This window comes from Semicossyphus pulcher, unplaced genomic scaffold (genome assembly GCF_022749685.1).
Source record: "Semicossyphus pulcher isolate SPU_LCO1_2020_fin unplaced genomic scaffold, fSemPul1.0.p SCAF_24, whole genome shotgun sequence".
In the NCBI taxonomy this organism is placed as follows: domain Eukaryota; kingdom Metazoa; phylum Chordata; class Actinopteri; order Labriformes; family Labridae; genus Semicossyphus; species Semicossyphus pulcher.
The window spans coordinates 13,245,462-13,357,828 of record NW_027211698.1 but is presented as its reverse complement, the minus strand read 5'-3'; the positions used below and the strand labels follow the sequence as shown (position 1 = coordinate 13,357,828).

Below are 112,367 nucleotides of genomic sequence, written 5' to 3'. Positions count from 1 at the left end.
TTTCCCAGCGTCTAATCAATTAAGAACATGAGCTGGAAATTGACCTTTGACCTTGAAGTCAATTGAAACGGCTTCTGAGAATTGATAAAGCGATCATACCCGAATATTAAATATGACTTTTGGCATGGAAAATAGCCAGCTCATCAAATATGAATCATGGTTATACATTTTTAATGTTGTACAACAGTTTACTGTGACAATAAGTCTGGGAAATAAGGATTCAGATTTAACATAAACACATGCAGAACATATGGATATAGGGTGTAGTCACGACGAAAAGATGTATGAGGTGTTTTATTAGACTTAAGACAAATCTTCTGGCTAAAATGATTAATAGCACCAATTTAAAGTAACATTTTAAAGTGTAAAGTTGAATCCACTAGAAGCAAACTAGTCTAAAGCAGCATAGTTTAAACATTATTAAATCATTACAAGGTTAATTTAAAGACATTTATTTCCCGCCTATTTGTTTGCTGTGTTTCTAAAGATGTAACGTAAAAACTGCGGCACAAAGACGCAGCATTAGGGACTCTTTGCACAAAAAATCAGACCATATAAGCTGCTGGTGCAATGTTTGTACTATAAGGCGCCCTCTTGTGGCCGCAGCAAGTATTACCAGAGAAAAGGTAGAAGTGGGTAACTTAGTATAAGGAACAATAATGTCGTTTTGGGAAGAACTATAATGACAGAAACTATGAGAAAAATGTATTTGTCGTGTATTTAGATTTTATAGCTTGACCCATTTCCTATCTGTTAACATGGAGGAGGCGGGCTTTATGCCTATACTGCAGCCAGTCAGCAGGGGGCGACAGAGAGGGGCTTTGTTATATCGTTCATCTTTTTGTACAGTCTTTAACTTTAATAACTTTGCAGATTCGGATTATTGATACAAAAATTATCAATACATAAATTACGATATGTAGATAAAATAAAACTTTATTGATCCTTACATTCACAGCCTATACCACGTCAAATATAACAGAAGTCAAATTAGCTTCATGTCAGTGGTGAAAACAATCAATAAAAACTTTTCTCCTTTTTTCTTTCTTTCCTTTGTACATCTCTTTTTGAATAAGGTCAATTTTAACAAGCATGCATTTCAATGTCTCCTCCTCCTGCTTCTCTCAGGGTCAAACTTTGAGCTCCACACTCATTCATCGGAGTGAGTGCTGTCATCTTTCATCCAAACACCAAACCCCTCTGCTGCGAGACGCTTTCATGCTTCAAGATGTAAAAGCTCCAACCAAACGCCTGCAACGTCCTCTGCCTGCAGCCAAATCTGCATCCTGATGAAGAAGGAGAACGTCGTGGTATGTGGGAGGATCTGGCAAACATCCTGCTTTATGAAGCGTCTGTCAGCAGCATGTGAGGCAGCTGCAGAGAGGAAGAGGAGAGAGGAAGGACAGAGGAGGGGAAACAGGTTGTATGCATCCCTTTAGTAGCGTCGAGGCTCTGCATTTCTGCTTGGGAGTCTATTGGGGCTTTTATTTCATCGAATAAAGGAGCATTGTGTGAAATTCTGAGGAGCAAAGATGAACCAAACTGCCTCCGTCTCTCATCAGATTGACTGCCAGCCCGCCAAGGATACAAAGGTAGGATGGATTTCTTCATATTGTGGTTTATTTCACACATTTTTCCTTCACTTTTCTGTACTTTTTTTGTCCCAAATTCTGCTTATCTTTGCTATTCTAACCAATCTTTTAATCGGTGCATTATTATGAGCAGGGTGTGCAGCAATATTAACCAGACAAATCTTCAAAATTGCTGAAATTTGTCTTTAATTTTGTCTTTAGATGAAAGTTATGTCAACTTTTATTGTGAAAGGCTGTAGCATACAATCTCTTTCTGTCAGCAAAACTCTTTTAATGTCACTTTTAGCCCTTAAACCACTTATTTCTAACATTATCTTTTGAAGAATTGATTATTGGTTCACCTTAAATGCACATTTAGAGACCTAGAAACACATTACACCAAGTTTAATTCATCCTGTTTCTTTCACTAAACCCCTCAAAGTATTTTATTTTTCATTTTCTGATCTTTTTCTGTAAAAAGTTTAAGAGAATTTAGAGACTTTAAGTACATAATTACTTTTTTTCCCTGTTTGTGCTCATTTTGTGCTGCTGATATTATCAATCAATGCGGATAAAACAATGATTGAATGTGTTCATAACTGATTTTAAGCTTAAAGAATCTACATTTGACTCTCTTGTTGTAGTTTGAATGGTTTCCTGCTTATAAAAAGCACAAGAAATGTCCACTGATATCCACTCCGGATGTCGGATTAGCCTCATATTAGCGTATAATGACTGATTCTTTTAAAAGAAGTTGCACTGGATTTAGTTGTTTTTTAGTTTTTCAGCATTAAATTATAAAACTGATTAATCCTGTTGGCTGTTTTATGGGTAAATGAAGGTACAAAGGTATATGCCCACCACCTGCAAATAAGGAAAGACCATGTAAGGACCAAAGCTAAAAACATGCTCGTCAATCTGGCAGTATTTTCCAATCTGTGGCGCTTCGATGCAACCTAACTTGAAGATGTAAAACTTTAAAAAACTGTGCACAAATGTAAAGTATCATCTTTAAAAAATGCTCATTAATTTCCTAAACCAGCTGGGCTCTGTAGTTTTAACCACGTTACTCAAACAGGAGGAAATAGTGCTTTTGTTGGGGACTATTTGCAGCGGCGGATTAATTTGTTGCCGCAGGATTTAGTGAATATTAACGTGGTAAAATGGATATTTTTGGTCAAATACAGCATTATTTTGTTCAAAGATAATGTTTTTATATGATTCACTTTTAATACTTTTATTTGTTATCCTAAATTAGAACACTTAAAAACTGGATCCTTGATATTTCTGTCACATTTTAAGATCAAAGTGAAGACGTGTAGTTTGTGACCTCGCCGTGTTTTCCGCCTGATATCTGCAGTAAGATACAAGACATGATGAGACACGATGACAGCGGCAGGAAGGAATAAAAGCTCCAACATTAAAGAGCTTCATTATCGCTCGCAGTTTATGCAAAGAGGTTCTTAGCTGCGAGTCGACGCTTCAGTCACGAGAGAGTATAATCCCGCACAATCCCACAGCAGCAGGGCGGGAATAATCTGGCAGCTTCGGTTACTTTTGCAAAGAAAACGCTGCTTTATGCTTTCAAAGGATGTGTAGCTCCACAGGTACACGAGATTTGATGTCTGTCGTACTTTTTGGAGGAAAATGACTTCCTTATCTGATCCAAAACTCCCCAAAAAGACTGTTTAAATTCTTTAAAACGAGCAGGGATGCTTTGTTGCTTTTCATGTGCATTATTTAGCCTGGCTGGTTTTAATTGTCCCATAAATCACAGCCCAGTAATCCACCCTCATGTGCCGCCAGCTTCATTAATAAGCCCCCGGCCTCTCGAGATACATTCGCTGTATGTGAGGATCTACAACACAAAGCTGCTCATGCTAATGGAGACACAGATTTTCTGTGTTTTTAGTGGTTATGTTGGTGTGAATTTCTCTAAACTAATATTAGCTTACAATGTGGATACAGACAGATTAGTTTGGCATTAGCAAGTTTGCAGTGTTTTATACAAGTTTAATCGCTAAGAGACCACGTTTGTGCAAAAATGAAACAAATTAGAGTTATCTATGTTTGGTCTGACTGAAGCAACAAGCAACATTAAGCATCATTGTGATGCTAAAGCTTGCATGCAACAGCAGCAAACATGGACATAAAAGAGGCCACATGTGATGATTTTAACATTTAGCAACCTAAAGCTACCATTCATACTAGGGATGCACGATATTAGATTTTTTGCCGATATCCGATATCCGATATGCCGATATTTTACAACTCATTTAGCCGATTACCGATACCGATACCGATATTATTTTCCCGCACACCTAATTGCAGAGATCATCAACTCTCTTCTGTAATGGAATTAGCGTACAGTATAAGGGTGATACTCTCATCACATTTGTGACAACGGTCGGGGTGACGGGTCTTGAGATGGTTAATCAAGTTTGTAGTGTTGAAAGACTTTGCCTTGGCTCCTCCTCGCATCACCGAAGCTGAGCAGTCATTGCAAACAGCAGTTTTGCTATCTATTTCGGACACTTTGAAAAACTTCCACACCACGGACATTTTGGCTTCTAACTCTCTCATGCTGCAGGTAGACACACGTGACGTCATCACGCTGCGCCGCGCAGGTCTTCTTCGCACCGGGGACATTGCGCCAAGTTCGGGCATTTAATCAAGTATGCAGCACCCCATTATTTTATCGGTTAATTATATCGGCGGATATCAGCGTGTTGGCCGATCTCCGATATTTTATTTTTAAGCCGATATTGGCCGATACCGATAACGTGCCGATAATATTGTGCATCCCTAATTCATACCAGACAAAATAAGGCTGCAGAAACAGACTGGAGACTCCAGCCTTCATACGTGACATTCTTAATCAGTGAATGGATTTTGCTACATTTTACCGGACCTTAGCCATTCTGTTTCCCAATAAACAATGCCAAACTCCATTACAAAAAAACATACTTTTTTTGGGATGCAAAGAAAGCTCTGAAAAACCACGTCAGTGAACAGTTCCTGAGGTTTAATGTTACAGGTATTTTGTACATTTTCATGGATCAATTTTCGTATCTGACCATTTTCCTATGCCCCACTTAATAAGGATTCACCCTCTTTGGTTTAAGACGTCTGAATCAGCAGCAAAATGACATTTAGTCTGACGATGAGGATAGGATTTCCCAATGCGTAAATCACATTCAGACCATCTTTGAATGTTAAATATCCCCTTTAGACATGTTTTACGATTCTTAATCCCTCAAAGAGAAATCCTCCACATATCCCAGAAACTATCATCACCGTCTATAAAATAAAGAACAAGTGAGAGAAACACATTAAAAGATTGAAATAGATGCAACAGTTTCAACAGGCTGTGTTGGGTTTTCTGCCCACACACGACCTGCTGGTGTGAACACTGACCCGAGCTAATTCAGTGCCTGTGATCCGCGCTGCAGACTGAAGTCCAACAGAGCGGCCGCTGTGACCCTTAATTCAAACACCCGAGCAGGAAAAAAAAGGCTCGTATACAGCTCTACAGCTTGTCAATCATCTCTGTGTCAACACAAATCAAAGGTGTTCTGGAGGCGGGAGATCTAAACATAGACGCTGCCAGAGCAGAAATCACAAATATAAACTGATTCAGAATTAGCTGGATGCATTAGATATGCATGGCTGACAGCCTTTCAGATTTATATATCAATATTAGCAGCTTATTAATGCTTTTTGACCTGAAGTCGGTCACACTTCCTTTTACATTCCAGTTAAACCCACATTCACTCATTTTTTAGCCACTTGGGGACAGCTAAATCAAGTTTAGTACTTAACATTGACATATTACCACCTTTTAAAGTTGAACTAGTTAGCATACAGTTGCTAATTTAGACATCCAACAGTCATGGAGCAGCATGATCATTCATTTTGATTCGTTTTGTGTGCTCCTGATGAATGCAATTCCAATATTTACTATCTTTTATCTCTGTTTTTGGTCTCCACCACCTAAAATAAGTCACTTCAATGTCCAAGCTGATTCCACAAGGTCGGATTTGATGCCATGTCTTTTCCCCACCCTTGTTTTATCAGTGGATAATGAAAATAAATAGTCAAAAATATATATTATTTAATTTTTGGAGTTATTTAAGTTAATGTTAGGTTATTACATGAAACACAAGACTGTGAGCAACAAGTCTTCTCTTCCTGTTTTAGAGGAATTTCAGGAATTTTATCAACATTATGTCTTCCTCCCTCTATCTGTTTTCTCCTTTTCAGTTGTTGCCATGATCGTGCTTGTTGTTGCTAAGTAACTTGCTATTCAACATCATATGTATCATCTGGAATTTCCCCCCTGGGGATCAATAAAGGATTATCTTATCTGTGTACTGTATGTAGGCCTGTATATATGTCCGTAAAAATCCCATTTGCACAGGGTCAGGAGAGTGGGAGTGTGTTTATGCAGAAGAGTTGGCGGGGAGTCAGTTGTACAATCAACAAGTACTCTTGTGACAAAATGAGAAGACATCTTCACAGCTCATATTTATCGACACAAATGTTGTGTTTTTTTTGTCAGTTTACAAAGAATATTATTAAAAATATTTAAAACACTCTGCGGTCAAGTCTGGCCTTACACTTATAGATTGAGTTTAATTTTTTTGATTGAGTTTTATAGGTTTTAGAAGGCACAATATGTTAGACCAACAGTTTCCCCCTTGTTTCTAGATCTTATGCTAAGCTAAGCTAACTAGCTTGACATTCTAGCTTCATGTTTAAAAAAAGACATATCGTATATGGTATCAATCTTCTCGTCTAACTCTCCCCTACAAAGTGAGCAAGAATATTTCTCAAAATTTTCTGCTCTGTTAAACTCAAAGCGCAAAAATATTGAAACCAAAACTTCCACTATACTCACATGATCTTGGCTTTCAGTTGACATGTTTAATCAATTTAGAAGCAACATTAATAACTCATAACTTTCACTGGGCTGAAGTCCCAGCCCTGAAACCTGTGAAACTGAACAGATTGCCATCATAACAGAGTTTAACAGCCCGTGCAGCTCCCCAGCACAGTCAAAAATCGCTGAATATTAACATTAGCTCGGTGTTGTCAGTAGCCATCTGTTACAGCGGAGATGGACATGGAGTAAAGAGGCTCATTACCATGTGAGCTGTGGAGGGAAGATGACTAACATTGACTTTACTGCACTCAGGATGCTCATCGACCTATGATTAGCATGTTAGCATTGATAGGCGTAAATAACATTATGATATACTCTATATTTAATCCCTTGAATGGATATGAGATAGGCTTTTAAGTTAAGTAGTGCCAAGCTGGTTACACTTGCACAGCCTACACTGTTATTGTGTGAAAGCCAGACTGTCTGTGAGATGAGAAATGATGCTGCCAAGTTCCTACAACACTTACAGAGAAGTGGTGGAATATTAAGACTCTTTAGTAAGAAAAAAAATCAGTAAAACACTGTGAAATTACTCCAGCACAAATAAAAATCCTTAATTCAGTAAAAGTAAATGTACTTATCTTGCAATAAAATAGTGTTTTACTTTTATATATGATGTTTGGATTAACATTGCTGCTGCATTACTATGTATATTGCATTTTACTGCTGTAGATGTTTAAGTTTGAGCTAATTTTAATTACTTTATAAACTATTAATAGAATATATACTATATTATTTATTAAGTCATTTACAGTTTTTACAGCAGAATAATTCATTCAATATGTTTCACAGTTGTGTATTTAGATGCAGCAAATCCTCCTTCCTGCACAGTATCAGGTGGATGGACTGATGCTGCATTCATGTGCTGTTGGAATAGTCCGGAAAATGAGTTTCCGACTGGGAGAATTTCCTGTAAAAGCTGCCTTAAGAACTCTGAAAAGTACGAGAAAATTTTAGTGCTCGACCTGCAGAGTTAAAAGAATTGTTGAAACATTGCTGACCAAATTAAATGTTAAAAACGTAATATTTATTTATTCATAACATATCAATTTTGGAATCTTTAATATGGTATCAGGTTGTAAACATCAGTTGCTGTCCACATACACTGACCAGGATTAGTTCAGAGAAATAAATAACACACAAGTCTGAAGAATGACCTCCCAACTCAGGAATTGGGAATATCCAAGCAGTCCTTGAATGCAGCATTAGCCTCCACTTGCAAGGAAACACCTGAACTGATATGAGGCCTGGTTCAGGCCTTGCTTTGTTTTGGTCCTTGTGTTAGCTGCTACATGCTAGCCTGCATGTTATAAGATGTATTTTCTCCAGCTGAAACAGCACAAGATGCCTTATTTCAGTAAGTGATTTTTGTTGTAGTTATTGCTATTTCTTTGTTCGATCGATCATGAAAGGTTTGATTTGAGTGAGATTTATTGGCGTAGCTTTGTTACTGAGTGTTTTCACTTGGTTCCTACCCATCAAACCATCTGTGTCAGTGTACTTCAGGTACACTTCAACTTTAAGTGCACTGGAAAGGACAAAAAACAGTTGAAAGGTTTTCATACACTCAACTTGTGTACAGATGCAGAAGCTTTTTCAATAGCCCAGCTACCTCAAATTCCAACTTTCAGCACTATGCTATTTTAATATGTTTTTATCCATACAATTTTATTATATTTCTATTATATAATTATAGAGAAAAACACAAAGTCTCATTACTTTATCATATTATTTTGATAAATTTAAGTCTGGTGTAGGTTGTTTACATACACTAACTGTATAGTTTCTATTTAATCTTTATTTACTTTTATATAATTCGTTTCTATTTACATGCACTTTTTTCTGTCTAAACAACAAAACATTTAAATTTAATTATGAAGGGCAACAATTACTGCAACGGTAATAACTAACATGGTACTCATTTCAGTTAACTTATTTATTAAAAAAACAATTAAAACACAATAAATCTGCAGCTTGTTTGTCACTAAAGGGACATAATAACAGGAAATATGCACAAAGTGACTGTATTTATTTTAAATCAGAGCATAAAGTATAATTAAAATGAATGCAAGTCTGTTTTCCGCCACTAGAGGGCAGTCTCTTACAAGGCTGCTCTGCTGCTGCTGTTTCTTCAGTGATGTAATTCAAATTTAGAAACACTTGTGACCTCTAGAGGAAGAAAATGTAAGTTTAAGTACATACAGTTACCCTCCAAATCCCCAGAGACATTCAAACATAAAATAAACCATAAAACAAATAAAGATAAGGCCTTGTATTTTAGACCATCTGCACGCTATGCACCCTCGGTCAAGACAGTAACCTGCCTAAAGGAAATCTCTTAATGCCTCATGTGTTTTTGTATTGTTCTGATATTCTCTTGTCCTTGTGGCTCAAACCGGAGTTGACTTGTGTGGTTTATTTTGGGGGTCAGTGAGTCACACTGCGGCTCATGAGGAATCATCTCGGGTCAGACGTCTGTGAAGTATAATTGCCCAAACCAAGGTCACTGCTGTGAAGGCAGCAGCCCCGAGGCTAAAGGAGAAGCTGATGGATTTCTCTTTTATTCAGCTACAGCTGCTTCACCCAGGCACATAACAAAATACCAGGACTGGAGACTGGGTGATGTGAACTCTAATAATTCAAGAATAGAATCTAGTAATCTAGTTTACATCCATTATTTGCATATGTCCTCTGGATAATTTCAAGTATTATGTCTTAAAAGTGAGATACAAGCTCAGAAAACAGCCATCAATCTCCATTAATAGCTCTGTCCCCAGGTTATAATACACCTACATTTCCACTGCCTGAATCCTAATCGATACAATAATCAGATTTACAGACAAAAATGAATGTATTTCTTTGTTTCTGGGTTTGTTGGCCTGTAAAAAGAAATCTTCATTAAATGCTACTGTTGGACAGTCACAGCTGGTCCAGTACGGAGCTGAATAAAAAGCACTGAGCGAGACACAGATAAGGAAAGGCTGAGCGGCTCTGTGACGCCTCCGACTAATAAAAAGCTTTTCTCTTAATCAGTAATGAACTCTGTGATCCATGGCGTCTCTCCAGGTGGTAATATGGAAGGTTAGAGAGAGTCGGAGGAGGGAAAGAGTGAGAGAGCAAATCATTTTTGAAGTTATAAATCCTGCAAACCAAGTTGCCTTTTAGAAATTGTTTGACATTTTTGAAAATAAGCTTGTCAAGAGTGAGAGGATTTAAAACACTCCTGTGTAGGCCTATGTACAGCTAACTTGAAGCTAAAGCCAGCAGCCAGTTAGCTTAGGCTAGCTTACGTTAGCTAAAGCTTGCTAAAACTGCAAGTCATCTTTAGATTTTTGGAGATTTACAAGTTGATTAGTGATTTGAAGGTGTTGTAGTTGTGTTTTGTTACCTTAGGACAGAGCTAGGCTAGCTTGTTTCACCTGTTTTAAGTTAAAACTGCCGGCTACGTTGAGTATTCTGTCAGAGAAAAATGGCTGCTTTGTGACTATAGCAGGGCTAGCGCTAATTCCAAAGCATGTTTCTTTCACATGGACCCCTTAGCTTAACCCTTAGCATTAGCAATTTTGAAATAATCTGTTGTTTTTGTCGGATAAATGGTTTTTCAGTCTACTGGGAAACATCTCAGGCTTTTGGGATTTTGGAATAATGAGCTATGTCAACGACCTTTGACAGCTAGCTTAAATCTGTCCAACGCTAACAAGATCTAATTACTAAACATGATTAACTATTTATATCCTTGGTTTGTTTGTTTAATCCTCATAAAAACATAAGTTTAAAGTGAATAAGTTGTGTTTTTATGGGGGTAAGAGGTGCTGCAAACAGGGCAAAGGTAGCTAGCTGTTTCCCCAAGCTATTCCAGTAAGCTAGCAAATAAGTTAGGCTAACCGGACCCCAGCTGTAGCTTCACTTTAACAAAGAAAATGAGGGCATTTAAGTTCAACTCTTAAAACTTCAGACCTTCAGATTGCACTGAGATGTTAAAAAACTGCGGCTAACGTTGATGGAAATACCGACACAGTGTATAAATAAATCATAGCGTCTTCCTCTGTGACGGCGCAGCGATGTCAGCATCTTCGTCTCCTCCAGCCCTGCAGCACCTCTCACTTTAATTTTGATAATCTGTTTAAGCAGGTTGAGTTGACTTTGAACTCCAAGTCACAGTTTGAATCCTCCCTCTGGTCTGAAACCCCCTTTGGGATTTTACTTCCTGTCTGTCAACCTCCCTGCTGCTGGCTGATGACATGATTTATGGACGTCGGAAATGTGCAACTTTTAATCGACTTACAGGCAAATTAAAGAACTTTGAACAGGGAAAATTCCCCCCCTAATGATCCTCTGTTTCTGGATCTGGTTTGTTGTCCATGTATTGATTCTGCTCATGAATAAACATGGACGACATGACATCAGGTTGAGTTATTTCCAGCTTCTACAGTTGAGTTTTTATTAAAGCACGAGTCAGGTTGGTGTCAGCTCCTCAGAATCTTCCCGAGGGACCAATTTTCTCCAACTTTATAGACTCATAAGACCAGAAAGCAGGGCCTTATTCGTACGCAGGTTTTATTTTCTATTTAGCACCCTCTACCCACGCATAAACAGCACCCAAACACCCTCCCATAAAACTGTAAAATTCACTTAAAGAAGTAAACAGTCACGAGGCAGATAATGGAAAATGTTAGTGTCTCTAATGCACTGACATTATGTTTGAGTAGCAAAGCTAAGCATTCGTTTGTTGCCAACTTGCAAATATATTTTCTATCCAAACTTCGGGGAAATAACCACTTCTATGTCTTTGCTTGCTTTGCACAACACAGACACCCTGTCTTGTATTATAATAAAGGATGATACTTTAAAACATATAGCTAAATATGGCTGATAATTAACCTACTTCTGTACTATCAAGTTGCACAAATTGAGCATGGAAACAAAGTTTCAAGCTGCCATCGTTGTATTAAGCAATGAGGTGCAACTTCTGATTGAGGGTCTGAGCCTGAAGGCAAAACTTTCGATTGACCAGTTGAACTACATCCAACCCTCACCTATGGTCACAAGCTTTGGGTAGTGATCGAAAGAATTAGATCGCGGATACAAGCGGCTGAAATGAGTTTCCTCTGCAGGGTGTCTGGGCTCAGCCTTAGTGATAGGGTAAGGAGCTCCGACATCCGAGGGGAGCTCCGATTAGAGCTGCTACTTCTTGGCATCGAAAGGAGCCAGTTGAGGCGATTCGGGCATCTGATTAGGATGCCTCCTGGGCGCCTCCCTTCGGAGATTTTCCAGGCACATCCAACTGGGAGGAGACCCCGGGGTAGACCCAGAGCTCGCTGGGGGGATTATATATCCCCTCTGGCCTGGGAACGCCTCGGAATCCCCCAGGAGGAGCTGGAAAACGTTGCTGGGGAGAGGGACGTCTGGGTCACCTTGCCTAGCCTGCTGCCACCGCGACCCGGCCTCGGATCAGCGGAAGATAATGGATTGATGGATGAATTTAATGTTTTTCCAATGGATAAATAAGATAGCATCCATCCCTTATCTATACCGGGTCGTGGGGTGGCTGGAGCCTATCCCAGCTGTCGTTGGGCGAGAGGCGGGCTACACCCTGAACTGATCGGCAGTCAATCACAGGACTGACACACAGAGACGGACAACCTTTCACGCTCACATTCACAAATCAAATCGTATGTTTTAGGATACCGTAGCAGCATTTTTAGTGTCTGTGAACGCTTTGTTCCCTGTGTAGCTTTTGTTCTGTGTTTATTTTACAAAGGGACCGAGTAGAAAAACACCAGAATAGCCGTTTAAAACACCTAATCACTTGTTTTTGGAGCTTAAATTGAATTCAAAGTAAATCGATGACACCTTAGTGATTGTGCTTTTAACCCCGAAGCTCAGTGAATTGAGCTCTGTGGGGCCCCGTATCACCACCAGGCGACCTCCCCCTGCAGCAGGACGAGATGATCAGACTAACGATGCCAAGTGGAACTGGGTTGACTGATTTAACTTATGAATGACACCATTTTTCATGTAGTAAAATCAGAACAGAAAGTGTGTGTGTGTGCCAGACGTGTGTTTACTCTGAGGAGCACAGGCAGACAGACGGACACGCTGGTGGCACGAGCAGGAAAGAGGCTTTCTTTCCCTTGTTTTTTCTCCTTTTTTGATAGTTTTTGGACATTTTTGCCAACTTTTTAAAATCATTTGGACATTAAGGATGGAGCGTCTTTTTTCAGCCTGAGTTTTATGCTTCAAATGTCAGAGTTTTGACTGCAGAGACGTCAAAATGATGGACCCAGAGCTCAGATTTCAAGAGGTGAGGTGTCACTACGCTCTTATTTTTAGAAACCACGGCGCTGTGCTTCCTCTGGAAGGTGTTGACTGAGTGTTATGACATGTGGGCCTGCAGAAGTGGCAGAATATTTAAAATGAAAAGCATCATAGTTTCCTTTAAAGCTGGAGAATCAATTGAGAGGAGTGATGTGTGTGTGTTTTATCGTAAAGTCCCAAGAGTGTGTGCGGCCTCCTGGGAGAGTCGAGGCTCGGAGAAACAGAAACGCGTCCTCTGGGACTCAAAGTGTGTCAGGACGCAGAGTAAATGATGAATGGGCTGGAGGCTGTGCTACTGTGAGATTTGAGGGCAGGATGCTGAGGTTGTGTGGTGCATTGTTTAGCCAATGGAAAGACAGGAAGGACTCGTCTCAGGCAGCTTTTGTTTTCTGCTAAAGGATGGTTCATTGAGGGAAAAAGTGAGCTAAAAATGGAGCAATGAAAAGCAAAATACGATATGTTTCAGGGGGACTGGTAGCATCCTTTTCCAACTCCTCATGCGGGATCTTGTGGCGTTCCCAAGCGTGGTTTTAGTCTACTCCGGCTTCTCCAACCTGTTGGAAATGCCAGAAAACTTCAAAGGAAAGAACCAATAAGCATCCGGATGAAAGTCCGAACCACCTCAGCTGGTGTCCCTCAATGCAAAGCAGCTGTCTTCAGATGTCAGAGCGAATTTGACTCTCTCTAAGGGTGAGCCCGGCCAACCTGCAGAGAAAACTCTTTTTGGTCACCTGCATTGGAAATCTCTTTCATAAGGTCACTGTTCAGAGTTTGGAGACACAATATTGCTTTAAATGTTACCATAAAGATGTAAATTGTCAGACAGTCTCTTCATGGAGGCGTTCATATTTGCACCCGCTTGTACACCAGAAGAAAAGATTGCAAACCATATTCCACACGAGAGCTTAAAGGGCCAGTTCGCCAATTTTTTACCTCAGTCCTATCATGCTATTATGGGGAGCTAATGCAATTATGGTAGGGAAAAAATACAATTCCGCTCAGTGCCGTTGGAGGACGCTATCCGCTTCTCCAATGGGCCCTGGAAAACCTCCGCCAGACTGAAATGCGCCATCTGGCGGAAGCCAGGGAGCTCACTAAATTACACTTCCTCAATCTAGGACGCCGCCTCCGATTTCATGTCTCGTTCAAAATCGTCAGGTTTGAAATGTCGACTGCAGACCTGAAGATTTGTTAGACGATCCACCGGTAAATTCTCCTCATATTTCGAAATCTGTACCGATCTGAGCCGTTGCCTGCAGCGAAACTGTAGTATTTTACTCCAGTGTCTCTGGTCCTTTCAGAGGGAGGGGTGCAATGCACGCTGGGAGTTGTAGGAATGTAGGATGGGCGAAACCACGAGCTGTTTGTAGAACTTTCTCCACAGCTGTGGCGCCAATTTCAAATATTATTGCTTCTACTGATTACAGAGAACACCAGCTTTTACTGAGAGCGGCTTTTTCCAGTTGCTCCTTTAAGAGAGAGGTCTAAAGCCCTGACACATTTTTCATAGCTCGCCCAGTTCAGCGGCAAATGGGCATAAATAATGACATTTGTGTTTTTGAAATGTTTCAACAAAGCTATCACTGATTCAGGGATCGGAGAGCTTCCTCTTATCAATTATCTTCCTCATTCTCTTGACTTGTCTGGCGCAACCCCTACATTGGTGCCACCTCTGCACTGACCAGTTTCATGCCCATTCTTACCATAATTCCTAGAACAGGACACAGGATGGGAGCGAACCATTTCAAGTCTGACGTAATTGTTGGAAAAACAGTAAATCGCCCCAGAATTTACCCCAGGTTGGTCATCTGTTTCATTTTGATACTCTCTCCAGGCCCGAGACGTCACACAGTGAAACCCCGTCGGATAAATTGCAGCCCTGCAGCTTGTTTTATTTTTCTGACAGTGCACCGTCTTTCCCATGATGCTCAGCTGACTAAAGCCCACCGAAGCCTCAGGCTGGTTAATGGGTCAGTCTGGAAACCAGGACCTACTTTTTTTTCTGGGTCAAGGTAGAGGATCTTCCACAGCCACAGTGACTCTTCTAATTTTTATTTTAGTTACTTGTTTGATCTGGATTTGGAGCCCTTATATGAAAACCTATACAGAGATGAATAATATATTTTGCAGGGACATGCAGGCATAACACTCCCACATACAGCTCATTGTCCTTGTGCCGAGGCTGTTTGCAATGAAATAATTCTATAAAAGGATATTTTGGCCTTGTAGGCATTTAAAGCATCCTCGCAGTTCTGTGTTGAAGGCCTTTATAGAGTTTATTTCTTTTATTTTAAGCATTTACAGGTTGGTCTTTGACTTCCTTTCTTAATGACAGCTCAGTTTAGTACCCTGTTGATTAAAAATAATCTGAAATATTCTGAAATGCACCAAAGAAAACGTTTAATGTTGCTTGTAGTTTCAACAGTTTTGATGTATCTTTTATCGTGCATGGATATAATCCATCATAAACAAAATTTGGGATAATTTTGGCTCATTTTAACGATATCACTACAAGCATAACCACCTAAATAACTCCAACATACTCCCAAATCACAAAAACAGTTGATTCATATGTTCTGCCTATTCCGCCGACAATGCATTAAAGCAGCATTAAATCACATTATAGTCAAGCCGACTGAACAAAGACAGAAGTGGCCTGCTTTACTTTCTCCCGTTAGTTCGGTTTGTTTTTTTGTATCCCGGAGAAGAGAAGCGACTTCAACCTGCTCTTATCAACACTTCTGGGTCAATTAACCAACTTAGGAACCTCTCTTATCTAAAATACACTTTTCCTCTAAACCTCAGTGGTTCCAGACTTGAGCCCTGCAGGCTTCCATCCTGTCTGCAGGTTAATTACATTCACCTGCCGTCCCGGGTGTGAAGCAGTCCCTGATTAGACGGCGGGAGGGGAACCCAGGAGGAGTTTGCAGAAGTGAGGAGGAAGAATCTCAACAGCTTTTTGAGTTTAGGTTTAGCTTTGCAAATGTTTAAGAATGAAATCCACAATAACCTTCTAAATGTGTAATTCAGGGGTCTATACAGTTAGCATCTAAACCCAAATACTGTAATTTAAGTTGCTGTAAACTTTCCGGATACTTGGTTGAATTTGGCTTTCTTATGCTCGGATATTTATAAAGAAAAATATGAACATGGCAGCTAATCGTGTGTTTGTTTACACCCAGCGCTAGCTAACCTACGGGCCATTGTTGTCTATTTTCAGCGGTAGATGTTGAGCGTTGGCAGAGGGGTTTTTGTTCCGTAATGCAAGAGCACTAGTTTACGATACAGAGCTAGCTTTTAGCATGGTGTTCATAGCTTTGAGCACAATTTGAGGCATCTTAGCTATCGTTGCACATGCATGCTAATGGCTAACTAAGCATTTTGTAGCATTCAGTGACATACTGAAATCAATATTTTGGGACGTCGGGGCTTCTGCTACCACTGATTGTCACATGCGCCATTGTTGAGGGCGGAGCCAGGCAGATGTCAATCAAAATGTGATAGGCCACGCCCACACAGACTTGAGAAACGGTTAGCAAAATGTGTTTTGTATCTTGGTTTTCCAATATTAATGAAGGTTTATTTTCACTTAGACTTAAGTGGATGCTTAAGAAGACTCAGCTTAAAATGAAAGATATATTTTTACTATTTCCAACCAAATTTCAAAATAAAATAACAGCCTTTTTTTCATTTTCATCTCAGTGTTGATCCCAAAAGTTTAAAGGTTTAATTGAGTCTCAGTCCGAGTAAGAAACATCCTTGGCGGTTGGTTTTGGAGGACAAAAGGCTCGGAACTGCTTAATATTTTACAAGACAAAACAAAAACTAGCACAACAGAAAAAAACACGACGATTGTTTTTACTTTTCTGTGCAACAAATCAAATCAAAGTGGCATAAAACACAATTTTAACTCTTAAAGCTGCAGGCAGGAAGGCTCAAATATATGCATGCAAGTGTAAGCAATGTATGTAGTAATGTACTGTATGTGGACACACTAGCATTATGCTGCCTTTGTGGTCTGCAGGCTGTGGAGAAGGTTTCAGCCTCGGGGACATTAGTGAACTTCTCAAACAGCAGCAGAGGTCAGAGCGAGAGATCATTTCCACGTGCTCTCTGATTCCACCTGTTTAATATTTAATGGAGGAGGGAAGAGAGTCCAACCCGGGCTTTGAGGATCTCTTCCTCTATCTTCTTCTCTTCCTCTTTGCCCCGCTCTCTGTCCATTTACTCGTTATCGCTTCCTCTCTCCGCGACCCAAGAATTTTTCATTCCGCTGCTATTTTATTCCCTCGTTCTCTGCTCGCTGAACTCCATTCAAGCGCTAATGCTGCTTGTTTAGTTTCAATCAAGCCTTCACTCACGCACGCTTGTCTTACTGCACGTCTGACTTTCTTTTTAAAGATGTCTTTGCCTCTCAAAGGCTGCTTGAGATAACTGTTTGGAAAGAGGAAGTCATCAAGTCAATACAGCCAGTCATGTTCAAGTTCAAGATCGCTCAGTTTGATGCTTAATAAATAAATGAATGAAAAACAGAGAGGGAATGCTTGTAAGACCTTCACTGTGACCTCAATGGTTGCCATCTTGGCTTTGTAGCAGAAGGGGTGGACACATCATCGGCACAGATGAGCCCTTAGCATGAAACATGAAGCAGACACAAGCAAGTAAAAGGGTTAAATGTCAGCTTTAATGCTCCACCCTTTGACATTTCAGCATTTAGAAGAAGGAGAAGAGAAGAAGAAAAAGAAGAAGAAACAATAGCTGTGTCCCAATCCAGGAGAGGATGAGTCATACATAGCTTGTGTAGACAATAAGGCTGAACAGAAATGAGAAGGTTTGGTCTATGGAGGATTTCCTGTTTGCGTCACCAGCTGTTTCCGACCTTATCCTTTCCGTCACCAAACGCTGCTCCTGTCGCCTAGCAACAGGTAGCTAGCAGGCTAAGTAGCTAGCATAACTAACGTCACATAACTTAACCTCTTTTTTTAAAGATATCTCTAGCTATTCGATTGACTTGAAACAAAAAACTTTTACATTTAAAAGTTTATTCTTTCGGCAGCGGAAGAGTCCGCCATGTCGTGTGACTTGCCGCACAATGCATCTCGGGATATGTTGGGCCGCGAAGGATGCACCCGATGGATCCTTCGCAGCCCGAGAAACGGAGGACGCATTTGTTGAATTGGGACAGCCTTCGACGCGCCGCTGTGATGCAATTGGCCTTCAAATACGGCCTTCAAAGGCTGCAGCCTCTAGACTGGGACACAGCTATGCAGTTAGCAGTGATACCTGTTTATTCATACATACATTTCATAATGATACATGGACAGTGGGTGGTCCTTAATGTGGCCCAGGACACATGTGTGTTCGCACTTCCAGACGAATGTTGATAAATGCGCCCCAGACCACCTCCGAATGTGGCCTGAGTAATCGGATCTGAATGCGTCCTGGGTGTGTTCACACCTGCACTTAAGGCTCACAAAAACCACATGTTGATACTAAGTGTGAACAGGGTCATAGCTACAGGAGGCCGATTCCTTTTTTTAAGTACAAGGTAATGCAAACCATGTTTATGGCCGGGGTGTTGAAGGTTGGTAGCTGTGTTCACAATATAATTTCTATTTATATTGTCATCCTATGTAAACTATATACTGTATGTCACTTATTGTGATTGACAAATGGTTGCCAGTTAGAAACAGTTGATTAATCAGTGCAACACTGTTTCAAATATGTCAATCAAGTTTGTTATTCTTTAATTAATTAAACTTCCAAACTTAAGGCCACTTTGTAAAAATGATTAATGGCAATTTTGAGTTCCAACTGATGAATGGTAGGTGGCACAAATGATGAATTATGGCTCTGTTTTCATCATGTTGCAGCTGTTTAATTAAATCAGTTAAAAAAGTAATACTCCATTATTCAATTTAAGTGTATTTTCATCACAAAACACTTTTGTTACTTCCACCTCTTATATATTTGTTCCTCACAGGTATAGACACTCATATAAAGCCGAATATGTGCATGCTGGTTTTTCATCTTCATTTATGATTCCTTATTTTTAGTTGTGATAGTTTTTCACATTGTGTGTTGTTTGAGGGTTATTCATGTCTTCGGGGCTTTCTCTGTGACACCTATCAGTTTGCATTCAGTCACTTGGCAGCAGCAAAGGCCGGCTGCTTCCTGATCTGCTCGATTGTCTCGCTTCATTCCCCTCTGAAGGGATTTCTCAGCCCGCTTCATTCTCCGATGACACGCTGAGCCATAATCCTATCATTTATATCCAAGGGGTGTATTCTAATAGCAGATATCACAGAGGAGCTCTTATAATCCCTGAAGTGATACTGTAGGAGTAGTGGAGTGACATCATCAGAGGTAAAAATACCACCAAGCGCAAGACGCAGGCACACTGTAGGGCCCTGTGGGGATATTACACTGCTGTACGAACCACACCAGCAGTTTTCATAGAATGCATTGCTGCTGCAGAAGTGTCAGTTATTATTTCCTTTGTATTAAAAGTACCAGAAAAGTTTAAAAAAAAGTTATTTTAAGAATCTGATGGGATGATTAAAGAGGCTATTTTTTACATACTTAATCAAGGAATGGACGGTATCATTAGTCAGGATTAATTAAACCACAGACATGATTTTTAGCTTAATTAATGACTGATTTCAAGTTTTAAATTGCTTTAATTAACTGGGGAGACATAATAAGACTATTTAATATTAAGCCCAGGAAATTTAACGGAATATTTGACACCAAACTAAGTTTTTACCAAGGTATCTGATCTATATGTGGATAGAGTAGTTATATTTTAAAGAAAAAAAAGACATAAACCATTTTAACACGTTACTAAGTTAATGTACTTAACAGCACTTAAGTACTCTGAGATAATTAATTCAAGTTTTTCATTTCATACTGCTTTTTTCCATCACATTTCAAGGGAAATGTTATATTTATAGGTACAAAAACATAATCAACATATAAATAAAGATGTAATATTGTTATTTGATTGTTTGTATCCGGATTTTGCAGTGATTAATATTGTTTTTATTATATATATTATTCACTCAACGTTGAACTAACAGTACCTACAGTAGAGTATGGCCACAGATTCAGCACCATGGACAGCGCTACATTCATTCAGTTCCGTGACACCGGATGCTTGCATCAATTGAAAAAATAAAAGCCTAAGATGAAGATTGTACTTTGTCCTGTAACTGCTGAACAACAATTATTTGTATTAAATAAATTATGACATAAAATGTAAAGACATTTCTGTTGGTTAACCTCTATTTTATTTGACTGTATGATGATTTTGGGCTGCAACAAAATGAAAAAAATATATAAATATATATATTATAATGAATACATTTTGGCAACCTGTGTAGTACGTTATCTTGCAAAACTATATATCATCCCCAAGCTAACAAAGCAACCAGAACAGAAAAAGCAAATAATAAGAATTGTATGCAAGATATAGAACCATAAAGTACAAGGACCATTAAATAAACCTACATTATACAATGGCAACAGAATAAGAGAGGTAAAACAAGAAGAAACATGTTAAATATGTCTCTAAGGATAAACTGACGCCATATTATCATACATAAAACATACAGTTGTCGTTTTAAAAGAAAGATTAACACTCACGATTCAGCTTTTGACTGTTCAGCAGCCTTTATTTTGAAAGTAGCACCAGGAAGTCGCTCTGGCTTGATTCCGGTTAGCTTACCGCTCGTGCAGCTAAATTGCCGCGCGGACACGTTTGGATGTTAGTACCGGGAGAGCGGTTGGATTCAGGCTGAGCAGAAGCACCGTTTCTCCGGGACAATGACCGCGTCCAAAGACCCGACGAAAAAGAAGCCGAAAGAGGGGCAGCAGGACGAGGTATTTACTAGAAATTAACCGAGAACTACGTTAATTTTAATTTTATTTTCATTCGTTTAGCTCATTCGTTTAGCTTAAGCGTTTAGGTGCTACGTTTAAGGACACCAAAGGAGACAAGATGTGCTTGTCCTTTCATAGAATATAATTAAAATATGATATATATATATATATATATATATATATATATATATATACTAAAATACAATAACAAGTACAGGAAGGTCAAGGCTTCAATTTAGGAATACAGTGACAAAGATAATGAGTTTTCTCTTGTTTTGAAGGGGTTATCCTGTTTCCATGTAAACAGTTCTATTCAATAGTGAGACTGTACTTTAGATATTAAGTACAAGTAAAAGTAGCGGTCTAAATCAAGTGCATTAGCATCAGTCTACTCTTAAATGAACACAAGTAAAAGTACTAATTATGCAGAATGGCTTCACACTCATGTATTATGTATAACTTTATTATAATTAGTGGTATAATACAAAGTACATCACTTTAATGTTGCTGCTGGTAAAGGTAGAGTTAATTTAATCTACTTAATATACTGCTAAGAAGCTAATTCATTAATAATACATCATCATTTATTATATTTTAGATGAATTTGTTGGTTTAAAAAGTCCAATATTGGCTCCCAAAAATAAGTATAAGATGGACATTCTCAATTAAAAGTACCTCTAAATTGCTTTTTAGTGAAATACTTCCTACTAATGGTGACTGTAGATGTATTATTGTATATGAGAATGACATAAATCACAGTGGTGTTTTTTTCTTCTTCATATTTTGGTTTGTAAATCTTTGTAGCAAACCGAGCAAGTTTTATTTTCTTAACTTATACCCCTGAAATCCTTCTTCTTCTCCAAATTTGGATTGTCGATCTCTTTCTGTGTCTTCATCCCTTTAAGTCTCCTCCTCTATATATCACTCTCGAACACTCTCACTTGTTTGCCCCTCGCTTGCTTTACTTTCCACTGAAGTGAGTCTGATCGACAGGCTAGACTGTGCGTGCTAAAGCTCACACGCACACACAAACACATTGAGCATGCAGAGAATTAGCTCCAAGATGTTGAACTAATACCCTGAACAGTCGATGGCCCAGTGGTGTGCAAAGGAGGCTCTACCCACTGCTGGGTGTGTGTGAGAGTTTTTCCTGCGTCATTAATTAAGCGGCTTCTCTCTTGTTGACAGTGTAAGTGATAAAGATTGTTCTAAACATGTTCTTCTCACCTTTTTTTAGCATCATACATAGATGTTTTATGATGATAATCCTTCAATTACACTAAAGTCAGTGCTATAGAGGCTAGTTGTAGTGCTGTTAATGAACTGTAATGAGGGAAACGAAAGGATTCAGGATGTTTCCAAAGTCTTAAAATACATATTACAGTTATGCAAACATTTAGTTTTTATGTATTTATTTGACGGTAACTTAAGCTTGAAAACCAGTGACATAATCAAGATTTTCAAAGTTATTTTGTCTGGAATTTGTTGGCTATTAGGTCCAAAGAGTGCAGATGTGCTTGCAACCTGCATTCTGTCTAATGGCCAGCAGGGGGGCGACTTCCCTTGCTGCGATTGTGTCTGTCTTTGAGAAAATGACTTGATTTATTACCTTAGTCAACATTTTCATAATGACTTCATGGTCTCTTTCATTAGTTTAAAGTCCACGTCAATACAGTATGATGTTAATTTAGTAAATTATGGTCCCATTTAGAGTAAAATAGACCATAAAGCAGGGTGTGATTTAGGGTGTGGCAACCTTTGGATCGATCAAGTCCCTAGCATGGCTGCTGAAAAATTTTAAGTGTTCTAAAAGACCATTTTAGGAGTCTGATAATTGTTTTTTTTTGGTTTGTAAATGTGATTCAAAGCCTGTTTTTAGCTAGCCAAAATTAGCAGAAACTGTAAATTGCAGATGCACCTTGCTAACCAATGAAGCACCACTGTTCGTTGATAACTTAGTGTTTGCTAATCCCTCACTCCTCTAAAGCTGCACCCTCTCGTCCAGATATGGTCTCTTCTGGCTGCAATAAACAAAGATGGTGACAACTAAAATGACAAACGCAAGGGTTCAAACTAGAGTTCACAAGCCAATAAAAGACAAAAGACAAGACAAAAAAGATGCCAAACTAAAGATTTTTCTGCCTTTTCTCAACCATTGTTCTCCAGGCACTTTGAAAGCAACAGGTGTTTCTTGCTCGTCTGGAGTTTTACAGCTTAAACAAGTAGTACTGCTGGAAAAGCTAACACTCAGTCTGACAAGTTTTAAGTGAGAAAAAGGCTTCAAACTGTCCTCTTTGATGTGTCTCTGTCTTTCTCCAAAGCTTTGAACATCTGTGAATTAAACACTGTATGACAGCTCTACCTGTTACATCCCCTGCAGTGTCCCTGCTGGAAACCTCCGTATACACGCCTCGTTTTCTGGCTGAATCCGCGGTTTAACCGAAAGCCCTTCTTGCATCATTCTCCTCGTCTTTTCTCGTCTCAGCTGCAGGTGACTTACATCATCCTGGCACGGAGCGAGAGTGAAACATGAGTCCAGAGAAATGATGTAACCCCGTAGCTTCTCCTCTGGCAGGGTCAGATACAGTATGTCACCAAATTAAAAGTTTCGTTCGTACAAAACTCTTCGGTTTGGATGCATCTGAAGAATATAAAATCGACAGCGGAAATTACATCTTTCCTCAAAAAGCCCAAGTGGTTACCTTGTATTTATTTTTCGTCCAAATATCTGAACCCTGATGACTCTTTTTGGTGGATAATCACTGCTCTGTCTAGACAGAATGATATAAGAGTGTGTACAGTTATATAAGAGGAGCTGCTGCACTGTAAAATTCAGATTAATCATGTAGTTAGATGATAAATACAAACGCTAACAAGTCTGCTTGATTCAGACATATAGTGGATTTCAATCAGGGTGGTTTATTTCTTCATGTCTAGATAAAAACACGACATGAACTCTTATTGTTCTGCATATTCAGACAAAAGAATATAATGAAAGAAACAACTGCTTTAAATGCAACTTATTGCCTTTTATTTTAATTATTTTCTTAGTTTTTGATGTTATTTTTAGAGAGAAACTGATCATGCTGGTTTAAGTCCTCTGCATTTATTTGTAACATATAACAGGAGCTAAAAAGAAACCTTCATAAGAAATATTAGCTTGAGCCTGTTTGTAGTTCTTTATTTCCTGCCTGCTATTTTTTATTACTGTAATACGGTAATCAAGTAGCTTTAATTTAAAGGGCCAGTTCGCCAATTTTCAACCTCAGTCCTGTCATGCTGTTATGGGGAGCTAATGCCATTATGGTAGGGAAAAACACATCATCTGGCGGAGGCCAGGGAGCTCGCTAAACTACACTTCCTCAATCTCGGACGCCCGCCTCCGATGTCATGTCTCGCTCAAAATCGTCAGGTTTGAAATGTAGACTGCAGACCTGAAGAGTTTTGAGACGATCCTCCGGTATATTCTCGTCGTGTTTCAGATTCTGTCCCGCTCTGAGCCGTTGCCTGCAGCGAAAAACGTTAGTATTTCACTCCAGTGTCTCTCGCTGGGCCGTTCCTTTCAGAGGGAGGGGAGCAATGCATGCTGGGTGTTGTGGGAATGTAGGATGGGCGAAACCACGAGCTGTTTGTACAACTTTCTCCACAGCTATGGCGCCAATTTCAAATATTATTGCTTCTATCGATTACAGAGAACACCAGCTTTGACTGACAGCGGCTTTTTCCAGGGGCGAGTTGCTTCCTACCTTTGTGCGATTATTCCAAAAATAGGCAACAACTCTTTTGTTTTATTTGTATTTTAAGAAGAAGTTTTGTGATTCTTTAATTGCAAATTTTCTCAAAATTGTATACGTTTTTTTTTTTGTCTAATTCAACTGAAATAATGCAGAAGTCTACAGCTGTGTGAGGCAGGTTCTGTAGGCTAAATGCTAACGTTAACTTGCTAGCATGCTGATATTTTAGAGGTTTAACACATTCTCCATCTTTAGCATCTTTCGCACATGAGCTACGGACAATTTTTAGACATTATGGTCCTGATATTTTCCGGACTTGCCTTCATATGTCACGCAATTTTTTATAAGTTCAAAGCTTGTGTAAAAGAGGTTTTAGTTTCCTGTCTTAGCATGCAGCATGTGCTAATTGGCACTAAACACAGTGTGCAGCTGAGGCAGATGGAAATGTCATGTGCATTTACAGGTATATGTCATAAAAGGGAAGTGTTGGGTAAAATGCAACACTGATAACTTTGTATTCCAGGCCCAGTAGTTCAGATGAATCTCTGATAGCTTGTGTGTTTTTGTGCGTTTTTCAGGAGTTTGTGGACGTCAGCCCCCCGCAGAGGAACTGGAAGGGCATCGCCATCTCTCTGCTGGTGATCGTGGCGGTCTGCTCGCTCATCACCATGTCTGTGGTCGTTCTCACACCCGGTATATATGCTAAGTTACTGCTACTTACTCTGCAGTTTCAACAGTTGTTCTTCATTGATTCAATTGTAAGAAAATACTGTCACTGTGTTTTCCCAGTTGAGCTCCCCGGCAGCAGCAGGTCCAGACTGACTGTAGCAGATCTGTACAAGCCAGAGTTCAGCGTCCACGACCCCGAGGCCATGTGGATCAGCGGTGAGTACAGCATGTTCCCTGCTCTGCCTCTGACAGTCCACATATTGAAGGAATGTCTTGCTCATCATCTGAAAGAAGGTGACGAAGGCAAAGATGATGTAGCTCAGGAAGTGAGTCAGAAGGTGAGGATGGTGCGCGTTGAGAGGAAGGTGCGATGGTGATGTTACAGACGATAATAAAACAGTGTGAGATTGAGGAGGAGAAGAAGTTTGAGGGACTGTGTGTGGGTTTAAAAGCTGCTAAAACATATTGTTTTTCTCTGTCAGGTGTTGTTTGGTTCAGATGGAACAGCTGTGGCTGCTTTTGTTGCCTACAGAAATTCAGCTTCAGGTAGTTGAAAACAGGGAGGTGTATCACGCGACTCCTTAAATTATTGAGGAGGCTGAATTTCAATAAAGCAAAATAAAGGTTCTTAAGTTGGTACTGGATTCAACCTGGGATATAAGTCAAATTTTCGTCTAAGAGTTTGTCAATTTACATCACAAAACAAGTCAAAAACAGGACATTTATACCGATTATGGAAAGCTGCTGTAAGAGATTTTTTAGGCCACTAGGGGGCAGCAGATACAAACTGTTATCACAACAGTGTAATGTAAAGTCGGCCCTATAAGTTAATTAAAACATTAATGCTAAACGACTTACTGATAAAGTTCTCCCCTTCGTTCTATTTGTTGGCACCTTGTGGTGATAAAAGGCAATTGCGGGAGAAAACGTCCCAGGCGTCCACGGTCGGCTCCGGTTGTAACTCTTGATTTTCCTGGCTGACGGTCGCTTTCCTTTTCAGACTGTTTGCTTCATCTGAGCGTCGAGTTTGTTTCTTTTTCTTTGGATTTTCACTTCTTGTTGAAGTTGTATCTGTAGTCGTCCATCTTTTCTTTGTTTGTTCAGCCATAGTAGATTACTGTTTACTCGCAACACTTGCAGAGAGCGGAAAAGCAGCCGCTTAGCTCCGCCTACCCTCTCTGGCAGACCAACCACTGCTGGCTGATGGAAAACGCGTCACTAACTGGGCGCTGCTTGGGATTTTTACCGCAAGTCTGTATTACTGCAAATGTAAAGGCTTTCATCAGTGGGCCGTGTTACCTCATTCGGCGATAGATAGAGACTTAACAGACATTTACATGATTACACATTACATGAAAATCTGAGAGATTATTACTACTATTAATAGATTTCTACTTTAAAGTTGCAGGCCAGAAACCAAAACAAACATTTTTAATAATAAGTAATTTATGTTAGATTATTTGTATATCATTTAAATAATTTTATATTTAATTTATAAGCAATCCTTTGTAAAAAAAAAAAAGTATTCAATTTATATAAAAAAAATCAACTTAATTAGATTTTAGTTGGCCTCAATCAAAACAACATTTTCAGATTAAAATATATAAAAATGATTTCATTAACACATAAATATTGTGTGTCAAAAAATTAATGAATGAAGCCAAGTTAAATGTGACATCACGGCGCAGTTAGCAGCTTCTTGTAGCCCGAGGCTGCTGTGCGAACACTGTCATTTATCGCTACACTTGCATAAACACATAGACTAATGGAGACGACCCCTGCTGACCCGCACTACAAACACAGATGGCTTCACAGTGTCATGTTGAATCAAACGCAGTGACTCAGAGTCAAATATCCTCCCACCCTGTGATAAGCCATATTCAACAACAACAATAACACTGCATTATAATTACATTACACAGTGTGTCATTATCACAGGAAACGACCTGAGCTTCGGAGTAGATCCTGATTTCATCATCGCCGCGCTACAGATGTGACTCAGTAATGAACAATACATATTCAGCCTTTAATTAAATGGCATTAAATATTAAATCACAGCCACTGATATAATAAAGAACGCCTTTAAAAATACATCTTTAAAAGGGAGTTACATGAGACGGAGCTGCATAATCTTTTCTTTTCTTGTAAATTATTCTTTAAGTTTTAAACTCCAGCAGATGCAAGCTCACAGCGGGCCTAAAATAGTCAAAGAAATCCTCAAATTAATTCAAAATTTTACTGGAAACCAGAGTTTGTTTGGTCTTAGTCCTTCAGCAGCCACATTAACAATATTTCCAATTACAGTTTCTATAAAAACGTGTGTTTAATGAGCATACTGAAAGATGTTTGCAGCTTATTTACAGGCACTCTATCTGCGTTACTTTATTCAGTTTAATCACTGCACTACCAAACACCATCTTGAGGAACGTTTCGATAGCAGGAACCAGGGTCTAAATTTAGTTCCGGGGTAACTGGTTTACCCCCTGAAAAGTCCCTGCTCGGGGGGCAGTACTTTCTGAGAACTTTCAGGGCGGGGCCTGCAGTGCTGATCGTTTCTGATTGGTCGAGTACTCGCAGCGTTTTATTTCAGCTGCATCACATTGTGCAATAAAGCGCGATGAAAAACAGCACAGGTTGAATCTCCTCCATGCTAACAGGCTAACTGTAGTGTTGCACAAAGGATGATACCGGCCCGTTCGTCGCATTTTAATGCGTCATCTTTGTTGTATGGCCTTCATCATCGACTCACCGCCACCTACTGGACTGGCGGTGTAGTGCGGATACTTTAATTGCTTCTCCATATATCATCGACCTTATTTGCATCATCTTCCCGGGACTTGAGGCTGCTGTGGAAGCGCAGACAACAATGGGCCACAGGAGCCATTTAGTTCCTGGAACTTTTGGTCTAAAAAAGCACCTTAAAACGCTCTTTTAATACTTTTTTTTCATCTATTTATTTAATAGCTTCAATGTCATGTGACCCATTGTCCTCAAATCATTGTCAGATGTTAATACTCACTTGGACAAATAAGACACACCTCATTACATTGGATTTAATCGCTGGTAATATTTTATATTAATATTTTTATGTACGTATTTTACTTTTTTTTTCAACAGACATGCACCGTCATGATTGTGCAGGCCTACTAACAATAATTATTCATGCACATCCACGTGTGCGTAAGAGATGCAAGCAGCTCCAGCAAGAATTCACTTGTTGCACAAAGATGGAGGACATTTGAGCACAAGCTACAAAAGAAGCAGAAGGTTTTGTTTTTATGTGAGGGACAAAATGTTTGAGCAAAAACATCAGATGGATGAAATGTGATGTCAACAGTAAATTGCCCCCTTCTGTTTTTTGCCCATAACAGGAGAAATGTTGCTGCTATTACACCCTGCTGACCTTTCTGCTCCCCAAGGCCACAACACCAACACCTCCTCATTACACTTTCTTCTTCACGTTACATAAGACGAGGTGTTACAGCACAACCTTGATCTGTGACTGAGGGCTTTTATTACGTGTCACACAGTGTGCACAGAGCGCCATTCCTCCACATGTTCCTGCTTCTGCTTCAAGTCCAATCGTGGTAGGGAATCCTTAATTCCACATCACCAAATCCAAATGTCCGTGTAGTTTAACTGGCTTCTCGACAGCGTGACAGACTGTGTTTGCGTTCGGGCTCGGAGACGGAAAGAAGAAGATTAAGGAAGGAAGAGACGGAGGAGGAAAATATCCGATCTGAGTTAGAAACAATGACAAATCTTAGAGGTTTGTTGCCGTCATGACGGCTAAATCACTGTAATGGTAAATTTCTGAGACGAGATGACTTAATATGTCCGTAACACCTTTCTGGAGACTTGCTGGGGGTGACAGAAGGAGGCACACAAGGACGGAGGGAGACGTGAGAGATGGCCTTTCTGCTCTGGAGATGAAACAGAGCTCCACCCCTGCTGAGTCCTTCCCCTCCACAGAGAGATAATACTAATGACTGGTCCTGTGGCCTGTGGCTTCTCATTATGGGCTCTGCTTCTGATGGCCTCTTAAACACACGCACACGCACACACACTTGTGTGTGTTTAAGTGACCTTGTGGGGACTGTACTTCAAACGGTAAATACGGGGAAACACGTTTGATCTCGTCGTCGTTGAGCTAAATGAATCTGTTTTAGTCTTGAGCCGGTAAAATCAATAAAGCAGCTTTAATTAATATTTTCGTGTTAACAATGGATCAAGCGTGTATTTGCGTATACAAAGAGGCCGCTTGTCACTAAAGGAGGGCAAAAAAGAGCTTCTTTAAAACCAACTTTCCTGTTTTGAATCACTCTCAAAGCACTGAGAGCTCAATGTTCTGCCAAAAAGCTCTGAATAATAACCTTCCCTGCCTCTAGACTACCTTGTGAACATAGTCGAGCATTGAGGAACTTCATTTTCATTTCAGCTCCATCCGTTCTGAGGCCTATTTTCAATTTGTGCATAAAAAAACCTGAGTCGAAGCACCGGAAATTTGAGTTAAAGTCTAAATGTTTAGATTTTATGACTGGCGGAGGTGGAAAAAGCAGCAGATCAATCATGACGTACATAAAGTGTGAAGATGAAAAAGGATGAACAGATTAGATGCAGAGGCTGTGATGCTCTTCAAAATATCACATAAAACAAACAGAAATGCCACATTTCCATATTGTGTCATTCCTGTATTTGCACTCTTTATTTCCTGCAATCTGGACGACTGGCAACAAGCAGAGACTACAGTTAGGAAAAAATGCAGCACATACCTGTCCATAAACATGTTGTTGCTTTAGTTGTTGTTTTTGTTGGAGTTTTAACTCTCAATTTATGAACTTTCGAGGTGCTGGAAGGCAGATTTTGTTAGCTGCAAACAGATCCAGGCTAACCGTTCCCTGTTTCCAGTCTTTGTGCTAATCTAAGCTAACTTGCTGCGTGTGCTGGCGTTATTTTAACGTATAACAGGAGAGCAATATCGATTTTCTTTCATCTCTATTGCTGTGGAAAGGAATTTCCTCCCTGAAAAATAGATTTCCAAAAACGTTCAATTGTTTGTTTAGAGCTCAGTTAGCGTGAAACTGCTAGCATACAGTTAGCAAAGACATGCTAACTTGTACTACCATAGTTTAAGCCCATATTTTATAAGTGTACTTATAATACTATATGATGACGTGACAGCTCCTTAAAAGTGAAGTCAAACCCTCTCTACCGCCCCCTGCTGACTGGCTGCAGTATAGCTCATAAAGCCCGCCTCCTCCATGTTAACAGATGGGACATGAGTCAAACTATAAAATCTAAATACACATCAAATACATTTCATTCATTCATTATAGTTAGTTCTTATCATGCTGATCGTGTTGCTATAAAAAGGGGGTGTGGCCTCATGATTGACAGCTCTGTTGACAAATCCCGCTCCTGCAGCCGATCTGTCCTCGAGTAGCAGAGTAGAGGAGGTACGGCGAGCGGTTTGGTCGTACCAAAATAATGAATTTTCCCAGCCAAACGGGGTCAGCTGCCCCATCAGCTGCGTTGCTGAGATTTATGTTGAAGTTGGGAAATTACCAGCCGACATGTTGCGCGGTGTAAATCTATCGTAGACCGGTTGTGATGAAAGCTGAGAGCCAGTGTAGACGCTCCCTGGTCTGGGCCTGGATTTACTGCTGGGTGTGCGGGAGGTGTTGTGGGTGTAATTCAAACATATCTGTAATGGAAATTGCTTCCTTGACAGCCTCCAACTTATTTCCTCCTCTTTCCTGTGACACCCAAGTGAGGCCTCAGTAGCTACTCACTCTTATTTACCTGCGCTTGAATCTAAATCAGACTTCTCACGGGGTTTCACGAGACTGAAACCAAGCAAGAGGACGGGGATTCATGTCAAAGTCGAGGCCAAAGACTTCAAAACAACAAGATAATATAACAAATTAAGATGTAAGATTGCAGCTCCGACACATCAGAGCCCAGATCTTTCTCCTGCCTGCACAGATCACGTTTCTTCAGCACAAACAAAGATGAGTGATGTGAATAAATAATGCACTAAAGCTCACATCCTGTTGGAGTAGATAGATTGGATCCTGAGTGTCGGTAGTATAAAGTGTGATATTCATCACGATCTGAGGATGAAGAGCAACATTTGTTTGAACACTTTGTGAATTGGCGGCTTCCAGGTGGTGTGAATCTTTCAATATCTCACAATTTGATTTGATTTAGATTCTGAAATCAGGCCGGTTGTCTCTGTTATTGCTCTCAGCTGTGATATTATGCAGACGTTTTTAGTCTACAGCGGATGAGAGGCGGGCAAACAGACAAGATGAGACAGTTAAGGTGGCCGGAGCTGACCCAAATACAAAAGAGCTTTAATCAAGGGATGTTAAGCGTGTCTTTTGTAGTTCTTAATTAATTATTTGAGGGACTTTTATCCTACTGTACAACAAAAACACAAAGAAGATAGACCAAAGTCTGCAAGCACACAATCTCGGATCCCATCGACTACAGTCTGAGACGATGACGCCTCTGGGGACACCGGTGAACGTGCCGGGCGGTCAGCGATAAACGACTTCCCGTCAAGACTTCCTTTTCCGCGTGCTGCATTGTTACAGAAAGAGAAACCGTTCTCTTGTGATGTACTCGTTATTAACGGGTCTTACCTTTGCCGAACTGTCAACATCATGGTGCAGATTTGTAAGAAGTAAAGCTTTGGCAGGTCTGTTTCTTTAAGACGAGAACAAAACTTTTAAAATGTGCAATGTGTCGAACGGAGGTCGGATCGATCTGATGCACTCGAGGGAGTCGGGAAATCTGAACGCTGAACGGCTTTCGTGTCCCAGCGTCAAGGGAACTCATCTCAAGTTAAATTTTAGATCTAGAACAGCTTGTTAGCTGTTAGCATGCAGACGTCTGTTTATAGAGATTAATAAGAAGCTAAATCGTCGTCAGATGCTCTTGCATACGCCGCAGCCTGCTGATACATGATTGGTCAATACTACTCTGACTACAAGCGTAGTTTAAATGGAACACTGGCCTTCCCTAAACTCCACAAAACCATGCTTTGCATGTGTGACTGTTATCTCTGAGCGCACAGCTTTTGTCACAGCTGTCTCGCTCATGAAACGTTCACCTGCTCGCTTGCTAGTAGTTCTTTGTTTTGGCTGTGAGCAGGCGGGCACAGTCACAGTAGTACCCCTGAATATAATTGGCGACAGGGATTCAGTCCTCCTCTTGTATGATTGGACGTTGTTGCATTAAACTTTTACTTTTTTTCGCCGTGTGTGTCACGGGTCTCTGACGTGTATGTTATCGCAGAACGGTTAAAACAGGGAGGAAAACAAATGAACGTTACTCTGCTCAGATATACAATGTTAGTTAATATCTTTTGCCTCATGAGTTAACATGCAGGTGATTGAACATGTGCTACAAAGCCCTCTCTGTGCTTATTAATGACGTTCTTGCATCACCATCAGCACTACGGCTGCTACACAGACTTCTGATGTACAACCATATAATCGCCTTTCAGCTGAGATTCATCGCTTAAATCTGTTTTGACAGTCCTATACGCTGAGCATTCACGGGGTCACTGTTCTATATGAGTAAATTATTCATGGAGCTGTTGTTTACATGTTCTTAACGTACTGCTGATGTGAAGTCGAGCTCGTTGATATCGGATTAGGCCGAGGATGAAGAAAACACTCAGGTACTTACATAAGAGAGAAATATTTATAGTGCATGTTACGGATGAGTGCCTCGCGCTGCTTGGCTTGTCATACATGATTGCTAACGAGGTTTGAGCAAACAATAGGCTCCATCTTTAGCAGTGACCCGTATGAATAAACCGACATGAATAATGCATTAAAGATAATGTTATTATGTAAAAGACGTAAATCACTAAGTGCGGCTTCTTTCCAGCAGTATCGCCCACAAATCCTGCAGCTTTCCATACACACAAACCCCCTTTTAAAGTGGACAGAAGTATGCCCTCTCACAAGTCATGTTTTTAAATTTGATGTATTATCCGCAACATTATTTTCTATATATATATGCTTTTTTTCACGTCTTTATCAATGCACATTCAGCCTGCCTGTTCTCGTGTGAGCGTTCGCCTCCCCTGCAATCAGCCGCGAATTCACTCTGAATGAGTTTCAGGAGTTGGTCGGGCAGAGAGTGGAGGCACAGCTGCTCCTGGTTCAGTTTGATGAGAAACTCAAAGTAAGACATTAAATACAGACAGACAGAGCTTGGAAGTAGAAGAAGAAAATGTAAAGCTATCTTTAATGAGTTGTTTTTTGCAGCCCTTTATGCAGCACATTTAACGACTTTCTCATATATTTTTGGCTGACCGCCGTGGTCACTGGTCAGCCCCACACATGGGTCAGTGACTGACTGACTTTTAGAGCCAAATGAAGTAAAACAACAACAGCCTTCAAAATAAAACCATGAGGGGAGTCCAGATCGGGCTTTTACTTTGAAAAAGCCGACTGGAAGTCTTGACCTGCTTTACTCTCCATGCCTGTGACTTTTACAACAGGAAGAGACGTTAATATTGCTGGCAGAGATCAATAGGACTCATCGCAATTCATTTTCACCGTGTATTTTGACCGAGAACTGTATGCGGCTCATATTTTCTACATTTTCGGCGCGTGATCTTGCGCGTGTCACGCCAGCATTGTGAAGACTCGTCTGTTTTCATGCATTTCCCGCAGCTGACACGCACACGCCATGCACACGCCACGCTTCCAGTGTTGCCCACAAAGCGCACATTGACCTGATGCAGTCAGCCACATACTCGGTTTTGACCTAGTCTTGTTAACCAAACTAAAAGTGCATTAAACAGATACTTTAAAACAGGTAGTTGGTTTGATTTCAGCATCTTTTGTCATAAAAAAGTCAAAAAAAATTTAAATAGTTTGCAGAAGTCTTGAAGAAGATATTTCTCAATCGTTTATTTAACTGGGAGTGTGAGAATGAATTTTAGGACGGCTCAGAAACAGTTTCCCACTTTTGAAGACGGTGAAGTTGTCTTCTTTCCTAACGTAAAAGTACAATAAATGCACATTTGCATGAATAAACACTTGTTATCCAGAGTAGTCTTAAAATAAGAATAAAGTAACAAAGGAAAGTATAATAAAAACATCAAAGATAGACTGAAAAGATAAAATTGTATGTTTTATTCGGGTTTGGGTTCTAGATAGCTTCTTTTGTTTGATCAACAGTTTAAAATTAAAATCCATCCATCCATCATCTATACCGCTTATTCTGTTCAGAGTTGCAGGGGGCTGGAGCCTATCCCAGCTCCTCATTGGGCGAGAGGCGGGATTACACCTGGACTGATCACCAGTCAATCACAGAGACAGACGACCTTTCACGCTCACATTCAGACGTATGGACAATTTTAGAGTCACCGATGAACCTAAGGAGGAACACAGAGTTGTGAGGCGCCAGCGTTAACCACTGCTCCATCGTGCAGCCCGAAAGTCCAAATATATTTGCTTGATAGATGATAAAACCCTCCATTAAATCTATCCATAGATATAGTGCATGTTCTTGTCTTGTGCTGCATATTTGCATTAAGTCTCTTTGTGGCTTCAAGGCTCCGCTGAATGTCAGAGAGAAACAGCACACTTAATGCTTTGCAGGAGACTATAGCTGCTGTCAGATTTCAACCCTCACACACACACGAGGAGAATTAATGTGACAGCAGGTCTGGAAGGTGTAGCTGTGACCTACGTAAGGTAGAAGAAATCCAGGACGGCGTTCAGCATGTGTGAGCGTGGTTACATATCAGCTACCTGTGTGTTGCTGTGAATTACAAATGTTCCCAGCAGACAGACGGTCAGGGTTCAGAGCGACGACGGCTAATGAAGTGACAGACTCTGAATCTCCAGAGTAATGGAAACCAGAGACGGGGAGTCTGCGCCGCTTTTTCTTCTTCTGCAGGAGGTGCTGCACTTCCTGTTTCCTATTTATTGGCCAGATAAGAAGAATAAAACCCGCAGGAATACGTTTTATTATCAATCCTCTCCTGCTGATTGGAGGTCACTTTGAGATGAAGATATGTGGAATTTGTTGGACATGTGAATCAGTGTATTAGCCATTTAAACACAATGAATCAATTGAACTAGGGTGTAACATTCTTTTATGCATTGCTGCCTATAAAGTCACCAGTGCTTCATTGAAGCAATAACACACAGGAGGGAGTGCTGTTATTCAGAATAGCAGCACGGCTGTTATCCGCTCATTGACATGGGACTGTTTTAAGTTGTCACTTTTTAATGCTTCTTCTTCCTGTGCAGCTCAGTGACCTTATACACAAGTGTATAGGTGTTTAATGTTTCTGTATTTCCTCTCTCAGATTTGGAGGTGGTGTACAGGAACCGCGACGGCCACGTCATCAAGTTTAACTTTGACTCAAACGAGACGGAGGTCATTCTGAGCAACAGCACGTTTGTAAGTTTCTGTTTTTTAACTCACTTTACTTCATATAACTATAATTATTTTACTTTGATAGAATTTGTGTTGAGTTGTAGCAAAGCAGCAAGTTTAAGCAATTTGGCAGCAGTTTTGTGTTTGGTTGTAGCGCCCTGAAACGAGAGTTACCTATGTAACTACGGTTCTATGAATTCTGGATGACCGCCAGAGGCAGTGCTTAACATGAATGTTATCCATCCATTGTTAAGCACTGCCTCTGGCGGTCAGTAAGAATGAGTTACATATGTAACTACGGTTCTATGAATTCTGGAGGACCGGGACAGTACATATATTTAAACTCTCACTGTTTCTTTATCTCTTTATCTTATTGGCTTCCCCTTCAACTAAAATAAGACGGACCAAATTGTGTCAGAAACAATTTTTTCTACTTTAAGTTCAATTTTAAGGTTGAATTTAAACATTAGTATCCCTGAGTGAAGTTTTTCTTGCAAATAGAGTGATGTTTCCACAAATGTCGCCACAGGCACCCAGTCTGTTATACTGCAAATGCAAAGGCTTTCATCAGTGGGCTCAATCACCATCCTGTGATAGATAGTGACTTAACAGACATTTAAATTAAAATCTGAGAGATTATCACTTTAAGCTTCTAAAGATCACGTAAACATCAGTCAGAGTTCTCGGCAAAGTAATGTTTCTGCTGGCCAGTCCTCACGATACAGAAAGCCAGAGCTGCTATCTGCCCGTCTTGCCGGTGTGATTGGATCCCCAGAGGCCGCAGGAAAACATGTCAGAGCGCCCGGCAGCGCCTCATCACTCCCGTACCTGCAGAATCAGAATATGATAATATCCTGCTGAGTGGGCCGTGTATCCAGCTGTCTGCGCTGTCTGCACTGTCTGCACTGTGGGCGAGCGCGGGCCTTTGAGGTCGCTATTAAATCTGCTCGCTTCACCTCAGCTTACCTCTGCACAATCGGCACGGAGAGAGCGAAATATCACTTCAGATTAGCGTTTCACTGAATGGATCCCTTTTGATCACATTTAAATGAACGTTTACTGTAATCATATGCAGCACTTCTTCCAGGAACATGAAAATATGCCAGCATTTGTAAGCTTATTATGCTTTTAAAAGATTTAAATGCTTGTGTAAGCTTACCAGGAAGGCTAAAGCAGGCCTAATTTAGCTGTTTTCTAATTGCATTATTATAATCCTGCTATTTCATAACACTTTTACTCGTCTCTGGAGAGGCTCTTTTCCTGCCCTCCTCTTGTCATTTTGCAGGATTTTACCACCTCGTTGTAGCTCGTACTTTTAATGGTTGCATAAGGGGGATTTGACGAGGATTTGAAGTCGTACAGTAAGCTCGTCAAACCATGACAGCAAAATAAAAAAGGCAGTTGTGGCATCGCAGTTAAAAGTCACCGATTTGATCCCCAAAATTTGTAAACGACACCAGCTGCAGCATCCGTGCTCACGCTCTTACTTCCTGGTTGCACTGCCTTCATTAACACTGGAAGAAATGTGGATGTATAGTAAGTTCAAGAGCCAAAACGTAAGGCATGTAATCGTTCGGTCTCGCTGCACAAGAGTTGAAAAGTGACTCTGGACACATTGAAATGTCGTCTGTAAAATCCCCGTCCACCCCGTCCTCTCCCATAAATGTCACAACCTGCTGAGACTCCCTCGTGGGTTTATGGCCTTTAGTTGCTAGATTAGTTTTCAGCCGTCGCATTTTTGGACATTGTCATAGGATGAAAGCTGAAAATATGAACAGTGTAGCTGACACAAAGAAGCAATCATCAACCTGTCAAATCGAACCCTTCGCCTCTTGTTTTTCTCCTCTCCTATTCAGGAAGTTTTTGATCCATTGTTGCTTACCCTTTAGCTATTTGGCAAAAGCTCTTTAGCTTCAAGTAAAACCTTGATTCTGCTGCTAATTAATCTTAAGATGAGATCAATGCAAAATTCAGCAGCCTTATTTTTAAGAGGAAGAGATAATGGAGGATGATGCAGCGAAGGGGCGAGGGCGAGAGTCGAGCCGGGGGCCGCCACATCGAGGACTGTAGCCTCTATACATGGGCCGCCGATTAAACCACTGAGCTAAACTGACACACGTTTTATATGATTTTAAAATGCTAATATGCTCAATTAAAATGTCAAACATGGTAAACAACACAACTGCAAAACATCAGCGGTAGGCATCGTCTCTCTGAACATGTTGCCATGCTAGCATTAGTATTAGTTAGCATGTTAGCTTCCAGAGCTGGAAAAGGATGTTAAAAACTTTACTCTACTCCGACCAACAATCAGGAGCCGAGTGCACCAGCTGGGCGTACGCCTGGTCGTAACCTTGCGTCCGACTTAGAGCTGAAAGTTACGATGGTTTTTAAATTACGCCGTGTGCACCAGTTAGACTTAAGCCCTGTTTGTGTTGCACCCGGGTGTTTCCTTTTATGCCTAGGATGGAGCAGGCGTAAGTTTGGAAAGTCAGGCTTAAATCCACGGGAAAACAAACGGTAAAAGTAACATTCACAAAACTTAAAAGGGAAACACAGTGGCAGCGCTTGTTGTTGTTTTTGACAGTAAGTCGATTGAAAGGTTTCGTTTTTGTTCCTGTTTGAATTAATGGAAGAGCTCTCCCCTCGGCTCCAGCATGTGTTGGACAGAAATGCGGCGCTGTCCCCGCCCTGCAGGTGCTGATTGAGATCACATTTTGTGCCAGTAGGGCCTTTCAGAGCATAGAGGGAGACTCCGAGAGATCTGTACAATTTTTTGTTAACCAAATCTTTTGTCGATCATTTGATGAGAGCAGTTAGCGAGTGTAGACGTGTGTTGCTTGGTAACATTCAATGCTTTTCCAATGTTCACATGGACGCGCATCATAAGACCGAGCGCAGCTACGACCGGTGTCAGTTCGGTCGTAGCTAAGTCGGATATAAGAGATGAGACCTATTTTTTTTACGCTCAGCTGGTGCTCTCGGCTCCAGATCTTGCTAGTTTATTAGCCACACTAGCAGCATGCCTCTAGTGATGGCAGTATTGGTCTGTTGGTCGTCGGTTCAAATATGTTAGCTTGCAAACAAGCTAGCAAATGCTTCCATGCTTACACACAAAACTCAGATATTGAAAATGTTAGCATTACAAACTAACCTTCAAAATCTCACCATTATTACTCTTAGCAATTAGCTTAGCCGTGCCGTAAAGTACAGCCTCACAGAGTTGCCAACATAGTTAAAGACTCAGAGCTGTATTAAGTCCTGATTTTCTAGTGGTAACATTTTTACAATACTATTTTTAAATATACATTTTACATGTTTAGCTTCATGCATAAAATCCTGCTAACTGATCTTGCAATTTAAAAAAGAAAATGTACTCACTTGCTTATCTTTCATTGACTTACCTGAATGTATTATATTTATGTTTATATACCTCTAAAAACCTCTAAAGTGTTACGTGTTAAAAGCATCTGTTCAGCTAATGTTGTGTCTTTTTATAGGTGGCTTTCAAGGCGGCAAAATACTCGCTCTCTGCAGATCTGAAGTACGCTCTCTTCGCTTACGACGTCAAACAGGTGAGTACCCCAGTTCCCCAAACCGTCATTACATCTACGAACACAACCGCACAAGCTGCAATCAAAGTTGTTGATTATTCTCCGTGTTTGCAGCTGTTCGTTTCATCTTTGTGTACTTCCTGGCAGATTGTCGTTTACATTGTGCTCGTGTGAAATCCCCGAGGGTGCTGTGGCTCATCTGCATGCACAAACAAACCCACACACAAGCTCTCATTGTGTATTTGCATATTTGTAATGTGCTTTTTTTCGCCATATATATTTAAATGCTCTTTTATCTTCTTAAGGGGCACTTTGCTTCTTTGTGTATCTTAGAAACGGATGCATTAAAAAGGTTAACTTTGGAGTTGGAGGCTGCTCCGAGCGTGCACTTACAGTACCATAAAGCACAAACACACACTCTGAAAACAGATTGCACCACCTGCGCTGAACAGGTGTGGATTTATTTGCTGTATTTCTGCTTTGTTAGCCTTTCCGTGTGTGGTTTTGTGCTTCTCGTGCACTCTTGCTTCGAGCGTCTTTGTGCTTGTTGGTGTTTTCCTGTGTGTTAACGCTCAGTCATCCACCGCGAGGCTTTCTTCTCTTCTCGAAGCTGAGGTTTTTCTATTGATTTTTAGATTTGTTTGCAAACAGATGGATCCAGGCTCAGGTATGGAAACACTGCTGCAGCTGCAGAGGAGGACGTCTGTTTGTCCTGCAGTGTTTTCCACCATCATTGCAGGATCTAAAACACGTCTTAAAGGCCTCTCGATGGGATAGATTTATGTAAACATTGATTTCTCTCCCGTCCTCTTCTGCATATTTAGGCTTAATTGATTGCACTCTAGTTTTTTATGTTGCCATGGCAGAAGGAAATCCCCTCGAGGAAGAAGAAGAACAACCTACGGAGATTTAGCTGCTCTCAATTGAATTTCTCTCTGTTAATGCGTCTCCATGCGTGAAACAAAATCAGCTGTGCAGGAAGCATAAAGAACAGTTCAGCAGAGAGTGAAGGAAGAAAGGTTTGGATCCCAAAGTTTCTCTACATTTATTTTTCTGTTTTTCAGCAATTTATTTGTGGGCGAGGAAACAAATAAAGCTGAAAGACCCTGAAGGTTTCCTTCATCCCTAAACACAACCTTCTTCAGTTGCAGCAATTAGACTACACTGTCTTCCATGGCAATATCTTAGCCTCAGGATGTCTGCAATAAAGCTAATACTTTAACAAAAGTCTACGTGGGTGACACCTCATTTTTCTGGTTTCTATATTTAAGGATCTTACTTTAATTTTGCAAAAAGGTGCCCCAAAAAGGACTGTGGAGTTTCCAGTCAAATCCACTTTTCCTGTTCAGGCTCGCGGGGGGCTGGAACCTATCCCAGCTGTCATTGGGTGAGAGTATACGTGGACTGGTCGCCTGTCAATCACTTGGCTGCCACACAGAGACAGACAACGCTCACATTCACACTGACGGGCAATTTTAGAGTCACCTTTGAACCTAACCAGCATGTCTTTGGACTGTGCGAGGAAGCCGGAGTACGCGGAGGGAACCCACGCATGCACGGGGAGAACATGCCACACAGAAAGGCCCACTACGTCAGAACCTGGATTCAAACCAGGAACCTGCTAGTTGTGAGCGATGCTAATCCACTTGTTATTTCAGATTAATAGTCCACTTGCTGCCACGCAGACGGATGACAAATGCACGGCTCGTGTTGTTGCATCTAGCATGATAACTTCCACTACTTTTCCTTTTGAACAATGATAACGATTACTCTTTGCCAAGGCTGCTAACGTTAGCAGTTCTAGTTTGCTATCATCCGCGTTGTCCGAGTCTGACCTGTGCTCTGACCCTACACCTCCTGAGTAAAAGCAGCAGGAGCACTCGCTCGGCCAGGTCGTTCGTACCACCTTGTGGCCAAAGCTGCACTTTCTCTTTCATCGCAACCAGAACTTTCTAATCCCGGCCGGGTATTACACATAATGTTGAACAGACCCAGAACCCGGGCTTATAGACCCGGGTCCTAGGGTTCCGGTGGACCCGTGAAGACCTTTAGACCAGACAGCTCTCATGCTTGGTTAAAAGCCAAGGAATAAAAGCTTAAAGAAGTGATTTAAAAGTTGGTATAAGGTGGGGGCATCTTAATGAGGGGTGGGGACTCGCCTGGTTTTCAGCCTACGACAAGAAGCAGCTGATCAGCTGACCTCAAAGACCTTCAGGGGGTCAGAGATGTACGGAGGTAGCACAATTTCTTGTTGGGAAAGGAAACCAAAACAAGAAGCTGAAAGACACTTCAGAGGTTTTTTGCACATTTTAGTTTTTGTTGATCTGTAAAGTAGACTTTCTTTCAGCCAGCCACAGCTTTTTATTACATGAAAATACCTCAATATCAATCAGAGCTTTATGTTAGATGAATAAAAAACAAGCTGTTAGTTGACGTGTATTCGCTGCTCACTTAAAACCACATTTTCTTGTTATTTTCAAGCTTGTTTTATTGCTCCAGCGTCTTTGTTTCCTCATGTGGAAGTCTCATGTGTCATAAACAGATACATTTTTGCATTGAATTGAACTCTCGTTGCAGATCTACAGATATTCCTACACGGCGTCTTACATCGTCTACAACATCTACACGCGGTGAGCAAGTTTTCCTCCTTCCTTGTTTGCATGCTCTCTCGGATGAAACCTCTTCAGCATCTGATGCACGAGCGCAGAAGCAGATGGTGGCTGTTGATGTATTTCTGTTTGATTGTGTTTCAGGGAAGTTTGGGAGTTAAACCCTCCGGAGGTTCAGAACGCGGTGCTCCAACACGCGGCGTGGGGAAGGCAAGGACAACAGCTGGTAAGGCTGAGTGTCTACGTGATCATCTTTTTCTCTCCTCTCTGTCTTCTTATTAGATTCTTGCCTCTCTGGAGGATTTCATCTCACATTTCCTGTTTCAGTTTTTACAGTATAGACGATGTTTACATCCACATGGAGCTTTAGTGTCTGCTTGTTTGTCTGGAAGTCGGTCTGCTCTGCCACCGACCTCATTTTTACATCACATTACACTCAGGGTGCTTCGTATATGTCTGAAAACTTCTGCAAGAAGATTGTTTTTGCCTTTATTAGATAGGACAGCTGAAGAGAGACAGAACATATGGGGAGAGGAGTGTGGGGGATGACAAAGGGCCGAGGGCAGGAGTCGAGCCTGCGGCTGCTGCGTCCAGAAGGATTGTAGCCTCTGTATGTGGGGCGTCTGCTCTACCCACTGAGCTAAACCAGCGCCCCATCTACTGCGGTTTTTGAGCCATGAAAGTGTAGATGACACTTTATTTTACAGGTTGTTTTTATAGAATAATTTACTGGAAAGAATCAGACAAACTTTGTAAGAAGGTGCCTCGAAAGCACCTGGTAATTTGCCTCTAAAAACAAGAGAATACCCTCTCTCAGTGGGTCAAAGATTTAAGATATTCTCTTCCTGCTGAGCTGTAAATTATTACTCGGATATTTTGTCCGTCTGCTAAAGTTGGAAGCAGAACACGGTGCTAGAAATGACATCATCTCTCCCACTTTAGTACGACTAACCTGTGCTGATGAGAATGTTCAAGGTGTAATTGGTGTAACAGGTGCAACAAAGCTAACAGGAGAGATGGAGAGGTGTCAATCAAACACAAAATCACAGTCCTGAAAGGAGGCAGCTCAAGCAAAATAATTACAATCTCGTGGGTGCTGAGTGTGCAGTCGACTTGTCATCAACTGTCTGTCAGTTGTTACTTCCTGTTTATTTCTTTTGTTTATCTCTCTGCTTAGTATCACTAAAGTTAATGTCCAGGTTAACCCTTATTAAAGCAGTTTGTTCGCTAATTTCTTAACATCTATAAAACTCCTGTCGGTAACAGTTTGAAATGTTTATCGCAGCAGCAGAACACAGCTTGTGTTTGCCGTCGAGGCTCCGACCTCATCGCTCCTCGCAGATTTATTTTACACGCACAAATTTGAGGAGTGATAATTTAATATCTTAAACCTAGCCGGAGCCTGCAGGTGGATGCTGGGGTGGTGGTGGTGGGGCTGGATGTCTGAGCGCAGCACTGCTGCAGGGCAGCGATGGCAATGACGGAGCAGAGGGAGAGAGCGGGAATCATGCAGCTTAAATAGAGAAAGTGTTTGTCAGGTGATTGCGGAAAGTGACGCATGTCAGGTGTGAAATCAGAGGTGCCTGCCTGAAGTAGCTCGCAGGCGTCTTGATTAAATTAAATCTGGGATTAACTAGGATGAGGATTATGCATTTTTAAAGTTATTTAATAACTGTTTCTGCATGTTATTGAAAGTTTTGGATATTTTCTTTACACGTTTTTGTAACTTTTTATTGTTTGTTTCATCTTAATTTTTCTGTTTAAGTTGCAGGAAACTTTGTCTCGTTCTCATCGGATAGTTGACAAAGATACAGACATTGTGTATCATGTTGGATTGTATTTAAGGACTCTGCTTTTACCCAGTCTTTATAATAACATGTTTAATTTGATGTCACCAGGATTTGCATGATGTTGCTCAAGGTTAAGTTTTCAATATGGCTGTCTAAAATGTGACGATTCAAAAAGAGCAGGGAAAATAACAACCATCAAAAAAGGAGAAAGTGTCTCCATACAGGAGAAATATGAATTCACGAGGTCTCAGGATATTGGTGAACATGCAGGATGTGCCGGGCTGATGAAATGCAAATATTAAAACACTGATGGAAGGAGAGTGAACGCACACGTTTGCTGCGTGCGGAGGAAAAAAACAGCGGATTTAATATGAAATAGAAATGTTATCAGAGAGGAAATCAAAAAGAGAAACAGAACGAAGGAACACGATTGATAGACTCCGCTGTGCTTCTCACTCTCTCCTCTTTCTCTTCAGATCTACATCTTTGAGAACAACATCTACTACCAGTCAGATGTGAGGGGTAACTCTCTGAGGATCACCTCGTCCGGCATGGAGGGAGTCATCTTCAACGGACTCTCTGACTGGCTCTACGAAGGTGTGTCTGGGTATATTTCCCGAGTTATATTCTTTTGAAGAGACGGCTTGGGATGTGATAAACGCCCCTAAAGCAAATACAAAAGCATTTACTGTTAACAAGAGTTCATTTCGTTCACATGTTAAGGATTATAGCTTTTAATTTGTTCGTTTCAAGGTGTTTTTATTGCATTTAGCATTCCTGGGAGTGTGGAGATGAGCGTAATTTAAGGATAAGAAAATATCAATTAATTCATGTCGTATTTTTATGGCTAGTGAGCTCGAAGGAGGTTCGACCATGTGTTATCTGTCGGCCTGTTTCCCCAAATCCCCATCAATTTCCAGAATGAGACAATTGCTCAGTTTGACATCCATCCATCCATCGTCTGTACCGCTTAACCTGTTCAGGGTCGCAGGCGGCTGGAGCCTATCCCAGCTGTCGTTGTGCGAGAGGCGGGGTTACACCTGGACTGATCGCCTGTCAATCACAGGGCTGACACACAGAGACGGACAACCTTTCACGCTCACATTCACACCTACGGGCAATTTAGAGTCACCAATGTACCGAAGAAGCATGTCTTTGGACTGTGGTTGGAAGCCGGAACACCCGGTGGAGAACATGCAGACATATTTTACTAATTAAAAACAAAATGCAACATGTGTGAGACATTCATGAGCGAGCAGGAGCTCTTTAGGACCTGTAAACCTGCGTCTAAGCAACACTTTTCTATTTTAAATCACAACTTTAGGGAAGTGTTTGAGCAAGTAGTCGCTTGCACCATGGAAGAAGTTGTTTTTTTATGGTTAAGATCGCCAAACAAGTCTCTAAATTCTGGTGAAACGCTTTGAGCTTCATTTTGGAAAGTTTTGGAAATGTCTCCGCTCGTTTCAGACGCCAGCAGGCAGAGGGAGAAACGTTGTGTGATTAGCGGTGGAGGATTTCTAAGGCTTCACTTTGCATCCTCAGTTCAGCTGTTAAAAGTCTTCCAAAGATTTGTCTTTTGCATTAAAAATGCAGCCGAGCCGCCCAGACAAACTAAACAGAACGGAGCTGAAAAATCAACCGCAAGCCTGCGCGATCCATTAAGTCCCTGTGTAAACAAATTCAGTAATGTGCTGATGGTCTTTGCAGTTTGCACAGAGAGCAGCACAAACACGGGCCGCGGCTGATGGGGAACATTATAGAATCGTTTCTGTTTGCAGATTTACTGCGAGCTGTGTGTTTGCTGCCTTTTTCGTTTGCTTTTGCTTTAGTTGCCATTTAAGCTGATGTTTTGACGGGGGAGGAAAGTGTTAAGTGCTATTCCAACATTAGGCAATAATGGGTGCAAAATAAGCCCATCAAAGGTCTTTTTTTTACCTTCAAGTCCAGAAAAAATGTGATAAATGTTCATTATTTGTGTCTCTTCTTCTCAGAGGAAGTCCTGCGTTCACACTTAGCTCACTGGTGGTCGCCTGACGGAGAGCGACTGGCCTTCCTCACGCTAAACGACACCCTCGTACCCAACATGGTTCTGCCCCAGTTCACCGGCACCGCCTACCCCAGAGGACTACAATACCCATATCCTCTGGTGAGTCTGCTGCAGATGGATTGTGGGAAGTAGAATCCTTACCGACCTTAAAAACATTATCTGAATATAATCTCTTCCTCCAGGCCGGTCAGACGAACCCTGCTGTCAAGTTGTCGGTGGTCAACCTGTTCGGAGCGACACACACTCAGGAGCTGCAGCCGCCAGATCAGCTCAGGCACAGGTAACACGCACACACACACACGCATACAAATAAACACACACATTGAAAATCCCTCAGCGTGACTTGTCTCTGTGCGTCTCCTCTGCAGGGATTTCTACATCAGCATGGTGAGGTGGATCAGTAACACTCACCTCGCAGTGCGGTGGCTCAACAGGCCCCAGAATGCTTCACTGCTGACCGTGTGCGACGCCACCATCGGCGTCTGTTCTCAGGTGGGTCGTAAAGAAGGTCAAATTAAAGTCGTAAAATGAAGGAACAATTATTTTACTTTGTTTTGTTTAAGCCAGAAGTGACCTTATTTGGACGAGGGGGTGGAGCTTGGGAGGATCAGGGATACAGTCCATGATTAGCTTAGCAACCCATCCGTTATTAGCTTATGTTTACGCTAGCTAGCTTGGTTAGAAGTAGGGTACATTTAATGTGGATATTTGTATCTTAATATGGTTAATGTTTGTAGTAGTCTCCGCCTGCTGGCCATTAAAGTAAAGCAGGTTTCAGGCACTTTGGAATTGGCTCTACCTCTTCGGCTGGAGATATACTTGCTGTTACCTATCGGTTCCCGTGCGCCTAATGGCTGCTGCATGTTCCCTGCATCTCGGCTGTGCACGTCCTCAAAAATGAGCACTACACGGATGCAAGACGCAGTCTGCATTTGAACAGTAGGGGCAGTGTAGAGGCAGAGGGGATGTGACGGGGTCGACGCAGCAGCATGGACAACAATGGCAGAAAGTTCTGAAGACAAGCTGAAAGACCGAGTCCACAATTATCTGTATGTTGTGTCATTGCCGCTTCAAAGAGACAAACATAATAATAATAATAATAATAACTTAGACTTATAAAGCGCCTTTCAAGGGAGCCAAGGCCACTTTACAGAGTAAATAATGAACAGACTACAGAACTAAACAAGCAAACAAATAGGCAGAAAGAGGGAGCAGTGAAAACAGGGGATGGTGGTGAACAGATGTGTTTCGAGGGTGATTTTGAAAACACTGAAGGCTCGGTTCCAAACATATCGGAGGCGAGAGGGAGGGATGGAGAGCAGGCCTGCATCTGAGGACCGCAGACTCCGGGATGGGGTGTAGGGATGGAGGAGGTCCTTTAGGTACTGGAGGACGAGGGAATAACATGCCTGTCAAAACAGCTGGAGACAGATTTAAGTTCTGTTTTAAAAGTCGTTACGTCCGTGCACGGAGGAACACGTTGGAGAGACGGAGTGAGTACGGTGCCGACGGTGTGTGATGCAGAACGCAAGGTTAAAAGCAAGTATATCTCACCTTACAGACCATAGAAAGTACACGTAACAATGTTTTCTTCTCTTTTAATCAGAGACATGAGGAGACTTCAGACATGTGGCTCTCCAGACAGGTAAGCCGTTTCTCATAACAGCGCTTACATAAGCAAGATCTATCCATCTCCAGCTGTGCAGTGTCTTACCTTTAAAGCCATATAGGTTCCATAATAGAGGCAGAACACATCAGGACCCACTCATGCATGCAGTATGTCACCTCTGAGGTCCGTGTGTGTCCCTGCAGAGACAGCAGGCGCTCTTCTCCAAGGACAGGAGCAGGTTCTTCCTCACTCTGCCCGTGAAACAAGGAGGTCAGGGAGATTTCCATCACATCACTATGTTCACCAGAAAGGTGACTCCAAAACGACTCTTGCACAAAATGCCTCTTAAGATCTGTCGGTGTGTTTTCTTTGTTTTTCCAATCTTTTGACCCGACTGTTTTTCAGCTACGAAGCGAGCAGGATGAAGTTCGACACTTGACGTCAGGAGCCTGGGAGGCCACAAGAATCGTCGCTTACGATGAAAACAACCAGATGCTGTGAGTTTCAGCGTCGTTTCTCACTTTAAAGAGCTGTATTCTGCAAAGGATAAAAAGGAGGAAAATGCAGTGTGTAACATGCTTTGTGAGCTGCAGGGTTCACGACTGTATAAATCTGTGTTTACGGTCGGCCAGCCTCGACGTGCAGCGGCTCGAGCAGGCAGATGTAAAACGGATCTGTGACCTTGTCCTACTTTATCTGCTCTTGTCCTCACAGATACTTTCTGAGCACGGAGGACTCTGCTCAGCAACGACACTTATACAGGTACGACACTCTGAGTGAACCAGAGGGTATTTTTAAAAGCCTTTGTTCATGTTTTAACCACATTAGTGTCTTTTCTCTCCTCTGACAGGGTGTCCACGCTCGGCCTGTTTCCACGTCGATGCCTCACCTGCGGGCTGAGGGACGAGTGTTCGTTCTTTGACGCAGACGTCAGCCCCGATGCTCAGCACGCCATCCTGCAGTGTAAAGGTCAGAGAGAGGCGGAGAAATTAAGGAAATATTACAATAAAAAACAATTCTTTTTTAGATAGTAGTGAGAAGTAAAGCTCTGTAATGTTGCCTCAAACCTACTTTAATTGAAGCTTCCTTTAGAGTCATTTTGTGTTCCATTTCCATCTCTGCAAACGGCTTTAAAGTCTTGTATTTGATTGATGTTGAACTCTTGCTCTTTAGGACATGGTTGAGTAAAATAAATATCCAATAAATGATTGATTTACCCCAGAAAGAAGACAGTTGAGCGTCGTCAAAGCGAGGCTGCAGGTACTCCTTTTACACCACAATGACCTCCAGAGAAAAGGTGGTGCAGCTCGCAAGAAGCTTAAGATGCAAACTTAACTTGATCACAATGAATTCAGGACTTTATTCTGAGTCCTGTTTCTACTTAAATGTTGTTAAAGTTGAAGAAAGCAAGATAATTTGGCCTTTTTTGTAAACAATAAACACCTATGGGAATCGAAACTGATGCATTTCTGCAGAACATGTAAGGAATTCAACGTATATCCCAGCAACTTTGTGCAACCAAACCTGCAGAGAGGGAATAAATTATGTCATAAATTATATGTGTGTTTCTTCCCCTTAAATGAGCATAGATACTGTACAATACAGTCATTTGGGGCTCTGATATTGGATAGGGAGGGAGACTGGGAGCAAAACAATGTAATGAAATTATCAGGGAATTAAGAGGGTTTACTTCATACTTGCTCCGATCGGCCATAACATCATGACCACCTGCCTAATATCATGTAGGTCACCCTTTTGCCGCCAAAAAAGCCTCCACTCGACCTCTGAAGGACGTTCAAGACGGATGCAGCAGATCCTTTAAAGGGCCAGTTCCCGGATTTTCAACCTCAGTCCTATCATGCTATTATGGGGAGCTAATGTCATTATGGTAGGAAAAAAAATGCAGTGTCGCTCAGTGCCTTTGGAGGACGCTGGAAAACCTTCTCCAGACTACGGCCAGGTTGCTCGCTAAACTACACTTCCTCAATCTAGGACGCCCGCCTCCGATGTCATGTCTCGTTAAGAATCGTCAGGTTTGAAATGTCGACTGCAGACCTGAAGAACTTTTAGACGTTTAGCCTGCAGCGAAACGGTAGCATTTCACTCCAGCGTCTCTCGCTGGGCCGTTCCTTTGAGAGGGAGGGGCGCAATGCATGCTGGGTGTTGTAGGAATGCAGAATGGGAGAAACCACGAACTTTGTCCACAGCTATGGCGCTAATTTCAAATATTAGGCAGGGCGCATTATCCTGCTGAAAGAGGCCACTGCCATTAGGACTTAGTCTGCAACAATGTTTAGGTAGGTGTCAAAGTAACTTCACTTCGAACACATCAACATCAAGGACAGTGGTTCTTTCAGTGGTCTTAATGTTATGGCTGATCGGTGTAGAAAGTAGGCTAAATGGACGGGTTATCCTTCCAGAGACATGCCTTCTAACCTCCCAAATAAATGAGCGTTTCAGCCTAAAATGTTGAATCTTTAATGCACAAAAACACGTTTTATTCTCTCCCATTTCAGGTCCTGGAGTTCCAGCTGTTCTGCTTCTGAGTTTTGACGACGTCGACTGTGAGTGTCTTTGTTCTCCTTGTTAGTATGAAGACATTTCTGCGTCTGTGTGATGTTTGTGCGTGCGGGCCAGATGTGCTTCCGCTCTGAAATGGAAAATAATTTGCAGCAATTAGGCTTCATCATCTCATTTGTATGAAAACATCAGCAGCTGCTGGATTTGATGCGGGGCCAAATTGAACTGGTTTGTAGATTGCAAGATGTTTATTGTTTTTCACCATTTAAACAGGCACTTTTCATCCTTGTAATTGTTTTTCTCAGACAGCAAACAGCCTGACGCGTGCACATGTTTACAAAGACGGATTAAAAGAGGAAATTTGACTTCAAAACTGTGCAAAAAATGCTTCCATTCTTGGGTTCAAACTGCCGTTTCCCGATGCAGCACCTGAAATATTGAAAAGCATGTTATTATTTAATGGTACATGTACAGTAAAGGCAGCCTTCTGCTGTGTATGTATTAGTGATAGAAATAGAGTCGTGCTCCTCCATCGAAGTGAATAACATGATGAATATTTGATGGGAGCTGTTGTCTATATATTGTCTTTATTTCTGCACGACCTCACGGCTCACCTGTGCTTTTATACGTGGAGAGGAAAGTATTATGCATTCACACTGAGGCAGGACATGTGAAGGACAACTGTGACTTAATCTGTATTTACAGTTTCTGTCTGTAGGCGTGCAACTGGATTTTAGTACGGGAAGTGTTTCTGTTTGTAGTCCGAGTAATATTGACCAATCACGTATCAGCGGGCTTCGGCGTTTGCAGGAATAACAGTCCGTGTGGAAAAGCAGACGGAACGTAATCCACCTTAATGCCATCCCGGCTCGCATCAGCGCTCACCTGACAACCGTTTACGCTTGAAGCGGCCTCCGTCAAAAATAGACTCGCTGCGTATTTAGCGGAGCAGAGCGGAGAGGCGCTTCTGGGCGTGCTGTGGAAACACGAGCATTGACTAGAGTGGGCCGATCAACTCCAGAGGTCGCGGCGGACGCGGATCATTTGGGGTATAGGCGTAAGCCAGAGTGCAGCCTCTGTGTAACTTTACAGTGAAACTGCGACACGGCACAGACAGATGAACGGGCGCTCCTCCGGGGGATGGAATGAACCAAGAGGTGACGGCCTTTATTGTGCAGACATCTAGACGGGAGAGATTCAGTTTGCGTTTAGGTGAACACACGATCGCTTCTCAAGCTGCTAACTGGACTGTAAACAAAGCAGCGCACGGAAAAGAAAACTAAGTATTATTAGGTCAGCTGGGAAAGCCCAATTTGTTTTCAGACACTGATATTTCTGGCATCCCTTGAATGCAACATAACTGGTTGGTTTGGTTAATGTGCATCTCGTTAACTTCCCCTCCTCTGATGAAAAGCAGCTTCCATTTCTATGGAGCTAATTAGACTAATAACTTATTAATCACATGTCATTAGACACTCAGGTAAGGGTGAGTGCTTTTAACCTGAGAAACCGACCAAACCAGGCTATAACAATGAGAATATTTGATTAAAAAACAGCCTCGTATTCGATACAAATCCTCATTTTTTACGTGCCTTCTTAAGGCTCCGCTCGGCCTTTGTAGTCTACAAAGAAAACTTTCATGTCGTGCAAACAAACGAATAAATAAATAAATAAATAAACATTTCTACGCCTCTTTGATGAATATGAATTTCCTCACTTCGCAGCGTATTTCATCTTGGAGAACAACCTCCCTCTGCGGTCGGCGCTGGAGACCAAGAAGACGATTCAGACGGAAATCCGGATGATCACTAATGACAACTTTGGTACAAATTATCTGCACTTAACAGCCGTGTGTGTGTGTGTGTTTGTGTGTATTGATTTAGCAAACATCTCATGAGATAATTGAGCTGCTTAGAGGACAAACAGCGTGAGTTTCTGTGTGTGTGTGTGTGTGTGTGTGTGTGTGTGTGTGTGTCCTCTGGTTCACCTCTCCTTCAGTTAATGTTTGTGTCTCTTCCTCACAGAGCTGCCGCTGAAGCTCATCTATCCTCCTGACTTCTCCGAGTCCTTCCTCTACGGCCTCCTGCTCGTTGTGTAAGCCCGCTCCTCTTTATTACATTTACATCTTTTCATTTACTCTCACTGCAGCACCGTGAGCTTGGACAGCGTCCCTCCTCTGTACCCGCAGGCTGTTAAACACACCTGATAAGAAAACAGCTTTAATAAGGAACATAATCAGAATAATTTAAAATATTTGCGACAATTTTTATGTCCTTTTTTTGTGCAGAGAAGTTTTAAAAGAGTCAAAAAATGGAGGATTTCTTCTTCTGGCTGCACGTTCAAACTGTTGTAGCATTAGCATTGTAGCATTTTATATCGCCTTGCATGTCTAAATTAGAAATGAAGCTACGTACTGACAGCATGCATTTCATTTGCAGGATGCACTGTTTGCAGAATGGATGTTTTATGCTAATTTAACTACTATAAGTGCTGAAATAGCCAAACACTTAGCATGTTAGCATTTTATTACCTGAAATTGTACTTGTACTCAAGCACTGTATTTGTCAGTGAAATAATCAGCGTGTTTCAGTGGGAGTTCTCCAGGCGAGCAGGCGGTGACAGATGAGTTCAGGCCGGACTGGGACTGGGTCCTGGTGGGATCAGAGCAGATCATCGTAGCCCGACTGGACGGCCGAGGCTCGGGGTTCAGAGGTCAAAGGTGATGAAGATAAACACTCATCATGTTCTTTAAGGTTCTGGTAATCCTTCTTTTAATGTAGCTTATCTGTCTTCACAGGATCTTACAGCAGGTCCATCACACGCTCGGCACCGTGGACGCAGAGGACCAGATCGCAGCTCTGGAGTATGTTACTGTTTGATCCTGTCTTTAATGCTTGGTGGGAGTTTTTTACGTTTCTGTCTGCTGCTGTTCTGCAAGGAAAGATTTAATTTCAGACACTCCTTTCTCAGATGTTATTGGAGACAAATGTATGCAGCATGTCGCCACATGAGACAGACAGAAAAAGTTCAACACACTGAGAGCAATGTGTTATTTTTGCATAATTTTAGTCGTGCATTTGGACAAAACAAAAACACTTTGATACGACACCAAAAGCTGTATTTTTGTTAAAAATAAAGTCGCATATTCATATTTTACCAGTCCAAAACAACTTTGAGGAAAGATTTTCAAAATAAAAGCCTTAAAATAAAAGTTTGGAATCAGTTTGACGAGAATCAGTGAGGGTTGGACATAAGTTTAGTCTCAAGACAGATCCAGAAAGGTATTGTAAATATACATGAAGAGATTAAGGGACACCTGATTGTCCAAATGTATTCAAGACAACTGAATGTTATGTGAGAGTCTTTCTCATCTCAAATGTCTCCACATCACAGCGAGTGAATCAACAGTCGTCCTGGTTTTCTCATTTCTTCTCCCAGCGACACTCTTTCATGATCAGTGAATCCTCTGAGGCTTTGACCTTTGACCTCGCTGTTTGTCTCTTGACAGTCTGTGATGTGTGAAAGAAGGAAAAACTGTGACTTCTGATGCTTCAAAATTACGTCTTCCTCCTCCGTGTGCTTCAGGTACCTGACGAAGCTGCCGTTCATCGATCGCACACGTGTCGGAGTCTTTGGAGAGGTTCGTCCACCTGCCTGTGAATTTATCAAACCTTTTATCTGCAGCTTGATTCACCTGTATTTCTTTACTGACCTGTTAAATAAGGAAGTGTTAAAGTGCCCTTCGAGGTTCAAGATTAAGACCCTGTGTCCATGTAGCGCCCTTTTCTGGCAGAAAAGCGCTTGGGGAGCGCTGGGATGAAGCGCTTGTGCAGTGAGAGAAAAAAGGCTGCACAGGGGATTTGTTACTATGACAACAATATGTTTAATTTACCGGTACCACACAGCTTACAACAAGCTTACAAGCTTACATGCTTACAAGCTCCTCCATGTTTAGTGGTAACCAGGGCGACGAGTTGCACCCCATCTGATTGGTTGCTTGAACAAAAAAAAAAGCAGCGGCGACGACACCAACGCTTTTCTGAAAAGTTCGGACATTTTCAACTTGAAGCATTCGGAGCGGCCGCGCAAAGAAGACGGAGTGCTTAGCCGCATACGCTCTGTCCTCATTGGGAACAATTGAAAAAAGACACGGGGGCGATGTGGACACGGGGTCGAAGTTTGTCTGTTGCAAAGCCAGTTTCAATATTGAATGAAGGAGGAATCAACAAATTGGATTTAGGGTTTAAACGTAGCAGAAGTACAGATGAAATCATGCATAAAGATGCAGAAAACAAAGCAATAACAGAGCCTTAAAATGCTGTCAGTAACAGGAAGAACATGTTTTAATAATCAGGGATAAAACAGCAGACAGTTGCATGAAGCCAGGACGCTGTCTTGTATCTCCTTATGTCGGTTTTTACTTTGGACTTGGGGGACAAAATGTTTCAAAAAGGGGTACGTGATTTAAAAACCTTGGGAAACAGCTGACCTCGGGAGTTGAGGAGGACACTAGAGAGGTTTCTGGCTGCCTGGACTTAAACCTTAAATTGTCTATAATCCAAGAGGGACAACACAATCCTTTTTTATAACAGCGCATAAAAAGGTCATTTCATCCAGTAAGTCTCCTTGTAAACTTGTCGGACACACCTGGAGAAGAGTTATTTTCTCTTCTTTTTGGCCTGTGAAGCCTTAAAATGAAGGAATGTTTGCTTCCAAAGAGATTATAATCATTTGCAGACTCGTAATAGGTGAAATAATTAAGTAAAAAAGTTCTAAAAAAATGTACAAAAACTGCTTCCTCCGATAGGACTACGGAGGCTTCCTCGCGCTGACGATGCTGAAGCCGACGGAGAAGCTGATCCGCTGCGCAGCCGCTCAGGCTCCGATCATCGACTGGTCCATGTACGGTGAGTAGAATCCCTCTGCTCCTCCTCATTTAGCTCCTCTTCTTCAACACACAGCAGGAAAGATTTATTACTTCTGCTGCTGCGGCTGCACCGACGTCTTCATCCTACACTGAGCATTGTCTGGGAGATGTTGCTTTAATCATGCGAAAGTTCTGCTTTTGGGGATTCAGGCTTATTGGATTTTTAGGATGAAAAGGCGTCCTTCATTTCTGTACATTAAAAGATATACTGCTGAGTTATATTGTGATTATAGTTCTCCCTTTGGATCCTGAATCTCTATCGAGCAAAGACAGAGCAGACGATTTCTTGATGCTTACATTTTCACATTTGAGCCATATGTCGATGGATTTTTCTCTTGTGTTGCTGTAAAACTTTTGAAAGTTCTTTCTGCTTCTTTCTCTTCCAGCTTCTGCGTTTTCAGAGAGATACCTCGGTTTACCTTCAACTGAGGAGAACAAATACACAGTAAGCGACTTTTACCAAGCCCCCATCTATTTATTCTATAATTTTAGGTCCTAAATCATAACTTTTCAAGCAGCGAGAGACTTAAAATTCACAGAAAAATTGTTGAAGAGGCTGCAACAAAACCTCCCTTGAAGCCAAAATACCACCAAGGTGGCGGCTGCCATCTTGCCCTGGTGACGTCTCGGTCGCGGTAACAATGTCCCGCCCCTTCCGCTAACCAAGAGAACCCTCTTGTCAGCCTATTTAACAGCAGAGCAGCTTCTTGTGTCGGTCTGAAGCAGATATTCACGTTAATGGAAAGTGCAATGACTGTAGTGTTAGTTACGTCTCCTCCTCTACTCTGCTACTCGGGAACAGAGCGCTGCAGGAGCCCCATTTGTCAACAGAGCTGTCAATCATGAGGTCACGCCCCCTTTTTACAGCATCAAATTAAAAGAAAACTTGTCAGAAAAATGAACACTTGGACGTAAATCAGCATGATAAGAACTAAACTACTATAATGACAGAAACCTTGTTTGAGGAAAAGGCATGTACTTTGTTTTATAGTTTGACTCATGTCCCATCTGTTAACATGGAGGAGGCGGGGCTTAATGACCTATACTGCAGCCAGTCAGCAGGGGGCGATAGAGAGGGTTTGGCTTCACTTTTAGGGAGTTAAAACATTAAAATACTAAAACAGAGTAAAAATATGACTCTTTATACCAACAAAGTATTTCAGATTTCTTATTTAAATGACTTTTCTTTACAAGGTCGCAGAGATTTGAATAAAAACACACTCTGCTTTGGTTCAATTCACCAAAAAACTTCTAATAAAATATGAAAATGTGGCTCTAAATATCTGTGGAGCAGTGGAGAAGAAAAACACAGACATGAAAAATGTCAGAGGCTGAGCCAAAAAAGAAACAGAGAAATTACACAATTGTCCTCCAAGTGAAGGTTGCAGTCAGAGTGTGTTTTTCCTTCTAAGTGGGTTGCCTTTAACTGGGCCAGAGGACGCTATTTTTGTGGCTCTAACAGCACGAGGTCTGGAGGAGGGGAGGGGAGGGGATGGGCGCGCTTTACATCCAGAGAAGAGGAAACTGTGGCACGACGCGATCAGACGATTATCAGCGGGATAACATCACTCACACCGTCCTCTGAGACTCAGAGAGAGAGAGATGTCCGCTTGTTGATTGGACTTCCTGTTTAAGTCCCAGCGGGCTGAAATAATAACACTGATGTGATCGAGATATCTTTTAATATAATAATGAGAATCCACACTCCCCCGAGCTACAGATCTAAATGTAATCTAAAAATGAAAGATGCTCTTTCTTCCATGTTTCAACAAAGGTCAAACTGCCTTCTAAATATCCCTCGGTGACCTTTCCAGGACCTATTTTCTGCTCACACCACCATTGTTCGGCTTTCACAATCAGGAAACAGGAAATATAAACAGTCTTCTTTATAGGCTTACCTTTCAAATTAAAAGAAAAGGAGGGTTTTACATGAGGGTTAGATGAGAAGATTAGTATCACTTTTATGTCCGTGCAGAAGCCTGTTAGCTTAGCGTAGCTTAGCATAAAGTCTGGAAATGGAGGGAAGCAGTTAGCCTGGCTCTGCCCAAAGTTGAAGATGACATCCACCTGACAGAAGTGTTTAAAACGTGTTAATTTATGCGAGGTAAGAGGCAAGACGATGTATTTGCTGCAAACAGAGGCCTCCTTCAGTTTCTGCCGGTTGTCTGGTGTCTCCCTGGTCAAGTAAAGAACGCATCACGTTTGTTTACGTTAACTTCCAGGTGGAAACCTCTTCGTCACGTACACAGAAGCGAAAAATGGTTTGTTCTTTTTTAGATTTCCAATTAGAAAGCGCAAAAAAGTGTGCGTCTCAGAAGGGAGGAGCTCGCAAGGTTAATTACTGCTTAGCATTAAAGCTAGCGACACTCACCTTTTACTTTTTTGTCATCTAAAAAAGTGGGCAACGTCCTATAAAGGTGTGACTGATATATACCAGTATAAAATGCAGAGAGAGGAATGTTATTGTGTTGGGGTATTTTACCCAGACGATGGCGCTATAATCAGTTGAAGCTTCGTCACGGACACGCGCCGTAATGATCGCCGGTGCAGCCGCCGTCCTCACAACAATCAACGTTACCATAGGCTGAGCTTGACTACCGCACCGGTAGCTAGCAGGATGTAAACTCGACATGGAGGAAACAGATGGTAGGATATAATTTGTGTGTTTTGAATGTGTTTCTTCTTATCTCCTATAAAAGTAATGTGTTGATAAGGTTTAGAGATGCTGGTGAATGGATTTTGTATCCTTCAGATTTAACCAGGCTAGCAGTTCCCCTCTCTTTTGAGTCTTTATGCTAAGCTAAGCTAACCAGCTCAGGTGTGTAGCTTTAATTTTACACTTCAGGGACGAGAGTGGGATCAATCTTCTCATCTAACTCTCGGCAAAAAGAAAATATTTCCCATATTGTCCAAGTTTTGGTTTGACATTTTGATATGGTTATAAAATTCTTATGTCTGTGTTTATCTGTCCGTCCAGGCATCCAAAGTCATGCCCAACATGAAGGGTCTGCAAGGAGGGACTCTGTTTCTGGCTCATGGCACGGCTGACGGTACAAACATTTCCTCTGTTCTCCTCCTATTTCCTGCTAACTTACATTTAATCATTTTCATAGTAACCTGAAAGGTGTGTTATTAAAGTCTTTTCAGCTGCTGGTTTTGTCCTTCTGAAATGAGCCCGTCATTGACGCAGACGGCATTAAAACTTGACCCTGATGAGAGACGGAGCTTTTATATCCGGCAGCTGAATTAACCCTGTGACACTCATTAACATATCCTGTGTTTTTTTTCTCCGCAGCAAACGTTCACTTCCAGCACTCAGCAGAGCTCATCAAACACTTAATAAAGATCGGAGCCAACTACACTATGCAGGTAAGAGTACCATTCATTCTTAAAAAGATGACGAAGTTCAAAGTTTGTCCCTGAAAAATCCTCTATACCAAACTTCACCTGAAAAACTGTGTTTTTAAGAGAGCACTAAATAACCCCTTAACAAACACTTTCCCCTTTATTTCCCCTGAATGGAACAGTGCTGCACTAACTTCCTTTGCTGCAGTAAGCTAAATTAGAAGCTAACTGGTTAGATTAGCCTAGGTTAGCCGACACATAACACAGGCTAAAACCACAATTTGTTGTTTTCATACTACATGTCTGTTAATAAGTGAGGTTTAAAGGTCTTTGTAGGTGTATTTTGTCCAGGCTAGCAGTTTCCCTTTGTTTCCAGTCTTTGTGCTAAGCTAAGCTAACAGCTCCTGGTCGTAGCTTTATATTTAATCTCAGAGAAATGAGAGTGGTATCAATCCAAACATCTAACTCTCAGCAACAAAGCAAATATAATATTCTTTACAGGATTGTTGTTTTTTTTAAATTGTTTTCCTTTATTATAAATATGCTGTGATATATTGCAAAATGCTCCTCGTGCATGCGTGGGTTCCCTCCGGGGTCTCCGGCTTCCTCCCACAGTCCAAAGACATGCTTGTAAGGTTAATTGGTGACTCTAAATTGCTCATAGGTGTGGGTGTGAGTGCGAAAGGTTGTCTGTCTCTATGTGTCGGCCCTGTTATTGGCTGGCGACCAGTCCAGGGTGTAACCCCGCCCTTCGCCCAATGACAGCTGGGATAGGCTCCAGCCCCCCGCGACCCTGAACAGGATAAGCAGTATAGATAATGGATGGATGGATGGATGGATATTGCAAAATAAAATTAATAATCTGTTCCAAACTGCGCTTAAAAAACATCAAATTTTTTAGAGGATACTAGAAAATAACTCCCTAAAGTTAGTTTTGAATTTAACATGTTACAGAATGTATGACAGATACCAAACGATGCCTGAAGTTCACTCAGACTACACCTGAAAAAAATCCTTTTTAAATGGTACCAAAAAAAATGCCAAAACATTTAAAATATTCAGGAAACAAAGAGTTTCAGGCCATAAATGAGAAGTTGTTCTGCTCTCGCTCCTCGAGCTATTAACCAGATTTTTATGGGTTTTCACCAACTTCTCCCAGAGCGATTGTACCGCCTTGGGCTCATAAAACACCGAAGAAAATCTCCACTCGGGGGATCTTACTTGCTCGTTCTGGAGCTTTTGATTATATTTCATTGACTTTCTTTGCGGATAGGCTTTGCTTATTTCTTATGGAGCTGTAGGTCATAAAAGTATGCATTTATTCACCGCACTTTTTGGACATTTTGAACGTCTATGGCTCAGAAACAACTGTACTGAAGAAGACAATTATTGATGTCTTCTTTCCTCTTAAATCTCTCTTGTGTCAGATCTACCCAGACGAGGGCCACTTCCTGTCCACACGCAGCCGCATTCAGCTGACTCACTCCCTGATCGGTTACTTCGGAGGATGTCTCCTCGACGCATCATCGCTACTCGAGCAAGAAAAGCGCGAGGACGAGTGAGAGGTGTCGCGCGTGTTGTGTGTTTACGAGTGTGTGTGCCCCTGGTAGACTGGTAGCGTGTGTGTGTTTTTATACCTGTAGCACAAACGTGTGATGGACAGAACAGGCTTCTTCTGGACGTATCGGACGATCGGTTGCTCATCACGTCAGTAGAATTAAGTGTCATGATGTGACAGCAACTTTTAGCAGGTTTAAGAGGAGAGGATGACATAAAACGTTATTATTATAGAGGGACATTCATGTGCAGGAGATGTAGGAAAATGTAATATCTTATTAGGTGCAGGTAAAAATATGCACAATTCCATGTTTATACACAGTAAAGACTTGGTGGGACAAAGAGTGTCCACAGTGTTCGGGTCATGTGATGTGATGGGACATCTCTGATCTTCCAAAGCTCCTATAGGAAAAACTATCTTTTAAAGAGCAAGAAAACATGACAAAGACTTACATTCATGACATTTTTGCAGCATAGTGTGTCTCCTCTATTTGTCTATTTCATTGTTTGTTATATATATATTATCTATAAGGTCACACAGCCTTTAATTATACAGCGACAGATGTAAAGAACAGTAAATTATATCTTTAATTCGTCCCTGTCACAATGAGTGTTTCTGGGATTTATTTAAACTAGATGTTTAACATCACCTTTCTTGAAAAAGATTTAGCTTAAATTAAGTGACATTATTAGCTGTGTCCCAATCCCCAAATCCGGACACAGCTTTTGTTTTCTTTCAGCCAAAAGTTTTATCTATCTGCAGAAGGTTAATGAGAGTTTACCAATGTAAGTACGGCCTCAACATGGTTTGGGAAAAACTTCCTCTAGTTCCTTTTTGCAACAGGTTTATGCAGTTTCCGTATTTTTTCTGGTTTAGTAATAAACTCATCTCATATTTTGCAGGCTTGTTTCTGCTATTTATTTTCTACTTTCTCATATTTTCTACTGCTTGCCAAAATGGTTTCAAACCACTTAGTGCTCCTTTAAATCCTTGGATTTGAAATATTATTTTTGAAAGTGCAATTTCTCCTCACTTTGGAGCCATTATGTGCTTAAAATTCATAACTTTCTGCTTCAAACAAGCTAGAAATACTCTGAATTACCCATAAAGCTTTGGCTTCATAAGTGTTATGGCAGCGCGGTGGCTGAGAGCGTCTCTCACTGTGAGTATGAGAGCAATTCAGACATTTACTGCTGCACATGAAAGCCATTAATCACAGACATGAACGTCCTCCACGCTGTTTGTTCCCAGACTAAGAGGAGACATGTGCTCTGTGTTTCCAGTTTAATTTTAGAATAAAAACAAGAGAAGCTGCGGTGAAAGCTGGAATATGAAAGCTGTAATGACTCCCTGACTCTTGGCTTTTGTTCGCCAATCCAACTATTACTAGCAGTTTGTACGCCAACTAGTATTTGGAAGCCTTCAACATGGCCAATTGATTTACTCTAAAGATGAATAATTGAGCTTTTTTGGAGTCGTGTGTTTGTGCTTTGTAACATTTGACGCCACATTGAGTCCAATTTAGAGAAACTGTGAAGTTATTGTTTCTATCAGGGTTTGTACTGTGAGTTTAACTGCATTTTTTTTCCTTTTTGGGGGGAAAGCATTGTGGGTGAGGGATAAATATGGAAAACCTGGTTGTATTTTTTGGCTGTTTTAATATTAAAGAACAATGAACGAGCTGTTTATGTGGGGTTTTTTCTGTGCATGGGTGGAATAATTCGCCAAAGCCTTTACTTAAATAGCTCAAAGTACAAATATAAAAGTCTGAAAATACTCCGTTACAAGTGAAAGTCATACATTTAAAATGTTACTTCAGTTTACAGTTTACTCCTTTAAGTATTTTATTATTGTAGTAGTAAAAAAAAGTAGTGTTTATTAGTGCCTTTCCAATCTTTACTTTGCAGAGACATTTTAAACTCATTTTCTGAGACAGACCTTTTTTTCTCCATCAAACTCTAAGATTATTGGCTGTAAATGCTAAAAGTTTGACTGTTTTTAATTCATTTACTGCACCTTTGCCATTCAGCAATCTCCCCTAACCCTTCTGTGGTTAAACATAAGATATCAGCACCTTTTAAATCCCCTTACATCTTGCAGCCTTCAGTCCAGAACCTCTTTTTACACCCATACTGTGAACAAAATGTAAGACAACTTGGAGGAGCAGTCATGCAAAAGCGAGAAATTGTCTTTATCTTCCTCTCCGTCCTGTCTGACCTTTATAAATCCCTCGTCCACACACTGCGGAGACTCTGCTCAAATCGAGCCTTAATTACTTCAAAGCAATTACAGAGCCAAGATGGAGGCCTCATCCGCTGAGGAAAAGTCCGGCAGCAACTTCAGAAACTGTGAGTTAACACAAGATAAAGAGAATAAGTCTGTCTCTGGTGGGAAAATCTATAAAAGTCTTTTGTTTGTACTATAAGAGACGATAAATTGCCTTTATTTTGACCGTGTCTGTCTTAGAGCATTGACAGCAATTCCCGTTGGCTTCCAACAAATAGAGTTTACCTTGAGTTTAACTAATGATAAAGTATTATTATTTTTTAAAAGACTCTACACAAAAGTCGACAGCACACAAATTTTTCAATTTATTTAACAAGTTTTGCACCGTAGTGACCTGCTAGTCGTAGCCTTGAAATGTCTCAATTCTGCCCTGTGGTTCTCGTCTTTTTCATCCGTCCATCGGTGTAGTTGTAATGGGTTGGTAGCGCCACACTGCCATCTAGTGGCGAAACAGCTACAGCACACCCAACGGGAATAATGGCTACAAGTACCAGATTACGTCGATTTAATGCCGCTTTGTACCGTTATTTCAGTACTTAACTCCTCAAAACTTACTTACATACAACTTCCTTTAATTCTTAAGTCCAATGCTTTTATATTTTTTTGTTTTTGATCATTTAAAAAGTAAAAACTTGGTCTCCCCCCCCCCCATGTTTTTTTAATTGCTTTTCTGTTTGTAATGCATGGACAGCACTTTATGTTATAGTGTGCTATATAAACACAAAATTTCCCCCAAGAGAAATATACTCTTTGCAACTATTTTGCTGATTAGTTAATATTTTATTCATATGATTTACTTTTTAAAAGACAAGCTCCCCTTTTAATGTCAAATAAATCTCCCAAGATCAGGCTGCACTCTATTTTATATTTAACAGTTGGGATCTTGTAATTTAATATAATACATTTTAATAGGCCAATACAAGTTCTGGTAAGATACCTGATCTGTAGTCGAGTGTTATGACCATTTTTTTGTGATTTGCTGCTTTATAACTGATTGATTTTTGAGATCAAACTATCATATTTTATTTATGATGTAAAAGTATAGATAATGCTTTATTATATCAAAAATATAACATCATCCAATAATGTCCCAAAAGATTCAGGCTCAAGTATAATCAACAAAAATAATTATTATTGTGTGTTTGTAAACCAGATATCTTAAAAAATATTATTTTCACAGAGAGAGTAATCAACATGGGAAATAACTGTAAATAAATAATAATTTATACAGCTCTGTTTTCTTTCATTTTAAAGTCAGTGCATTCCATAAGAAGAAAGTTTAGCTCAGGAGATGTCGGTGTAAACAGCTTTATTTAAAAAAGGAGTTAAAGGCACTTCCTCTCTCTCATCAGAGAGTCTTTACTCGATAAACCAAACACCATGGGATTGATCTACACAAACTGCTCCTCCCAGTAACACAAGTGTTTATTAGTGGTCTACATTTCAAGAACACTTCAAATCAACCTGTTACATTCTGAGAGAGCTTCGCCCTGTCTCTAATACTCCTCCCCCTCTTCGTCGTTTTCGAACGAGTCGACTCCGACCTCCTCGTAGTCCTTCTCCAGGGCGGCCATGTCTTCCCTGGCCTCAGAGAACTCGCCCTCCTCCATCCCCTCACCCACGTACCAGTGCACGAAGGCCCTCTTGGCGTACATGAGGTCGAACTTGTGGTCGAGTCGCGCCCAGGCTTCGGCGATGGCGGTGGTGTTGCTCAGCATGCAGACGGCTCGTTGCACCTTGGCGAGATCTCCTCCAGGAACCACGGTTGGCGGCTGGTAGTTGATTCCCACCTTGAATCCAGTCGGGCACCAATCGACGAACTGGATGCTCCTCTTGGTTTTGATGTTGCTGATCGCCGTGTTGACGTCTTTGGGCACGACGTCGCCGCGGTACAGAAGGCAGCACGCCATGTATTTACCATGGCGAGGGTCGCATTTCACCATCTGATTGGCCGGCTCGAAGCAGGAGTTGGTTATCTCCGCCACTGTTAGCTGCTCATGGTACGCTTTCTCTGCAGAGATAACCGGAGCGTAGGTTGCCAACGGGAAGTGGATCCGAGGGTAGGGCACCAAGTTGGTCTGGAACTCCGTCAAGTCCACGTTCAAGGCGCCGTCGAAGCGCAAAGAGGCAGTGATGGAGGACACGATCTGGCTGATGAGGCGGTTCAGGTTGGTGTATGATGGGCGATCGATGTCCAGGTTCCTGCGGCAGATGTCGTAGATCGCCTCGTTGTCCACCATGAAGGCGCAGTCCGAGTGCTCCAGCGTAGTGTGGGTGGTGAGAATGGAGTTGTACGGCTCCACGACGGCGGTGGACACCTGAGGAGCGGGGTAGATGGCAAACTCCAGCTTGGACTTCTTGCCGAAGTCGACTGAGAGGCGCTCCATCAGCAGGGAGGTGAAGCCGGAGCCGGTTCCTCCGCCGAAGGAGTGGAAGACCAGGAATCCTTGGAGTCCGGTGCACTGGTCGGACTGGAAAAGAAAGGTCGAGTTTACTACTTAGACAAAGTCAAGAGCTTTTATTTTGAAACACACTTAGACTCATGTTTCAAAAAGACTAATAACGTCTAATCAAATACAAATGCTTAATATTCGTACCAGTTTGCGGATCCTGTCGAGCACAGCGTCGATGTGCTCCTTCCCAACGGTGTAGTGACCGCGGGCGTAGTTGTTGGCGGCGTCCTCCTTCCCTGAGATCAGCTGCTCGGGGTGGAAGAGCTGTCGGTACGTGCCGGTACGAACCTCATCTGACGGAGAGAGAACAGATGGATTGTTAGCATGTTTATACTTTGAGCCTAGTTTATAATCTGTTTTCATTTGTTAATTGGTACAAGTATAAGACTTACATAAAGTGAGCTCTTGAGATCTGATTGGCTGATTTAAACTGAAGTAGGCGTGGCCAAAATACAGCTTTGCTGACCTAGTAAAGTTTTGTTGCTTGAAATGAACTTTGGTAAAAATATATACTCAAATAAAAGTGCTGGATTTAATCGTTAATATGGGTCAAGATCAACTAGTTGAATCTTTATAGCTTTTATTGTCTTTATAGTTTCTTTTTATCTGAAGTTACAGTGCCAGATAAGTTCTTTAGCTCTACATCCTGAAGTTTCACTCCAAATGTTCCTGTAATAAACCCCTCTTCTGAACAGCTGTTGAGCAGGACACTGCTCATGGCACTGGCAGGTAAATGAGTTCAAAGAACATCAAATCCTCTTTCCTGTTTGGCCTGAAGCTGTAAGAAGTTCCTCTCCAACTCACCGATCACAGTGGGCTCCAGGTCCACAAAGATGGCTCTGGGGACGTACTTCCCGGTGCCGGTCTCGCTGAAGAAGGTGGTGAAGGAGTCGTCGTAGCCGGTGGAGGACTTCTTGTTGGGCATGTGGCCGTCCGGCTGGATGCCGTGCTCCAGGCAGTACAGCTCCCAGCAGGTGTTGCCCATCTGGACGCCAGCCTGGCCGACATGGATAGAGATACACTCGCGCTGTGGAGGAAAAAAGAAAAGGTTTAATTTTCTTTATTTTTGATGCCTTCAAACTGCAAAATGTCAACAAATATCATATAAGTCGTTGTACAAACCAAACCCCATTCAAATTGTATATATATTTAAGTCAAACCATTTTGCTGGATAGCTTATTGCCAATATTTCTCCTTTAAACCTGTTGTAACCTGCTAAAATGACAGTTTAGAGTGCAGACACACGTCATCATGCAAACCAAACCCCATTCAAATTTTGCACATATTTGCATCAAACCCTGTTGCGTTATGCCAATATTTCTACTTTTAAATCGTCCTGGCCTGCAGAAAATGACAGTTGAGAGTGCGAGTACACATTGTGAAGCTAGCAAAATGTGAAAACTAGCACTGAATTCATCGTGCAAACCAAACCCCATTCAAATTTCATGCATATTTGTGTCAAACCATTTGCTTAATGGCAATATGTCTGCTTTTTAACCCGTCCTGGCCTGCAGAAAATGTCAGTTGAGAGCCAGGAAATACCTCGTTGAGCCACCATGTTGCAATGACCTTTTAACGGCTTCCTTTTTTTAATAATATTTTTGCAACATTCGCACCAGCGCCTGATTTATTTTGCATGTCTGCATGTGCGAAACTTCACAGTGAGCTGTTAAATCTTTAGTTTAGGATGTCACACATCTAATCAGGAGTCAGCGATCTAAATTAGCAAGCAGAAGTGATTAACAGTGACATGTCAGAGTGTCTGTAGGGGCCAAAGTGCTTCCACACCCTGTTTAAGTATTTCTATTCCTTGTAAAAGATGTGGGTGGGGGTGGAGGACGGCTATGAGGGCAGGCTTGGCGAGGCTTGAAACAAGTTTGGTCTCATCATTTGGAAGGGAAATTCGGCCTGAGGGAGTGTAAAATGCAGCAACGGCTGTTTTAGCCGGCCCCTGCACGAGGAGATTAAAGTGATAAGCAGTGCAAATGTTGTGTTAAACAGTGAGCGGGAAGCAAACCCCTCATGAGGAACTGTGTCTGCTGATAGATAAGTGCCTTGTCACTCTGCCGTGTGTTTGCTTAATTGCAGCAGTTAGACTGTCAACAATAGGACAGCTGCGAGCAGTAATAAGAGACAAACACGCCAAGTATTTCTGTCAAAATATCATCATTTGTCTCCTCCGATACCTGCATTGTGACTTGAAAGGTTCTGTAGCTGACCACGACCTCTGACCTCATTTTTAGAGGGAACACACGAGCCAGTGAAATGTTCATGTTGTTGTGACATTCTTGTGATGTCATGTCTCTCTTGGAGCCTAAAGCTGATCCTGAAGCATCTCGACAGGGTCGTGTTTTTCCGGAGAGGCTTCTTTAGTAAAACAAATATCTTTCAACAGTGCAAAGCAGAACGTGTTTGTCCTCTTCAGCAGTCTCATAAGCAGTCTTAAAGTAAATTTTAAAGACGACAGAATAGCTTTGCTTTGTAGATTTATATTAGGAAATTTAAGAAAGTAGCTATGCAATATGATTTTGATATAAACTCAGTAACCTACTTTCTTTCATGATACCCACATTCCTTTAGCATCAGTGAGATATAAGAAGCTTTGATCACATTAACTGGAAATTCCCAACCAGGCCTTCAATGTGGTCAACAAGATTAGAAATAATTCAAAATTGTTTGTTTATTAAATACATCACTTCTTGAGTCAGCTGCAACAACTGAAATCTACTTGTTGGAATAGAAAAAGAGTGCAGGGGAAAAATAGCTAGTTAGTGGTTAGCTTAAAACAGATAGCTAATAGAATTAAATAAACAGTTAAAATAGTAAGAAAAGTATAAGATAAATGGTGGGAATTGTTAAGAAATAATTGAAATAGTTAGCTTAAAGTTATGCTAATGGATACACTGCTGAAATAGTTGGCTTAAAGTAATGCTAATGGATAAACTGTTGAAATAGTTGGCTTAAAGTAATGCTGATGGATAAACTGTTGAAATAGTTAGCTTAAAGTAATGCTGATGGATAAACTGTTGAAATAGTTAGCTTAAAGTAATGCTGATGGATAAACTGTTGAAATAGTTAGCTTAAAGTAATGCTAATGGATAAACTGCTGAAATAGTTAGCTAAAACTATGGATTACCGGTTGGAATTTGTAGCTAAATTTATCGGACAAGCAGTTGAAATAGTTAGCTAACAATATGGATAAATCAATGATGAATCAGTCTGCTTAAAGTATTCGTGGAAAAGGTTGAAATAGTTAGCTAAATGTAATATATAAACGGTTAGCTAAATGTTGTATATAAATGGTTGGAAAAGTTAGCTAACTACAGGTTATGGCTAAACCGCTAATATTGTTAGCTTAAAGTAACGGATACATAGTTGACTTATAGCTAAATATATGGGACAAATTGTTGAAAACAGTTAGCTAAAAGTAACATTAATTAATAAACATATTTAAAAATAAGCTAAAAGTATGAATAAACAGTTATAATAAGTAGTTAGCTAAAAATATGAAATAGTTAGCTTAAAGAAATAGGGGGAAAAGTTTACATGGCTAAATGTAGTATTTAAATGCGAAGTTTTATAGCAAAATGTGTTCAACAGTAAAATTGTTAGCTAAATTTATGAAATAATAAGCTAAAAGTTTTAATATATTGTTGAAATAGCTTAAAGCACTGGGAAAATATTATAAAATATAATAAATGTGAAACTGTGAGCTTAAAGTAATGCTTAAATGGTTGAAATGGCTAGCCAAAAGTAGGGCATTAATGGTTGACATCTTAGATAAAAGTTGAAATATAGCTAAATATATTTGGAAAAGTTAGCTTAAAGCACTTAAAGTTAAAATAATTAGCTTTAAGTCATTAGAAATGGTTGAAATATGGCTAAAAGTGTTGAGTAATAAAACTTTCAGGCCTCAGCCACAGTGGTAGTAGTAACAATAAACTGACCTAATTTTAGTAGGAACCATCAGAGACCTAAACTTTAGGCCTCAATGTTGGTGAAACTACATTGTGTTCTTTTGGCTTGTTGTGAATTTTGACCCCTCAGCCGCCCCCTCCCCCCTTAAAACAACTTGTGATAGGACAGAGGAGGGGGGTCACCGTCCGACACCGTGACATGGGAGTAGCCAAGTATGGCGATGGCAGCCAGCTCAGCAGCCGGCTATTTTGAGTGAAGCTTCAATCATGCAACCCACACAGAGAGACAGCAACCCACTAACCTGTTTGCACTGCGCTGAAGTATAACATGGAAATACAAACTCTATTTACGGTGTAGTATGTACTTAAAGCCTGTCATCAGCCTGAACTTTCCATTTTCTTGCTGTTTTTTTAGCTCCAACATCTGTTAGCTGGAAGTGAAAAAGTGGAAGTGGAGGCCTGTTAGCTCTCTGGTGTTGCAACACGCCACATCCGCTCGTGTTTACACAGACACACGGCCTGTGAAATTCACTCCTCCAGGCGAGGCAGCCGCGGTAAACTAAGTTATTAACTACTTCCTGTATCTTCTCCTTAAACTACGTCACAGCTTACGTTGTGAGTCTCGACAACAGAGTGGAGCATTGTGCTTAAAGTCTGCTGTTTACTCGGAAATGGCAGAATCAGATAAAGTTAAATAAAGGGATTTTTAATAAACTTTTTAAGGTGGAATAAGAACTCCAAAGACAGGAAGGCTCCCCCACCTCCTCCCCTTTTAAGTTACATACCAAATGGCCCAACAGGAAGTTTCAGCACATGTAAAAAACAGACTTTTCATCTAGCTAACACCTCCAAAAAACTGCCCTCATTCACTTCTGTCTATACAAAATGGCCTGCAAACATTACAACACACCCTCTGTTTGCAGCCGAGTTATAAAAGAACAAAGTCAAAAGGGAAAAGGTCAGCTTCCTGAACTCTAAAAGAATGAACTTAAGACTCTTTAGCTCTTGTTAGCTTGTAAAAATGTTGATCCCAGGCTTATCGTCATGTGCCTGGCCTCACAAATATGCATGTGAGCTGCTTTTTGTGCAGATTTTTTAGATTTTTCAGCACGTGGTGTGTCTCTTTAATGCATTAAGCTTAAGGTCTAACACTACAGGAATGCAGCAGCTTATCAGCGTGATGGCGAGCAAGCAGAAATAGAAATGTAAAACACACAAGCGGCCTCTGGAAGCCACATCAGCATTCCCAAAAGCAGCCGCACAAACAGGCTCGGCCTCCAGTGCCCATATGGAAACAGTTAACCTTTACTGGAGCCAGAGCCGCATGCCTGGTAGCATGTTTCCACTGATTGACTTTATGTTTTAAATAAATAAACGAGTTTTATGTGCGGAAGCAAAGCCAGAAAGTTGTTCCAGACACAGCCTGTGGCCTAGTAAAGTAGAAACAATGAACAATAGCTAAAGTTTTTTAAACATTTTGGAGGGAAAGTAACAGGAAATCAATGATTATTACACAATCACACGACTTATGTGACGGTTATTCGCAAAAGTAACACGTTAAACACAGCAAATGTTGCTTTATTGTCATTTTAGTTATGAAGTCATAGTAATAATGCCTTAATACTCACCATTTTGATGTTCTGATTGTCTTTTGGGGAGTAGAAGAAGAAGTTGAAAGTCTCACAGTGCACCTATAATGAGATCCCTGTGAGTGAAGTCCTGTCAGAGTGGGACACACTCACTTTTATAGCTACTACAGGGGGCGGGAGGAGGATGAGGAGGAGCCATCAACAGCTGCAGCTTTGTTCTGTTTCAAATCCTTTTTTTTTCTACAGTGAGATATGGCTTCCTGTTTGACCTTTTCAGAGTAAAAGCAACATCTCATGAGGCACTCATGTGATCCCTAAGTGAAATTCCAGAGGTGGAAGTGGATTTAAGTGCACCAAAAATGAACTTCAAAGTTAGATACTTTATTCCTAACATCTTGATTTAAAATCAACATTAAAACTTTACTTAATGTGCCTGTTTTGTGAGCTGATGTAATGAGTAAATTTCCCCTTTGGGGGATCAATAAAGCTTATCTTATCTTTTTTTGTCTTATCTTAAAAGGACATAGACTAAAACTGACTCTGGAACAGCCTGCCAGAGGAAATGTAGGCTACCAAAATCAGTTTAATATTTTAAATCTGTTGTAAAAACACAGTTATAAAGAGATTTGTATGTGAATTACTTTTTGTATTTCCTGCGTCTCTCTTGTATTACCCAGTTATTTTGAATTTTTGTAAAATATTAGCCATCACATGTATGTATGGTTTTGTTCTGCTCTTATTTTGTACACGTTGACACCATAGGTACACCTTAACTACTGACATATTAACTGAAAGACATGAAACAACAACACATTAAGTCTTTCAAGACCCACATACTTAAAGTGCAAACATCTTTTATCAATGTTTCTTTGGGTTTGATAGTGTTACACAATACAGAAAGAAAGGCATACATTCATAGCTAAGGGTAATGTTAGCTCTAGTTTCTGTCTGTAGCTAATGAGCTATCGATTTAAATATGTTGTTTTACCTTGAAATATGGCCCAATTTTCACTTTCCATTGTCCTTTGAGCTGCTGACCAGTAGAGGAGTGGTAAAATGGTAACAATTTGTAAGCTGTCCTTCGTTTATATGATTTTCAAACCTGCGAACACATAACAGCCAAAGGTGTTTCCCCTTTGGCTAAAAATTACGTAAGTAAAAATCACACATTTAAAAGGTTAATTAAATACATTAACATAATCACAAGCATAATATTTTACTGAAAATACCAACAGAACTTAAATGGACCATTTCAGAATGAAATATTACTTACTTTCATTGTACATTGTTCATCTGAATTTGCAAGATAACGGCAGGCATTATTGCAGTAATTCCTTTGCTGCAATACAGTTTTCAGCCACTAGATGGAGCCGTTATCCTATTGATTTTAGCGCGATACCTTATCATTCCTACAGTTTACATTTACTAACGGTAATATCCTCCGGCTCTGATTGTTACTATCGCTAATCTCTGTAACCGGATAGCTTATATGAACTACATCCACAGTATGACAGTGTAAACTTGATTACTATAACCAAGGAAAGATCACAGACAGACAGGTTAGAGAGGAACACATTGGTGAGCAACAATTGGACCAAATTGCAATATAAAACTATATGTCAAATTAACACATCAAAACAAAGCCTACCTATAGGTAACAAAACAAAAAAAATACCCTATTACAGCGATATATTTAATACATTTATACCGTTGTACTCTTTGTTAGCATTAAGTTAGCAAAATAAGTTAGTGAGCATGTTAGCATTATGTTTCCCTGAAACGTTTCTTACTTTATTGATTGGTTATTTCTTCACATTTTTGGTTTATGAACAAATATCCAAAGATGAACTTTTAGACTAATAAGCCACTTTGAGCTAAATAAGTTGGTGAACATGGTAGCTAAACATGAAACCTGTTTCATACAAGAATTTTTGCATTGTCACTGATTATGCTAGCTTGTTGAGGTTAGCATTTAGCTCAAAGCAGGTGTGGAGCTCCTCACTGTAAAGAAATGCTTAACTAGGGAGTTGAAGGAATTTAAGGCTTAAACTAACAATTCCTTTTAAGCCTATTGATTAATGAGTTTTTTGTGTTTATTACAATTTCTTGTAAAGATGTTAGCATGCTAAATTCAATGTTAAGCTCAAAGCTCTGCTGTGTCTTAGCTGTTAGCATGGATGTAGATGCTAATCATATTGTTTTACCCACTGTTATATCCAGCTGCAGTCTTTGTGCTTAAATATCCCAGTTTTATTTTCTGTCCGTGTGCTAAAAATGACTCTAAATGTGTTCAATTCTTTTTATTTGTTCTCTTCTTTTATGGTTTTTAAAATAACAGTAGTATTAAAAACAAGATTACACTGCAGCACTATAATGGGCCCTCTGAAAGTGGGTATAAGAAGATAGAGTTTCTGCCTCTTGAATTCACTTTTCACCACATTTATCTCAGTTTGTGAACTCCACCTGTCCATCACTCTTTACAGGAATGCAGAGCTGATCCAGGAGGCTTCAGAGGCCGCGGCTCATCGCACCAGGCCTTCAGCTCTGAATGTAAACGTCCTCATAATCCTCAAACAAACCCTGCAGTCCTCCACAGCCTCTAGCTTCATGCCCTGAACTGCTCATCCTCTTCAAACACTCCCCTAAGCATCTTTTTGAAAAGGGGAGATATTTCTGCGATAGGCGGATAATGGAGATCTTTTTCAAGTGTTGTGTTTCGTCCTCCTGCCCCCTCGGAGGTCCACAGGTTACTTTTCTTTTACATCTTCCTCACTGGTGAGACGATAAACTATTTCTATCCCTCCTTTCTCCTCACACTTTTCTTTGTCACATTCTTATAAACACAGGAGGATGCACAGATGTTTTGAAGGTGCAAACGCCAAAGAATAAAAATGGCCTTTGAGGGAGGACGTAAAGGTATTCATAAAGGGTCAAAGGTCACTTGTATGAGTTCATTTTGCACGGATCAATTTTACATTATTTTAAAAGTTGATTATTACTGTGTATTGTTTAATCAAGGGACTTATTATGATAATGTTTGGAGTGTTTAATGTCTTAGTGTACAGTGTGGAAATTCCACTTAGTTGCATTATGGGAAATGTAGTGTCCATAGTCTTTTGCTGGTACCTCAATTTTATATAAATGTAGCACTAAATTCCTGCAATGCACATTTAAAAGTACTTTATTTTAGGATGATACAATTATACTGAGAATCCAGTCTGCATAGATTTATAGTATCTGTCTGCAACCAACTGTATTGTATGTTTTAACTGTCCATGATTTGTTTGTTTAACATCATGCAGCATTGTTTAAGTTCAGCCTTCCAAGCATCAACGCTGACAGTGCAAAGTAAATGAAATCACTGGTGCAGCGCTTAAGATAAATATTAATGTAAAAACAGGAAGAGGGCGCTGTTCTTTCAGAGTTACGTGAAGCTGACAGAATTTTTGTGGTTGAAGAAGTTGAGGAAGTTGGTGGGAAAAGTCACATGTTGCCCTCTGGGACAGGAAGCAGCAAACATTTTATGGGCTGTGATCTGGATAACAATGCAGCTGGTGTCAGAAGGAAGCGGCATGGTCCCATTCATGTAGATTATAAAAATATTCATGAGACAGTGTGTCAAATCTTAAAAAAAAAAATCTAATTTCAAGGTAAGTGTTGGACACAGGATTTTCTAAAACAAATCACCCCTGCTTTCAAATACAAGCCCCCACCTCCAATAAAGACACATATTGTAGCTACAGGTGCCCTTTGTGTGAATCCCAAAGATGTTTCCCTGAGGATGAATTGTTATTGTTTATCTTTCCAGTACTTTTGTTTGTGACCAAACACCCTAAAATATACTTTTAGTGAAGAGCTAATTAGCAAATATTAGCATGCTAGTAACTTGGTAAACAAAGTTTACACTTGCTAAAGTGAGCATGTTGTGATGTAGAGTTTAGCATTCAGCTGTAACAAAGTGTGTAGCTTTCAAAGTAGGAATTATGAAATACAAATTAAGATTATAATTGATTGGGTTCATTTGTTTTCTTTGTCCTGTTGGATATGGGTCATGTTTTGTCAGATGAACAGTCCACAACCCCAATACTTTGTTAGCATGTTAGCATGCTGACATTAAGGATCAGTCTCACAGAGCTGTTAGCATGGCTGCAGGCTCTTGTTTATTGTGGAGAAATTAAATCTGTGCCCAATGTTATTCACTGAACATGCTCCTACTGGAAAAAAAGGAGATTAGAAAGCATTATAGCTTCTAATCTGGTTAAATAACAACACTTTTCCCAAAACCGTTAAGACTAAAGTCTGTCGATTAAGACTGTGGTTGATTGTTTTAAGCTAATTCCCTTCTGCAAAGTATTAGCCACTTCCTTTTAATTGATAGGCTCTGGCTACAGGTTAAAAAAACAGAAGTGGGATATCTCGAGTTCTTGTCGCCTCGCCTGGGATCCTCTGTGTGTATTCTGGCCTTTGTCTCAGGGCAAATGATAATCTGATCCCCATATTCAAGTGTTTGGTTGCTGTTAGCGCATAATGCTAATTTCAGTAACAGAGAGACTCCCTGAAGGATTTAACTGCAGAAACAAGGAACTCTAATCCTGTCCAATTATTGTCTGTTGTTTTGATGACAGGGAGATTTAGTTCATAAGTGGACCCTTCATCCTGACAAAACACTAATCTGTTTTAATAACAAATCCACTTATTGCTTTCCTAAACAAATTAAACAAAGCGAGTTAGCTTCAAGCTATTTAGAACCAGACATCTTCAAGTACTGGCCTGACTAATACCACCTCAAATGCTAGAGCTGCACAGAAACTACTTGTTAGCTAGCTCAATTAATTATCCTTGAATAAAATATAATGTAAAACGTTATTTAAACATAGTTTAACAAGGAGAAATCACGCAATTTCCAGAGGGTACAGTGATAGAACTTGTCAAGCTCGGCTAGCTAGCTGGATAGCAGGAGTAGGTTTTCTTTATTCTCTCCATTAAAGTTTATTATTTAGCTATTTGTTATAAACAGTACTTGGATAAAAGTGAGTAAAATAACTGAGTTACTAAGAATGTTAGGCATCAAATTTGATTTAAAAATACAAGGAAACAGAAAACATGGCTACATTAGCTTTAGCTAACGCTATCTCACAATCAGTGGTGGAATGTAGCTACATCACCCACATCAATTCAAGTACTGTCCTGAGGTAACCACAAATTTGAGGTACTTTTACTTGAGTATTTCCATTTTTAAGGAGGGAAATATTGAACTTTGTACTTTACAAAATTTGTTTTAAAGATCTAGTTTATAGTTAGCTTTCAGATTATATATATTACAGAGCCTGATTAATACTAGGCCTAAATAACAGCATATTATTATAGAAAATAAACTCCAACTTAGCCGTATAAAAATACTATATAATATCTTGAAAAAAATTTCCATAAAAATCTCAGTTGAAAAATGTATTTTGCCTCATAAACATATTGTTTCATCAGCTACTTCTGTTCTTATTTTCAGTCTCATAGTTAACTCTTCTGGAGCGTGAGCAGATGGGAACTTTCCACGTAAACCAGATGTAGACGATATCTAGACTAAAATGCTGAAGATGACAATCAGTTCATCGCAGAATATACAGCTCTGGTCCATTTTAATCCCACATTAAATATGTTAGAGGAATGTGTTTGATTTTGGATTACTCACATGTTTGATTGTTTATGATTGAAAAGGCTTAAAAACAGGCAGATTGAAACAATTCGAGTGCACCTTGTGGAGAACAGACAACAAACAAAGGATTCACAAGAATGGATCAATCAAATTCTAAATGTCTTATTCATCATCCCTAATCTGTAATAATCTGTAATGGATTACATGTTGAAAGTAACCAGGGTCCCTGCCTGTAAATCCGTCTTGATGCCGGCGGTCTCTGTGCTGGCGGTGATAAGGGTTAAGCTGTATTGAAGCTGGATGGATGCAGAGATCAAAGTCGGCAGTCAGAGCCTCCAAAAGAAATCCCACCAGTCGTGCTCTCGAGATAAAAATACCTGATGCTCCTGTGCGGCCTCAGACAGCCGGAGGGTTTCAGGAGGCGTCAGGATCGCCCCAAAAAACAACCTGTTTCTGCTGCAGGATGAGTTGTTTATTGAGACAATCAGGGAAACTTCAGAGGGCTGAATGTGTTCCTGTTTTGGGAAGCAGCTGTTAATTTCATTATCTTTATTTAGGGATATTTTGTTGGTGCATCTTATTATAATTCCTGTTATTTGTCACCCATCTTAATGTCTGTGATGCTTAATAATGCACTTTTGAATATTGCTATAGTTACACTGGAGACTCGCGTGAGTGACCTTAATCAAGTCTTTAAAGTATCCACACCTATAAAAATGCCGTAGCAGCTTTGAAACATCTTGTATAACACTCTCTCTCTCCATCTGTCAATCATCATCATTATCAGAATAAATTGGACCTTTATCCGATACTGTTATTGATTAATTTCTATCTCTGCCCGTCATGCGGAGCATTGAACAGCCTCCACATTGATCTGCAGGCCTATTAAAACCTCCTTGGGATCATCATCCTATTTTTTTTATACAGAAGACCTTTTCCAAACTATAAAATCAATTATTTTCTGCCACATAGAAAAAAAACATGTCACATTGTTGCAGGCAAGAATGAGGCTGAGTACAAATCAGCTGGGATGATTTAAAATGATATAATTTCTCCTGAGTGATCTGGTTAGGATTTAACATGTTTTTTTACACTCTGTAGACGTCAAAAATCAATAGTTTTTCCCATGTAGATTTTAATTTTAACCATCCGGCAGGCTTTTGCCATGTAAGGATGACAAACAGGAGGTCTTAGATTTATATACAGGTCTTTTATTTTGAAGAACAGCAGCAGAAACTGACTTCTTTAATGCCACATATAACCAAAGGGCTGCAGAAATGTCAGGCAGCCAGCGGCCATTAAACACACTCTCTCTCTCTCACACACACACAAACTTTATACTCGTATCTCCCTGTCCTTCTTGCAAAATGATGTAGTAAAATTTGTAAGCAGTTCTACCCTGCTAGAGATCTTCTTTAATATATTAAGGTGTACCTTGACCTTTGACCTTTACACAAATATAAGGACGCAAGAATGCAAACATTTCGATTTGGAAGGATTAAAAATATCACCGAAATTTCATTTTTTTTTATGCATCATCTTGAGTATTTATCTATATTTCACAATAAAATAAGATGATTTATTATAAAGTTATATACCTAGAAACCTTAACCAACACTGATTTTTATGTTAGGAGGATTTAGCATTCAAATATTATTTAAAATCATGTTGCTTATAGACTACCACCTGCATGCAAATATTAAATTTAATGTAAAATATTTTCTTGTCCAGCATTTTATGTCATTAAAATAAGATATTATAAAACAAAATGTTAAATTTAGAACTACAACGTAGCAAAATTGGTTCGGTTTGATTGATATTTACAAGAAATAACATTACTATTGAGACATTGCACACGTCTCGAAAGGACTTCCTCTGATTTTCTTTCAAAATAAAATAAAGAAATTAAGTTAAAAAAAAAGTCCAGCAGCAGTTACTTGATCTTTTATTTATTAAAACAAGGACACTGACATTTAACTTAGAACACAATACTCTACCAAATATTAGGCTATTATATTAATCACTATATGACTAAAATATGTTAAAAAACGTATGGGGCACACTCGTATCAAAACTTTATTTACACAGGCTGAGAAGAACAAAATAATGCTAAATGTTATTAATAGGCTTTTTACCTGCCAAACATATAAAAATAAAATGAAGTAGGACTATAATTACATTTTTTAAGAGGAAAATGCAACTTAAAGTTAGGCTTTAATTTGTTTTTTATGTAGTGCACTGATGTCAAACTGTCCGGAATGACTGTTGATATTAAAGTAGAAGAAGTCTGGAAAAAACGTCCCCTTGTGTATCCTCCAATGTCTCTAAAACGGCAGCGTGTCGAGGAATAACTTATCTATTATTGCAGGCGGCGGCACCAGATCCTCCAGCTTCAGGTAGAAAATCCTCTGCAGGCCTTGGATGCACAGAGTGCGAAGTTCACGCAGTTTTTCCAGAAGTCTCGACAAATGATTGGACCAACAGTCTGAGCCTCCGTCTGCGTCCTTCAAGCACTGGACGATGTTGTTCTGCAGCTCCTCCACTTTCTTCGGCTCCTTCAGTCCGTGTCGCTCTGAGGGTCCGTTAATCACATTTGAGACACAGGTAAGAGATTAACAAAGCATCGTAAATAAAAACTGAAACGCTGAAATCTTTAATTTTCGTTTAAAAGTTGGGAAACGTTAGTATTTTGCTTGAGCGAGAGTCTTATTTCTACATGTGTGAAGCCTTCACTGCAGCTCCGATTTCAGGCAACAATTTAAAGTCTTTTTATACGTCATTTCCGGCGGCTAAGGGCTGTAACTGATTATCTAGTAGCTTACTTTCGCAAATCATTTCCACCAAATATCATAAGCCTACTTCGAGCTAACAATTTCAAATATTTAACTACCACTTTTAGGTAAATATTTCAGCCATCTCGAAACCTTTAAGCTAACTTTTATACTTTTTATACATTTTATATGTTTTAGCGAACTGCTTTAACAATTTATCCATTAGCCTACTTTTAGATTACATTTAGCTATCTTCTCCAACCATTTTCCCATTAATTTTAAATATTTAAACTGTCTCTTCATTCCTTTATGCTACGGGCTATTCATTAGCCTAGCTTACTAAATAAGGCCACTTATTTCAAGACCCCGATGCTAACTTGCTAATTAGTTTTAAAGATAACAACAGGAGGCTTTAGACAACTGTTCAGGTGTTTCACCTGACTCAATATGCAGATTTTTCTGATCTGATGCATCGTGGCATCTTTCTGCCCAATTTAGATTTATAGCATAAAACTATAAATATGGCACTTTGGGCTACATTAATTGCCATGTTGATTATGCTTGAAGTTCCAAATCCCTGACAAGGACTCAGACTGGAGCACTTGAATGCAGCATCAGTTGTAGATTACTCTTAGTACAGAGAGAAGACGTGGTGTGAGCATAAATGTTTGTGGGGATCTCACCTGTGACCAGGGCGAGTGTGCATATGCAGGAGAAGGTGGAAACATCCAGGTTCATCCTCTGCAGATTTGCAGAGAATTCAACGATGCTGTCGATCCACTCCCCAAAGCCCCGCAGACACTGGAGCCGGGGCCACACCGAGCCGTCGCAGAAGATCAGCTTCCCTTCCTCTGGCTTGGATCTGAAACGGTATGACAAATCAATTCTTGGTCTAAATATTCTGAGAAGAGTAGGAATCTTTGTGTGTTCTTTACCTATACGACAATCGCAAAACAAAAAGCTCCAGGAAAGCCGAGTAGAAGAGGAGGTCTTGGTCGTGTTTGGGGAGGGAAGTGAAGCCCGGTATCTTCTGCGCCCACCCTCGAATCACCTCCATCGATCTGGTCAGGAGGTCGTAAAACTGCAGCACGTGCTGAGCGTCGTCTGCTGGCGGGCTTCCTGGACTCTCCTTGAACTTTTTAAAGGTCAACAGTGGGATTAAATGGAAAAGGGAGGCGTCAATTAGAGCTCTAATATCTCCTCCCACCTCACTTGAGGTAAAGCAACATCCACACTGCTTACCTTGAAGTAGTCGAGCAGAGAAGGTGGCGGGTTCGATTCCACATGTGCCCTGATGAGGGCGCTCAGGAGGGAGCTAACAGGTGCAGAGGAGTCCGGGAGAGCTTTAGGTTTGGACGGGAGGCGACCTCTTCGACCTTTCAGACCATCTGTCCTCACCACTGCAGAGAAAACAGGGACTTTTTGAGCTTCTGTTTTACTATTAAAATAGTATCAGTATCGCATCAATTTGAAGGACATGTTGGGGGTCATGTGTGCACATTTGTAGCTTTTAACATGTCATAAATTGCAGTTATACTTTTCGACGTGCAGGAAAGGATGAAGTCAGGTTTCTTCTACACCTTGACATTTTTTTTCCTTTCATACACTTGTATCTTGGAAAGAATGCAAGAATAAGGATTGTGATAATACCTTACATTTTTTACTCTGGCATGTTATTCCTATGACTTGCATGAACGAGGCTGTGAAATCATTTAAACCCAGATGTCGTGTATGAAACATGTTTTTAAGGTTTACCTTCTTTGACCATTCCCACTACAAGGCACTTCTGGAAGCGACAGTATTGGCAGCGGTTCCTCCTGCGTTTGTCCACGGGGCAGCTTTTGGCGGCCAAACACACGTACTTCGCATTTTTTTGTACCGTGCGCTGCATCGAGAAAAAGAAAAAGATTAAAAGATATTTGCAGAGAATAAAGTTTCCTCGGAAACAAGGCCATAAGAACACACACAGAACATCTAAATGTGCCTTTTTTCAGCATATTCTTTGCTTGACTTTGTAGGGAATGTTAAAACAGCATTGAAGCACAATATTTGAGGATGTTTTTGTTAAAGGTCCTTGGTTCAACATAAAGAACATTTTTGTAGCTTTCTGGTCACAAAGTAAAAATCCTTAAATGATCCTTTGAAAATTATCAGCAGCACTCCTGCTCCTGTGGGCCATCTGAGGCAGCATAAGGCATTCAGCAAGACGGACAGGGCAGTCTGGGTAAATACAGGGTCGTGGTCATTTATAATTTGGAGAATTGCCCCCCGGGAATCTCCTTCAGAGAGAGGAAGAGAAGGGTTTTTATTCATGGCACGTTGGTGGCCATTTTCATACAGGACATTTGGCCCTAAAACGCGTGTGTCAAGAGATCAGAACGTGTGTGGGAAGAACAATGACCAATTTAGGAGGCCGGTCAGAGGTCCCAGTGGGGTTTTTACATTATGTCCTATTACTCCAATTAGAGTTTTGTTAGAAGACAGTGTGGCCATGCAGTCTGTGACTAGAAAAGAGAATATATTTCCATTTAAAAAATTCTGCTTTTTCAGATTTCCATGAAAGCAGCATCAGAAGTATGGACACTTACATGCCCTTTCTGTGTTCTTTTCAACTGAACTTTTCAGGATTATAAAGCAGTTTTTAATGCATGTTTTAAACAAAAATGCACGAGATCAAACCTTGAAGAAGCCCTTGCAGCCCTCGCATGTGCGCACTCCATAGTGCTGGCACGCTGCGTTATCCCCACACACGGCGCACAGACCCTCCGTGCTCAGCACTCCTCGGCCGTGAGCAGAGGAAGTCTGGTAGTCCATAAAGGGGTGGCCGTGGGCGAGCTGGAGAGGGTGAGGAAATCCCACTCCCGGCTGCTTTCCCAGACCACTGGAGCCCAAAACCCCGGGGCTGTCCAGCGACTGGTGCGCCCCGGCTGTGTCCAAGTTCATGGACACGTGGAGGGATCCGTCAAACTTCATCTGGTGTGCGCTGTGTGGCGCGTGTTTGAGGGAAAACAGAGAGAATCTGGATAGTGCGTTTTTCCTGTGCGCTGCTGCCAAATAGTCTTGTCGGAATGTGTACAGAGAGCCGGAGTCCTCCCATATGTGTCCTGGTTGAGTGTGGAAGTTGGATGTGATGTTGTGGGGTGATGGAGAACGGTAATAGTAAACAGAGCCAGGCGAGGAGAGCATCTCATCTGTCTGCGGGTGATGCGGATTCGGCTGAAACCGCGGACACCCGTGCGCATCCTCCACCTTTACGCACGGAAGCTCCCCCTGCACCGGCATCTGGAAGAGACACGGGGGCTTCACGTCGTACCCGGAGCCGTAAGAGTCACTTAAATGGCCAAAGCTGGGTCCCGACGTTGCAGCCGAGATTTCACTGTTCGTAAGGTCCATGCTGAACTTGACAAACTCCGGGGTGAGGAAGTCGCAGCTGCGCTCTCCGCTGGCGCTCTGAGAGGCCGGGCTGGCTCCTTGTGGAGAGGAGCCGCACTGGGTCTGGACACACGGCATGGCCCCTGCGAACATGTGCGTAAAACGGTCAGTAAAAAGTGGATAAAGAAGGCAAGTGCATGGCTCTTGTGCTTGATTAAACATTAATTTGAAATGTTTGCAATGTTATTTTCCTTGATTGGAAAAATTACGCAGAAATTTCCACATGTTAGAAGACAAATATGACCTTCAAACAACTCTAAATCATCATTTGCCCATGCAGAAAAACAACCGGGATGCACAGACTTAGAGTTTATACCTTAAGGCTTTGGTTGTCTTATTTTCCAGGGATGTAATTGCCAGTTAGACTGCTGGTATAAAACAAAAACACAGAGCATCACTTGCATGCTTTTAACTATCATACATCCTTTGAATTCCTCAAAGATAAGTGATGAAAAATAAAACATGCAATACCTTAGACCTCCATCCACTGCAGGAGGACAGGGGCGAGTAATCCCATCTCTTGTGGGTCTGTTCAATCTTCAACTGCGACTAGAATGTAAGTCCACTTGCTGTCTGCAGAGGAAAGAAAAGGAAATGACTGTTCACTTCTCCCACTCTTTGACTTTCACACTGGCTGCCAGTGACACCGACAATGTGCTTTTGTTTACGTAGTGCCAAACCCCATTACGCACAAGCCTCAGAGGGGCGGGGTTGTGTGTGTATTTGAATGTGTGGGTGGGTGTGTGTGGGCCATTGACTGCTGTGGGCACAGAAACTGGATCACGTAATTTGGAAATAATGCTTGTGGCCCACTTTCTTGTACTTTTGTGCTTAATGTTAGATATTTTATTGCTTTTTTTAATTAAACAAACTTGTGGCTTCGACAAAGCAGATGTCTTATGGTGTTGATTGGGAATAATTCAAACTGATGTCTATAAAGATAAGGCTCATGTTCAACAGCTGTCCTTTAATCTGCCTTTGAACACAGATTAGGGAGTAGGATTTGAGAGTTTAAAACACATTTCAGTGTTGGAAATACCTTCAGTAACACTAAGTGTGTCACATGTTAACGGTTTTATTCTTTCTACATGCCTCCCGTGCGGAAAGACAGAGAAAACGACAGCTGGTGCCACTCTTCCCTCTTTTATTATTATCCTCAAGGAGAAGGATGAAAAGGGAGACCAGTGTTGCGCAATTTTACCCTCCCTTTACGTCAACAACGTGGCACCGCCTCCACTCGAACGCCATTGGACGTGCGAAGCCGGGTGCTGCGCTCCAATTGGCTGTCAGCTACGTCGCTCGAGGCCGCTCAGCTTCCTGGTTGAAGCTGTCAAACCCAGGCTACGGGTTAGACAACAACCGATGTCCTCAGTCGCCGCCCAGCATCGCCCCGAGCGAGTTTTATTCAGCCACAAAACAAGGAAGCCTGTAAGTGGGAATGTCTAATGTGTCAATGAGTGTCCTTTGGACATTTTTAAATGTATCCAACTATAGTTTTATTCCCGTGTTTTCTTGGCGTAGAGCCAAAAGGCAGAGCAACATCTGCGAGCTTTGCTAGTGATTCCATGACAACGAAGAAATTAACCTCTTCTCCTCGGTTGTTAAAAGAAAAGACATGCTAAGCTAATGTGTGTAATTTTGGTTATTTTAAACCGTGAAAGCAGCTATTATTTTCTTACTATGTCATCCTGTTTCTTTCCGCGGAGGTGTAATTATAACTCGTCTTATTTCTATAGCGTAAAGCGCTTAGTCGTGACTGTTAAGACGAAGCTAGCCGTTGGTTTTCTTTAAACTGAGCTCTGCGAGATCTCAGGTTAAACTAACGGCCACTTCCTCTTGTGTGCTGATAGACAACGGAACACTATGGCACTAAAGCCGACATTATATATCAATATACTACCACCTGCTGTTAAAAAGCAAACCTGCTGTTAGGGATGTTTAACAGTACTACACATGGGAGAAATACATACAGCTTAAATTGAGCAAAATGTCAATGGACTTCGTCATGTGTTTCTAAAAAAGACAGCCCCCTTTACAGTCAGAAGGCCCCCTCTTGTGCTGACTCATAATGAGTCTGCAGGTTGTTGTCAGTGAATAGGATTGTATTGTGAAGTAGGCAATATAGTGACATTTTCTGGTCATATCAGGTGTTACTTTTGTGGCTGAACCGGCTGAGCTACACCTATCAACAGGGTCCAGTTAAAAGTGTTCCTCCAGGCTAATTATTGTCATGTTTGGCCTTCATGGTCTGCAATAAGGAACAGATTGTGACATGGCGTGAAAGCCTGTGGTAGGTCACAGAGTAGGCTTTGATTAATACATAGGTTATGAAGGTTTATATGCAAATTAGTTTGACATGAGAGTATCCCAAACTTGTTTTTGTACCTCACTTTGACATTACACATTTGAGCACTTATAAATTAGTCAACCTGGTAAAAAGTAAACATCTTTTTGCTCCAGCTTCTAGTTCTTGGCATTTGTCTGTGATTTAGTGACAGTAAAAGGGAAACCTCTCATACAACAGGCCAATGTTTTGTATTGATAGTTTCTAATTCAGGTTTTTCATCGTGTCAGTGTAGAACAGCTCTTCAAACTGAGTCACGACTCTCTGTCACAATTATACACGGTGCGGTTCTAGTATTATATTTCAGTCATAAAATGTAGCTCACAGCTTTCGCATGTATGCACGTGGTATTGTAGTGTGCACAGTATAGTTTCAGCTCAGTGTAACTTGTTTTTCAGGAGTCTAATTTGCCTGAACATCAGACCTCTAAGAATCCCTCCGGGGGGTTTCTAAAGGCAAATGCAGGCGCAACACACGTCTGAATTCACCTTTTTTGTGTGCAGCAAATCCTTTTACATCCTGCTTTATATTCTCGTCATTTTAATTGACAATTTGGGCAAAAGTTGCAGTAAAAATACGAAACTTATTTTAGGTGCGGACAGAAAGGCGTCTTGCAATAGGTCATTTGTTACACCAAACTGGTTATTGACATTTGTGCCATCTGTATTTGTGTTTTATTAAAATGCATTAGAATCTGCTCCAGCGTATGCCACTCCCCGGAAATCTTTATTCAAAGTACTAAACACTTGTTTTTTGGGGGGCTGCCCCTGGTGGGATTTGACCCCCTCGCTCTGTCAGAGCTGGTGTCATGTTTTGCTCATTATGATGCGCAGAGTCATTCTAACAATGTGGAAATAGTGTCCTAGCAGACGCTAAGTAATAAATAGACAGTTTACTTAACTTTATGTTAAATTTAATGTCAGTTATTTAAAAGGATGATTCTGTAGAGTTTCTTTAATGTATAATTTAGGCAATACTTAATGGTTTATCTTTATATTTTAATGTTGTTGTAACATTAAAGGTGTTTGTAACACGTTTGTGACATTTTCAAATGATGAAATGATTTAGTTTTGGACAGTTTGGACTGAAATTTGAAGCCACCACCTTGAAATCTAATTAGCAACTTTCCCTTTTTTTCTGATGTTTTGTAGACCAGACAGTTAATTGGGACAAAAATTGGCAGATAAATCATTAATAAAGCTGCAGCTGCAGACAAAATATATTGACAAACATCTAATGAGGCAGTTTTCAAGCCTCTCTCTGCGTAATCAAACTTTCCTTGTATTCAGGTGACACAAACGCAGTGTTTCTCTTCCCTTTAACTTTTCTCCCGAAGTCTGCTTCAGCCTGACTTGCAGCTTTTTGGATCCTCCCTCCCCCCTTACTTACTATCCTCCCTCCCTTCTGCTCTCAGCCCTGCATGCCTCCTTCACATGATCACCTGTCATGTCACTAGACTTATAACACACCGGCTTCCCTGCTGCGTCTCCTCACTGCATTTTACTTTTTTACTCCACAGGGCCGAGGATGGCGTTCAGGAAGGCTCTGAAACGGACGGCGATTATAGGCGGCGGGGCGGTCGCCACAGTTTTCGGCCTGTCGCAGCTCATCGAGTACAGGAAGACACAGGTACGTTTGATGGAAAGATGTCGTCTCTCAGCTTGTGTTGCTTTGCTTTTTTCTTGTTGCATGAGTTTAAGAATTCCAGTTATGCAGGATTTTACTGCAAATATTTTCAGACTCTAAATTGTAAATATTTTCTTCCCAAAACAGCAAATGTCCTTTGTATGACCTGTAAGATCCAAATCTTCATACACTCTCTGAGAGCATTATTTCCTCTGACTTGAAAAGGCCTTTTAGACAGGGAGGGAGCGCCTGTGTGGGCATGTCACATCTAGATTTAGGAATGTGCTTTCTTTCCTCTCTATAGTGTGTTTCCTTTTTTTTTTATTGTAAGCTTCACAGCTGTTGTACAAGATGCATCAGTTCACAACACTGGATCCCGAACTGCTTAGAATTGGTGATAAATTGAGCTTTTATTTGTAATAAATGTAACTTATACCAAGGTTGTTAGCTTGTTTTAACACTTAGTGTTAAAGTGTTTCCCTCTTCTTCCCGGCACCGGTAACATATATTTGTTCATTCATTATTATTATTGAGGAATGGAGGGCAACTTGTTTATTAAGTTGTAGGAGGTGTGGCGGTTGTGCGTGTTTGTTACCCTTCAAAATAAAAGTTTTAGCTTAAATTTAAAGTGTTGTGTAACAAAAATTCATTGGCCCTTTTGGAAAAACTTTTAGAGAGATTTTGATGTCAACCTTATCCCTGCAGCTCGCTAATTCTGCTTTGTATAAAGACTTGAACCAGTTTCTAGGCAGCAAGTGAAGAGTCCAGCAATGTACCTGTCAGAGCTCGGAAATATAACGACCCCAGTTAAACAGGAAATTGGTTTTAAACAAATTAAGGAATTAAGGGAGTGTTAGACGTGCAAGAAGGCAGATTTTGTTACCTTTGGACACAGCCAAGCTAGCAGTTTCCCTCAGTTTATGCTAAGTTGAGCTAGCCGGCTGTCGCTTCATACTTTGCATACAAACACGAGAGAGTCTGATCATATTTCACTAGCTTCATTCTTGCATGCAAAATAAATGTCTCACTCTCATTTTTGTGCTTCTTGTGCAACATCTACATATATTTGTTCTGACATGAATTTAGATTATTTTTATGCTTATGGTTTTTTATCTGTTGTAGGTTTTGTGTTTGTCTACAGGCTGCATTGACACTTAAATCCCCAAACTGTCCAGGCTGTCTCATTCTTGAAAAGCTGATGTAACGGACCAGAAATGATGTTCTGCATTTTCCTCATTCGTTAGCTTAGCTTAGCGTTAACATCGTCATGCTGCTGGAGACAACAGGCTCGCCTTTATTGGTATTCTCACCTCATGACTGGTGACACTGCCTGCGCTGCTGTCCTTGAAAGACACCAGTTATCGCCTCGAATACTTCGGCCGCTCACCCTCCTCATGATCATAAATAACCACGTGGCTTGGTCTCAATTGAGACATGAGCAGCTGTGTGTTTTCCCCTGACCTTTGACCTGACGCCGGCCTATTTCAGGCCTGCCTCACAACTACATACCAGCCTTTATTTGACTGTACAACCTAATGTGAACTCTGTTTTGTGTCCTGTCGCGATACCTCTGTTTGCCCACCTTCGTCCTCTCAACCAAGACTGGATTGGTAAGCAAGAAGCAGACGCTGATGAATTATATTGATTTCTCACAATAGTTTGTAATCATGCATGCCTCTAATCCCAGTAATTGCACTGCTGATGACATGAATGTCCGTCCTGTCTCCTTTGCAAGGGCATATGGCTTGGAGAAGTTTTCAAGACGGCGGCCGATTGGCTATTAGCATGGGCCGCGCTGTGACTTAACTTGATTACGGGGGGCATGCTGATGCTTAAATCTGCGGCGGTGTTTGTCTGTACGCATCATCAAAAATAGACAATGATTATATCATCGTCTTTGTTTGCGGCCGCAGACCTAAATTACAAACGCCCGCTTCTATTTGCAAGTCAAATGCCTCGTTTGCTTCAAAGCAGGTTGATGCAATCATTTAGCTCCCACTGCTAAATGAAAAATGAATAAATATTTCATAAGTGAAATCCCACCTCATCAACATTGGAGGGGAGCTTCGCTTTTTATTGTGATTAATTGATTACTTTCCTAATCAAACAATAGACATGAATGACGTTCAAAGGCTGGGATGTGATTTATTTTGTGTTTTTCTTTTTTTTTTGCAAAGCTGAGCTGCATGTTGCAGCGCGTAGTGACCCTCATCAAACTTTCCTTTGCTACTAATCGCATTAAGAATATGTTCTGATTTTTAAGCAACACTTCAGGTGGCAACGAGACATCATAAGCACGATATGATCTCACTCTCTCTTCCTGGAATGAGCTTCAGCAAACTAATCTCGTGTTTGAGATTAAAAGCTCATTGTTGGATGTGTTGGAAAAGCAATGTACACGTAACGTTCAAGGCCACTGTGACGATGCTTCTTCCCATAATCACAGTAATTAATTTATGCTCCTGTTCGTACATTCTACTCCGTCCGTTACCACACCATAATGCATATTATGAGTACGTCTTAACGTTATCTCATTACACATTCACACTAAATCCATAATGTATTAAAATGATTGCGAGTCATTATGCGTTATATCACATGTAATCTTAAGAGCTTATTATAATGCAAAAATAATACATACAGATATTACACTTAGAATGCTGCTTATGTTTCGAATGCACCTCAAGGAAAGTGTTGCTATATTTTCTGACATATAACAAAGAATTAACATGCATAGAAACTTTACTGTTGCACGAACAAATGACTCTTTTAAGTCAGTGTATCTGTGTCACATCCAGGCTCGGTTAGCTCACGTAGCCGCCGAAGCAGAGCTGAAGGCTCCCTTCGCGGACGAGCTCCCCTCTCGCCAGGCCCAGCTCGCCGCGCTGCAGAACACCGAGGAGTTCGACGTTCTGGTCGTAGGAGGCGGAGCCACGGGGGCAGGATGTGCCTTAGACGCTGTCACACGCAGTAAGATCACTCTCCTGCTTTCCAGTGCTCAGTCTCACGTGGGATGTTACAGTTTCAAGCTGTCAAAGGGTTGTAATCGAGTGATGATTTAAAGAGGGGAATGCCTTACATGCTGGCACAAGACCAGATTCAAATGTGACAGCTGTTAAACACACCTAAGGAACACATATCAGGGCAATAATGACATGGAAATTACCTGTAGATATTTATAGAGCGTTATTGCATCATATGCTTAATACCAACTTGCAGGTATGCTCACTCACCTTTTCCTCCCCCACAGACCTCAAGACTGCCCTCGTCGAGAGAAGCGACTTCTCTTCGGGAACGAGCAGCCGGAGCACAAAGCTGATCCACGGTGGAGTCCGCTATCTCCAGAAGGCCATCATGAAGTTAGACTACGAACAGGTTCCTCTTCGCCCTCTTATTTTTCCTTTCATCTGCTTTTGTTGCTCGTCTTCCTCATCACCTTCTTCTTCTCTCCTCTGGAACAGTACATGATGGTCAAAGAGGCCCTGCACGAGCGAGCCAACCTTCTGGAGATCGCACCTCACCTGTCTGCGCCGCTGCCAATCATGCTTCCTGTTTACAAGTAAGTGCACAAAAAAGCAGGCGATTTATTCTGATGCTTTTATCATTGAATAAAAAAGGTATTTAATATTTATCTGGACTGAAAATTAACACCAGCTCCTGATTGTTTATTGTGGCCAAAAGATGCATGAAATCTTTTATCTGTAATCGTCGTGATCACTCTCTAGATGGTGGCAGTTGCCTTACTACTGGGCAGGCATCAAGATGTACGACCTGGTGGCTGGGATCCAGTGCCTGAAGAGCAGCTACGTGCTCAGCAAGACGAAGGCCTTGGAGCTGTTCCCCATGCTGAAGAAGGACAAGCTGGTGGGAGCCATCGTGTATTATGACGGTGAGTCAGCGCTTCATAACACTTCAGGCGTTATTTGACTTTAAGTTTTCACATAGACGCTCGCATGTGTGGACAGTAATCTGAAAGACACGCTTCATTTGTTGATTCCTTACTCACCTCTTTATTTCCTGTAAACACGAACAGCTGAGTCACTTTTTTTCTCATGCCCTTTATCTCATGTTTGGAGGGGTTAGCCATGAGCCAGCTAGCAGTCTCTGTAATAACATCATGATTTTAGCTCTGTTTAGCTGTTCAGTGTTCAGATTTCCCGACTTCCTTGAATGCATCTGACAAACTTCTCCTTTTAAAGTAGTTTTCTTCTCCTCTTGAGGACAGACCTGACAAAGCTTTATTATGCATCATGATGTTGTTATTTCAGCAAACTTAAGAGCCGTTAATTAAAGTCAGTCATAGGAAAAAGGTTTATTTTTCTGTAAACAATGCAGCACGGAAAAGGAAGTCTTGACAGGAAGTGATTTATCGCTAACCGCTGACTACACGCCCAGCATGTTCACCGTTGTGCCCAGAGGCTATATCATCATCAGACTGTCGATGGGATCCGAGATTGGTCTTAAAGTAATCTAGTGATTGTAATCTGAACATCTGAGATGCGTTGCAAACATGAGGTGCTAACAGATAATTCTGCATACTAGTAATGGTGCCAAAATGTAAACAAATGTAAGCAGAGTTAACGTTATTAACTCACTACAGACTTATTTTGAGGTACTTTAGTTCCAAAAATTATTATCTCCCAAATGTAAGTTAAAAAAAGCAATAAAAGAATAAAAATGTTGGCACTGTTGATACAATTTTTGACAACACTAAGGCTCGGAAAATCCCATCAACATGTTTTTTTTATCACTGGAACTTCTCTATTCATTCCTTATTTTGATATTTCCCTTCTTGTTGAAAGCTTGAGGAGAAACAGGAAGTAAACAATTCCAAATCAAAATTTTTTCTTCATTAAATTTTGGGGGTTTTTTGCTTGAAAATTTTCTCTATTGCAACATCAACATGAATGAACACTTGGCCTGTTAAAGGTGCAATTATAAAAAAGAAAAATGTAAATGAAAAAAAACGAGACATTTATCAAGTAATTTCTCCTCCTGAATAAATTCCAATAATATGAAAAACCAATGATGCAAGATTACTCTGTTAAGATAGATATAAAGCGTGCCCCCTGGCGCTCTCATCTCCACTGGTGCCTCACAAACGTGTTGACAGGCTGGTGGGATGCCCTCTCTTCCCCCCGTGGCAGTAAAGGTTGCGTGTTGTCTGGATGGCTGCGGAGGAGAACTAAACATATGCTGAGCGTCCAGCTGAGTGCGAGGAGCTCCGCAGCCGCCGGCGTCCTTTCCTTTCCGCCACCAAAAATAACAACTTAGTGTCCGCGGGCGATTTGTGTCCGTTACTGTAGACTTCACTGAGAATCAGCTCGTCATGTTTGATGACAAGCGACTGATGTTTGTTTGGATCTGATGCTGTTTAAAGCTGCTTTATTCAACAGTTGTTACCAAGTGGTTCATGATATTTCTGCTGCTTTTTTAAGGATGTATCTAATTAGAAAACTGTGCCTCCACTTTAGTTGTTAATTGTTCTAACTAAATAAAAAAAATCTGCATTTTTAAAACAGAAAAAAACAGCATTTTATTGTCAAAACATAAGAATGTAAGTGGTGAGATTCCTGGATTAACTGCAGGCTGGAAAAAGGGAAAAGCACGTTTTGGTGCAAAGCAGCATATGTTTGATTTCCACCTCCCTACCCCTCCTCCATCACCCGCCGCCATCATCTGCTCCGAGGGAGAGGGGGGGGCAGGGCCGGTACGGTGGAGGGGTGGGGCGTCTTTTCTCCAATTATGCCGTCTGGAACAATCACGCCGGTGACATTTCGAAATCTGACCTTCTCTCCCGGCGGTGTAAAAGCGCAGAGGAGCGTCGTCGACGGTCGGACCGGCAGAGCAGCAGCAGCAGATATTTCTCCGGCTGTCTGGGTTACTGCTGCTGCATCTGCCACCGACGACAACAACAACATGAGGCTGTTTTTATTCTCACAAGCACAATACAGCAAATGTGAAGGTCTAATCCTGTTATTCTGAATTGGCTTGCCCTGGAAAATGAAACTGCAGGAACCCCAAAAACACTTAATATGAACGGATTAAGTGTAGCAGATATTTACATAACATTTAAACTTGCTTTACAGGTAATAATCTACGTCATTTTAACATAACTGCATGTCTGTTTCAGTAATTCCACCCTTTTAAATTGAGTTGTAGAGCAAAGGAATGTAAAGAATATATATTATAGTATGTGTGTAAACAAGATGTCGCAGCTCGGAGCCTCTTTAGCTAATATTTTGACATGGATAGAGACTGATTGCACCAACTCTCGTAACCTGTGCCCCGAGGAATTCCAGTATTTTTCATGTAACCCTCTTGCTCTTGTTATACTGATATTTTAAGAAATTATAGTGTAAATTAATCAGGGTCCTTCTGAATTCCTCACACCCTCTGTCCTCTGCCTCCTTCAGGGCAGCACAACGACGCCCGTATGAACCTGGCCATCGCCCTCACTTCCGCCCGTTACGGCGCCGCCATCGCCAACTACACCGAGGTGGTCCACCTGCTGAAGGCCAAGGACCCGGAGACCGGCAAGGAGAGGGTGTGTGGAGCCCGCTGCAGGGACGTCGTCACAGGTGAGGGATACCAAAGTTTTTCACACTGTTCTCTGCTCCCATATCCACTTCTAGAAGTTGGCTTTTTTAAGGTATGGGTTGCTTTTCATGCTGATTGGTTGCTGTATGCTTCTCTTCTTCATACACACATTTATCTAGTAGGTGTATTGAATGCTTTTTCCACGCTCTGTATTTGCATACCGTTGTTTAACAATTTGTCGCCTGTGTTTAAAAGGTGTTGTATAAATAAAGTTGCACAGGGTTCCTTAATTACAAGGCAAACATCACACTGTCTTTTCATATCTTAAAGTGACGGCAGTCTGCAGCAGGTGACAGAAGTTAGTCTCCATTAATTCAAGTACATTTCTTAACTCTTACACTTTCTCTTATCCTCCAGCCTGCATTGTGTTGATTTCACTGTCTTTTTAATACCGTCAGGGCTCCTATTCAGTATGGAAATTGTCTTTAGTAACTCCATGTATAGAAAAAAGAAAATAAAGTATGGAAAAGTATTTGTTTTTCCACACTTTTACCCCGTTAAAGGGCCAGTTCGACGATTTTCAAGCTCAGTCCTATCATGCTATTATGGAAGGAAAATGGTCGGCGGAACCACGAGCTGTTTGTACAACTTTCTCCACAGCTATGGCGCCAATTTCAAATATTATCGCTTCTATCGATTACAGAGAACACCAGCTGTGACTGACAGCGGCTTTAACCCGTTACGTTATCGAAAATATTAAATTGGGGATTTCTGATAATAGATTACCTCTGTGTTAGAGAGCGCAGGTTTTACAACCCTGCAAAGCCCCTGAAAGGGATTCAAAAAACACATTATATTTCTAATAAGAAATGACCAACTGGAGTGGAACATCATCCAACTTTTGATGTGGACTGAATCGAGACAAGTTTCTGAGGGCTGATTTTAAAATCCAAAATATAAATCCTTAAAACACAATCGCAAATAAAAGCATAGAATAACAAAATGCCAAATGATTGTTTTCTCCTCTCAGGGAATGAATTCGACGTGAAGGCAAAGTGTGTGATCAACGCCACCGGCCCGTTCACAGACTCTCTGAGGAAGATGGACAACCAGGAGACGGCAAACATCTGTCAGCCCAGCGCAGGTGTCCACATCGTCATCCCTGGTTACTACAGGTACTACACCCATATAATGAATCCTTTAATATTGAAGTTGTGGAGATGTTCTTTTCCAACCATGTGTTTGGTATTTTAAACGCATTTATTCCTCATTCTGATGTGTAAACACAAAGCCGGCTAAACTATCAGCTGACCTATTCTTCCATGCACAGGACAATCTCCTCTGGTTAAGATACAGCAGAGAAATAGAGTGGTTCTGTTGAAGTCGGGAGGTTTTTTAAAGTTCAGCCAAGCTTATTGAGCAAAACCCGAGGGAGCGCGAGCCCTTTGAACAGCAGCAGAAATGCCAACCACCTAATTCTCTTCCTCCTGACGCTATCTGCCCCCGCGTCGCCTCCTCTTCCTCCCACATATTTCTTCCTCTCTTACTCCCTCACTTTTTACACCACTGTTTTCCCTTATTAAAACACTTCCTTTTTCTTCACGCTTATAATTCGAGGCACTAAAGCTAGTAAAAATGTGTTAATAAAATCTTCCTGTTTTTTTCTGCCTCACAGCCCAGACAACATGGGTCTCCTCGATCCGGCCACAAGTGACGGGCGCGTCATCTTCTTCCTGCCCTGGGAGAAGATGACCATCGCGGGGACGACGGACACGCCCACCAACGTGACGGCACACCCCATCCCGGGAGAGGACGACATCAACTTCATCCTGAGCGAGGTCCGCAACTACCTCAGCCCTGACGTAGAAGGTATGGGAGACACTTCTGTTTGCTTAACAAGTCTGTAAAGAGCTGAAGTGAAACTGGAACACTTTTCCCATAATCTGTAGACAGGAGTAATAAGGCAATATCTTGGACAGACACGCAGAGACAGAACAGAAAGTGAGGTATTAACAGAGTGATGTATCTTCTTGGAGATGTGACCATGTTTGTGTGCTCCACAGTGCGTCGAGGAGACGTGTTGGCAGCGTGGAGCGGCATCCGTCCCCTGGTGACCGACCCAAACTCCAAAGACACTCAGTCCATCTGCAGGAACCACATCGTCAGCATCAGCAACAGCGGAATGGTCACCATCGCCGGTCAGTTAGCCTTTAGCGTTAGCTACTGAAACTACCTCTGTATTTTAAAAGGGACATATTTGAGCGATGCAATCAATTTTCTTGGTCCGCGATAAGGTTAGACCTGATTAGCTGACAGCATTTATGTGCGATCCCACGTGCGGGGCGGCCGCACTGCACTGTCACTCCAAAGTTGTAGAAAACATGGCTGCTCTAGGATCCGTTATTCGTCCTTAAATGTACGAGCCAGAACCGGCAGGAGGTATCAGAATGGTAAGTTGAAGTCTTGACTACAAGCGAGTGCAAGACGGCAGCGTGAGGTGAATGACGGTGAATGACGATTGGTCGATTTCAGTGAGAGCGAGGTTCTACGCAGAAACCTGCAGCTGGTCTGAACGGCCCATTTCAGAGGAGACCTTTTTAAACATGTCACTCTTGAAAAACACGGAATGATGCAGTTTTCACTTTTTCACTGTGAACAATAAACTCCCAAACTCATGCAAAATATGAGAATATCCATTCAAAAGATACGGCCCCTTTAACAACATTAAGATGATGTGAATTTTCCGTGTACAGGTGGGAAGTGGACCACCTACAGGTCGATGGCTGAGGAGACTCTTGACGCAGCTGTAAAATCTCACAGCCTCTCAGCCGAGTCCTGCAAGACAGTGGGTCTGATGCTGGAGGGAGCAAAGGGCTGGACGCCGACACTCTACATCCGCCTGGTGCAGGACTACGGACTGGAGAACGAGGTAAAGCCAATTTATTCTTGTTAACTAGAATAACTTAAACCTTGTTATGAAACACGAGTTAATAACTTTATCTGTGACTTTCAACCTCAGTCCTATCATGCTATTATGGGGAGCTGATGCCATTATGGTAGGAAAAAAATGCAGTTTTGCTCTGTGCCTTTGGAGGACGCTATCCACTTCTCCAACGGGCCTTGGAAAACCTCCGCCAGACTACGTAAGATGCGTCATCTGGCGGAGGCCAGGGAGCTCGCTAAACTACACTTCCTCAATCTAGGACGCCCGCCTCCGATGTCACGTCTCCAGTTGTCAGGTTTAAAATGTAGACCTGAAGATTTTTTAGACGATCCACCGGTATATTCTCGTCGTATTTTGGATTCTGTCCCGCTCTGAGCCGTTGCCTGCAGCGAAACGGTCGTATTTCACTCCAGCGTGTCTCGCTGGGCTGTTCCTTTCAGAGGGAGGGGCGCAAAGCATGCTGGGTGTTGTAGGATCGTAGAATGGGCAGCTGTGGTGCCAATTTCAAATATTATTGCTTCTATTGATTACAGAGAACACCAGCTTTGACTGACAGTGGCTTTTCCAGGGACGAATTGCTCCTTTAATGTTTCAGGGAAATGAACCATTATTCTCTTCGTGTACCTGTTCGTTCTGCTTACAGGGCGTTTACTTTGGTTGTGCATACTGTTACAAAAAGTAGCAGGTGGTCAGAAAACCAAGTTGTGGAACTAAGACTTCAGGATGCTGCTTCCTGCTTCATGAAATATCTCCAGTCTTACACAAATACTTGTCATTTCTAACATCTCTGCTTCAGACGAAATGTGTATCCTTTAGAGGGGAATACTTCTTTAACCACAGCTCTGCCTGCTTTTACTGACTGAAACATTTTCAACAAGGGGAGCAGAAGAAAGCAGACCTTTAACTACGTACTGTACAGAAGCGCAGACACACTCACCTCCAAACAAACCTGTAAAATCTCACGCACACACTCGCCGTCTTCTTCAGCGTCAGCGAGGCTGACATTAAAGCCGCTGCTGTAACAACGCTGACATTTCTGCTACACAAAAGACTGGACACACGTTGAACTGCGCTGTACGGTTTTATCAATGGCATTAAGTAAGGGCACATTGATTTACATCGGCTACACGCCATCTTTCCAATAATTAGCCTGTGCGTTTTCATTGAGTCCAATAAAACATTGTTTCATGAAGAAAAAGTACCCGTGCGGTCCACTTACTCCTCATTAGAGGCGTTCTGCACCGACTCCGCCGCTCTCTCCGATATTCCTGAAAGGTCACTGTTGATATTTGGACAGCGTTTGCCCTTTCACATGATCGGCACACCAGCAATCTGAATAGCAAATAGGCCTCTTGTGTCGGGTAAACACATGACATCTCATTGACAAAGTGGCGCTAACACTTATCGCTTAGGTTTAAATCGATCATGGAAGTATCTGGAGCTGCCACGACAATATGTGCTGTTTATCCAGGAGTTAGATATGTTATATGTGAACGTGTGCGCCCATAAACTTCAGCTACTTTTATGAATAAACATGAAATTAAGGTGACACTGCTACCTGTGTTACAACTGTTAAGTTGGGGTTAATGTCAGGATGTCAGAAGGGTCTTTTTCTGCTACGACGACCTTCTAGATATATATTATTATTTCTGTCCTCTGCACACAGGTCGCTCAGCACCTTGCCTCTACGTACGGAGCAAAAGCGTTCGATGTTGCAAAGATGGCTCAGGTCACCGGGCAAAGATGGCCGATCGTGGGGAAGAGATTGGTCTCCGAGTTCCCTTACATCGAGAGCGAGGTGAGGAGCGTTGTCATGCCGCCGACGAGGTTATTTTTGTCTCAGGTTGAAGCTCATGCGAGTCTTTTCTGTCAGGTTCTGTACGCAATTAAGGAGTACGCCTGCACAGCCATCGACGTGATCGCCAGACGCACGCGCTTGGGCTTCCTGAACGTGCAGGCGGCTGATGAAGCCCTCCCTCGCATCGTGCAGATCATGGCGAAAGAGCTGGGGTGGAGTGAGGAGAAGAAGACGGTACGTTCTTTCTGAAACAACAGTGATTTTTGTTTCACTCCTTTATTGAAAGAGTTTGTGTAATAATGTCCGTGTTGCAGCTCTCTTACACATAATGCCTGAATCCCTGGTGGGTTTTTGAAGTCGTGCACACAATGGAAAGGTCCACGCCCTTTATCCCCTCAGAGGAGAAGCTCTGTTTGTGTGTGAAAGAGAAGAAGTGATATGTGTGCCTGAAAGCTGAAACTCTCAGCTATTTTTAGCTGTTATTGTGAACACAAGGCACAGGGAAGTCTTACAGCAGCAACATGTAATCAAGACTTGTGATCGTTTGGTTAATACATGTAATAAAGGTTCTTTTTCAGCTGCACACATCCTCACAATCCTCTCTTTATTCCTCTGCTAATGTTTCCCTCAGGCCGAGCTCGACGCAGCAAAGAAGTTCTTGTACCTGGAGATGGGCTACAGGTCTCGCTCTGAGCAGCTGACCAAGACGTCTGAGATCAACCTGGACAACCAGGAAGTAGTCAGGTAATTATTGCACCTCCTTTAACACAAGAACCTGCTCATTAACAAGCTTTAACTACGAGTGTCTGGATCAGTCAGTGGCAGAATTCCCACAGGGGACTATTAACCCCCCGTGCTTCTCTCCCTTCTTTGTTATACTTTCCGGGTTCATTTTGTACTTAAATGTGAAGAAGAAGAAAATCCACCTCGCCTGATATTTTGCAGCTTTAAATTAACACTGACATGAACTACATGCGATGCTTTTGTGTCAGAGTTCTTACTGCTCGTCTGTGTTTCAGGTACAAGAAGCGTTTCCACAAGTTTGACAAAGAGAGCAAAGGATTCATCACCACCGTGGACGTGCAGCAGGTTCTGGATGTGAGTCGGCTTTCATCCCTCGTCTTTATCGTTTCTGTCTCTTCATCTTCACACACTCTGTCTTGATGATATTTGACTGATCCCCGCCCTTGTTTGTCGTCTCTGCAGAGCATCAACGTGCAGATTGATGAAAACGCGCTCCACGAGATCCTTAACGAGGTCGACCTCAACAAGAACGGTCAGGTGGAGATCGGTGAATTCCTGCAGGTACGTAACACGCAGACATCTGATAACTGATCACATATTTATTTCAGCAGATATCTCACTCTTCTGCATCTCTGCATTACTTAAAGGTTATTTTGAAGTTGACCTGTGAGATGAGTGTCACATTTTCTCCTCAGGTTTCTGTAAATACCACAGAAGAAAACGTGCTTCTTTTAATCACCACTTCAACTTCAGAATTAAGTAAAATTAATATTGAGATGGTGTTCCAACGCCCTTTCCTATAAGCTATGTGACACATTCCTCTTACTGCATACTGGTCATTAAAGCTGCAACATGTATTGAGCGATCGTTAAAGAAAGAAGACGTTTGTGCACCTGAGCTGTGAGAATCGAACATCTGCTGCAGCAGCAGAAGGTGTGAAGTCTTAAGTCGAATTAATTAGCTAATTAGGGGGAAGGATGTCGTGTAATTACGCCTGAAGTGTCCGAGGCTCCTGCATCCGTCTGCAGATAAATTAGTTTTACACCTGAGTTCAGAAAACGAGTCATTACAGGAGAGGTCGATAACTGAGTCTTCATTAGTGCTGAGGTGGAGGACAGATCAGCTGAGAGTCAAAATATCTTTTAGCTTGAATGTTTTTTTAATGTCATATTCTGATGCTGAATGTGTGTTTCTGCTTGTGTGTATACGTCTCACCTGCCCGTGGATGTCTTAGGGCCAACAATCAGGTATTGTAAACGTTGGGGAAACAAACACTGTAACCCTCTGGAGCCCGACAAGGCTTCCCCTCATTTTAACCAAAAACAAACTCAAAACTTTATTGAGTCCTGTGGTGAACAGAGACGACCGAGGGAGGGGCTGAAGGGAAAAACACAGCGAAAGTGTTGAAGCTGAACTAGGACACTTCAGACATCGGAGACTGGAAGGATAAACATGGTGATATTATATATTTTTCTTTTATTGTCAACAAACCTGAAACAGAACAAAACCAACAATGAAATCATGTTAAGTATAATATATAGTCCTATAGTTTGAGCTGTTGTAACAAGTGAGGGATCAATAAAGTCTATCTTATCTTATCTTCACTTATAATGTGATATATCTTAATCCACACACGTCAATGTTCAGTGTTGAACTCAAACATTGTTTTATAACACATAACACATTTTCCAAAAGCTCACAGATTGACAGTAATAAAAATCGTACTCATAAATTATAACACTACAACCCTAAAAAGAAAATAACTATTAATATATTTATTTATTTATTACTATAAAATTCGGTGTAAGAGACGCACTTTTAATACATTTCTTTATAATCTAAAAAGTGGGCTGCGTCCTGTATTACGATGCGACCAACATACCAGTATAAAATACAGAGAGGTATTTTATTGTGTTTGTATTTTACCCAGGCGATGGAGCTATAATCTAGCTAAAGCTTCATCACAGATATGCGCCGTCATGATCGCCATAGCAGCCGCCACCCTCGCAACAATCAATGCTACTGTAGGCTGAGCTCAACTACCGCACCGGTAGCGAGCTTGATACGGTAAAAACAGATGTAATGTGTGTGTTTTGAATGTGTTTCAAATTAAATTAATTAAAATAGATATTTTCGGTGCGATTATATTCTGGATTTTACGGTAAATGTTCAAAAGAGCGTCTCGGTTTGGAGCTCCAGACGAGGTCATTGTTGGGTTTGTTCTTCATGGGGTTTGTTGACAGTAAGAAACATATAGAATAATGCTGCCCTTATCCTTTAGCACATGCAAAATAAATACAGATACAGATGTGCTGTCTTAGAAGCTTTGTAGTGTGTGTTATTTATAAAATAGCTTAATGTAAAATAAAAAGATCCCTACTTCAGCTTTAACACAAAGAAGCCTGGCTGGTGTTGGTTTCATTTTCCTCCTCTTAAAGTCCGGCATGTGAAGGTGATCGGACGTCTTTAACGCCTCTCATTGTGGGTATTTTTGTCTGTGTACAGATAATGATTTCCCCCTCGGCTCGGTTTGACAGGTTAACCTTTATCGCTCACGCTGTGTAACACTCTGTGTTCTCCTGTTTCCTGCGCAGCTGATGAGCGCCGTGAAGAAGGGGCTTCTGTCTGACAGCCGTCTGGCCATTCTGATGAAATCGGCCGAGGAGACTCTGGATAACAGAGGGCCGGTGACGGTGGACCGGAGCGGGGGCGGAGTCTGAGCCGGGGAGGATGTCAGGTCCTTGTAACAGGTGGTGAAATGCAAATGGATCAATTTGAATGACAATATTGCAATCAAGCAGGCGGCGAGGAGAATTCAGCCAAATCAGCGTCACTCCTGAGCGAGTTTGGGTGAAATCGTATCCGATGATTTTTCATGAAGTCAGAGTTTGTCTCAACATCAGGTGCCTCTGATTTTACACAGCACACAATCTATCTGTTTTATACTGTCTTTGAAACTAACTTTGATATGTTAATCGTGACATCATGTTTCTCAAACACTCCTTTTTAACACGGGCGACACTGATTGTTGTCCTCAACACGATGCAGCTTTTTCTGATGGCAACTAAGAATTTAGTTCAGCTTTATTTTACGGGTCCATTCCTCTGTTTTTATTCTTTTAAAGCTTCCTGGGAACGGTCTGTAACTTGGTTTCAATGGGAGAGAAAGTAGAGACAGTGTTCACATGACAGAGAGGCTTTGAGGGCGTTTCCTGGTAATCATAGATCTTTACATTTAAGAGCGTTTTCTATGAATGTTGTTAAATTTTTACACACAGAGTAAAGCCAGCTTGTAAATCGTGCTTCTCTGAGAAGAATTTGTAGTGTAAAGTTGTAAATCACACTATGAAGATGTTTGATACAGAAGCATATTTTACTTTGACTGATGCAGCTTCTTCCTTGAGGTAGATGTAACTGTAAAGCACACACACACACAGCTTGTATCATCATTTCTGTATCAGACCGACAGTATTAACAATGCAGCATACGTAGAGTCATTATAGCAACCTGAATGTCTGCAACGATTAATTGATTAATTGAATAAGGAAAAGCTAGAAGTAGTGGACATTTCGGCAACTACAACTGTTTGATTAATTTAATACACCGATAAATTGAATTAGATTAGAAAATCAAGACCCCCCTAATGTGTGTCTGGTAGATATTTAGCTAGAGGAAGCAGTCAGCTAACTTAGCTTAGCATAAAGAGTGTAAACTGGGGCCAACGGATAGCCTGGCTGTCTCCTAGCACCTCTAAAGCTCAGTAATTAGCACGCTTTATCTTGTTTTGTTAAAAGACGACAGCAGTCCAGCTAATAACCCTTCGTTAAACAGCAAAACGTTATTACACATTGGTTATTGTATGCGCTAAAAGCTAGCTAGCTTCAGAGGTACTGGAAAGCTTATTTAGATGAGTTTGGACCAAGTTAAGCTAGCTGTTTTCCTTTGTGCTAAGCTAACCAGGTGCTGGTTCTCATCATATAATAATTAACAAGAAAGCAGATAAGTTTAGGACGAGTTACAAAACATTTCCAGGACACTTCCCGTTTAACTTTAAGAGATCTTGGACCCCTAAAATAAATCCTGACTGAGCATTTAAATGTTTCTGATCTCAGCTCATTACACTTGTCAGGTAGAATCTAAACGTTCTTAAAGCACTCTGAGATGTTTCTGATGCCTGCTCGTATCCCAGTGATAAGAGCTGGGATACGTTTGGTGGAAATCATACTTACATCTTCCTGCCTACTGTGTTTTCCATCTATTGCACTACCAGAAAACCACTACTGACTCTGAGGTTTACACGATGAGGTTCCAGCTTTAGCGTTACTGAGGAAGCTTATTAATCACTGCTGCTTTACTGTGTATTTTTAATTATTTATTCTTTGGTCTTCTGCCGCTGCAGCTGTTTACAGACAGAAATAAGGAGATTTTAGATTAAAAAGCAGGATTTCAAAGGGATTTATTTCTTTTTACTTGCATGCTACATGTTAGCCCGTTTCTTCTTAATAATGTAAAGCAAATCTTTATTTTTACTACGCGTGTTTGAAGTGGAATTCTTTTCTTTCTGTGGTGATCTGCTGTATTAACGCACATCCAGTCCGTCTGGTGTATATGATATATATAGAATTCTGCACTGCATGCTGTTAGCTTCTTCTCATGTGACAAACCGAGTGAAAACGAAAGGCAACGCACAATGAATGTATGATACGTGCCTTGATGTGCCTCTCAGACATTTTCACCACGCCACACTCCATGTTAGACGGACACAGGACTTTATGTTGAGAATGTAAAGATATTTAAAGAACAGTTGTGTTAAAAAGAAAAGTATTTAAACTGTACTTTAGCAACAGAGGTCAGGTGGAAGAGGTGCGGCCATGTTGGAGAAGACTTAAAAGATTTAAAGGGCAAGAGGGACATTTTTGCTTCGGTAATTTGACCTGCGTTAGTCGAAAGAGGCTCTTTGTTAATCAGAATATATTTTATAGTTTGAGTGTTTTATTGAGGATATTTAAAGAGTATTTTATATCCCAGAAAGCCCTGACGACGCAAGTTAGTTAATATTTGAGTGTTTAACTTTTATTATATCTTATATTTAATAGTAAACATAGCTTTTATTATTTGTAACATTAATTGCTATTTACTGTGTGATTGTTGCAACAAAAGATACAATGCTTCCTGCCAAGAGAAGTATGTTGTTTTATCTTATCAGTGACAAACTTCAGCGCAAATGTATTACTATTATTAATTTAAGAACAATTAATGCTTATATCTTCCGGCTACTGTTGTGTACGTCGGTTGATGGCACTCATTCTCCACTAAGCAACTGCAGAAGAAGAGGGTCCAACAAGTGTCGATCAAAACTTTTGCAATTAATTAAAACATGATAGAAATGTGAGTCCCAGGGAATCAACGTATTTGAAGCGTACTTTTGACGTGTGCCAGAACCGAGCTGCGCCAACGCGAGTAATTTTCTGCTGCTCCGTTCGTCTATTTTTCTCCGCTGTTGCAGTGAAGCGTAGAAAGCCTTAGGGCATGTTTTAGACTCTTATTGCTCAATAAGGATCTAATGCTTTTAGCCTTGTTTGTCTCTTCAGTTAAGCCAAATGCTTCCTGCAGTATTTTGACACCTGATAACCTTTAACTGATATTGTGCTCTAGCTTGACTGATTTGTAAGCTTTGCCACTTTAAAAAGAGCCTCTGTAAAAGTATTAATAGAAACATAGTTCCTCCAACATGGCAGCCGTCCCTCCTCCTCTGTTGTTCAAGCTTTTATATTGTGAAAACAAAGTGTGCAGACTGTGCTTCCTTACTGCCTTCATGTTATGATTTCTATTCAGATTTTCTACGGACCTCTTACACAATCATTCCACAGGTTTGCTCCCACTGTACCCACACTGTAACTGTTACTGACGTGTGTGTATCAGTGTGTGGTCACAGGGGGGTTCGACCCTTCAAACTGCCAACGTCGGCCCCCGTGGAGAATAGCTCGTGGGCAGCGCGACTTAAACCCACGACCCCGATGTTTGATTGTCTTCTGTGGATGAAATTACAGCTTTATCCACGCTCAAAGAGAATCATATTCCTTCTTTTTACTGTAAGCAGACTGTGTCAGGTTGAGAAAAGAAAACAAAGCAATTATCTAATTAAATGTATCTGGTTGCTCCGAACGCTTTGTGTGGGCTTCATTCATACCTGGAGTCAGAACATGTGACGGCATGTGAACAGAAAACACCTCAACATGTTTCCTGTATGAACACTTTAACTTCATGTTGTTGTTTTTTCTTGACAAATATCTTCACCGTAAATTATGCATCACTTATTTTTGCTGCTGAAATAAGTATTAGGTCATTGTTTATTAAATAAGTTGTGCGCTATTGGTTGTACAAAACACAAAATATTCATATTGACTGCAGGTGATTGGACAGGTGCTACAGGTGCTTGTTTTTCTAATTTTGTTTCGATTTCTTATTTTTAAAATATTTAAATTGATGCATTTAAGTTTTTTCCTTCTTAAAAAATGTAAATATCGGATTTTAAAGTTGATAGGGTTTTAAAAAGGAAAGAGATTGGACAATGTGCTAGCTAGCAACCGGTTAGCGTAGCCTAGCTTAATAGCTAGACACGACTGGAAGCAGCCAGTCTGGCTGTATTATTTTTACACTTTGAGCAGATTAGGAAATCAAGATACAAAACTTATTCAGGGAGCTTTAGGGGTGCAGTTTGACCTTCAGATGGGGCCAGGCTAGCTGTTTCCCCCCGATTCCAGTCTTTATGCTAAGCTAATCTTACTGACTGTGGTATTTGCAGAACTGGCATCGAGTGTGGTATCGATCTACTCGTCAAACTCTCTGCAACAAAGAAATGACGTGAAAATAAATTCTTTAAGGAGGAGGTAAGAAATTAAATAACTATTCTTGTGTTTCTATATCTTTATTAGAACCATTTCATCACAACCGAGGTCAATTTAGAAAGCGCTCTGGAGCTTTTGATCACTTAAAGACTTTGTTTCAGGTTCAGTCAGAAAAAGTCGTAACAGCACCTCAAATTTAAATAAATAAAATGTCATTTTAATTTAATTTTAGCCAGAAATGATTGAACATATGTTCAGTCTCCCTGCCGACCTCCCGACCCTTGTTTAGAGTGTAAAACATCTACTGTAAATTCAGACTGTTTATCTTTATGAAATGATACAGGTGGAGTTCAAAGGGATTAAGTGTTACCTGTCAGCTTGTAATTGTAAAACAGTGTCAGGTTGCAGCTGGTAAAAATACCCTCACTCAGCTCGGTTCTCACAAGGATAGAAGTACTCACACACACACTGAACTTCATCCCTCCAAACTGGGTGAAAAACCGTCTTTTCCCCGTAAAGGTCACAGCGATATTTGAATGACAGCTTTAAGTCCTGCGCTCATATTACAATACGGCTTCCTGGGAAAAGGCCGAGAGAACGAAGGGGGAAGCAATTAATTGTAATGAATAATGGGACAAATGTGGTCGGCATACGACCGCTAATGCTCTTCTTCTCTGGGGGATTGGGACGGTGATGCAGACCACGCCGACGTGTCTGCATGCACAGTAATTGAAAAGTGTCAAATACTGTCCTTTGTTTTTGAGCTAAATAACTTGAATTTTGGTGCAATCAAGACAGCAAACCCTCACTTATTCAGCTCATAATTATGGCAAAGATGATAATTAGCTGAGAAATGAATCACATCGACCTCTTGGAAGGAAGGAAAGTTCAAATATTGGTGTGGGGGAGGGCGGCCGAGGGAGGAAATATTCAACTTTGAGATGTCTAAAGGTGGAAAGAGAAACAACATTCGCTGAACCTGGAAAAATCTCCACTTTACAGGTGAAATAATGGTTCAAACCTTTCCTGTGCCACTCCTGAACTTCTCTCAAAAGGTGTCCTGACATTTACCTGGGTCATTCACAGGCTTTGCGAGCAGACAGGAAGCTCTTTCAGCTGCGCTTCAATGGACACCTGTCAATCAAACGAAACAAGGGGAGAATCTTAACTTCCTCAAAGCCAAGAAGACGAATTTAGGCGTCAATGTAGCTAAAATCCTCTTTCCTGTAAAACAGAGCCTGTTTGTTTCAAAATGTGTCCAACTGGCGCCATCAGAGACCAAACATCTCCATGAGAGGAATGTGGACAGAAGTTACAGTGTGTTTTGTGACGGCAGTGGATTCATTGCGGTTCCTCCCACGCAGTGAGAATGAAGCATGAAGAGTCTTCCTCATCTCCATCTTCGTCAGATTGTGTGCCATGTTGTGTTTCTTTCCTTCTGCCCGGCAACAATGCTGCCTTTCACACTGGAATCTGGACATTGAGTCACTCGGCTGAATGTCGCAGCCTGTGAAAAAACACATTTGTCGGGAGATGTGAAATATATCAGGTTTGTCTCTTCAAGAGAGCAGCAAGACGTGTAAATAAATGTATAAATAAAGGTGTGGACCTGGAGAGAAATGAGAAACATTAACAAGAATAGTTACTACCTTAAATGACCACAAGGGGTCGCGGTTTCTCCTTACATTTGCAACACCTGCACCAACTCTATCAACTTCCCCCTGTTCTTTTCTCATTATGAACTTGCTTCAGGACAACAAAGCCTTGGGAATCCAGATATTTTTAGTCAGAAATACATAAATATTTGCCCTTTTAACTCACACGCCAACTTGCCTCTGATGTACCCCAATGAGGCCGAAGGACCCTCCTCCTCTCCTGGGCTGTGCAGTGCGCATGTCGGCCACGTGACCGGAGACGCGACCGGAGACGCCGCCGCGGCAGCTGGAAACTTTGGAACTTGAACCTGCTCCAAAAAGACGTTTGGTGGACGAGAGAAAAAAGGGGACAACAACATGAAGAAGTGGAGTTTCTTGTGAGACATCAGGTCAGTCAGAGGTTGAACGGCCACACAAACAAATACGAGCACATGGTGATAGCTAGCTTGCAGCTAAGACTAGGCCTCCTGCCGCCGCAGAGCAGGATCAGGTGAGACATCTCGCTCTTAACTTCTGTTTGCCTGCAAGGAAGATTTGAGATAGACATCGTGAATTATACAGAACATTTTTGAGTCTTTGAGCTTGTTGTTTTGCAGCCCCAAAATGTTTTTATGCGAAGCTGTTCAGGGATCTGTTTTCACCCGCTGTATGCTAACCGTTTAGCACCAAATAGCAGACAAGAAATATTAGCATAGCAATTAGCCTGTGTAGAAATTAGCAAAGGAAGAAGAGCAGATAAATCCCTAAACACAGCTCCAAATGATTGTAATTTTAAATCAGGATTTTCACGCTTCAGCCTTTAAAGCTATGATGTTATAATTCTGTCTTTAATTTAATGATGTAGCTTAGGTCACCAGGTTTAGATAGTAATCATTATGTATGAGAATGCAACTTAAGTATGTGCTTTATTTAATGATGCCTAACCAGGGACAGGGGCTGCAAATTAGCCTTGGCTGGAAACCCTATTTATAGGTGTCTCATGTAACCTGCCGCAATGTCTTTATAATAAACAAATAAATAGATAAATAAAATACAGTCCCCATAATGCAAGTAGAGCATCTCTCTATATCTGTTAAATTACTTTTAATATTTAAAGTACAAACACTGAGGTAGAACACCTGCTAGCTTTGATATTTAACTGTAGAATTGCCGGTCAGAGACGAGGAGAGAGTGTACCGTATGTGGCTGAGGGGGCGGGTACAGTAAAGGAGATCACAGGGATAGAGCCGTGATAGAACAGGCAGGACCAACAGCTCACTTTATGTAATATACTGTGCATTATATTTATGTATGTTGAGACTTAATGAGGTGTAATTAAACTTGTGTTTCCGTCTCTGTTAGATAAGCTGCGGAGGAGCATGCCTAACCTCGTCAGAACTCCCAGCATGCCTAGTGTGCCCATCCCAACCAATCCTTGCGCTTCCCCTTCTTTGATTCGTCCAGCGGGCTGGCTCGCCTGCAGTCCTCCAGTAAGACTCTTTTCATGTATTTTCTACATTAAGTTAATCGTATCAAATTAAACACATGCAGACAGTTTATTCACTGATTTTATTATTTTGTCGTTCATCTGTCTCCATGTTCAGTCCCGTTCCCCGGCCAACTCCAGAGCGTCGGGAACTTCACCTCCCTGTCACGGCCAACGCTGAAAGCCACCGCCTACGTGAGTCCAACCATCAAGGGCTCGGCGTCCATGCCGGCCTCCACCAGCCTCCAGTCCCTGAACAGCAGCGTGGGGGCCAACAGCGGGATCCCTCAGCTCAGTAAGCAATCCAGCCTCAATTCCACCCCAGCTACACCCCGCAGCGGCCTGCCACGTCCCGCCTCCTTCGTGGGCACCATAAGCTCCACCCCCCCGCAGCAAGGTGGCCCAACCAGCACGAAGGTATACCTCTTTTATCCCCAAGAGGCTTATTTTATATGGAATACATTTTTATTGTACACAATAAAAAGGATTTCAAGTTTTTGTACAATTAGAAACAACTTTATTTGCATGAAAGTTATAGCAGCTTATCAACATTCACTTTTCAATTTGTTCTTTTGACGAATTACCTGAAAGAAAAAAAAGCAATGTTAGTTTAAGTTGCATTTTCATTTGTGAAGTATTTAAAACAACAAAGTGCAAAAAAGCTGAAAATCTTCAAATTTAATCTTAACAAAACAAATAAATTCAATCGAACACTAACAATGAAATAGAGCTGCAGCAATTAAACCAACACATTCTAAAAAAAAAAAAGTTTAGAGCCTGACTGCAGCAGGTAACAAAGACTGACATCGTGTTTATCAATTTAACTGGTGCAAAATTTAGTAAATGTAGACTACACAGGCCTCACATGATGAATGATACTCACCTCAGCTGTTTCCTCCAGTGACGTCACATGGTGGAACTCGATCATGAAATACCTAAAAACAAAAAAAGCAATGTTAGCATTTTTAACAAATTCATCTTTAGTCCATAAAATGTAAATTGAAAACAGTTCAAAGATTTAATTTACAAAGTCTAAAAAAAATAAATAAAGCTGTAAATCTTAAAATGTAATCAAATGTGTGCCACTGATTATCACGATAAATCCTACTCACCTCAGTTATTTCCTCTGGTCACGTCAGAAGGAACTTCTTCAACTCTTGATGAACCTAAAAAAATAAAAGCTATGTTAACACAAGTTGCGAAGCATGACAATCATAAGTATTTAAACAACTACACCTCAGTTATTCGCTCCTCTTTCCTCCAGTCATGTCACCAGGTTGAACTTGTTCTTTTGACGGAACACCTGTAAAAATACAAAAACCATGATTAACATCAGCACTATAATTTGTTAAGTGTTTAAACTACTACTACTACAACAACAACAATCTGTCAATTATGCAGTTTGGTTTCTAGCAATGATTGCATTGTGGCTAAGCTAGCTAACACCTCTTAAAGATAAAAGCATTTTCATTGTTATTCGCCAAGTATTTAAACAACTACTCACCTCGGTTCTTTCCTCCAGTACCACCAGGTGGAACATTTGAGTTTCTTTATATGAAACGCCTCCTAAAAAATAAAATGCAATGCTAGCATAAGTTGCTAATCATGACGAACAGCATTTTTATTGTAATTCACCAAGTATTTACACAACTACTCACCTCGATTATTCCCTCTCGTTTCCTCCAGTGATGTTATCTTTTGACGAAATACTTCCTAAAAAAAATTAAATGTTAGCATAAGTTTCTCACATGACAAAATCAGCGATTTTGCCAGCGACACCACCAGGTGGAACTTGTTAAACATGTTCTTTTGACAGAATACCTGTAATCATAAATAGCATGAGTTGCAAAACCAAGAAAGAGTTTTATTTACAAAGTGCAAAAAAAAAAAAGCTGCAAATCTTAATTTTTTTAGACCTCGGGTTATTTCCTCCAGTGACACCGGGTGGAACTTTGTTTAACACGTTCTTCTACGACGAAATGCCTGTAAAAATAAAAAAAACAATGAAACAGCTGCACTGATTAAACCTAACCCTGCATTTTTCTACAGAACAGTACATAGCATGTCATAATATCATAAATGCCGACTCCTCCAAAGAGCTTGTCCACCCTCAGTGCCCTTCGTGACAGCGCCTGGAGAGACGGCTGCTACTGATGAAGCTGTGCGGTAGTGACGTGGCACCCCGCTGGCTGGGGTAACTCACTACACCTCGTCGTGAAAGTTTTCCTTGGGGTTTGACCAAAAAGTAACTGTAAAGTAAGCAAGACAGTAGTTAGCTTTGTACACCAATACATACTTTAATAAGTGTGCATACATATTTATTAAAGCAATATTATTGAATTTTAAATGTGAATCTTGACCAAAAGGAAAATGTCTGAATGTGTTTACAAAATTCTCACAACGTGTGCACATGACTTAAAAATTGTTAAGTGACCTATAAGGGATCTGTTCTTGTTGCACTTTGTATAAACTTACTGATACTTATGTTCTGTTTACAAATGTTTGCACTTTTTTTACATTTCTGGATTCAAGGGGGGAAAAAAAGTTGTTAATATTTTGGGCAGATTTCACGGTGATACACGGCATAAATGTAGCACTTTGAGTTTGTAAATGATGGGTAATATGGCACATTTCACTAAATCCTGACACCTTTGTTACTGTGATGGACTGAATGAGTCAAACATTTTAATAAAACACGCTGAAATAAAGATTACTTTGTGCTTTCGTCTTTATTGTGGCCCATTTTTTTAAACCCAAACTTTGTTTACATGCTTTAATCCGTGTGCAACAAGCTGTGGTAGTAATTCTTCTCTTTTTATTGGCTTAAAAAAGGCATGATATAATTTGATATAAATTGGTTATAAGTGCCTTCAACTTTTGACACAATCCACAAATGCATGTGTACATATGAGAATTGGCTGTGACTTTACCTGCTTGTCGACCTTCCCAGATCTTCAGTCCCTCACAGTCCAGCTCTGACCTCTGCAAACAGAGTAAAGGTTAAATGTTGAACTAGTCACGTTTACACATCCAAAAGGAAGCTGATGTACCTTCCGATCACGTGGTGAGGTCTTGAATGACGTTTTGTTGCACGTGGTGCAGTTTGCAGCGCCTGACAGCAAGACAAAAAAAATACATGATGTGTCCATCGTGACTGAAGTGTGTGACAAAGAAAAAGCAGTATGAACAAATGCAGATACTTCCATACACGACCACAAGAGGTCACTGCTTCTACTTCAATTGCTGCACACCTGCACCGGAAGCCTACCTGAATCCTCTCCGGTGATTATCCCAGTCGGGTTTTCTGCACGTGTATACTCCTTACCTTTGTTTGCACTTCCACTTTAGGAATGATGTATTGCGAGACCATTGTACGATAACGAGACCCCATGATGGATTTCTCCAATCCTGGGCTGCGCAGGATCTGACCGAATACGCCGCCGCGGCAGTTGGAAACGTTGGAACTTGAACCTGCTTCAAAAAGACGTTTGGTGGACGAGACAAAACAGGGACAACAACATGAAGAAGTGGAGTTTCTTGTGAGACATCAGGTCAGTCAGAGGTTGAATGGCCACACAAACAAATACGAGCACATGGTCGATAGCTAGCTTGCAGCTAACTGTGCAAACGACTGTAACGTTCAGGCGCTTCAACGGCTTTATTAAGGCGAATAAACAATCGAACACACGGCAAAATGCACCAGATTGAAACTACTTTAAAATGAGTTGCAGTGCAGAAGAAACACAGCGTAATATATTGTCTTTTTTATCGTTTACCTGCTAGGATCGCCTGAAGGAGACAACCACCTGCCAGGAGCACGGAGCGGATGCGACTGTGTGGAGCAACGTCTGGAAGAGGAAAGGAAGGATCGGCGGCACGTGAGGGCATTTTATAGAGCGGTGCGTTCATGGCATTTATTTTTACATTTATTTTTAGCTCTTATTCCTGTGTGTTAATTTAATTGTAATTGTCTGTACAAATATGATCGTTACTTTATTATCAGAAACATATATTGTTTGTTATCGAACTTAAGAATTTGTTATTGCTTCAGAATTTATTGTGTTGCTTTAGGTTTAAATGTTAATTAATTAATCACATTGTCACATGTAAAACAAGATATTTTAAATTAATTTAACTATGACTATGAACTACAACAATCTGTGCTGTGTTATGTTATAATTAATATAGTAATATATATATAAAATGTATTGTATATACACTATACATATATAGTGTAAATATACATGTGTTTGTAATGTATATTACTATATATTGTAATATATATAGTATATATGCACTATATAGTGTAATATATGTTATATGTATATATAAATATAGCATATAAATTAGTATATATATATACACACTATATATGTGTGTAGCAATTGAATATATATATATATATAGTAGTCGTATGTATATGTATATATATATATATATATATAGTATATAATATAGTATATATACAAGTAATTGTGGCGGCTGCTTGCCACAATTATCTTAAGCAAAAGACAGTTGCAAGTTTCTTCCAACATTTTTAAAAGTGTTGGTCACAACATACATAATAGTTCATCACATATATGTATAATACTTGTGCAAAAGATTCTAAATTTCTTTCAACATTTTTAGGACTAATATTTCAGCCATTGCTGGTTTTTCATTGCATAACCCCCCCTTTGTATTCACACAAGGGCCATGGGAGGACACGGCCCCCCCCGACCCCACTGCTGCGGGGAATTGCACGGCGCTCGGGGTACCTGCTGCGAGTGGGATTCGAAACCAGGCACTTCACCACATGTGCCTCTAAGGGTCC

At 41.0% G+C, this 112,367-nt stretch overlaps 4 protein-coding genes across 5 annotated transcripts; 2 read left to right on the top strand and 2 right to left on the bottom strand.

Moving 5' to 3' along the window:
• The first annotated feature begins 1,338 nt into the window (after positions 1–1,338).
• Positions 1,339–61,175, top strand: LOC138603485 (inactive dipeptidyl peptidase 10-like). 2 transcript variants are annotated; one of them, XM_069675295.1, is made up of 27 exons: positions 1,339–1,592; positions 25,028–25,142; positions 25,239–25,334; positions 35,464–35,558; positions 39,035–39,109; positions 41,666–41,718; positions 41,842–41,923; positions 43,964–44,084; positions 45,479–45,633; positions 45,717–45,814; positions 45,903–46,026; positions 47,141–47,179; positions 47,347–47,454; positions 47,549–47,640; positions 47,858–47,905; positions 47,994–48,112; positions 49,660–49,707; positions 51,388–51,486; positions 51,688–51,757; positions 52,254–52,382; positions 52,461–52,526; positions 53,249–53,303; positions 54,471–54,570; positions 54,977–55,035; positions 57,568–57,640; positions 57,886–57,959; positions 59,363–61,175. In XM_069675295.1, exons 1-27 carry the CDS (start codon positions 1,533–1,535, stop codon positions 59,495–59,497), a joined length of 2,388 nt encoding a protein of 795 aa, XP_069531396.1. In that variant the 5' UTR covers positions 1,339–1,532; the 3' UTR covers positions 59,498–61,175. The 2 variants fall into 2 exon arrangements, with proteins under 2 accessions (XP_069531396.1, XP_069531397.1); XM_069675296.1 differs by lacking the exon at positions 1,339–1,592 and adding an exon at positions 20,651–20,715.
• A 1,896-nt stretch (positions 61,176–63,071) lies between these two features.
• Positions 63,072–69,863, bottom strand: LOC138603486 (tubulin alpha-1C chain-like). Its single transcript, XM_069675297.1, has 4 exons — positions 69,778–69,863; positions 65,037–65,259; positions 64,377–64,525; positions 63,072–64,250 (listed from the first exon to the last, which is right to left on the bottom strand). Exons 1-4 carry the CDS (start codon positions 69,778–69,780, stop codon positions 63,276–63,278), a joined length of 1,350 nt encoding a protein of 449 aa, XP_069531398.1. The 5' UTR covers positions 69,781–69,863; the 3' UTR covers positions 63,072–63,275.
• A 7,497-nt stretch (positions 69,864–77,360) lies between these two features.
• LOC138603510 (nuclear receptor subfamily 4 group A member 2-like) lies at positions 77,361–81,669 on the bottom strand. The gene is made up of 6 exons (XM_069675327.1): positions 80,839–81,669; positions 79,915–80,044; positions 79,402–79,559; positions 79,095–79,294; positions 78,843–79,021; positions 77,361–77,960 (listed from the first exon to the last, which is right to left on the bottom strand). Exons 1-6 carry the CDS (start codon positions 81,667–81,669, stop codon positions 77,713–77,715), a joined length of 1,746 nt encoding a protein of 581 aa, XP_069531428.1. The 3' UTR covers positions 77,361–77,712.
• A 1,263-nt stretch (positions 81,670–82,932) lies between these two features.
• On the top strand, positions 82,933–103,751 carry gpd2 (glycerol-3-phosphate dehydrogenase 2 (mitochondrial)). The gene is made up of 17 exons (XM_069675312.1): positions 82,933–83,019; positions 85,455–85,564; positions 88,360–88,531; positions 88,812–88,936; positions 89,023–89,120; positions 89,287–89,450; positions 91,978–92,142; positions 93,132–93,276; positions 93,777–93,970; positions 94,165–94,299; positions 94,855–95,030; positions 96,712–96,843; positions 96,919–97,077; positions 97,475–97,587; positions 97,863–97,941; positions 98,050–98,148; positions 100,182–103,751. The coding sequence occupies exons 2-17, from the start codon at positions 85,463–85,465 to the stop codon at positions 100,305–100,307; spliced, it is 2,184 nt and encodes a 727-aa protein (XP_069531413.1). The 5' UTR covers positions 82,933–83,019; positions 85,455–85,462; the 3' UTR covers positions 100,308–103,751.
• Positions 103,752–112,367: the final 8,616 nt, after the last annotated feature.

Excerpts from the sequence above, each read along its gene's own strand:
- LOC138603510 (XM_069675327.1), bottom strand. The coding sequence starts at position 81,669 with ATGCCGTGTGTCCAGACCCAGTGCGGCTCCTCTCCACAAGGAGCCAGC. Across the intron at positions 79,022-79,094 it reads GTTTTGCGATTGTCGTATAG|ATCCAAGCCAGAGGAAGGGA; the intron begins GTAAAGAACACA and ends ATACCGTTTCAG. Across the intron at positions 77,961-78,842 it reads CACACTCGCCCTGGTCACAG|AGCGACACGGACTGAAGGAG; the intron begins GTGAGATCCCCA and ends ACGGACCCTCAG.
- LOC138603485 (XM_069675295.1), top strand. The coding sequence starts at position 1,533 with ATGAACCAAACTGCCTCCGTCTCTCATCAGATTGACTGCCAGCCCGCC. Across the intron at positions 39,110-41,665 it reads TCGCTTACGACGTCAAACAG|ATCTACAGATATTCCTACAC; the intron begins GTGAGTACCCCA and ends CTCTCGTTGCAG. Across the intron at positions 49,708-51,387 it reads GAGTTTTGACGACGTCGACT|CGTATTTCATCTTGGAGAAC; the intron begins GTGAGTGTCTTT and ends CTCACTTCGCAG.
- gpd2 (XM_069675312.1), top strand. The coding sequence starts at position 85,463 with ATGGCGTTCAGGAAGGCTCTGAAACGGACGGCGATTATAGGCGGCGGG. Across the intron at positions 92,143-93,131 it reads CTGCAGGGACGTCGTCACAG|GGAATGAATTCGACGTGAAG; the intron begins GTGAGGGATACC and ends TTCTCCTCTCAG. Across the intron at positions 97,588-97,862 it reads GACAACCAGGAAGTAGTCAG|GTACAAGAAGCGTTTCCACA; the intron begins GTAATTATTGCA and ends TCTGTGTTTCAG.
- LOC138603486 (XM_069675297.1), bottom strand. Across the intron at positions 64,526-65,036 it reads CCTGGAGCCCACTGTGATCG|ATGAGGTTCGTACCGGCACG; the intron begins GTGAGTTGGAGA and ends TCTCTCCGTCAG. Across the intron at positions 64,251-64,376 it reads TCGACAGGATCCGCAAACTG|TCCGACCAGTGCACCGGACT; the intron begins GTACGAATATTA and ends TTTCTTTTCCAG.